The sequence below is a fragment of the Onychostoma macrolepis genome, chromosome 16 (assembly GCF_012432095.1).
Source record: "Onychostoma macrolepis isolate SWU-2019 chromosome 16, ASM1243209v1, whole genome shotgun sequence".
In the NCBI taxonomy this organism is placed as follows: domain Eukaryota; kingdom Metazoa; phylum Chordata; class Actinopteri; order Cypriniformes; family Cyprinidae; genus Onychostoma; species Onychostoma macrolepis.
In genome coordinates, this window is record NC_081170.1 from 12,517,994 (window position 1) to 12,662,172 (window position 144,179).

Consider the following 144,179-nt stretch of genomic DNA (forward strand, 5'->3'; position numbering starts at 1 on the left):
AAAAAAAAAAAAAACTCTTGAGTTTTTGTCATTTTGATCTCCCAGTAACATACATTCATTGGTACTAATGAATAAATAAATAAATATGTTGATGCTTTATTCTTGGGCGAGTGTAACCCAATAATAATGAATAATACATACTATGATATTTTCTCAAATTCTGTAACTATATTGAATGCACTGCTATTTTTAAGCAACAGGTGGCGCTTGTGAAGTACTTCAAATTGGCTCAAGTCTGAGAATGTGTAGAAAGCTTGCATCTATCTATCTATCTATCTATCTATCTATCTATCTATTATATAGTATATTTATTCATCTATAAATACACTGACATATAGCATAATATAGCTCTTTAACATAGATATGCATAATATATACTTCACAAGATTTGTCTTCTGGGTGTAACAAAATCTTAAAAAGCATGTTTTGCTTTTTGTGTACATGTAGATGCAGAACATTGTCAAATTTGGTCATTTGACCTCTTCTCAAATTGTGTGTGACCGACAAGAGCCTCCCACCTAACCTAGTTTCCAAACATAGGATACAAACTTAGGCCAAGCCCCCCTGGAAAGCTCTAAACCAACGCTGCATCCAGAGGGTGTGCACTTCCGTCCCCAAATACGGATTTTGATTAAACAGGCAAACAAGCACTACATTATGCAACAGGTTTGCTTAAAGGATAAGCAGGAGTAGGCCTATTTAATCTACAGATGAGGGAATTTTAAATGAGAACGCAATCATAAATAGTAATTAAAAACATTGAAAAGTTTCAAACGTTTGAAACAGTAAATGTTTTAGAAGTTAGAAAAGTTTTAGCTCATTATTTGAATGAAAATTCTCTAAACAATGTAATTGTCACAACTGTTTTATGGGACATCACAATTCAAGTCTTAATAATAACTCACCCAAAACATTTAATTCACAATAAAACACAAATAAAATGTTATCTTAAAATTTGTCAAACAACAAATGTCTAACATAAGTTAAATAAGCCTACATATTTTTCTGGTATGAGTCTAGTTTAAATCGTTTCAGTTTAATTAATTTGGAACTGTTCAGATAAAACAAGGTTGGAAACAGGTTAACAGGTAGAGAAGGTTTAAATCTGGCCTAATAAATAGAATGTTTATCTGTCTTTTAACAGCTGTTCAACTTAAAACATTCTCAGGGTTAGAGTGCCATAAACGATCTAAGCAGACATTTTGCTTCAAGAACACCAAATGGCCCATAAACCTTCTCCAAGCCCATTCATTGATTTATGAAGATACTACACCCCCAAAATAACACCTTTATCTGTAGCTTTTCAAACACTTTTCCTCCCATTGTCATTGGCAGTAGATACCACTTCACAGGTTTTTATCTACATGTTGTCACATGCCAGCAGGTGGTGTGTGATACTTCTTAAAGGATGTCACGTTTCTTCTTGGTTTTCAAGACAAGCTAGACCTATTTCCTGTATCCCACTCACACCTTTCCTCTGACTGTGATAATGTTTTATTGGGTTATTAATATACGATGAATTTAACAGCATCTCGACATACTCATAATTCTGTTCTTTGTGTCTCTTTGATCTTCGATCTGTTCTTTAATCATTTCCACAAAGTGTCTGAAAGTTTACTCAAGTAGATCAGATGTGTCCTTGTTACTTGTGTTTCTTAAAAGTAATATCCCTAAAAGTCTTACTTTTATAAGCCATTTGGACTAGCCTGTTCCATTGCTAACAGAATTTTACACAAGGCACATACACAGTGTTATGCCCTTCGATTTTATGCCATGTACATTTATTAGAAGGTTAATGTTTATGTTTTAAGCTTAAACCAACCGGAAGAAACCATGTGATCATTTTTTATACCTTCGAGCTATTACAGTAACGCGGAAAAACCAAAATTCCCCACAAACACGTAACGCTCAGTGACGCAGGAAGGATGGCAACAGGCGTGTTCAGCGCTCCTATTGGTCAAACGTCTGCAGTGCTGCTCCCTGATTGGTCAGCACACCACAAGCCCGAACTACTTAGGCTTTGTTGAGGATCCATTTTGTTGTTAGACGGAGACAAACTGGAGAAGGAGAATAATACCATTCCGTTGTAGCCTCGGATTTGAACAACGATTCGCATATCGGGAAATATTTTCTCCATAAACAGCTACAGCTGGCACACTAGACCAAGGAAGACGAAGGGCTTATTCCATCGAAGCCTGAGGAAGTCGGTAAGTTGTTTTCTACTGAGTTAAAGACATAGGGAGTCGTCGATGGTATTGACGCCATGTTGAGTAAGAGTCTTTGTTTTGGTACGGGGCCAGAAAACATGACCTAATACCCCTGCTTTTATCATTTAAAACCCAAGTTGTTTTAGTAAAACATTATAGAAATGACCTGCAATTACGAACTAACTGAAAACGTACTTTTTAATGGATAACAACCGTGAAGACATTGAGCACAGTGGAGGAAGATGGACGTTAGATGTTGTTTATGTAATACCATATTCACAAAATATTTTGTACTATTCGAGGTTTTAATATATAATTGCTTAAATTACAAAATATATGCAACTTTGTTTTATTGTTTGACCCTAACTTATTTTTCGCTTTTGCTATTTTCACTCAGTTTCACACTAACAACTAGTTTAGTTAATGACGCAATATTCGTGAAGAAAATAAGTGTTACTAAGTATTATTTAAAACAAATGCATTTAGGAAAGAAACTGAATTGTATTATTGTTTCTTTTGTTAGATTCACGGCTTCTGGAGCACCGTGCGCCGAGGTGAATTCATGTTCAGCTCGGTTCCACGACAAAACAACGCTCATTGGCACATGAAAACTTCAGATCTTGCTGGACATAGATGTGCAGCGAGAAGTAGATCAACTACTTCGAGGACCTGGAGCCCGATTGGTGAAGAGAAATTAAAAAGTGAAGAGAACCACGCACTCAACTTTTCTACAGCAGAGAGGTAAGTAGAGGAAGCGAGTGGGGGATGGGCGGGACGCGCTGGCTGTCTCGCGCTGCACGTAGCTCTTTGTTATTGTAAGCCTGTAACATGGGCCGCTTAATAATTATTTTAAGCCTGTTTTTAAACCAGTTTGCAGGCTTTAGCTGTTGTAATTCAAATATGTACTTATTTCTCTTTCATTAAACAAGTTCTTTGTGTTCTGATAGGTGACATCCAATCAAAGCAGTATGGGAGGTGGTGAGAGATACAACATTCCAGATCGCCCAGCGCCCAAGAAGAGCCACCAGATTGGCAGGGGCAAGCAGAGAAGTCGAGACCAGAATGGAGTGGTGCATTCCGCCTCCTCAGGAGCCTTAGGGGTGCCCCATCACCACAGCTATCGCAGGGGTGAGAAGGGCACCAGCTATTCTTGGTCTCCTGAGGCGCGGCAGGCCGCGTCTGTAGACAAGAAAAATGCCTCAGTTCGTTTTGCCACACCTTATGATCAGAATTGGGAGGGTACCGTATCCCATCTGAACAAACTTTTGTCAGCTCAGTGTGGTCAGAACTATGCTGGAGCCAAGTTTAGTGAGCCCCCATCCCCAAGCGTGCTACCCAAGCCACCGAGCCACTGGGTGTCTCTTCCCATGGGCACTTGCGATCATCGTGAGATGATGACCTTTCAGTTAAAGAGCCTCCTGAAGGTTCAGGCCTAAGAAGGTCACTCACTGCTGCTCTCTTAAGCCAATATATGAACGAAGGCTTCGCTTGGGCATCTCGCCCTCCTCTTGAATGCTCCAGCTGCGTAATATATTTTACAGCTATATTTAGATTTGCGTATTAATAAGGTGATGACCATTTGGCAAGCGGATGCTTCTCCTGATGTTCATCACCTAACTTTTTAAAAAAGCAAACCGCTCCAATGATTATTACGTCGCTGTAGCCTTAAGGGGCGGTCGAGAACTTTTAGCGGAGCCGTATGCCATGACAAATGATGAACTGGATGTCCTCCTTAATAACTCATTGCTCTGTTATGCTCCTGTTTTGTTTTGTTCTTTTTTTTGATGGCTGTTTGTGACAGTCAGTGTGTTTTTTCTTCTCAACCAGGCTTAGGAGTAGACAAAATTTGCACCATTTCCTTGCATTTCCTTTTTGCTTGCTGAGGTTTGATGCATACTCTCGGCTTGAGTTTTAATCATGCAGGGAGTGTCAGAAACCTCTAGGTGCTAAGCACAGCAGCATTTGTAGCGTTATAGTGCATACTGCATTTCCAGTTATCTATTTTTTATTTTGCTTTTTGGGAAGTAAAAGCCACTCGACTTCGTTCTGCAGGGATACCTAAGCGAAAAGAATATGAAGGGGAACAAGCTTAAGTGAACATGGGTCATTTGACTAACCTCAAGTCTGATGAGGTGGCACAACGGACCTTGTGCTTTCAACACCTGTACTTTTTTTTTAACGGCGCTGTGCGCATTGCACTATAGGTGTTGAAATTCTCTAAGGTTCACAAGCTCTATTGCCGCGTTAAACTTTCTTTTTGCATCCCTTGTGTTATAACTTAGAAAACTAAGTGTAATTTTGTTTTTTTTTAATGTTTACCAAAGCTAAGAAATCAGCAATTTTCTGTTGGAACCCCCCCTTGCTTGACCAGATCTGGTTACAAGTGCCGTAAATCATCGGGTAAGGCATTAGCGTATATCAAGGTTTTGGTTGACAAATCATTTTTGGAATTCATCTTTTTTTTTTTTCCTTTTAACTCTGCTGTACTTTTGGAACGATCACAGAGCAAATATGCGGAGGAGGGTTATGATGCGAGAACATAGGACGAATGTTTTCTGTGGTCTCGTCTCATGGCCTTGTTTGCTTTGTGATTGTTTTGATACAAGCATTATGTTATGAAATGTGTGTAATGTGGCACGGGGGAAGTGAGAAATGGGGCGCAAGTCCAGTGAGGACATGTTTACATTTATTTGTTTTATAAGAAGGCAGGCGGCCGACATTATACACACACACACTGCCCTTTCTCACTTGTTGTTATTCTTGCACTGCTGTTCATTTATGTTCAAAAGTTTCAGACAATGTTGCTCTTTCAACTGTGGATATGTGATGAAGCACCCCTTCCCACTTAGTAATGAGTGTGGTGGAAACTACCTCTCTCGCAGAACGTGATGTTAATAGCTATCTTAAAGATAACAAAACAAAGCTGATGAGTTTTGATATGTGTAATAGAGCCATGTAAATAATGAAATGTATAAAATGTTGTAGCATATTGTACATTTGTGCAGGAATGTTTGAAACCTGCAGATAAAGTATTTTTAGTAATAACACTGAATGTAAAAGTCACGCAAAGGACGTGGCTTGTTTTAAAAATGCTGAAGACTTATTTTGTTAAAAAAAAGAGAAAATTTTGCATATAGTGCGTCAAAACCCCTGCACTGTGTGACTTGTTGCCAGTGATCTTGCACATAATATTTTTATTTTATATAATGCACCATGTAGGGGCAGAGCGAGCTTTAAGTGCAAGTAAAAAAAATTAAAATAAAGATTAGGAAAAATAAATTTTGAAATTGAAAGGGACTTTTATACATTTTGGTTTTGAGTTGCCTATGCAAATAGAATTTTTATTTTTTGCATTGATATAACCTTCATTATTTTGCCCTTTATCCAGAGTCCATAAAGCAATGTTGCATTTGTCCCAAGTCATTGGTCTTTCCTCCGCAGGCCAATGTTTGAAGCCAGCGATGCTGCATTTTACCTCCAGAATGCCAGATAATATTTTAACCTTTTAAAGTAAATTATTTTAATGGAATGTGTAAAAGTCCTTTTCCTAAATTAGGTTATTTTGAACAATTGGCTGTGAATTTATCCCAACCTTGAAAATGTCACTTGAAATGGAAACTGAAAGCCCTTTTGTAAGAATTGGTATGTACTAAAAGATTGTTCAATTTGGTTGTCTAAAAAAAAAAAAGAATAAAATCCCTTCCCTCCCCCCCAGTGCTGTCTTTGTGTGTGCTGTTTTTAATCTGTTGGAGAGTTTAACATTTAAAAAACGGATGGATGTTAGTCTTTATTGCTGTTTGAAGGGTTACAAACACATAAGTTACTTTAATGATGTACACAAATTTGTTTTTGCCAATAATCTTAAACACTAGTCAAGTCAAGTTGAGCTTTATTGTCATTCTGCTACATGTGTGGACATATAGTGGAACGAAATGTCGTGTCTCGCAGGACCACGGTGCTACATACTAGTTAGACATGAGATCCACATACAGCAATGCAAATATAGGAAAAAAAAAAAAAAAACACAATAGGGCTATACAACTGTTTAACCATCTGACTATACATATACTATAACTACTATACCTAGTTGACTACACGTGCACAAACTGAGACCGTACAAGAACTTTACATAAATACTGTACATGAAATAGTGCTAAAGAGATATTTGTACATGAAATTGTGCAGGAAATATATATTTTTTACATTAAATTGTTCAGAAGAGAGATTTTGTGGGAAGCAGCGCATAGTGCAAAAGAGTTAGTAGTGCAATGCTCCAGTAAACATTATTTTGTAGTGCAACATTATTTTGTAGTGCTGCCAGTTCGAGCAGCAGGGCACGTAGAACAACTTGACACTGTGTATTGGACTTCGGCCCAGAGTTTTGAAACCATTTACTGGGTCGACCATGAAACTGATTATCTATTTGGACAAGAACTCTGTCTGCTCACGTAGATATGTTTTATAACGGTGGTTTATCGTTATGACACCTCATTAACATTTTTGAAGAACTGTAGAAAGTGTTTAAGTACTTGGAAAGATTTGAATATGCTTAGGTACTTTTTAAACATTTATATTGCATTATTATTACAATATAACAAAACAAGCAGATGACTTATGAGATATGTCAATACAGACTAAAGTCAGACCAAAAAAGAAGAGATGGAAAAAATTACAACATGTAAATGAAATGCAGGAAGTGAATGGTTGGTGTTTGGCCGGAGACTTTTAAGAAGTGATGTTAGCTTCAGAGAGCATGATTAAAAAACCTTACTCGTTTGAAGCCAAGCTTATTACAAACAAAATTCAGGCCGCAGGGAAACTGGTTTGTGTCATGAACGTTTTGTACTAGTTCGCAATGGCAACCAATGTAACTAAACTATTGTAAATTACAAATGCCAGTGATTATAATTTCTCTGTTGTTTACATTCTGTGTTTAGCCTGCCGTATTTGATTTACCCTGATAGCAACAGGACAAAAGGTTAAATAATAAAGTTATAACTACTGTAAAGAATACACAATTATATATAAATAATCCGGGGGCAATATTAAGTAATCCCTACAGCAAATTCAATTAATCCCTGACTCTTAGGCTGTGGTTATTCAAGCAAATGTTTTGTAAATAACGTATTTTAATAAAATTCGCTTAACATCGCTTTGGAAATTAAAGTGCGCAACGTCGAATGCAGTGGTTTCTGTTTAGTTTTCCACAGCACCATCATCTGGCAGCATAGCTACATTAGCTGGTTTCCATGACGCAGACGTAACAACCTTTCAATAATTTCAATTGAATTCAAACCACTTAATACAGCCTGAATAGTGAGATTCTTTTGAGCTAAAAGTAACGTTAGTAGTAGATATTACAAACTCTTCAGTTTGTAGTCCACATTTAAAAACACCGTGTATTCAAAATGCACGTTTGCTGTATGAATGCATTGTAATATGTAGAAGAAAACGTGAAACTCTTTCAGTAATGTTAACTACAGATCTTATTTTACTCATGAATCGAAAATCGACAGTAAAAACAATAGATTTCCGGGGTTTGCGTACAAAGTGACTCCAGAGCAACACGGGAACTTTTATTATGAAAGAGTGACGTATTTTTTTGTTTAACCAGGAACTGCTGGCGCATGCGTAGAACGAAGCGTTTCACCTGTCAAAGACTTTCATCAAAAATGGTTTCATCCGCAGAGTGTCAGTGCTACCTGGACTGATGTCAACATTAACGCTGCTGTATAACAAATGGCTTTACTAAAAGCAGATATGTGATCTCGCCAGCGGCATCCGGGAAAGCGTTTCTTGCTGTCAGTATACCCACCACCGACGTCGCATCTGACCGTACATCGTTCACAACCTATCCATTCAACCATTCACCCATCCATCCATACATTCATCTGCCCACAATATAAACAAAAACATCCAGCCCCTCACAGCTCAGACCTTCTCTAAAAAATCGCCGTCCGACTGACAACGGTAAGCAGCAGCAGCTCACTGGAGAGGATCCGCTAACGTTACTCTATAGCGAGCCTACAGTAGCTTAGCAGTTAGCGTGTGTTTATGACAATTGATCGTGTTTGGTTGGTTATTCTGTCCGTGTGTGGGAGATGTCGTGCCGAGTGGAAAGATTTGGAGATTTGTTTACCATGAACCACTCATTCGTCATTGTCACACTGGCAAATCGTTTTGTAGGACCTCATAGGGGCCTTCTCATCACATAATGGTCCCTTGTTCCCTATCAGCTGATAATGGGAAATGACAACCATCCTGCCAAATGCGTCCATACCATGTACAATTTGTTGGATTTTTGAATTTAGTTCAATTCAGTTGAAAAAATGTGGAAGATGGGGGAAAAAAAAGGCTTCAGATTAACGTGTTTACAATCTTGATTGGTTTTGGCTATAGTAAAACCTGTGGGCTGTTATGGTGCATCTTAAAGGGACAGTTCGTCCTCAAATAGAAATTCTGTTATCATTCACACACCCTCATGATTTCTAAACCGGTATGAATTTTTCTTCAGTAGAGCACAAAAGGAGATTTTAAGCAGAACGATAGCCTTGATTTCTATAGTGTAGAAAATGACTGAATAATGACTGAGATTGCTATTCCTATTGTTTGGAACAATACGAGGGTGAGGACGTGATGGTTTTGGGATGAACTGTCAATTTAATGCATTGTTTTCATTGTAGTTTTTTGAAAGAATAACATGGGAAATAACAACGGCAGACTACAGTGCAGTAAAATACGGAAGTATTTCTTTTTTCCCTAGTCAGTGCTTTATTGTTGTTGTTATTCTTTGCCCTTTGTAGCTTTAAAGTAGCTCACCTGCAACTGAGTCACACCTGTTAATAATTCAACAGCGTCTCACAGCGTCTCCACCAGTGACAGTGAGTTCTTCTGAACACTAAAGGGCCGCTTGAAGCTTAAAAGGATAGTTCACCCAAAAATGAAAATTCTGACATCAGTTACTCACCCTCAAGTTGTTCCAAACCTGTATGAAACAACTTCTGTTGAGCAGAAAGGAAGATAAAGAAAGATGGTAACCACTTACTTCCAAAATACTATTGAAGTCAATGATGATCGTCAATTGGTTTCCATCATTATTCAAAATAACTGCTTTTGAAACTCACATAGGTTTGAAACATCATGAGTAAATGATGACAATGTTAATTTTTGGGTGAACTATTCTTTTAATCTTGAGTATGCTGGTATCTGGGTGTGAGCTCTTGTTTTACATTATCGAGCATGTGATCTACACTGCAGTATTACTCATTGAGTACACTCCTTTTGATTGAGTTTAACCTTTGTGCATTTTTTTTTCTCTGTTCCTTTACACTGAAGGTGTGATGTTCGTACGTGACCTTGGAATTGGCTTTTAGTCCCATTGTGTAGGACGATGAATGCAGAGGAGTTGGAACTCCTTGGTGACTCGAAATACAGAAACTATGTGGCAGCAGTAGATAAGGCCCTTAAAAACTTTGAGTACTCAAGCGAATGGGCCGATCTGATCTCAGCACTTGGGAAGCTCAACAAGGTCTTTTTCTACACCCCCTTGACCACATTTAGAAGCTCCTCCAAATGTGTCACTTGCTTTATTAATCTTATTTTTCTGTATTGTGTGGACAGGTCTTGCAAAACAATGGCAAGTATCAGGTTGTGCCTAAGAAATTGACAATTGGAAAGCGTTTGGCTCAATGCCTTCACCCGGCGCTGCCCAGCGGGGTTCACCGCAAGGCCCTGGAGACCTATGAAATCATCTTCAAGATCATTGGACCAAAGCGCCTGGCGAAGGATCTTTTCCTTTATAGGTAGAGATTGTCCAAGATTGATTTTTCTGCTACAGTGACTTATAGTGCCTAATATGTTCCTTTTCACCCTCCCTCCTCAGTTCTGGCCTCTTCCCTTTACTATCCAATGCTGCTATGTCTGTAAAGCCAGTATTACTTGGGTTATATGAGACCTACTACCTGCCCTTGGGAAAGACTCTTAAACCAGGCCTGCAGGGACTCCTGACCGGTGTATTGCCTGGTCTGGAGGAGGGCTCAGAGTATTATGACAGGTAAAATAAAAGATTTTTAAACTACAATGTACTAGTTTAAAATGTATTATTTATTATGCTTCTTTTAAATCTTCTGTTCTCTTCAAGGCTGCATTTATTTGAACAAAAATACAGTAAAAACAGTAATATAGTAAAATATTTACAGTTATAATACAGTTTAAAATAGCTGTTTTCTGTTTTAATTAGTGCTGTCAAACGATTAATCGTAATTAATCACATCCAAAATAAAAGTTTTTGTTTACATAATATATGTATGTGTACTGTGTATATTTATTATATATAATACATAACATATTTTTCATGAATATATACATAATAAATATACACAGTATATACACACACACACACACACATTATGTGAACAAAAACTTTTATTTTGGATGCGATTAATCGTTTGACAGCACTAGTCTTAATATATTTTATAATGTAATTTATTCTTGTTACAGCAAAGCTGAATTTTTAGCAGCCGTTATTACTCCAGACTTCAGTGTCATGTGATTCTTCAGAAATCATTTTAATATGCTGATTTGGTGCCCAAGAAACATTTATTCTTATTATCAATGTTAAAGAGAGTTGTGCTGTGTAATATTTTTGTATTTGTAAGAATTTTTTTTTCTTTATTTCTTTGATGAATAGAAGTTCAAAAGAAGTTTTTTTTCCACAGTGTTTATTGTCACATTGGATAAATGTAATGCATCATTGCTGAATAAAACAATTTAATTCAAAAAACAAATTCTTACTGACCCCAAACCTTTGAACAGTAGTGTATATTCTAATCATTTCAAATATTCTTTAAAAAAACAAAAAACAAATAAATGTTAAATGATTGAAATCTATATTAATTGGGCAAATGAGCATGTGCAATGAAATATCTAATACTGGCCAAAATATATCCTGAATCGACCAATACAGATAAACAAAAACAATTTCCAATATCAACTGACAACTGATATGTTTCTTGATGTATTGTGCATCTCTAATCTTCAATCTTATTTCATCTGTTGTCTAAAGGACCAATACCCTGCTAGAAAAGGTAGCAGCAGCTGTGGAGCAGCCGGCCTTCTACAGTGCCCTGTGGGGCAGCATCCTAACCAGCCCTGCTGTGCGCTTGCCTGGAGTGTCCTTCGTCTTACTGCACCTTAACAGAAAACTATCCATGGAGGACCAGCTGTACATCATTGGCAGTGACATCGAACTGATGGTATACTGATCAATAGACATAATGCAAGCAAAACGGCCTTTAATAATGAATGATTCAAAATATAGAAATTGTTCAATTGGCCGCCACTGAGTTTTTTTCATGTTCATATCATTGTTTTTATCAGGTGGAAGCAGTCAGCACATCCGTACAGGATTCTAGTGTGCTAGTGCAGAGGAGCACCCTGGATCTTATCCTGTTCTGCTTTCCCTTCCACATGAGTCAGGTAACAATACTGATTTATTTAAGACTTCTTTCACCTTTATTTGTCCCAATGCTAGGAACATTTCCTAAAGTTCTAGCCGAGATCCATCTTTGTTGCTTCTCAGGTGGCAGAGTTGCCTGTCCACCTTTAAAACAGATATTTGTAGATTTGGTTTTAATTATGAGTTATTCACTGCTAGTCACAAAATAGAAACGTTAGTTTAAAGTGTTTGACATAGAAATGAAACACTAACATTACACTGTAACTGTGTGGTTCATTTTAGGCTTCTTGTCCAGACATGATCAGAATTCTGTCTGCAGCACTTCATGTTGTTCTAAGAAGAGACATGTCTCTGAACCGTAGACTGTATGCTTGGCTGCTGGGTGAGATATTGATGCTTCACACACAAACTGCATGCATCCATCCTTTTTATTTTTGTCCCAGCTTTCAATGATATGGCATTCCTTAGCCATGTTTTGCTTGTGTTTGCATATATCCAAGCAGATACACTACCATTCAAAAGTTGTGGTCCATAAGATATTTTTTTCTGCTTTTGAAAGAAGTCTCTTATGCTCACTAAGTATGCTTTTATTTGATCAAAATTTCAATGAAAGAATAATATTTGAAGTATTATAACAAATAACTCTTTTATATAATATTTTAATATATTTAAAAATTTAAATTATTCCTGTGATCGCGAATAATTTTTAAGCAGTCATTACTTCAGTCTTCAGTGCCACACGAGGCTTAAGAAATCATTCTAATATGCTGATTTTGTGCTCAAGTCACATTTCTTATTATTATCAATGTTAAAAACTGTTGGGCGGCTTGATATTTTTTTTCAGGACTTTTTGATGAATCGAATGTTCAAAAGAAATGCATTTATTTGAAATAGAAATCTTTTGTTATGTTGTAAATGTTTTTAACGTTTTATCAATTTAATGCATCTTTGCTGAATAAAAATATTAATTTCTTTAAAAATGATCTTACTGACCCCAAACTTTTGAATGGGAATGTCCATTAGCACTAAAAATAAACAAATTTCTTTGGAAAACTCGCACAGTAGCAATTATGAAAATATTTGCTTATTAAAGACACAGTTAATGAACAATTACAACTAACTAGTTGCAGTGCATGCCATACTTAATTTGTCAACTTGATAGAAACAACTAAAATTTGCTGAAGTTTTTTTTTTTGGTTGACCTTATTTTGTCTCTTACTTGCTATCAATATGCTGTGGATGAATATTGCGGTAAGTTTATATGTTTACAAGTAGCCTGTTATCAAATTTTCATAAACACGTCCTCATTTATTTCCTTGTATCTCTGTAAGTCAACAAAAATGGTTACAAAAATTGAACTCATGTCAATGTACAAATTGTGTGCTTGGTGGTGTTTTCAGGCTTTGATAACAATGGTGTGAAAGCAGGCCCTCGCAGCACCCGACTCAGTAATCCAGAAGAGCACGTCACACACTACTTTAACACTTACTCCAAGGACATGCTTGTTCAGGTAAGGTAAAACCTAGGAATTCAAAGCAGAGTATAAAGTACAAACAGTGAGAGTTTCACCCATTTTTTGAACGTAGCATTAGGGGTGCAATCCAAATTTTATGTCTCAAACTGAGAAGGATTGATGTGGCTCCCTGGTGTTCAAAGTACTCTAAACAAATATTTCCAGACACAGAGAAATCAAAAGCAGTGAAGAAACTTCAAAAGTAATTTTTTTTGTTTGAGTTTCCTTTTGTTGTAAGATCAAACCGTTTTTGTTATGTCTGCAGCGGCACACAGGTGCATGCACACATTTTGTCAATAAGCCACTCTGTGAGTCTTCACTTCTCTCCATGTGGTCTACATGCATGGTTTAGCTTGCAGTGAGACACTGGTCCCAGTGCAGGCACAGACAGAGCTGTTCAGTGCCATGCGTTTAAACCGTCCTGCTACCCCTGGGGTTGAGTTTGGGGCTTCAGCAGGGGGAGTTTTGTTTTTGGCATTTTCCTCTCTTGTTTTATTGGAGGGGGAATTGTTTGATTGCCTGCCATCTGGTTTGGGCCACTTGTTGGATCTCGCTTGTTTGGGAAGTAGGTTATTGCAGGGACCGTCTGTTCCTCTGTCTGTGCAGCCATGCGTTAGACCAAGTGTGGAATCCCTAAAGAGCTGAAATGCACACACTTGCACAGGCATTCACAGTATAATGGAGAGAACTTTTTTCTCAGGGGTACTGCAGAGGAATCTATCTTGGGTACTTCTGTTACATTTAGATTACATTTGTTGTCATCTAACGCTCACTTGAAGTTAATTTTTAAAGTTGGCATGAAATGAAAAGTCACCCTATTTTTTTAAATGCATGTTATAGATCTTGTTATACAATGGTAGCAAAAATGATTATAACACTAGTATTTTCGCCAACTAAAAACGGTTTAAAGTCAGTTATTTCTATCTTTTTCTGTAGTGTGTCAGTAGGAAATATCAGTTTACATTTCCAAACATTCATTTTGCCATTAATTGTAATAATCCAGTGAGATTTTTGTTTGCGTAAGGAGTCTGACAACAGCCAGTGCTCCACACAGAGATCTGATCTGATCATCATCCAGTCTGTCTGGAATGACACAGAACAAACTGAGACAGACTAAATCCAGAAGAACTGTGGCAACGTCTCCAAGATGCTTCACGAAACCTACCTGCAAAGCTACAGTACTGTTAAAAGTTTTAGGGTGTATTCACACCAGGAAAGTCCGCTAGTTCACTTGCTTTGGTCCGGACCAAATACAATGTTGATTTTACCAAATACAATGCTTTCACACTGCTCTTTTTAAAAGTGAACCAGAAATTGTAAACAAAACAACACGTGTGCTAAGGTCATCAATTCATTGGTTCATCCATTCAGCCGTACCAGAGTTTGTTTGTAATCGGACCGAGACCACCTCTTCAGCTTGCTCTCAATTAACTTCTGTTAACTAAATTAAATCAATGTTTGGTGTGAACATTCTTTGCATTTAAAGCAGCTTAGGTGCACTTGCGCATAGTTTTTCAGGTAGCTTTGCAGGTAGGTTTCTTTTAGCATCTTGTAGATGTTGCCACAGTTCTTCTGGATTTAGTCTGTCTCAGTTTGTTCTGTTTCTTCATGTCATTCCATTCGTGTCATTAGCTGGTGAAAATACTAGTGTTCTAATAATTTTGGCCACCACTGTAGATTGTGAATGATTCACCCATGTATATATTTAATTTATATATACTGTAGCTACTTCTGTTTCATTTCAACTTTAAGAACTATAATAATTTACTTACTAACACTGTTAAAATTAATCTTTAGCAAAGATTTGTTTTTCACACTGTACATAATTATTATTGTTGCTGGCCAGGATTTCATTTGTCAGTGCATGCCTAAATTTGTCTATCTGTGTGTTTGTAGGCCATGGTGGGGATCTTGCAGGGGAAGGCTAGAGGAGGGGAGGAGGAGAGCATCCTGATGCACGACTTAAAGCCGTTTCGCATTCTCATCAGCCTTCTAGACAAGCCTGAGCTGGGTACAGCCATTACTACATGATGTCTATGGTAGACAAATGCTTCGACTCACAGAAAGAGGGCTTGCAATTGCCTTGATGCCTTTTTGTCTATTTTATTTAGGCCCAGCAATCTTAGAGGATGTTCTGATCGAAGTGTTTCGCACCCTGCACACTCAGTGCCGTGCTGAATTGGACCTTCAGAACCAAAACCCTTTCAGCAAAGACCAAACTCAGCTTAGCAGGTCTGCACTGCTTTTATCTCACTAGTAGTTTTTACAATTATACAGTTGTATTGCAATATTTTCAGTGTAAATTTATCTTTTGTGGTGTTGTTTTTCAGCAAACTCAGAGAGAACAAGAAAACAGCAGAGCTCATTAAAACCGCCAACCTTTTGTTTAACTCCTTTGAGCCCTACTACATGTGGGACTATATTGCATGCTGGTTTGAGGAGTGCTGCAGGTGTGTGTGGGATAATGGGAGACAAATATAATGTATTTTTGTTCTATTCTTACTTAACCTCTTTCTCTTTTTGTAGGTGGACTCAGAGTAGTCATAACCCTGGAAAGACTATGAGCTCTGAGACGTCAGCACGCTCATTGGTTGAGTTCTGTGAGCTGGTGGACTTCTTGTTGGACATTGTATCTTTGGTTGGTTAACTTTGCACTTAGAATTTAGCAATTGAAATGTTAAGATTACTGCTTTATTATTCCTGTTATCCATTTTCTACTTTTAAAAAAGTGACTTTTTGATAGCTAGAAACAGTAATTCATGTAAACATGCTGAGATTTAGATGGTCTAATCTCCATTCATGTTTCTTTATGTTAGATATAGGCAACTAAACTACGTTTTAGTGACACTTGGATTGTCTTAGCCTCATAGCTTAGACATTTTCTACATGTGTACAAATGTTTATGTGTCCTTGTGAAAGTTTCAGAGATCATCTTGGTCTTAGTTTCTCTAACACTGGTTGTGAATGAACCAATCAGGGTTTCTGAAGTGTGTTTTCTGGCCTCTGCTCTGCTCGCTTCTGTCTGTCTGAAAATCTCTGCTCTCTTTTTCTTCCCTCGAAGCCTACTAGAAGCATGAGGGTTATCTGCCAGGTACGGTACTGCTCTTACTTGCCTCCTTACCTCACCTTGAATTCACTCTAATTGTTTGGCTACCTTCCCAGAAACATCCATAATAAAGTGTCTGTAATCACTTCAGGTTTTCCATTTTTTTCTCCCTGCATCTCACTCTTGACAAAAATAAATGCCACTTCAGCTTCACACTATCACATACTCTGATCTGAAATGCCATGAAAACAGATGAGCGGAGTGATGCAAAAATTAAGATGTTTCTGTGCTGTTATATTAAATTATATCTAAAATGTTATGACATATGATTACCTCAAAAACATTGCTCATGATTATCTATGGATGTTGTGGAAGGTAGAACCATAAACTTGCATGTGCTCACCAATTAAAAAGCTTGTTACTCCTTTTTTACTCCACACATTAAGCCTGAATTGTTCTGTTTTGCAGTTTTGTTAACCATTACTCGTAATGTATAGTACTGACTGTAATGCAGGAATGGGCCTCCAGCTGCCTTGATATTAACGAAGAACTGAACCTCACCCCTGTCTTTTCGTCTGCCTAGGAGACGTACATTGAGATCCAGACAGAGCACCTACCTCAGTTGCTGCTTCGGATGGTTTCTGCTCTTACCACACACCTGCAAGCCCTGGGCCTCAGAGAGCTCACCCACTGTCTGCGCCTCTGCTCGAAGATCCTCAGCAAAGTCCAGCCCCCTCTGGTGTCACCCCTTGCGCTGCCCTCTGGTCCATCATCTGCCGCATCCGCTAGAGACAAAGATGAGAAAAGGGTGAGGGCAGACAATCAAATTATTAAAACATGTTCAGTGAATACATACCCCAAGCCACATATGTACATTATAAAAGCATACTATATGCAGGGTTTACACAGTCATGGAAAAGCTTGGGACAAACCTGGAAAAGACATAAAAGTTTCAATGGAATGTAATTTTTTTCTAGTTTCTAGCAGCTCTAACATATTTCATAATCATCTAGAATTTTTTGAGTGTTATCTTAAAAATAATTTTCATAAATCTGTATCCAGTATTTATCAGGGTTCCTACGGTCATGGAAAACCTAGAAATATATATGGGAAAATTTTGCTTCACAGGCCTGAAAAATACAAACTAAACTAAACAAAAATAAAATAATAAAATAAAACTATCTTTAAAAGTAATGATAAACAAAGTTGCTTTGTAAATGCAGTTGCTGTGATGTATATTTTAAAAAAATATCTCTGTCCAGTAATCAAACCTGCAGGTAACAGGACGATGGACCTCCTTTATTTCTGTCATTTCTATAAACTTTTATTGTGAGAATTGTGAGATTTCAGTGAACGTTTAATTAGTAATGAATATTCAGAGTTATTTATTAGTATTTTTAACATGTAAATGTCAGCTATTTACGCTTCCCTTCATAACTAAAGAAATAAATCAAAAGAAAGTAATAGAATCCTATTTGAATTTTAGTCGCTTTGAGAAGCTTTTATTCAAACCCAACTAGGGAAATACATTGGCAGCAGTGCACAGACAGAGTGTGATGCTAGACTGAAACATAAAACTTTCACTCTCATCTCTGCCCTGTGCTTCATGTACAATTTGTTTAGGCTTTGCTCACAGGGAATATGTAGTGTAGATTAAACAGTAGCTTGACTTAAATGTTCAGAGTTCAGTGCTGAAATGTATTCTTTTCTTCTCTGACTTTATACATCACTCAGTACTTTATCTAACTGCCAATATCAACAGTACTCTGTCAACTTAGAATGTCTCTAATTGTTTTAAAGTCTTTGAAAATGGTCTCTACAGCATTAGTCTGTTAAAGACAAGCCAATATGGCCTGTTTGCTATACAAGCACTGGCCTGGAAACAACCATCCTTTTGCCTGATGGTGTGTGTCTTCCACTGACTCCCTGCTATGGGGCCAATAGCCAGGATGGTCCTCCCTCATGACATAAGTTTGTTAGGGTGTGTGTGCGCCATGACCTGTTTGCTACCTTACTAGGACTATGTGTCTCCATCTTAAGTGAAGCTTTATCGAAATTATGCCAGACTCCCTCGATGGTGCCAGCATGCAGGGAGAGAAAGCAAGGGAATAGGGATGAGACGTTCATGCACAGCTGAGTTCCCCTCTCTAGTGGGAGCCAAGTCTAGCCTCTGAGGCCCAAGAGTCTGTCATTTCCACTCAGGTGAAAATGGCCTTCAACCTCTCAAGCTCCTGCCTTTTCCTCCTCTGGGGCTCATGCACCACACTGTTTGCCACCTGAGTCTGGCTCTGTGCTGCTACACGGTTCTGTGATTGGAACCACTTAGTTGTGGATGTCTGAATGTTTTATAGCGAGCCCACATTGTGATGGGAAGGGCCATCATGTAAAAGTGTAGAACTGCAAGAGATGTGTTCTGGGGGGAAAAATAGCCTCTGATTTGACAAGCATAGAAATCGTTGTAGCCGTATATGCTGTCTCTATGAGTATATAATAATATAATATTTTCGACATGATGAAAATAGGAATTTGCAAAACTGCTTTGATTTTTACTTGACCAAATGTCTACTCAAGACGGATACTTGTGTTTAAAAAACAAAAAAACACTGCACGGAGCTCACCATAATAAAAAAAAATGGATAAGCTATGGAAAAACACTGTCTGAGATCTAACACAATACTTTAAAGGGTTAAATTTAAAAATGTTAGTTTTCTTCTGCATTGATAGCCTAGTGGTTAGCGCACTGACATATAGTGCCTCTGGTGACCCGAGTTCGAGTTCCGACTCGTGGTCCTTTGCCAATCCTGTTTCCAACTCTCCACCCCATGCTCTCCAGTCATTCTCTACTGTATTGTCCGTTAAAAGCATGAAAAAGGCCAAAAATGTTTTTAGTTTTGCAAAGTTTTTGCTTTTACTGTGCAAACAGTGAAGGATAAAGTTGTCTGCAAGCTAACTAAAAGTACCACACCTAAAAATACATAAATTAATCCAATATATTTCATTTGACTTAATGAAACTACCTTGACTGTGAAACTGTTTCAGTTTTGCACTGTGGCGTCTTGCTGGAGAGTAATGAATATAAACTTTTTCATTCCCTATATTTCTCAGACTCTACCAGTCACCCTTGAAGTCTCTGGGAGCACTGATGTATTTGATGATGGCGAGAATGCTTCTAGCAGCCGGTTGTCAGAAAGTGGATTTACTGACTTCATCCAGTACCAGGCAGAACGTGGGGAGCAACCTGATAACATGCAACATCCTGAAGATGATGCATCCAGCCCTGAAGAAGTACCTGTCCAACCCAAACCTAAACCCAAATCTGGGCTCAGTAGTTCAGCCCACATCAAACCCCAGGACAAGCCAGTGATGCAGTGCTGCCTTGAGCATTTCCAGCAGTTTCTTTCTTGCTTAGTGAGGCTTTACATTACCCCAGATGGTCAGACAGAGGCAGGAAAGAGCTGCAGTGCAGAAATGGACACTCTACCTGTGGTGGCTGATAAAAGATGCACAAGTGGGGTTGAGGAGCAGATGTCTTCTGAGCAGATGGAGTGTCTGGCTGCATTCACTGCCGCCTGCCAGCTCTTCCTGGAGTGCTCTAGTTTTCCAGTCTATATTGCTGAGGGAAACCTAAAGTCATCACCCACTAGAGAGGAGCAGGCAGGTAAAAATGACCTTCTATTGCCATTTCGTAACTTTAACTCTTTACCAGGGTGTGACCAGGACATTGTTTTGCTTGACTGCCTTCCTGAAACATAACTCAGGAATAAAGTGTTGGTTACCACTTCAGTATACATTCCTTACATACATAATTTTAAAATCTATGTTTTTTTTCACATGGATTATACCTTTATTAAATGCAAAGGGATTCTGGGGCAGTTAATGAATATAATTTATATAAATACAGGGTTTGTTTCACACTCAAAATCCTTTTATGTAGCATATTTGTTTTGTTCCAATGCTTGCCTGACAGGTGAAAGTGTTCAGCCTGCATTGTGGCTTCAGACCCTGATGGATGCGTGCTGTTCAGCAGCTGATTTCAGTATTCAAGCAGTGGCTATCTCACTTGTAATGGACCTTGTCGGACTCACACAGTCTGTAGCTATGGTGACAGCTGAGCGTGTGGCAAGTCCAGACTCGGACCAGCCAATGAGTCCGAGCCAGGGGCGTGTTGCAGTGGTGATTCGACCACCACTCACACCGGGTATCTTGAAGTACATTGCAGAGAAAACTAATTTCTTCAAGGTGTGCATTATTTCCTTCCTCAATTGCATTCTTTTGTAGTCTCTTCTTCTATCTTGATCACGTTTTCACTTCTGTCTTGTAGAGTGTAGCTCTTATTTTATGGGATCAGTTGGGAGAGGAGACCCCCCAGCATCACAAGCGCAGTGTGGAACTCTTTTACCAGCTTCACAATTTGGCTCCCTCACCCAGCATTTGTGAAGATGTCATTAGCCAGCAGCTCATGCATCGGGACAGGGTCAGTCATACATGCACCTCATAGACATCCCACTAAAATTGGCATAGAGTTGCACAACTGTACATGCCCAGATTTGTTTTCACATCTATTACCAAATTTTATTTTAGAGAATACGTCTGGAGGCTCATGTAAAATTCTCAGTTCTTTGGCACCTAACCAGAGACTTGAATATCACCAAGTCCTCCCCTTTCAATCGGACCTTTGACAGGTAACAGCACCTTTATGGTAGATGAAGTCTAAATATACAAAAACAATTTTTCAGTCACCTCACCGTTCTGTTCCTCTTGTAGGTCTCTGTTTATCATGTTAGACAGCCTCAGTTATTGGGATGGCTCTGCAAGTGCTGTAGGCAGGGCCTGGCTGAACCAGGTTTTGCAGAGACATGACATAGCTCGTGTTCTAGAACCTCTACTGCTTCTGCTGCTGCACCCTAAAACCCACCGTGTATCCATACAACGGGTTCAAGCACAGCGTCACTGGACCCAGGTCTTTCCCAACCCCCTGGAACAAGAGTCCTCTGAACCTATTTACATGAGGGATATGGGCTGTACTGAAAGTAAGAGGGTTTTTCTAGCAATTTAAATAGATTTTTTTTTTTACATTTTTTTTTACCATGCATTTGTCTCCTCCGCAGATTATAACCAGATATCAGGGGATGGCCACAGGGGTGTCCAAGCGTGTAGCAGATGTCTCCCATTGGATGATATGGAACCCTTTAGTCTCACGGTTAACCCTTTGAGTGACAGTCTTTCTCTCTTGAGCCTCAGCAGTGAGAACCTTCAGCTCTGTGGTGAATATCAACCTCCTGATCAGCAGGGGGAGCCCCAGAGCTCAGATTCGAGTGGCTCTCAGTCATCCACTGTAGACAATGGCAGCTTTGATGAACTGGAGGGAGGTGGTAGCACTATTAATATATCTGATCCTGTACTTTGTCAGTCTGTTTCATTAGAGGAAGAGTCCTTGCACAAAGCAGTGTCTGCTGTGCTTTTTGATATAGTGGACAGGGTGGTGCAAATGGTGGAGAAAGAGTCCTTTGAGACACCATCTCCTGATGGCTGGCCTCAGACAGACTCTGACAGTTCCAACTCATCCAACGATATGTCTAATGGCCCATGCATCACCCTTGCCCCCTTCTCCAACACCCAACCTAGAACGCTCCCAGAACTGGTTGCAGGGGGAACCTTGGAGTTCCTGGCTATGGCTTCAATCGATGCTTCAGTGGAAGAGGAACATCGGGAAGGCATTGCTCGCCATAGCTCCTCCCCTTCGATCATTACACTGCCCGATGGTGTTGGCAGTGCTGCCACTGAGCAGAGTCTCCAGGTTGATGACCCCCACCGCAAGCGCAGCCACAGCAGCACTCAGCTCAGCCTAAAGGGCAAGATTATGGAGCGTCTGGTTGACAAATCCCCAGGAGCCAAGCCCAAAATCAAAAAGGTCAAGAGGAAAGATGATGAGAGACGCAAGACCAACCAGGCCGAGAAGAGCCGGCCACCCAACATCTTCTTCGGTGACAGTCTTGACCTGGAAAACTGGTACAGCTGTGGGGAAGGGGAGGTGTCAGAGATTGAGAGTGACATAGGCTCACCCACTGGTGGGGCTGCTGGTGGGGCGGGAGGATCTCGCACCTCTGGGTCACCTCCTCGTTTTAACATCCATCCCCTATACCAGCATGTGCTGCTGTACCTTCAGCTTTATGACTCCTCTCGAACTCTGCATGCGCTCTCTGCCATTGCAGCTATGCTACGTGCTTCACCAGCAGGATTTGTGAGCGCCATTTCCACCACCAGCATAAACAACACATACACGCCGCAGCTCTCTCTTCTGCAGAACCTGCTAGCACGCCATCGCGTCTCTGTCATGGGCAAAGACTTCTACTGCCCCATCCCACAGGACTCGCACTCCCACTCCTTCCGAAGTGCCATGTTCCTGGAGATCATCATCTCCCTTTGCCTCTATTTTCTGCGCAGCTATTACTCGGCCCATGTGGCCGCCACATCAACAGACCTGGCAGGCAACCACGCCATGCAACTGACCAGCGTGGAGGTGTTAACTTTGCTCTTCAGTGAGCTCGTCAAAGTCACTGGGGGCTCAGCCAAGGGCTTTGCAAGCTTTATTTGCGACGTACTGTCCAAATGCAAGGTGCAGAAGGTAGTGCTACACTGTTTGCTTTCCACCATCTTTAGTGTCCAGAAGTGGCATGAACACCATGTCCGTGGCACCAATGTGGCTACAGTTGAGGAGGGCCTTTCAGAAGACAGTGTCATCAATTTGTCAGAGGACCAGTTGGACAACTGCAGCGCCATACAGTCACAACTCCTGCGTCTGCTGCAGAGTCTGGTGGTGTTGGAGCACCGTGTGATGATCCCAGTGGAAGAGGGTGGTGAGGGAGGTCCGGGGTCGACTGTGTCTAGTGGAGGACCTAATGGCCCCGGGGCTGGGTTTGAGCTGATTGGAGGCGAGGTAGAGCATGTCAACCCGCAACAACCGATGACTTCCCTGCAGTACCTGCATGGGCAACCCATCACAGCTCAGGGCATGTTTCTATGCGCTGTGATCCGAGCCCTGCATCAGCATCATGCTTGCAAGATGCATCCACAGTGGATTGGCCTTATTACAGCTTCTCTGCCATACATGGGAAAAGTCCTTCGGCGAGTGGTTGCATCTGTTACGCTTCAGCTGTGCAAAAACCTTGACAACCTTATCCAGCAATACCGTTACGAGACGGGCCTCACGGACACCAGGTACTCGTCCACTTCAGTTATGTAGCAGAGAAACAGAGTCATATTGCAAAGCATGTTATTATTTAAGTCTTTAAACTGTCAATAAAGAGTATAATCACAAACTAATTGGCTATTTTGACTTGAAGTCATGTGGTAGTATATTTACATCCACAAGAGGGCACTGTTCACCATCAGTTTCTTAGTTACTGCCCTAACAATGTCATGGCAGGCTTTAAAAGGCACTTTAGGGATTATAAATTAAATACTATGCACTTTTGAAGTAATACTTTGTTTATGATGAGAAATCCAGTGTGTGTTTGTGTGTACGCTGTGTGTATTTTTAGGCCCCAGTGGATGGCACTGTGTATCCCTCCTGACCTGATTTTGACTGTACTAGAAGGAATGACAGCCATAATTCATTATTGTTTGCTGGACCCAACATCACAATATCACCAGGTGAGGGAGCTAGCTAGCCATGTTTGTGTTTCATGGCTCCTAATTGCTGAATGTAGTGGACAAAAATAAGTGAATGATACTTTTATATACTGTATGTGTGTGTGTATATGTGTGTGTATATATATATATATATATATATATATATATATATAATGAGTGCATGATTTTTTTCAGTATTAATTTGTGCTTACTGCTTAGGTGCGGGTTTTGAATTAGTGTTTTTCTTAATCTTTATGTGCATGTATTCCTCAGCTGCAGGCAAATGTAGATCAGAAGCACCTTGCGGAGGCCCGTGCGGGGATTCTCTCCATCTTGCACACAATTATGTCCTCTGTAACCCTGCTGTGGGGTGTTCTCTTTCTGGCTGACAGTTCTGACAGGCCAGCTGCAGCTTCTGCCTGCTCCACCTCCAATATCAACCTAGGATCCACAAAGGTACCATGAGGAGACTGGACTTGTGTCTTGAGACATGTGATGACTGTGCTTTAATGCTTCTTGTAGTCTATGTGCTGTGCTAACTAGAATTGTTTTCATGGGTTGTTCACAGAATCTCAGGCAGCAAATTCTAGAGCTGCTGGGTCCAATCTCAATGAATCACGGGGCTCACTTCATGGCCGCTATTGCCTATGTGTGGAATGAAAGGAAGCAGGCTAAAACTTCATCCAGGAACAAGGTATGAGCTACACCAGAAGTCAGTGTTTAGTTTTGTACTTTGACACTACAAAACAAACATATTTCATCTGTGTGCCTGTGTTTTAGGTAATTCCCATAGCTAGTGAGGAACAGCTTCTCCTTGTGGAACTTGTTCGCTCAGTAAGTGCCATGCGAACTGAGACGGTGATACAGACAGTGAAAGAAGTTCTAAAGCAGCCCCCAGCCATCGCCAAAGAGAAGGTATAGTAAAATATACACCCGACTACTCTTGTAATTCCTCTCCAGTCACTGTCTGTTACTGCTGTAGGTTTTAAAGGTGGCTTTAAGACTCACCTTCACCTTTCTTCATTTTACAGAAGCATCTTTCCCTGGAGGTCTGCATGCTTCAGTTTTTCTATGCCTATGTGCAGAGGCAAGTGAACTCTACTAATATCAGTGTATGCCAAATGTATTGTTTAAATTACTCTGTCAGTCTCACTGCTCTTGCCTCATCTCCTTTAGGATTCCAGTGTCTAGTCTGGTTGATAGCTGGCCATCACTCTTGGCATTGCTAAAGGACTCTGTCCAGCTCAGTCTGCCTGCTCCAGGACAATTCCTTATACTAGGGTAAGTAGCACAGCCATACTTTAATTTTGAAAGTTTTACTTATAAATGGTGGCAAATGAAAGAGATTGAATGTGTCTAATAACAAATTATATGAAGTAAACCCTGTTATAAATGTAATGTTTACCCAGTGGTTTCATTTTGAAAATAGACACGTATACAAGATGTTGATTTGGTCACTTTAGGTTTACACACATATTTATTGAAAGATCACAGATTACCAGTATGTCTTTTTTTTTTTTTTAATAAGATTTCATTAACTGTAAACCACATTTTATTGGAATGCCCTTTTTAAATAATATTAAGCAACATTTTATTCAGAAACCTCATTAATGGACATCTTTATCTGTTACATTGTTGTTAGAAAATATTGTTAAATTATTGTATATTATTTTATTTATTTACTGAAGCTTTATTGTGGTTATTGTTTTATTATTTATAAATTTTTACACTAAGTTTGCCATAAAAATAGCATTTGCTGCTGATGTTAAAAAAGTAACAGTAAATAGACACATATACGATTACAGTAAGTATTAGAAATTAATTTTAATGTTTTCTTTAGTGTATTGAATGAGTTTATTCTAAAGAACCCCACCCTGGAGAGCAAGAAGGACCAGCGAGAGCTACAGGTGACATTTCCCACACTCTCCACCCTTACTTCCATTAAAAGTACAATGTTTTTTTTTTTTATATGGTTTACATGGTTTGACATGGTGTCAGCTGTTTCTCTTACACGTTTTTTTTTTTTTTTTTAATTTTCACATTAAATTATAAAACCATGATTCCACAGGATGTGACCCATAAGATCGTAGAGGCTATTGGCACGATTGCAGGCTCATCCTTAGAACAGACCACATGGTTGAGGCGAAACCTGGAGGTGAAACCCTCCCCTCAGATCATGGTGGACGGGGCCAGTCTGGAGGCCGATGTAGAAGGTCAGTGACTGTGTATCAGTGTTTATGTAAGGCATATCCCATGTACGTCGACTCATGTTAGCATGCACATCTGCATGAGTGTATGGCGAGTCTCTCACTAACACTATGTGCATTTCAGATCTAATGCTCACAGTGATGGAGGCCTCCAGCTTCACTCCATCTGTATACAGCGTTCACGCCCTCACATTGCTGGCTGAGGTAAACACAGAATGTTAAATCCACGCTCATTTCCTCTTTTAAGCACACGGCAAATCCAAATCTACCACAGTCGGTGCAGCAGATGACATTTGTAGGGAAACTGGAATGTTGCATTGGTTTCAAGCACACCAGGAACATTCACAGGTCACCAGAGGACGTGCTCTGCCCTGCCCTGCCCTACTTGTCTTGTATTCTTGCTTTGTTGTGTTAATTTGGCTTTCTGTGGATTGCATTAATATGCTCATGTATGCATGGGTGTCTTTGCAGGTCTTGGCTCATCTATTAGATATGGTCTTCTACAGTGATGAGAAGGAGAGAGTGATTCCTCTGCTGGTCAACCTTATGCATTATGTTGTGCCCTATCTGCGCAACCATAGGTATTTAGTCTTCAAAATCCAAAACTTGTAGACACAGGATGAGGAATTGACAGTTAATTGGTCACAGAGTTGCTGAAGCTGCTTCATTGTCTTGGATTTTGTAATTCTAATATATTATAGGGATCAAGATCTTGTTGCTCTGTCCTCTTTTCCACCAGTGCTCACAATGCCCCCAGTTATCGTGCATGTATCCAGCTGTTGAGCAGCCTCAGTGGTTATCAATACACCCGGAGAGCTTGGAAGAAAGAAGCCTTCGACCTGTTTATGGATCATACCTTTTTCCAGATGGACTCCTCTTGCGTCAGCCAGTGAGTACTGTACTGCACAACATGTCCGTTCTTCTTGTCGCTGTGGTTTTACTGCGACTCACAGGGCAATGTGACCTCTAGTTGACCACATCTCCCTCTTTCAGCTGGAGAGCAATCATAGACCACCTGATGACTCATGACAAAACCACTTTCAGAGACCTGATGAGTGAGTCTTCCCTTTCTACTAAATGGGCTATCCAGCTGCGCCCATCTTATTGCTTTATTTCCATCATCGAGTTGATGTTTTTTGAGCGTTGTAGAGAGGAACTTGCTAACATTTTGTACATGTGCAGCCCGAGTTGCCGTGGCTCAGAGCAGCTCTCTGAGTCTTTTCACCAATCGAGATGCAGAGCTTGAGCAGAGAGCCATGCTACTCAAACGACTTGCCTTCACCATCTACAGCAGCGAGGTGGACCAGTACCAGAAATACTTGCCAGACATACAAGGTACACACATCCATTGATTTCAATGTGCTTTCGGGAAAACTATTATGCTATTTTTTCACTTGACTTCAAACTAACATGGCTATTTCCACAAAATCAAAGGCCGATATCATACGGACTTAACTGTAAAATTCTAGGGCTGTATCCCTAGACACTTTGAGCACTTTGTTCACTAAAAGTGCTGCGGCATGAGATGTGGGAATTAATTTAGCATGACGCTCATAGTGTATAGGTATTCTCAAGCGGAGGTTGAGTGCACATTGGTTGTACACTTATTATTGCAGTGCATTATGGGATTGAATAAGTGCATTTGTTAATGTCCACTATGGTTTTGGACACTACTACAATTGGCTGCCCCCATAATCACTGCACTATAAGTGTATAGACAGCAGTTTTGGACACAGGCAATTTCTACCTGTCCAAGGTTTGATGTGTGAAGACCCTACAGTTGCACTAGTACCCTGTAAAAGCATAAAAATAAGCTGTAAATAATATGTCGATGTGATTTTCAGAGCGTCTTGTGGAGAGCTTACGACTCCCTCAAGTGCCCATCCTCCATGCTCAGGTCTTCCTCTTCTTCAGAGTGCTGCTACTGCGCATGTCCCCCCAGCACCTGACCTCACTCTGGCCCACTATGATCACTGAGCTGGTGAGGATATGGCACACCTTGCACATTTACATATTACATATAATCACAAGCAAGCTGTAAGCTCTGATTCTGAAATAACAGAAGTTCCTGGGGACAATCTAAAGAGAAATAGTTATTTGGTGGACTTTTTTGTCTCATTCTTTTAGCACAATTAAGCAGGCTTGTTTGTTTCTTCCTTCAGGTTCAGGTTTTCTTACTCATGGAACAGGAACTCACTGCAGATGAAGACATCACCAGGTACTCATTATTTAAATCTGTAGCAATCCTCCACATTTTAGCGTTTTATCTTTGCGTTTTTGTTTGAGAAGTAGAATCTTGTTCATTTTAAGACATTATGGGTGGTTCTGTGTGTTGAATTCTGATGTGGTTTCTGGCATCTCTCCAGGACCTCAGGTCCCTCGGTTGCAGGGCTTGAGACAACATACTCAGGGGGCAATGGCTTCTCTACCTCCTACAACAGCCAGCGCTGGCTTAACCTCTACCTGTCTGCCTGCAAGCTGCTGGACCTGGCCCTCGCTCTGCCCTCTGAGAGTCTGCCTCAGTTCCAGATGTGGGTGTCCTTGCATGTTTTTACACACTGAATGTTTGAAATGTATTTTAGTACAAGGCAGCAATGTTTCTTGTTGTAAGGTAATGGAATAGCTGAATAGCTTTAAAAACCTCAGTTTAGACTGTTCCAGCACTCTGTTTTTCTTCATGGATAAAATTTATTACGAATATTGAGCATATTTCATGTGAAAGACATAATAATACTCTATACCACAGGTATCGCTGGGCTTTCGTCCCTGAAGCCTCGGATGACTCTGGTCTGGAGGTCCGCAGGCAGGGGACCCATCAGAGAGAGTTCAAGCCCTATGTTGTCAGACTGGCCAAGCTGCTGAGAAAAAGGGCCAAGGTAATACTACCATATAACATTTGACCTGCATTTAACGATGGAAATCTATTCAATTCTGTCCTATTGGAGCCTTAATATTTTAATAAAGATTCATTCCACATCATTAGCATAGGTCCTATAGATTATTCAGTAGGTTTGCTAATGCTTTTAAGCCTAGGATGTTCATTACTCTCATGGGAATACCTCCATTAACTCTAGAAAAATCCAGAGGAAGACTGCTCCACACGCACTCTGTCCTGGGAGCCCGGACAGCTCCTGCTCACCCTTTACGTGATCCGCAGCATGGAGCAGCTCCTCCCTTTCTTCAACCTTCTCAGTCAGGTCTTCAGCAGTAAAGGTAACAGCCGCTCAGGACCATATCACAGCCCTACTCCCAGAGATGGCCCGTTCCCTGGCAAGGATGGCAAACTGGAGAGCCAGAAAGTCTTCTGGAGCCGGGCCAGACAGAACATTGAGGAAATGGTTGAGAAGGACTTTCTTGAGGGACTCATCAAAACGTGACCTGACATGAACAAAAAAGTGAAAACTATTGAGCTATGGCAAAAACACTAACACCTCACCTTTTAAAAATGGAAGAGAACAAACCAACAAAAAAAGAAGTTTGTACATTTCTTTTTTTTGCTTTTTTTTGCTTTTCTAATTAATGTATTTTTCCCCAAAAGCTATACTATTTAATTTAAAGTCTTTTACTTGTAAATATGGCCCGTTGTGATTATTTCTTCATTTGTTTGAGCCTATAAGATAGTATGATGATACTGTGCCATTCCATATTGTGGTGACTTGCCTAATAAAGAGACATATCATGTGAATTTAAAACATTTTTGAACTCCCTCATCCACAGAAAGGCTTGTAGCAGACCTCATGTCCATAACTAATCAAACTTGCACTAATGTTTATTTCCTTTTGGATTAGTTTTCAATGGTGTCAGCAAAAACCTTTTGTGTAAGAAAAAAAATATACATATATGTGGACAATTAAAAGTCATGTTGCTTTGAAATGATCAAAGCCATAATGAAAATATTGTTGCTTATCAGAGTAGGTGGGAGAGAAGAAATAAAACAGAAATGTTTCACGTGCGCCACAGCTGTTTTTTCTTCTTTAAACTGTGATCTAATTGAACAAATGTAATGAAATAAACCTTACAGAATACTTACGTTAAGCAAGCCACGCTGTAATGTGCCGGGTCAGTTTGTGAACTACTCGCCTAGAACGATTATTGAATTAAAGGATTCGAATTCTTTCGGTGTTTCAGTGATTAGACTCGAACGAATTCGGCTAATCGAGTCGGTGTTCAAGTCTGAATGGGACATTTCGTTTGTAAAGGATTGGAATGAACTGAAATGTTTGTGTGTGAACTGAACAAACGAAAAGGATAATTTGCTCAAATTCGCAAGGGGTGGTGGATTATGAATGTGTAAATTGAGACACAAAATAAATTGAATATTTATATATTAAATTTATTTTATTTATTCATGACATTTTGTAGTTGTTTAATATAGCCTAATAGAAATCACACCCAGAAGATGACAAACTTGATAAGGAAATGCATAATCTCTGATAGTAGCCACTGGACTAATCCGTGAATGGATCTTTTGGGTGAACTGACTGAAAAGATTCGAGATGAATCAAAATTCCCACCATAGCACATTTACATTGGGCGCAGATAGTAAAACGCAATCTGGGTTTTTAATGACGTGTGACCTGACTCATGCGTGTGGGCGGAGTGATAGCACAAATAAATAAATATTGAGTCCAGCAGGGACCGCGGCTTCCCGTTATCGCTGCGTTGCATCCTCCTTGTTCAGCAATTGTCCGAAACTGGACATAGCCACGGGGTGAAGGAAAAGGAAGGAGAGCGTGTTTTAGAGATGAGGAGAACAACGCAAGCCGTTTGAAGGTTTGGGAGACTGCACATCCAGCGGGGTTTGTCAGGAAGATTAATCCTTGATCTGGAGGAGGAGAGAAGGACGACTGGCCGAGCTGAGCATCATCGTGACATCCTCTTCCAATACGACGCGCAAATAACGAGGAATATCTTTTAAGACTTGATAAAATTGTCTTTTATAACCTTAATGATCACCGTTTACTCTTTATAAATTACTATTTGCGGTTGAAATACTCGTTACGCATCTCTTATATGCTCCCGCATCCCCACGAGGCGAATACACGGCGCAGGCGTTGACCTGAAATTTATTATATTGTAGTAAACACAGAGTGTCTCTCTGTATGCTCTAGTATTGCCTTAAATATGCCCGTTGCTCATTATCCATGATAAAGACTTCATCTCAGATTGGTCTTGATAACAGTTGCATCATATTAATATCGCAAATTGTGCTCGAGAATCCATTTTAAAGGGCCTCATCCTTGTGGACGCTTTGGAACAACTCGACGCGTCTCTTTACACGGGAATAAGGGCGTTTGAATCCGCGAGCGAAGGAAGATGTCGGGTCAGACTTTGACGGACCGCATCGCCGCGGCGCAGTACAGCCTCACAGGATCCGAAGTGGCTCGTGCGGTGTGTAAAGCGACCACACATGAGGTGATGGGACCTAAAAAGAAACATCTCGAATGTAAGTACTAAACCTTTATTTGCCTTGTTGATGCCTATCAAATATACCTACACTAGGGGTCTGGTCACCTATACACATATTATTGGTTTATCTGCCCATCATGTTCATGCAATGGCTCCTCAAAGGTCATCAGATACCACTGAATCGGTTTGAAAGGCATATGGTGCTGTTTTGGTGTCAGTATTGTGGAATAGGGATAAGCAATTGCTCTGTGACTAATGGGCCCTCATTTCACAGTGTGTCTGTCACTAAGCAGAGAGACACCAGAATGAACAGAGAACATGGCTTCCGTCCACTGTATGGCCTGGAAAGAAAACAGACTATTTATCTCACTCTTCCAAGTAATTTGTTTGGCAAGTCATTTATTTGCTATGAGTGTGTTTTCATATGCATATTGCAAATTATGCCTATCTATCTATCTATCTATCTATCTATCTATCTGACTATCTATCTGACTATCTATAGCTATCTTTCTTTCTGACATTCTGTAAGTGATATATACATATTACATCTATCTATCTATCTATCTATCTATCTATCTATCTATCTATCATCATGTACAATATTGGAGGAATGCGTACTTTGAATGCCAAGGGATCTAACAATATACTCTAGAACCTTTTGTCTCCTAACTGTAAGATTACTGTAAGTGTACTCATTGTTGATAGCATGATAGGAAGTGCAGTCAAAGGCTGAAGTAATCAACCTCCAGCAGCAGGTGGCCTTGAATGGTTTCGGCAGCCCCTGTGCACTTTCATTGCCTCTCAGATTCACCCCTGATGAATTATACATTCCCCATTCAGGTCAAAGGTGAAGATGTCACCAAGAACATTAAGTGGAGCATTTGATACTGACGTTCGACCCCTTTGAAATTCTATGTGTAAGTGTAAAACTCAGTCTTATTGTGTGTCATGTAAAAGAATCTAAAATATTGACAAATATGAACGTTAATTTACCCAGACCTTTGGTAGTAAAAGGAGCTGGTAGAAATTAGATACAAAACAGACAAAATAATTGTGTGTTAAAGTGTGTGATATTTAAAGTAAACAGTACAAAGCTTTTACAATGGGCTCATGTTGAAATTTGAGCACTTTCTCTTTGAAATATGGCGCATTGTGTTAAATCAATGGCTTTCAAACAGTCCTGATCAGCATAACAAAAGGTCTCGGTTTGTGGCAGGTGTCCCAAACTCCTAAGCACTGTGACACACCCACATCTGTCTCAGAGGAGCATGGGTAATCAGAACACCTCAATTAAACCAGAGATAAGCAATTAAACTGCGTGGAGTGGATCAGGACAAAATCACATGGTTGAAAGCTTTTTTTCTTTGGTTTCCATCCATGTGATCTTCCTGTGCTGAATATTTATTCCGTTTATTTATAGTTTTAAACCGTTCCGTATTATTTTGTATGCACCATTCAGCATTCAGGCAGTGCGCCAGCAATCTCTTTAATGTGCTGACTCATTAGTTAACCTCCCATTTTGTAATGTACACTCATTTCAGTCTTGATTTTTTAGTACTGTATGCAGTTCTTTAGTACTTTGATGTATACAAATATTTATATAAAAAATGAAGAAATTAACTTGCATTTTGCTCCATTGCATTTTGCCTGAATGGAATCAGGCATGGAGGGCCAGACCTACTGGGTAGATTGTGCTGCTGAATTGGTGCACATAGAGACTTTTGTTTCACCTCATTTCTGAGGTTTCCAAACTCTCCCTGGGCTGTTTAAGCAGTTTCTTGTCTCAGTTTTATGTCGAGTGAAAGGGGAAACTGCACAGATATTTATTTCAACATGCCTGAACGCTTCATTATATCAAGTATGTGTTTGGAACTGTCTGCCTTATTAAGGGACACCAGAAGCAGCAGTAGAAATGAAACTGTATGTGACTGACACTAAAATGTCTTAGTATTATTGCGTTAGATAATGAAATGTCAAACCAACTAGCATCTGCAAACAAATGATGCTAGAGCTATTCTCAGAACTAACTTCACTTTTGTCAACTATTTTTGCAATTATGTCTTACCAACTGGTGCTAAGTGATTTTAGTTGATATATGAAGTAAACACGTGAAGTTCACACAGGTGGTCCTAGCAGTAACCAAAGGTGTAGATCATTACATTAACTGACATCTTCTACTCAATACCGCTGTTCGGTGAATTTTCACAAACGAAATGCAGTAATTTCAATAGGAATCCATCCGACTGTGACTTTCATGTGGGGATGAAAAATTTCCCATACAGATTTTGCATTGAGTTTAATTGGTCATTCAGATTTGGCATTTTCACTAACAGAAAGCTGGTAGAAAGTGACTTGTGCGAGCTGTGCTTATATCGCTACACTTTTGACAACAAACAACTGATTTTTTGCTCACAAAATTTATCTAATGTGATAGAACCTAAAAACAATTTTAGCCAAACAGAAAATGTCATAATATTTGTGAATGTGAACAAACTGTTTGGGAAAATTGCTGGATAAATAAGCACCATTTTGTATAAAGTTAAAACAAGGAGTTAATATTGAATAACTTGGTGCCAGTAACTTATTGCCAGTACTGGCAGTTTGTTTATGTTTTTGCTCCACCAACGGAAATGATTTCAAAGGAAGCCCAGCAGAACGATTGCGCATCGTCTAGTAACACAGTAGCTGTGTTTTGTTCTTGAATCAATGTTAGTGAATGACAACTGAGTGAGACTCAAAAACCCCCCCCCAAAAAACAGCCACTTGTTTCTTTCCTATATGATTTAGCATTTTGAACAAATCAGTTGAATTAATGATTCCAATGATTCACTTATAAAGACTGTCACTTGTCAGGACCTACTGGTTTATCGATGTAACATGCAGAAAGATTCACAAAAAAACACAGGAATGCGCAAACGGTGGAGTACTACAAACCGTGAAACGTCCCAGTGCTGTTGGATTATTATATAAGCATTTTATAGCCAAATTTTCTGCAAATATTTGCAATTTTAGGATGCTTAATTATCTGAATTATATGAAAACATGATGTTTGCATTGGATGCTGACTAGATATTTTGCTTGTCCTGCTTTGTTTAGCATAATCTCATTCTAATAGGATGCATGTTTGCGGTACTATGTATATTTATAGATGAGTCAGCCAATCAAGGAATGAAAAATATTCATAGGCATCTGGTTCATTCATGTTGATACTATTTGTGGAGACTGAAGGTAGAATGGCCATATGGGTCCAGACAAACTGGGCAGGGTGTCAAGCTCAAACTTACACTTGAGTTTCAAACATCAACAGTATAATGATAAAGATTCATTTCGTCTAATAACCATAAGGAGATATATGACTGACTCTCTGCTTGACGAGCGGGACTAAAGGAGAAGGAAATCATTAATCTGAGGTTCACAAGAAAAATTAAGAGGCTATTGAGGCCACCAGGGTGTCATTTCATCCAAAGTGCTGATTTAAAGAGCTTCTCTTAAAGCTTAATCAGTGTAAAATTTACGTTAGCTTACGAAGTACATTAAACTCACCACATTACTCAAGAGAGAATAATGCATCCTGGCTAAGATGAATTTTTCAGTGTGTCTCTGTGAATCAGTCTCGCTTTGTACTGCTCTTTGTCATTCTCTTTATCTCTTCCTGTCTGTGTCGCTGTAGCTTGCTCTTTCTGTCCATGTCTTTCAGCAACTACAAATCCAATGGTGCAACGTTGGCGATACTCTCTCTGCAGTGTGTGAAAGTAAAAGAGCGAAAGCTGGTGCTTCACTGATGTCACTCAGCAAGAGAAATCAGCAGTGCTGTGATGTCACAGTATTAAAATGCGGCTTTCAGCCAATCACAATGAAGCATAGTAGAGTGCTTTCAGCACCTTGGACAGGGACACCCCCACCGCAACCAAACTAACACAACCTTCTATTCTTATATTCTGCCAAGTCCCATTTTTCCAGCACCCTTCCCCCCACACAACTGACTTAGAGGTCATTGCGTCCTTGGTGCCTTATTCATTGTGCATTAGTCATTGTGCATGCTAATTTAAAACTCCAAAATGAGTCATTTATGATTTCGTACAAGCACGTGCACATAGTTGCACTTGAGTGTAGAGAGAGAGATGCTCTTCTGTCCATTCATCGCGCAGATGTTTGCAGTGCTGCTTGCTTAGTGGTTAAAGTGCTAAATTTGTCGCCCGGTTAATCAGGCTAAAATCACACTGGAAGTCGTGTACATGGCATCAATGGGTGCTGTTAGTACACCGCTGTTCCATGAATAATGCAAAACGAGATGTGTTTCCTGTGTAATCTGACTGCCGGGCCCCCAGGAGCCTTTAAGAGACAGAGCAGGGTGCGAGGATCTTGACCGGGAGATTAGGCCATTAGAGATTAGGCCACATAGAATGGTACTGATTCTCACATTGGAGGAGAAATAAAACTGACTGAGATTTTATGTCATGCTGGAGAGTGAGATTAGGTTTTCCAATAGGGAAGGGGGTTAGAATGGGTCAAGGGACTACAGATTAGTCTGGAGAGGTAAAATAGAGCACTGTGATGATTATAATAGTGCATTTATGTTTATCTGATGTCAGATGCTCAGTCAACATGAAATGTGTTTGCAACCCATTTTGCTTGCATAAAGTGACTCATTGCAGAGTAACACTGCAATGTTTATATTTCTATATTTACATTTAGATTACCTCTGTTATCATCTAACACACACTTTAAAAAGTATCTTTAAAACCAATATTCAGTAACACTGTTAAGCATAATTTTAAGCACATCTCAAATTGACAATGCATTGTTATTCTGCACATTATAATGCTGTGACTTGTAGTATTTAAATGATTAATTTTTATTTATTTATGTAGACAAAATAATATAGTTTTATATATTGTCCATATATCAGTTGATAGCCATAACATGAAATTAACTATCGCCTAATCTGTATTGGCCAGCTTCTAATAATATTGGTGCAGCCCTAAATATAGGTGCACAAAACGTATATAAACAAAATTAAAACCTGATTTTGAAACACATTTGCTCCATAGAAATGTCCTTTAATATTTTCACCAAAAAGAGTCACAGATCAGTCTGATAACATCTTTTTGGAGAGAAGATTTCATAGCAAAAAAAATATGCATGGCTAAGAACTTCAGTTGGACAACTTTAAAGGTGATTTTCTCAATATTTTGATTTTTTTGCATCCTCAGATTCCAGATTTTCAAATAGTTGAATCTCGGCCAAATATTGTCCTATCATAACAAACCATACATCAATGGAAAGCTTATTTATTCAGCTTTCAGATGAATATATAAATCTCAATTACAAAATTTAAAAAACTGACACTTAAGACTGGTTTTGTCATCCAGGGTCACATATGATTGAACTATGATATATACTCACATCTGCACTATAGAAAGGAGGATATTCTCCTGTACAGACTGGTTTACACTGGTTTCTTCTTGGATGCTACATTGCCACGCTGCTTGCCAGTGAGGGCACACATGGGCAATCTCTTAGTTGTTTTGCTCCAGGGAGAGGCCTATAAATAAATAGAGCTTTTCAGGCTTCATTCATGTGCAGCGGAATGTGGCTGTTTTTGTTCTCGAAACACACATTTTCAGCTCTCATTTTACTTAAACGCTCTACTTTAAAACCAGTATTCATTCCAGCATGCTCATCAGTTTGCATAGCTCTGCAGAATGGACATGGAGAAACTGTCATTTCAATAAAAACAAGCATTTAGCATTATGAGGAATTTCGGTAAAGATATACAAAGATATCAAAACTTGTGTACAGCAATATGATAAGTACACCATAGCCCGGTTATTTATGGTCTGATATAACCAGGCTGATTGGAAAGCATAACGCAACTTAGCATGCTGATTAGTATGAAACTTATATTTGGGTGCAGGTTTAAGATTTCATTGATAGCATATACTACAAAAGCATTCTGTGAAATGAAACAACTCAGAACAGGCTTTTACAATATTTCATAACAATAGAAAATGACACTTCTGGGAGTAGACATCTCAACAATGGTAACTCACATCCACGGCATGCAATATTACACACAATTCAGTCACACTTTCACTAACAAAGAATGCACCTACACAGCCATTTCACATAAATGTACAATCTTTGTGAGTAATTGGACTCAAAGCTATTCAGAAACACACCCAGACGCAGAGCAAGTGTGTTAGTTTGAAATATCACTGTTGCAGCATTATCTGAATTATTAGGATATGAATCTTTCTCTTTTTAGAGTATTGATATACAGTTTGTGTCTTTATTGTGTTCTCATGTCATGTCTTTTATTTAGAAATTCCATGGCCTGTGATTGGTTCCTGTTCAGTTGTCTTGTTATCAGGTTTGCTCTTGTGTATTTTTAGTCCACACATTTCCCTGGTCCTGTTTCTAGCATTAGTCACATTACTGTAACCAGGTATTGATCGATGAGTTGTTGTTTTATAATTAACTCTAAAGAGTAAAGAAACACATGGGAACAATCGAGGTTGGTTAATCCATGAACATGATGACAATAAACACAGGAAACAGGTAGATAATGAGGCCTAGCATGTACTATAGGACGTCTGGCCAAGTATGGTGACCCATACTTGGAATGTGTGCTCTGTATTTAACCTATCCAAGTGCACACACACAGCAGTGAGTAGTGAACAAACACACACACACTGTGAAAACACACCTGGGGCAGAAAGTGGAAAGAGACACTATATTGTTTGTAAAGGTTGGACAAACTTTTTTTGTTCTACCAAGAACTCTGTAAAAAGTAAAACAGCAGTTGTTACCTTTAAACGTTAGTTCAGTCTTGTGGTCAGGTTGCTTTAGCTATAGTGAGTCAAATGGTTTATGGGTAATAGAATGTTTCATTAAATAAAAAATATTTCATTTGAAATGTAATGTCAGTGTACTACATGGAAATATATATATATATATATATATATATATATATATATATATACACAGTGGGGAAAATAATTATTTGATCCCCTGCTGATTTTGTAAGTTTGCCCACTTAAAGGGTTTATCATTTTTATGGTAGGTTTATTTTAACTAATAGAGACAGAATATCAAACAAAACATCCAGAAAAAAGCAGCATACAAATGTTAAAAAAAGATTTACATTTTAGTAAGTCAAATAAGTATTTGATCCCCAAGCAAAACACGACTTAGTACTTGGTGCAGAAACCCTTGTTGGTAATCACAGAGGTCAGACGTTTCTTGTAGCTGGTCACCAGGTTTGCACACATCTCAGGAGGGATTTTGGTCCACTCCTCTTTACAGATCAGTTTCTTAGCTGTCTCTTGGAAACTCGAAGTTTCAGCTCCCTCCACAGATTTTCTATGGGATTAAGGTTTGGAGACTGGCTAGACCACTCCATGACCTTAATGTGCTTTTTCTTAAGCCACTCCTTTGTTGCCTTGGCGGTATGTTTCGGGTCACTGTCATGCTGGAATACCCATCCATGACCCATCTTCAGTGTTCTGGCTGCGGTTCTCGTCCAAGATTTTACAGTACATGGCCCCGTCCATTTGCCCCTCAATGTGGTAAAGTCGTCCTGTACCCTTAGCAGAAAAACAGCCCCAAAGCACGATGTTTCCACCTCCGTGCTTGACTGTAGGGATGGTGTTCTTGGGGTGATAGTCAGCATTTCTCTTCCTCCAAACACGACGAGTCGAGTTGATGCCAAAGAGCTCAATTTTGGTCTCATCTGACCACATCACATTCTCCCAAGCCTTCTCTGAATCATTTAGATGTTCATTGGCAAACTTCAGACGGGCCTGTACATGTGACTTCTTGAGCAGAAGGACTTTGCTGCAGGATTTCAATCCATTGCGGCGTAGTGTGTTACCAATGGTTTGCTTGGTGATTGTGGTCCCAACTGCCTTGAGATCATTAACAAGCTCCTCCCGTGTAGTTCGAGGCTGATCCCTCACCTTTCTCATGATCATCCTTACCCCATGAGGCAAGATCTTGCACGGAGCTCCAGACCAAGGCCGATTGATGGTTGTTTTGTATTTCTTCCATTTCTTAATAATCGCACCAACAGTTGTCTCCTTCTCACCAAGCTTCTTGCTGATGGTCTTGTAGCCCATTCCAGCCTTGTGCAAGTCTACAATCTTGTCCCTGATGTCCTTTGACAGCTCTTTGGTCTTGCCCATGGTAGTGAAGAGGTTGGAATGGAAGATACAGATTCTATGGACAGGAGTCTTTTATACACACAGCGAGCTGAAATTAGGAGTATCTTCTTAAAGTGACAGGACTAATCTGTGTTCCGCATGTGCACATAACCAATCTGTAGGAGCCAAAATTCCTGCTGGTTGGTAGGGGATCAAATACTTATTTGACTTCCTAAAATGGAAATCTTTTTTTTAACATTTGTATGCTGCTTTTTCCTGGATTTTTTGTTTGATATTCTGTCTCTATCAGTTAAAATAAACCTACCATACAAAATTATAAACCCTTCTATTTTTTTAAGTGAGCAAACTTACAAAATCAGCAGGGGATCAAATAATTATTTTCCGCACTGTGTATATATATATATATATGTGTGTGTGTGTGTGTGTGTGTGTGTGTGTGTGTGTGTGTGTGTGTGTGTGTGTGTGTGTATACAGTGCCTTGCGAAAGTATTCATACTCCTTCATTTTTTTTTTTTTTTCACATTGTGGTGACCAAGAACCTGATGGTCACTCTAGTTGAGCTCCATGATCATATGTGGAGATAGGAGAAATCCACAGAAGGACAAACATCGCTGCAACACTCCACCGATCTGGGCTTTGTGTTGGTGTGGCCAAACTCAATCCTCTCTTCAGTGAAGACACATGAAAGCACACTTGGAATTGGCCAAAAAGCATCTCGGTCTCTGAGAAACAATATTCTCTGGTCTGAAGAACCTCAATTCCAAGCATCATGTTTGAAGGAAACATCTCTGCTCATCACCTGCAGAGTACCATCCCAAAAGTAAAGTGTGCTGGTAGCAGCCTCATGCTGTGGGGATGTTTTTCAGCGGCAGGGACTGAGGGTAGAGTAGAAGAAAAGCTCAATGCACCAAAATATTGAGATAGCCTTAATGAAAACCTAGTCCAGAGCATTCAGAACCTCAGACTGGGCAGAAGGCACCTTCCAGCAGGACGATGAACCTAAACACAGCAAGAGTGGCTTATAGACAACTCTGTGAATGTCCTTGAGTGGCCCAGCCACAGCCTAGGATTGGACCCAATCATATATTTCTGGAGAAACCTGAAAATGTGCATCTGTCCCCATCCAACCTGACAGAGCTTGAGAGGTGAAGAGGCAAGAAGAAGAATGGCAGATAATTGCCAAATGATAATGATCAAAGCTTGTCGCATCAAAGAAAAAAAACACTTGAGACTGTAAAGGTGCTTCAGCTAAATATTTTTTTTATTTATTAATAAATTTATGAAGTTGTGACAATTCTGTGTAGATTGATGTGGAAAAAAGTAATTTAAAGCAGTTTAACAAAAGGCAGAAACAACAAAATGTGGGTAGGAAAAATGAAGGGTATGAGTACTTTCATGAGGCACTGTGTATATATGTATATATATATATATATATATATATATATATATATATATATATGTGTGTGTGTGTGTGTGTGTGTGTGTGTGTGTGTATGCACACTTTTTATATAGTGTTTACTTATTTAAATAGCTAAGTTATGTAAGTTATTATCAATGTATTGATCATGTAGTTTAGGTTTAGTCTTGTATTTCTGCTTGCTAAAAATAGGTAAAAATAGCCCTAAATTGATCATGTTACAGATAACAGATTTGTTATGTAGTGTTGGTAATTCACTAAAACAAATGAGCAATGCTTAGAATGCTATCCCATTATCACAATATCACATTAAGATTTGTAATTCACTGAAATGGCTGAGCAGTTCTTAAAATACTAGTGCAAAATAATGTATATGATATTAATATCTTCTTTATGATCTTTTAATGATTAAATGTCAACCACCCATTGATTGGTTTGCCCTTCACACTGAAGTTCAAGAGCATTTGTGCATAATGTTGTATGTTGAGTCACAACCCCGATCAGAGTGGTCTGTACACATGCTGCTAGATCAAGTGGAAGTGGCAGTGGGTTTTCTTTTACAGTCTTTAGCTATTCTATTAGGGGAACACTCACTGTTAACTGGCCTTTAACTGGCCTCTTGTCTCGCTCCATGGCTGTGTACATTGCTTAATTAAATGTTGCCGTGTCTTAATATTCAACAAAGGAGACCTGGCTTCCCGACACCAGACTAAGTGCTGCAGTTGCCAGGGAAACAGGCGGTTTAGGCATGTCTGTCTCCCCTCCTACTCATGTCTTTAGAAGAGTGAAAATTACTGGCTTGGCGACGGACCGCTCTGTGCATTTTAACACATGGCATGATACCTACGTAATGTTGGTGCCTAGTTTGTAAAAGCTATCTCAGTGTGCATAAATGCAACTCCACATTGACCTTTGCAATCTGGGTGAAAATGCTTGTGTAATGACACCTCTGAAGGTTAATTGAATGTCTGAAGTGCATGTTCTAGCTTTCTCTGCAACTAATGGTCACTTCATCTGGTACTCAAGGTGTCCAGTGCATTTATTCACCGTATTTTGCAACACAGAAGTAAGCTATTGTCTTTGAATGTTTGAGACTTTCAATTCATTAGCCACTATAGGTAAATAACTAGAAGAATAACAAAGTGCTGTGAAACGTCTATTTGCACTACGAACCAGTGAATTTATGAATTTGTTAATAAATGAAAAAATATGATAACAAATACCATTTCGCAATATAAAGGAGAATAATGGACTGTTTATACTGTTACCATGTCCACTCTTATATTAAAAATAAGATGTGAACTATGAATGCATAGACCAGGCTGTTATGAATTTGTGATTTTATTTGCTCAAAGTTCTGAGTTGGAAGGTTGAAATGTAAACCACCAGGGCGTCATCTATCATTTACAAAACAGTGACAAAAAGTCTGTGATTTTATAAATAAAAAGTGGTGTGTTGGTGTATATCTTTCCTGATTAGTTTGATAATGAAGATAATGACTATGTTTCCAGCAGGTTTTCTCTAATATATGCATCTTTTTGTTCTTGTCTCATACGAGTGGATATATAAATATTAAATATGTATGTGGGGGTCAGGTTTGGCCTAAATTGGGAATCAAATGGGAATCAAATTTTCAAGATGGTACAAATAAAATGTCTTAAAACTATTTGAAATAAATTACAATCAGTTATAATTAAACAATTAAAATGGACTGTCAGCTAAAACTATATGCATTGCATTTATTATACATTGAAGAAAACTTCAGAAACATACATGTTTTTATTTGTGAGTGCATTTTTTTATTGATTTTAATTCTCCTGATAATTGAGATGTAGTAATTGCAAAGAATCATTTATGGTATTAAGAAAATATTTTTTATGGCAAAAAAAATATTTCACATTCTTTAAATATAAAATATATGCACACACACACATTTTAGCAGAGGTAGGGCAGGCTTCGAATACTGACTTTGACATCAGTTTAGAAAGGTCAAAATGTTTAGAAAATATCTTAAGCTCAATATAAAGCAATAGAAGTCACTATAGTAGAAAGTCCCGCCATGATAGAAAAAAAAAAGTGTGTGTGTGGCCAATGGATCTGCCAACGATACTGTAATTTGCCCCTCTTATTGAACAGGGAAAGTGGCCTGTGGACCAAGCTGATGGTCGATAATAGTTGGGGAGCTCAGAGGCCATGAGGCTGCAGGGTAGTTTTTCAGTCTGCTATATGAGCTGGCTGTGCAGCTGCTTCTCACTGCATTTACAGTGTGACTTTTGTGCAGTACTTCAGCTTAGCATGGTGTTTATCTGTATGCCTGTTTTTTTTTTTTTTTTTAGGATTTTGCGCATGTGTATGCATTCCTGCCACGTGTAAAGTGAGAACTGTGAGATGTTTCATATCTGATTGTACTACTGATTATCCACACCCAACTTTTTATCTGTCTTCGTGAATAATTTACGAAGCAAACTAAGTCAGAGATACTGTGTTCTTTGAAATACTACTGCACAAAACTCAAACTTTTATTACAGTATGACTCATATGAGATTGTAATTTGTTTTATGCACAGGCTTTATAATTCCCTAGTGCAGGCTTCAAATACAAAAAATGCTCCTGTTGGCCTACAGTATGTTAGATGTTCTGTTTCTTTGCATCGAGCGAATTCAAAGGCTGAACAAACCTTTCCAAACTCTTTAAGAAGTCATTGGGTTCATTGTAGCAGTAGGCACTGGGTACTGAAAATGATATGAAGGAACACATATACACTGTTCAAAATTTAGGGACCGGTGAGATATTATTTAATGTTTTTGAAAGAAAGCTCTTTTGCTCACTAAGGCTGCATTTAACTGATCAAAAATACTATAAAACAGTAATATTGTTAATGCTGATACAGTAAATATTGTCATTTAAATCATTTAAAACATTTAAAATGTTTTCTATTTTAATATATTTTAAAATGCAATTTATTCCTGTGTGGCAAAGCTGAATTTTCAGCAGCCATTACTCCGGTCTTCAGTGTCACATGATCCTTCAAAAATTATACTAACTTGCTTAATTTGGTGTTCAAGAATTTTTCTTCTTATTATTATTAATGTTGAAAAGAGTATTATTTGATAAAGTTATCCCCAAAAAACAATCCCCAAACTTTTGAATGGCAGTGTAAAAAATCAAAATATGAATACAATGGCCTGAGGTATCTATGTAATATTATGAGAAAAAGAACTAGGGTACCACTAGGTTTTTTTTTTTTTCGTCAGGTGACATATGAAGGTGGTTCTGACATCCCATTTTGTCCCTTCAGGCTGTGTTGATGTGTTTTAAGGTGCCAAACCAGGGTGATGTTACATTTTAAGCCTTTTAGAGAATGGGCTATTATTGTGGTCTCTGTGATTATGTAATGTCATCTTGTACATGAATGTGTGCGTACCCTTCCTCTTTAAGTCAAGGTGACTGCGTCCCACAGCCCCCTGGTGTTTTTCTACCCTATTTCGCCATTAAATAATAGCTATATTACTTCCTACGTGATGCGGAGAGCCTGCAAGTTGTTCCGTTGTGAAATAAACATAATAGTCTCTTAATTGGATCATAATAATATTAAATGATATCATAATTATTGAGACTCTGTTATACAGTGCTTGTCAGTATGTGGAAAATAATGTTTGAATCCAGACACTGCTGTGGTTTCAGGATATGTGTTGTGATGTGTAGTTCATGATGAAGGATGGATGGCGGATGTGTGGTCTGTAGGAGGAGAGCAGGCTGCTTTGTCATTATCTCCTTAGAGACAGATACTGATAGAAATCTGTGTGTGTGTGTGTGTAAGTGTGTGCACGTCCTCCTGTAGTGAAGATGTGATAGATAGAAAAAGAGAAGGACTGAGAAATGAAAAATCTGCTTATCTGTGTCTAACTATCTGTTTAACAGTGTATCTAGCTATAGGTCTGTCTATCCATCTGTCCAAATTTTCTACATTCTCCTTCTGTCTGTCTTGTCATTCTCCTCGTTGGTCTTTCTGACCTTCTACTATATCTGTGTTGATATAACTTATCTAACTATCAGATTATTTGTCTATCAATCCATCTCTCCAGCTGTCTGCCTAGTGTCTATGTATCTAGCTGTCTGTCTTTATCCATTTATTCTACTTCACTTTCTACCTATCCTCCTTGTCTCTTTATTGCTCCCCTTTAACATATTTTGCTGCATTGTCAGATGCCCCATTGAATGTCAAAATGAACCATTTTGTTATGCACCGGTACACCACAGAGTTCCCATCACACTGCATTATTAGAATGTTATGACAGCACAGTAATATTAATAACCTGTTCTGTTCATTTCATATCTGCATTATCGAGGCTAGGGTGCTCTTTGTGGATGCTATATGCCATAACTACATTAAGAATTTAAATGATAATGACTTAAAGTTGTGAACACTCTCATAATTTGGCCTTCTGACCCTAGATGTCTTTTAATAGTATGTTTGGTATAATAGCATGCTAAGCACAGTTCAGAAACAGAGTAAGACTGAAACGGAATGCAGGACAACACTGACTAGCACTTGTTCCTGCATGTTACTCTTACCCTGATGTTCTGGTACGTGTTGTGCCTGCTGTTTTTACCCAGAATGCCATAACACAGGAGGAACTGTTAAATGTGTTAAAGCTTTAAAGATCTACATGAGCTCTGATCTTTCTATTTCATATTCCCTCACAGACTTGATCCAGGCAACCCAGGAGTCCAATGTCAATATTCCCCAGATGGCTGATACCCTGTTTGAGAGAGCAGGAAATGCCAGCTGGATTGTGGTCTTCAAGGCTTTGGTCACCACTCACCACCTGATGGTTCATGGCAATGAGGTGAGAAGCAAGCAATTGATTTCTGTAATATTATTAATATGATACTTGTGAGGTAAACAAGACTTAAGGCAATGTCCTGATATTTTGAATGAAAGCAATAATTATTATAAAGCCAAAACGTTAAGGTATGGTTATGAATAGATGTTTGTGGTGTATATGCTGAGATGAAGTCTGTCTGTGGACTCGGAAGTCCAAAATATGTAACCTCTCTAGCAGTAAATTTATCATTCAAACTAATGGTAATTTTTTACCAATTCCACAAAAAATATTAAGCAGCACAACTATTTTAATTGATAATAATATAAAAAATTACTTGCACAGCAAATCAGCATATTACTGAATACTAAATACAGCCTCGGTAAGCATAAGAAATTTCGGTAACACTTTACAATAAGGTTCCATTTATTAACTATATTTAATTCTTAACTAACATTAACTAACAATGAGCAATATGTTTGCCACAGTATTTATTAATCTTTGTTAATGTAAGTTAATAAACATACAGCTGTTCATTGTTAGTCCATGTCAGCTCAGGTCCATTAAATAACATTAATAAATACAACTTTTGATTTTAATAATGTATTGGTAAATTAACAATATGAATCAACATTAACTAAGATTGATGAAATGCTTTAGAAGTATTTTCATTATTAGTTTATGTTAACTATTTATTACCCAAATGTCTTTCAAACCTTTTAAATGGTAGTGAATGTTCATTGGACAGGGGGCAAACACTTAAAAGATGAAAGCAGTCACTTTTGTTGTTTGTGAAAATTACTGTACCGACCTGGCACATAATTCCCATTTCAGCTCACTTTTTAAATGCAATTTAAAAAGTGTTTTTTCTAATTGATTCTGGCTTGGGTCGCAGATGTCTGCATTACTGAAAGACGTTAATGCAGGGTCTGCATAAAATTTAACCTACATCAACAGTGTTGTTTAAACCTAACAGTGCAACAAACATTTATGAAGTCTTGCCTTGAATTTTAACCATTTTCTGAGGAACTGATCCCTACAGCTGACCACCAATTGCACTCAAAGCCCTCTCGCTTCCTCTTATCACACCCATCAGACTCACAATAGGAGCAGAGACAGACAGGCAGGCAGATGTTCCAGCCCTCTCTCCCTCTCTCTCTCTCTTTTTGAATGTGCAGTTTACTCTTTCAATCAACGCTGGCGCTGTGCAGTGACAGAGACATCGGAGAGTGAAAAGGCAGATGGCAGTGGAAGGCAGAATGAGATAAAGAGCGAGAAGAATGGATGATAAAATGAGGGAGGGTGAAGGAACTGACAGCTTGAGGGGAATTGATAGAATTCAGAGATGGAGAGGTGCAACTTCAAAGGATAATTGAATAAATATGAAGCTACGTGAATAGGCGTCACATGTTAAAAATAGTGTCAGGGACAGTTATAGAGATGTGCACAAGGACTTGCTAGTTGTGACATCATGGAATGGCAAATGGTGTTGCTCATGAATAAGAATTCTTGCCCAATTAATTGAACAACCTCATATTTTATATATACTACATACAAAAGGTTATGGGGCAGTAAGATTTTTTTGATCTCTTATGCTCATTAAGGCTGCATTTATTTGATCAAAAATTCAGTAAAAACTGTAATATTGTGATATATTAAATTTTTTAAAAAGTTGTCTTTATATATATATATATATACACTGTGTGCAGAATTATTAGGCAAGTTGATATTCTGGTCGTATTTTTTTGCCAAGAAAATGTTACCAATTCCAAACCACATCAATCTTAATAACTACTATTGATTTTGTATTTAATCATTTCTAAGTTATATATAATTGTCCATGAAGGCTGAAAGTCAAAAACTCCTTATTTCAGGTGTGCGGAATTATTAGGCAGGTTTTCTTTTATAGATAAAATTAGCCAAAAAAAGAGTTTTTTAGAGACATATTTGCGGAGTAAAAATATAAATTTCTTTCAAAATGATTAAATTGTTCTGGGATTTTAGATCACCAATGCTGATCTAGTGATTAATTTACTTACAAATTAATCGGTAACACTTTACAATAAGGTTCATTAGTTAACAACATTAGTAAACATGAACTAAGAATGAACAATACTTCTACAGCATTTATTAATCTTAATGTTAATTTCAGCATTTACTAATGCATTATTAAAATCACAAGTTGTGTTTGTTAACATTAGTTAATGCACTGTGAACTAACATGAATAAACAATGAACAACTGTATTTTCATTAAAAAAGTGTAATAAATGCATTGTTTATTGTTTGTTCATGTTAGTTAATACATTAACTAATGTTAACAAATGACACCTTATTGTAAAGTGTTACCAATTAATCAATAGGTTAGCATTTAAACAGAAAGAGACTGATTTGTTCATCTTGTGATGTTTAGTTTTGAGTATGAGTGGTCCATAAAATCATCCATGGCTAAAAGTGATGGTCCCCCATATGCATGTGTTATTATGTAAAATACAGAGTGTCGATTACTCCTAAAAGCATTGCCTTCCTTTCTGCTGAATGTGCAATGAGGGAAAATGTCATAACAATAATATATAGTAGATGAGCTCACTTTCCAATATTCTAATTAAAGAGAGCTATTCAATTATGAATGTGACCTGCCAGACTGCTTTGTCTGAGGGGACAGAAGTGCTGCTTGATAATCCTCCCCCTAATGTTTAATTCGTTATCTTGGATATGAAGTGAGGAGAGACATAGGTGTAGCTTGATAGTCAGACAGGAAGTGATTAGACCGTCATACTCTCACTCTGAAGGAAAAAGTCTGAAGGATATGTGTTCTATAACATCAGGATATGTGTTTCTACAGGTCACATACAGAAGGGAAGTATTTACCCTGACATATGGATATTTGAAATGCTTAGTAGTCTGACCTAAATGATTAAAAGTGTTGGGTACATTATGCATAGCTTCATCTCCCCACAAGCCTCTGTATTGATCAGCTGACACATTGGTTAAACTCTGAAAGGCAGAACTGAAAAGGCACAGCAGAGATGATGTAAGGCTGAGATAGGTTTGCAAAAAACACTTTGAAAAGATCATTCACGAGTAAATAAAATAATATACCTTAATATTTTTTTCTAGAATTCATGAACCAAAAATGTAATAAATCAGTTTCTTTCATCAGTATTTTTTGTCTCATTTTCAAGTAAAACATCTAATCATGAAACAAATTTGTGAGAAATTGAAAAATTGCTTTACATTTTTTTAAGGCTTCCTATAGATATATAAGCTTTACCTCTTTGGTGATATTATATTGAGGATATATTTTTTCTTACTTGAGCATAAATCTAACAGCATTTATATATATTTAGGGGTGGAATGGTACACAGATGTCATAGTTCGGTACGTACCTCGTTTCGGGGGTCACGGTTCGATACGATTTCGGTACAACAGGAAAAAAACAACATCAAATCTACTATGCTCAGTTTCTTCTCATTTATTTTGAACAGAAAGTAGAACAAATTACAATTTTTTCCACCTAGATGTGAAAATACTAAATATTATTACATTATGTTATATACATATATAAAATCTGCAGTACATGTATACACATACAAGGAATAAATTCTTGAAATATATTTGATTTAGTTTACAGATAAACAAGGGAAAAAACAGTGTGACACGTAACGTTCATTTTTGTGACACGCTTAATTTGTTCACAGAAAGGAAACTCAAATGGCAGAAAGCGACATCCTATTTGTTTTCTTTATTTTACTAAACCACAATGTTGAGTGTACACAAATAAAAGCAGACCTTTATACCGTGATGCATTATTAATAAGACAACATGTGGTTAAAGTTGATTCTGCTGGTATAAGGAAACAGTTGAAGTGATCGTGCCGGGGCGTGCACACACACACACACACACACACCGAACCGAGGTATGTACCGAACCGTGACATCTGTGTACCGCTCCACCACTTAAATATATAAAAATAAAACAAGAATAAAATTGACAATGGGCTAAGAAATAAAATCAACATATATTCTCTGAAAAATATTTCATCTTATACAGTTTTGCTTCTCAAGTAAATTTATCATGTTTTATTGGAAAACAAGACAAGATAAATTTATACTTCAATTTATGACTTTATATTGTACATAGAATCATACAGAATGTTCTGTCCAGTAATTTTTATTATTAATATTTTTTTATTATTATTATTAATAGTTAATATTTTCAGTACATTTCCTTTTTGTTACTCATTTCTGTTTTTCCTTGTCTTATGTGCCTTCAGTTTTTTATTTAATGTGTTAAGCTGCATAAATTTGTTTGCAAATTCAGGCTGTATTCACTGCTTATATGCAGCGAGTGTTCTGTTTTTTCTTGATAAAACCTCTGCTATTATTTCCATATTTGCATTTACTCCCACTCAGAGCTTTAATGTTAGTTCTGAGTGATTAGTCATTAGATGGTGATATCGGGTTTGTAGAAATTTTTTTTTTTTCTTCACTGAAGTGCGTTTTTCATGTACAGTTCTGCATTTCTTATGCCTTTCTTCTTATTATCACTCTATCTCTGTCAGTTGCTGTTGGACATTTTTTTTACATTTATTTATTTATTAAGGACAGTACTGAAATTGTAGTCTTTCGTGTTGTGAAAAACAACATTGAATTATTCCGTATTCCAAATTATAATAATTAATGCACATGAAAAAGATTATCTTCTTTTTTTTTTTTCTTCTTCTTCAGAGGTTCATCCAGTACCTGGCCTCCAGGAACACCCTATTCAATCTTAGTAATTTTTTGGACAAAACTGGCTCTCATGGTAAGTGGTGAATTTAGTTGCTGATCAAAATCTTCTTGTTTGACATAAAATCACTATGAAAAGTTATGCGAGCTATAATTAAATGCACAGTTCTTAAATTAGCTGCTGAGAATTCTTATTTTGTCAACTTTGTTGTCATTTGAATTTGTCTATGAAGTAAAATATTATCAGTCTGTTGTATTTATAAATGCTTGTACTTTCAGGTTACGACATGTCAACGTTTATCAGACGCTACAGCAGGTATCTGAACGAGAAGGCGTTTGCCTATAGACAGATGGCTTTCGACTTTGGCCGAGTGAAGAAAGGGTAAATGAGTCCTCTGCTACGCGGCTGTACCCTGAGTTAACAAGTGTGCCTAGTGCATTGGAACGCTACTGAGCAATAACAGATTTGAGTGGGATGCTGGGAAATCAAGGACAATCTCTAGTCCCTGAAAAGAGCCTTGCTGTAGAAAAGAAGTTATATTCACCAAGTTTCCTGCTCTCTTGGTAATACTGTGTGCAAGACCTTTGTTAAGTAAAATGGGGCATTACTCACAGGCCACCTACTGTATGTTTGCGACCAAGGTCTCATTGCAAGCACAATGAAGGAGCTACAACACATAAATCGGCTGATTTAGCTTGCTTAGACACCCTGACAGTTCACAGCTAACAACTCAAACAGAATAGTAGAGTGACAGAGTTCACACCGCAAGTGTAATGATAACGGCACAGTGGAAAGATGTCGAAATTACTTTCAGAATCTGATAAGGATAAAAATATTATTTTTATAAAAATATATCGGAATCCAGAGCTTAAGCATTTAAAGCGGCATATGACAGAACTGCAACACGTGCTTATTATAAACAGAACGTGATCATGCATTGGTATGGATGCTAAAATAGTTGTCGTTATAGTTCTCATTAATTCTCGATATCTTTGGTGTTAATGGGCCTTAAAGGGATAGTTCACCCAAAAAGAATATTCTGTCATTAATTACTCACCCTCATGTCGTTCCAAACCTGTAAGACTTTCGTTCATCTTCGGAACACAAATTAAGATATTTTTGATGAATTCTGAGAGCTCTCTGACCCTCCCATAGACAGATCAAGGTCCAGAAACATAGCAAGGACATCGTTAAAATAATCCATGTGACATCAGTGGTTCATCAGCGTTTGGCAGAGTCATTTATTTCTGCTATATTATTAGACCGTATATAGGTAGTTAATATTAAACATGTTGAAGAATTTTATTAATTAAGATTTCAAATTGAAATGCAAACAGATGGGAAATTCTAGATGCTGTCATCACTGTTTGTTAAACTTTTTATTTTTTATTTATTTATTTTTTTAAATTTTCACTAGCTTATTTTAAATGGTCCTACAGTGCAACAAATTAAGGTTTCCCAGAATTCCCAGAAGCATTTTATTTCAGCTTTCTTTATGCGTTAATATGCTGAACACACGATTGTAACATTTATGTTAGATAAAAACCCAAGAATTGTTATTCTTCTTTGGATTATGTTCTCTTACATATATTATTTGAAATGAATGTCATGTGAATGTGTGCCTTACTCAGTGCCGATGGTGTGATGAGAACAATGTCTACAGACAAGCTCTTGAAAGGCATGCCCACTCTGCAGAGTCAGATCGATGCTCTCCTGGAGTTTGATGTGAGTCTGCTTCTTGTCACTATCATAGGCTGTATTAACACCTGATGCGTTTACAGGCATCAAAATTGACAAGCATCAGGACTAGTTAGGATACACTCTTGCAAGATACGAATCTGTCACATACTGACATTTAAATGATGTTTTCAGAATTTAAAATACAACAGAATCTGCACTTTAAGTTCAGTAAAGCTTTTGTGCTGTAAGGTAGCTAGTTCATTTTGACAGCTGGTGAATAAATATATTTACAGCTCATAGAAACATTAGTTTCTTTGACTTGCCTCTCGTTCTCTTGCTTTGTTGTTTCAGGTTCATCCAAAAGATCTTGTCAACGGGGTGATCAACGCTGCCTTCCTGTTGCTTTTCAAGGATCTGATCAAGTTGTACGCCTGCTACAATGATGGCATCATTAATCTCTTAGGCAAGTCTCGAGAAGTTTTGAGATTTCAAAGACGGTGGATTGACATCTGCGAGATTTGGCACAACTATATGATTTACTGTGATTTCCTTGTTCATTTTTAGAGAAATTTTTCCACATGAAGAAAGGACAATGCAAAGACGCATTGGAAATCTATAAAAGGTTCTTGACACGAATGACCAGAGTCTCGGAGTTCCTCAAAATTGCTGAAGTAAACAATGTGTTTTATATGTTTGCTTTAATTATAAAATGTTCACTGAAAATTGCATTTGTGGTTTAATTCTTACATTGTCTTTCAACAGCAAGTGGGAATTGACAAAAACGATATTCCTGAACTTACGCAGGTAAGGCTCTTTTTAAACAGCATATTCCGCCTTTTTTTCATTCATCATGATGCCGACACTCTCCACTCTCCACGTCAGTACTAACAGTGCATGCCTGTGTTGTGGTGTTCTTTTAATATGTGTTGCATGTGTCGTAGCCCTCTAATCCCAGCTGTTTTAGCAAAATTGAGAGGTTGTTACCTTTCCCTGGCCATTGGGGCAGTCACAGACATCCATGTGCTACATATACGAGGTCATTTATCTCTCATGATGGGGCATTTTTCAGATGGGACGTGTTCCATGGATCCATTCTGTCCCATCCCCTCAGGCTGATTGACAGATTCTGTACCTGTCTTCTTATTTCAGCGGTGCAGATTGATCACACAGGCTGAGCGTGTGAGTAGCCAGTGGAGCTTTCCACTTTGGAGATTCCTGCAGCTCAGGAGAGAGCAAAAGTCAATCCTCATTAGCGCTCATCAAATAAACTGCACACAAAATCTCATTTTAGAGTGAACTTGGATGCGACTGAAGAATCATGATCGGAGTAGCAGCGATGCTTGCTGTCTGAGACGAGAACTCATGCTGTAGTCACATTTGCATCTCAGTAATGCTGAAGAACCGCCAAGAATAGAGTTTCCACAATCATTAAGACCCCTGTAACATGTCGAGTAAAGCAATTTGCATAGAAACTATTTAAAGACGTCTGACAATTTTGGGAATTTAAGTCAATTTCTCTCTAATGGAGTATTTAACTGACATTTAAGAGTGGTGGCTCCGCCAAAATATGAAAAAAACGCACTTTCCACTTTCTGACTTTTTTTTAAAGCATTACAGGCACAAATTGCATGTTTTTCCTTTATAAGAGCTATTATGATTTTGGTAATTTTGGATTTTTGTGCACAAATGTTTTTTTTTTGTTATTTTCACCATATTACAAATACTGTCATTTTGTAAATTTGACGCCCATGAAGTAATATAAACCTTTCATACAGCATTTCTTTTTATTTTTATAGTCATTTTTTCTATTTTCTTTTTTTCAAATATTGTTCAAAATTGACTCCCAAGAAGCAATATTTTGAACCCTTTCTTACAGCAGAATTAAAAAAAAAAAAACTTTTTATTTTTACGGATTTTTTTTTATTTTACAAATGCTGCCTCTGTCAAGCTTTCAACACTGTAACCTAAAAAATCAAGCAAATATTATTTTTTAATTAATAGGAAGTACACATTTAAATTAGAAAATTATTATAAATTAAACATATCCATAAAGTTTTTAACCTAAAATATAACCACCTCACCATTTATTGAAACATTTTTTGAATAGTTTCCTGTTTTGCACCCTATTCATGGAAAATAGCAACACTGTGAAACTAATCAGGCTCTATAAAACAGAACATTCTAATGGTTTTATGATTGTGGAAGCTCTATTATGAGATTAGGAGGGTTTTCATGCTGGCAGAAATGGGGAGGCTTGCTCTGAAAGCATGCTGTGCGTGATGTTAGGGCAGGATTGTTGCCTTCAGATATTCTGGATCAACGGCGGAGTTCAGGACATGCTGGAGGGAGACGTGCATGACTGCCTGGGTTCTGGATTTGGCAGTGGTTGTAATTGGGTTTTGGCCTGGGATGCACAGCTGTGTAGCTCAAGAAAGTTGATGAATTTTTACAGGGTGTATTAATGTTCACACACAATTTAGATATTCCCTTAGCCCCTGTTTAAAGGGAATTCTTTGATAGCTGCGTTTTGCAAAGTTTGATGGATCATAGCTTCTTACATGATCAGTTGTGCATGCAATCACAATCTACATAACCAAACAGAATTTCAGTTTGCAGACTGTTAATTTGTTTTTAACGCTATGAGTGTGAAGATATATGAGTTTGAGAAAAGTCTCCCACTCCCACTGCAATTAGTAATCAAAAGAAATGTTTTTAACACTCATGCATTATTCAGTTAAGCATTTGTGTCACAGCAAAAAACTCTTACAAGAGCTAAAGAGACACAGCATTAGTCTTAAGGTTCTTAGGTCATTAGGTTCTTAAACGCACGCATTTGTGTTTAACCCACTAATTAAAGATCACTATTATCAGAGCACTGGGTAATTAATGGATTAATTGAATGCAAATTAATTTTCATTATACCTTTGTAAATGTGTATGACAGTGTGTAACTGTGTGTGTATGAGAGACTGAGAATAAGAAAGGGGGTGAGTGAGATTGAGGGTATGCCTGAGGTTAGAGGACTGGTGTATATGACCAACACTTCAGCTCAATCCTCAGTCCTCAGAGGCGCTTCTCAAATCGCTAATCTGTCTGCTGGAGCGCCAGTATAATTGTCTGAGAGTGCTGCCCTGAAGGATTGGTTTAGCTGCCACTGCTGGTAGTACTGCATGAAATATCATCATATTGATGAACAGCAATAGGTCATATATTAATCATACTTTGGAATACTCTATTCTGATTGGTCAAAAGCACCACTTGCTCTATTTTACACAGAATTGCTTTAAAATTCTGCAGACTTATTCTGTTGTTGTCAAAATTACTTTATACTCTAGAATGCGTTTTGTTTTTATCTAAACTGCTATAGACATATACCAGGGTCATCAAATCCGACAAGGCACTCCACTTTATCTGTACATGATAGGTAGTCGATTTTATGATATTAATAATGATTTGATTACAGACCTGATCAAATGTATTTCATTTTCAAGAAGAATTTCAGAATTGTAAAGGATTTGTGGCATCAGATGTCATATCATGTATGTTAGATGTGTGTATTTTGACTAGACCTAAACAATCAATAAATGCTCTGTGGATTACGTATTACGGCTCATCTCATCATATTGCCCTAGGCCAAAGGCTTTTATTTAGCTGTTATTCATGAATTAACCACAAAAATGGTCCAGTTTTTTAATATTATTTTAAGTTATGTGATTTGTTTGGCCTATTTAGCTGTAACTGCATGACATTTTTACCCATGAGATACACCCACCTGCGGTTATGTGGCATGTCTAACAAATAATGTGCTCTGAATCTTTCTGTTGTGCCTGAATGCATGAGTGAGCATGCTGCAGTGCATTGTGGGCCCCACTGGGGCTGTGAACTAAAGCATTGTGCTCTGCATCCGAACCAGTGTAAACCTTGCTTTAAAAAAAGTCTATATGTCTATTGCTTGTATACAATTATTGTCTTACTTAAAAAGTGTTAATAGTAATTTTCTAGTACATTTTGTCCTCTACTTGTCTTCATTTAGTGTTAGCAGCTTGACTTTGTCTTTTTTTTGTTTTGGAGTCTCAAACATTGTGTCCTTAGTGGTAGGTCACTATTAACAATGCATTGTTTTGTGGCTTTGTAGGCCCCTGAGAGTCTTCTGGAATCTCTGGAGACACATCTCAACACGCTTGAGGGGAAGAAAGTGTAAGTGCTTTAATTCCTTTGAATAACATGAAGTACTAAAATAAATGAGTCTCTGCTTTATCTCAACAAACAAAGCCTTTTTACTGCTAATAAAATAACTAATTTTATTACAAAAAGTAAAACTGTTCCTCCTTTCCTTGTGTTAACAGTGATGAGTAAGTATTTCTACAGAATTAACTTGTATGTAGACATGATTATATTTTCGTACTGTAATGGTGATGTTGTCGTCATTGTGGTGTTCAAAGTTCTATAGACTGATGGTTGAACTTTAATTTTAAGTTTCAGCATTTTAAAATGCTGAAGGTCCCTCTCTCTATAGAATGAATTAGTTTTGGTCTAGCTTTATAATTAAGTTCACTCTGTACAAACTGAACCAGACTGAACTTAACATACTAACAGTGCCAGCCCAGAATTGATTGATTTCTCAGTATGAATTTCAGTGTCATGTGCATTATTTGTATTGCAAATACTCCATATTCCCCAATGCATGCCTGGGGTAGGGGGATATTTTGGAATTGTTTATATTTTCTACAAAATAGAATAAAATAAAAAGTAGAGAAATAAAATATTTTATTTTCATTAATAATGCCTTGTTGACCTGCCTGCTGTTTGAAAATGTTTCTTCATGTCATGAATTATTATAATTCTATAATTTAACCTTTTGAGTATGATGTTTTGTAAAAGTTATTTACTTATATTTTTTCTACATTTTCTATCACTAGGTCACCGACTAAGGTGAGCAATGAATAAAACTAAATTTTTAAAATGTAATTATGCAATATAACATGCATTTTTCAGGTCTTTAGAGTCTTGTATGCTCACCAAGAAACTACAGTAAAAATAGTAATATTGTGAAATATTATTACAAATAATATAAATGCTTTCTATTTTAACACATTTTAAAATGTGAGTTATTCCTGTGTTTCAAAGTTAAATTTTCAGCAGCCATTACTCCAGTCTTCAGTGTCACATCAGAAATATGCTGATTTATTGTTCAAGAAACATTTCCTATTATAAACAAAACATTCACATTTCACATTTATTTGAAACAGAAATATCTTATAATATAAATATCTTTATTTTATTATCTTTATCACTTTTGATCACTTCAATGCATCCCTGCTGAATAAAAATATGAATTTATTTCACATAAAAATCTTACTGACCTCCAACTTTTGAACAATAGCTTATATTATTCTGCATAACATTATACAGCAATATAAGACATTATTCATGTTATTGTGTATTAAATGTAATATATGGTGCTGTAAACCCAACATGACACATATAGACGGGATCTCCAACAAATAATGGAACACCTGCTGGAACCCCTGCAAAAAGCACAGAGCCCACCGCTGCAGCAACTGTTACTGAGACTGCCGCAGCAGAGCCTGCAAAAGCAGCGCCAGCTACAATCACCATCAAGTAAGATCAAAAAATGTATAAAAGTGTCTCATCATATATAAAACACAAGCATCCTTGAAATGTCCTTGATGTAGATGCATCACTCTCTCTTGTCTTTTTCTCTCTACAGCAGCGGCTTTAATGATCTAGTGGATTTTGATCTGTTGGCTCCAACTGCAGGGGCTTCAGCAGCTCCCACAGCATCATGGGGAGGTGAGCTGGTGTCATTTAGTATGTTTTGTAGAGTGTTGTTGGGTTGTTTTTATTACATGCTTTAATATTGTTTTATCTGGTCTGGTCAAGTGATCACATTTCAGGTTAAAAGCGTGTAAAAAATCCCAGCATTTATTGTTATAGAGAGTAAAAAGCTGGAGGTTTAGGTTGTTATTCATGTGTTTATGATTCATACCACCATTATATACTAGTTAATCCATTGAGCTAAAATGCAAATAACATTTTTTACCCAAATTAGGCCAATTAGGCCAGGGGAATATACTGTATATCGAGTGGGCACTCTAATGAGTTATAATGACAGACTAATGGGAAATGTTCCTCCTCTCTGCTTTTCTGCCCAAGCTTGTCAAGTCCCAGTTATAAGCTGCAGCTTCTTTAGAAAGAAAAATTCAGCAAGTACTGTAGTATCAGCTGATCCAGGAACAGATCAAACATCTGTTTTCATCTAACATGCTCTTCTTCCTTTCTTTCTTAATCCTCTTTTTTGGCTTTGGTTCAGATCTGCTTGGTGAGGGTGAGTAAAAATGATTATCATGTTGCAAATACATCCAGGTTCTGCCCAAAACATTTTTAACCTGCAAAAATGAACATAATTGAATTTAATTTGGGGTAAAAAAAATTTTTTGAAAATCATTTCAAAATTTAAATGGGCATGACACAAGGAACTTTCTGAACAAAGTGTCCAAATCTTCACACTTCTGATCCAGCTGTAGCTTTATGAAGTCATTTTGCTAAAATCTCTCCACAAAAAACTATGAGCTTTCTTTCATCCTGTCTACACCTCTTCCTTGTCTCTCTCTCTCCTCCTCCTCCTCTGTCTTTGTGAATGCTGTGGTTTGGTTGTGGCTTGGCTGTGGTGGGGTTCCAGACTCTCTGGCTGCTCCTGCCGCTGCTGCCGCTAGCTCTGAAGCACCCCTCTCTGAGGCTGACTCTGCCGTCGCAGCCTCTGCTACCGAACCTGCAGCTGGCGCCATCGCTGCCCCGGCCGCTGCCTCGCTGCCAGTGCCTGCCCCCGCTGCCACCATCTCAGACATGGATCTGTTTGGAGGTCAGTTAGGTCATCTCCAGGCTTAACTATCATGGAAGAATGGGAGTTCATGGGTTGTTTAGCAGTCAGTTTGGTCGGTTTGTGTACACGGATTGGTAATGGTATTATTTGAAGTCGCTTAGCTGACACATTATGGTACTTCATCAGGTACAGTAACTTGTTAATTTGATATATAAGTAAACACCCTTTTGCCATATTTACAAGCTTAAATTACCGTTTCTTTCATAGCTTCTCCAATATGTGGCCTGATGTTACTATCATGTAGGTAAAAGCTAATTAGTTCAGTAGACCATTATATATTTATTAATTTACCAGAAGCTTTTGACAACAGTATAAGCAGAAAGGTTTAAGCCAAAAGAGAAAAGAACAGACATATTATTAATCCTTCCATACAGCTGAGTTGATACATTTTTTTATGAAGCAAACTACTAATAAAGCTAAGGATTAGCTCACTTGAGATTAGCTTGCTAGCATGGATGTTTTTCAGTAATTACGCCGCCTACAGCAGACATTACAACTTTGATTATACAAGGTCAATGGCAGGCAAGTGTCTCAAATTTGATGCCTTGTAAATGTGTAAACCCAGGCCAGTTCAAGTTTCAGTCTATTTACATTTTCCATTCCAAGTTTTTTATTTTTTTTTTATTTATGTGTCTATATAGTTTTTACTAATTTTAATGGCAATTTTAGTTTTAGGTTTTTTTAGTTAATGACGTTAAACTACATGAAAATGAGAGATGCTGAAAATAAAATAAGTTAAACATTTTTAATATATTTTATTTTAAGAAACATATATATGTGTTACTTAAAATAAAATATACATGAAAATGAGAAAATATACATGAAATTGAGAAATACTGAAAATAAAATAAGTTAAACATTTTTTATATATTTTATTTTACATATATAGATATTTTTTTATTTTTAGTTTTAGTTAACTATAATAACTACAACCCGAATTCCGGAAATGTTGGGAAGTGTTTAAATTTTAATAAAATGAAAACTGAAAGAATTTCAAATCACATGAGCCAATATTTTATTCACAATAGAACATAGATAACATAGCAGATGTTTAAACTGAGAAATTTTACAATTTGATGCACAAAATGAGCTCATTTCAAATTTGATGCCTGCTACAGGTCTCAAAATAGTTGGGACGGGGGCATGTTTTCCATGGTGTAGCATCTCCTCTTCTTTTCAAAACAGTTTGAAAACGTCTGGGCATCGAGGTTACGAGTTTCTGGAGTTTTGGTGTTGGAATTTGGTCCCATTCTTGCCTGATATAGGTTTCCAGCTGCTGAAGATTTTGTGGTCGTATGTATTTTTCGTTTAATGATGCACCAAATGTTCTCTATAGGTGAAAGATCTGGACTACTGGCAGGCCAATTCAGCACCCAGACTCTTCTACTAAGAAGCCATGCTGTTTTAATAGCTGCAGTATGTGGTTTTGCATTGTCCTGCTGAAATACACGTCGTCTGGAGGGGAGCTCTAAAACCTTTATATACCTTTCAGCATTCATAGTGCCTTCCAAAACATGCAAGCTGCCCATACCGTAGGTACCCCCATACCATCACCACCAACTGAACGCTGATGACACGCTTGAAGGTCTCCGTCCTCTTTAGCCCGGAGGACACGGCGTCCGTGATTTCCAACAAGAATGTCAAATTTGGACTCATCTGACCATTGAACACTTTTCCACTTTAAAACAGCCCATTTTAAATGAGCCTTGGCCCACAGGACACGACAGCGCTTCTGGACCATGTTCACATATGGCTTCCTTTTTGCATGATAGAGTTTTAGTTGGCATCTGCAGATGGCATGGCAGATTGTGTTTACTGACATTGGTTTCTGGAAGTATTCCTGGGCCCATTTAGTAATGTCAATGACAGAATCATGCCGATGAGCGATGCAGTGTCATCTGAGGACCCAAAGACCACGGGCATCCAACAAAGGTCTTCGACCCTGTCCCTTATGCACAGAGATTTCTCCAGTTTCTCACTGTAGATGATGAGATTTGCAAAGCCATTGCAATCTGACATTGAGAAACGTTGTTTTTAAAGTATTCCACAATCTTTTTACGCACTCTTTCACAGATTGGAGAGCCTCTGCCCATCTTTATTTAACAGAGACTCTGCCTCTCTAAGACATCCCTTTATAGCTAATCATGTTACAGACCTGATGTCAGTTAACTTAATTAGTTGCTAGATTTTCTCCCAGCTTAATCTTTTCAAAATTTCTTGCTTTTTCAGCCTTTGTTGCCCCCGTGCCAACTTTTTTGAGACATGTAGCAGGCATCAAATTTGAAATGAATTTAGTGGATAAAAGTGTAAAATTTCTCCATTTAAACATTTGTTATGTTCTCTGTGTTCTATTGTGAATAAAATATTGGCTCATGTGATTTGAAAGTCTTTTAGTTTAATTTTTATTCAAATTTAAAAAACGTCCCAACATTTCCGGAATTTGGGTTGTATAATTTCTCTGCTGGTAATGTCTATACAATAATCATTTCACACAACATTACAGACACAGATCACTGAATAAATCATCCACAATTGTTTTCCATTCAAATCTATCATTTTTAACCTTGACGCTTGAATGTGAAAATGCTTGGGAATAAGACACTTAAGTACATGCAGAAGTATTATGCAGAATTAATGCATTTCTTTCAAATGCAGAATAATTCTGTGTTATATAGGATGTTGGCTCATTTCGTACAATGCTGTGCAGTCAGTTGATTTAATATTCCTCTAATTAAATCAACCAGCAGGTAAACAACCCCAAGCTGTTTTTTTTTCTCTCTCAGCTAATAAATGAATTAATTCATACCTGGTTGTGCAGGTCTCCATGGGGTTTGAAATATTATAAGCCACTATGTTCATCACTGCCTACGCTTTAGCTAACAGAAACTATGCTGTCAAAGCCAAACACTTTCTTTTACTCACTTGTTGGTCCTGACGGCATTGACAGGATGTTTTACGCAGCCTGACTCATTTCCTTGTGTGTGTGTGTGGACACACTGAATTCAACTGTATACAGCCCACACTGGTATATTTTACCACCATTTGGGTCGTATAGAGTGTTTCTGTTCACTTGTAATCACTGACATTGAAATCTTTCTCTCTCTATCGCCTCTTCATCCCCGTTTCTTTTTCTCTGTTGGGTTTTGTTGGTCTGGTTCTGGCCAGATGCATTTGCGCCCTCCCCAGGCGATGGTCCGAGCGAGGGTGTGGCCCCTGCAGCTGCTGCCGATGCATGTGCCGGATCTGGTGGGTGCTCATCCATACACAAGATCCACCCTGCTTTTTATTTGTGTGTGCCTGTGTATTTATGGATGGATATGAAAGGTTTGTGTGTATGGGTGTGTGCTTGAATGGAAACATGAAATCCAACAAGCGCTATGGTCAGCAATCTGTGTGTGTGTGTGAGCGAGAGTGCACGCAATTTTGTTTGCATTGCTTGAGTTATTAAACCCTGCTTTTGCCCACACGTTACAGCAAAATCGTTTTGTCCATGAGCTGCCTGAGCACATACACTGTTCTCTGCAGGCACAATTAATAATTTCTCTCCTTACAATGCAAAAATCCTTTTTATTCACTGTTTTTGTCTTGTTTTTCATGTATACAAAAGATATATACATCCTTAAAACATTAAAAGCAACGCTGTTGATTATAGGAATTTCAGATAATCTATCTTGTTTATTTTTCTTACCTTGTAGGTTTTAAGCATAAAACTCAAATTTGATTAGATTAAAAAAAAAGAAAAAAAAAAAAGATATATTTTCTGAAGATGTATGCCGAGTTGCTTCTCAATTTATTTTGTTTTAAGGATGTTTAGATGCTTTACTTGAAAACAGGACAAAATATTTTCAAGAAAATGATTTTTGCCTTTACTTTCTGCTATGTTAACCCTACTAATAACTCAGCTGCACACATTAATCTTCTAATTTCCCTTCCAGTGTTTATTTTTAGTATCAGTGATTCATTCTAACAACCTTAACTTTTATTTCTTAAAGTCTGAAGAGCAGAAGCTTAGTGGTTGTATTTACATAATGCAGCTACTACATCACAGTACATGGTAAAAAAGTTACTTTTACCTTTATATATGCTTTTATTGTAACAGTAACTTAGCTTTGCTTCCACATTACTGCTAGGACTTAAAAATTGGCAACCTATGGCATCCAGGCCGTATGTCTTTCTTTTATGATTAAACAGATGAAAACTACATTGGGTTTCTAGGATGTTTATTTATAGTGTTTTTAATGGTGGTTGCAGTACTAGGTTAATGGTGTCTTAAAGTGTGCTTCTGAAGGTAAAATCCATCTCCTCTCTCTCCGTGACTTCAGTGTTCCTGAAGTTATGAGCTTTCAGTGTGTTTCTTTTTTGTTTGCAGTTTTTGTTATTTAACAAACCTTCCCCATTCCATTTTCACCCCCCAACCCTTCCCAATAAAGACCCCTGGGCTCCATCCGAGGGGAGTGCAAGCATTGCCCCAGAGCTGGACCTCTTTGCCATGAAGCCGGTAGAGAGTGTCGCTACCACAGCGTCTCCTACCAGTGCCGAGCCGAGCATCTCGCCAACAGCGGCCCCAGCTACCCCTTCTCCTCCCACCGCTACTGCCACCACCACCGCAACCACTACCACAACCACATCCGCTACAACTGAGTCCGTGGCTCCGCCAACACTAGACCTCTTTAGTGGTAATGTCTCTGCTGGAATTCTGCCTCTGTCTTGCTTTACTCTGCATTATGACAATATTAACTTGCTAAGCTAGTTCCCCAACATTATTAAGATTCTCTTTTGTTTGATTCCTCTCATTTAGATTTATATTTTATGTTTTGGTCATTCTGGATTGTGAATCATGGCCTTAACCACCTTTTTAGTGCTGAAGAATATTCTTGACGTTATCGTTATATTTATATGTAAAATTACTGTAACTGTAAATATGAATAGAATTGTACACTGCCGTTTAAAAAATGTTTTAAAGAAATTAATATTCAGCAAGAAAGCATCAAATTGATCAAAAGTGACAGTAAAGTTGCAAAATGTTGCAAAAAAAAAATGTGTATTTCAAATAAATTGTTCTTTCTACTAATCAAAAGATCCTGAAAAAAATTGTATCAGTTTCCTCAAAAATATCAACATTGATAATAAGAAATGTTTCTTGAGCCCTAAAATCATTATTTTACAATGATTTCTAAAGGATCGTGTGACACTGAAGAATTAAGTAATTGCTGCTAAAAATTCAGATTCGACATAGCAGGGATAAATTACATTTTAAAATATATTAGAAAACCGTAATTTTAAATTGCAACAATATTTCACAAATGTACTGTTTTTACTGTGTTTTGATCAAATAAATGCAGCCTTGGTGAGCACAAAAGACTATAACCCAACATTTTGAACGGTATTGTACATATTTAAAATATTTGTTAAATAATAGTTATAATTGTCAATATTGCTATTGTATAACAATGTAAAAAATACTATAGTTATAAATAAGGAGGGGTGGTCAATTTCACTGATTCACATTTGGCCTCTAAAATTGCACTGCAATCTGTCAAAATCCAGGATTTGCAGTGACAACATTGTCCTGCAATCATTTTTTGGTGTTTTTGACCAAATCTGAATGCTGTGGTTTGCATTGACACTTGTAGACTGAGTAGTCTCTTGTGCTACTTGTTCAGAGCTCTCTGCATATATATATATATATATATATATATATATATTATTTTTTTTTACAGTCTATGGTTCAGAGTGATTATGGAAAAAAGCAAGCAAAACAAAATGTTTTAACATCTAAGTGGTGTTTCCTCTCTCTCTCTCACTTAAAGCTGTCTTGATCTGCACTGACTTTGTGTCCTTGTTTATAGATATGTTTGATTCTATGCCTGAGCAAAGCTCCTCCACAGAGCCCAAAGCAACCACTCCTAGTGTAGACCTTTTTGGTGCAGGTACAGGAGTTGATTCCCGTAGTTCTGTTGAACGTCTTGTCTTTTCTAGTCTCATCTTCCTTCTTTCTCATCTGTTTTTTGGCCCACTCCGTCTTGGTTTGTCCTCATAGTGGAATGTGGACTTGTGCATGTTTGCGCCCTCAAAAGCACGACTCTGTGTCCTTTCTATGCTTGTGCTCCTTATTGATTTCTCTTCTCTTACGTTTCCTCCTCCACTTCCTCTTCCTGCTTTGCTTTGGTGTGAAAGATCTTCCCGCTGTCTCACGCGGGCCCTCACCTTTGCCTGAGGCCATTGTGACTGGTGACCTCTTGTCTGGTGAGTTTGCTTGCCTCTCTAAACGGAGCATGTTTTGTCTTTTACCATGAATTATTATTATTATCATTAATAATGAATAAATAAATCATGTTAATTAATAATTAATCAAATTATTATTGTTAAATATATCATATTATCCAACAATAATATCCAATAATAATAATAATAATGATGATTTTTCTCTTAATATTTATTTTTCATTTTTCTGATCAACTTTTAACCCAGATTGTTATGCTAATAATTTAATTTGTAATGAATATTTGTATTAAATGACAAAATTTGAAATTTAAGTATTGAGTAATACCATTAAATCTATTTATATATGGCTCAGTATGTACTATGAATTATTACTGTTATTATGATACTTTAAGGAATAGTTGTCAAAAATATGAATATTTTGGCATTTATACCCCCATGCTGTTTAAAACTGTATAACACAAAAAGGAGAATTTGTTTTTAATGATTTTTACAGCATTTTTTAAGCATTGATTTTCTGAAACTTTGTTCACTTAGTAAATGAGTCATTTCTTTTGAGTCTTTTCAGTGAGTCATTTGATCAAATCCAGCTTGCTGAGTCAATGATTTTATCACAGCGGGTAAAAGGAAGATTAAAAACTTACATTTCAATCGGTTTTTTCACACAAAGCTCTTAAATGACTTCAAAAGACTTGAAATATAGTTAATCAGTTACAGTATATGAGTCACTTTTATGATAGTTTTATGGTGTTTTCTCTTCCATTTGCCATTAATTCAGATAGTCACGCATGTTTGAGTGAGCGATTGCTTTAATTATTTAGTACTATATATTTGTTTACGTTCCTCCAATGCACTCTTACTTCCACTATACATTACAGTTACATCAACTACTAGTATTAGCTACATTTTATTTAGAGATGTCAAAATCACCCCATATTCTCTCTTTTCTATTTAGACTCATTTGTTGCTCCAGCTGTTGCTCCAGTGGCTCCTACACCTGCTGCTCCAGCTGCTCCTGTCTGTCCTCCTAAAGCCGAACCTGGACCAGTGCTGGACCTCCTTGGTGTGTCTAAACTCGCTCATACAAAACACCAATCCTGAAGACCAATATAGAGATATTATGTCATATTACAGGGTTTCCACTGTGGTGTAACCTAGGTTTTTGCATCTGACTGCACAATATTTGAGCTTGATGAGCTTGTTCACTTTCTTAGCACAGACATTTAAATTTATGAAGTGGTAAGTATACACCAACTGTTTCAAAGCCCAGTTTTTCATTATTGTGGCTAGTTTCTGCAGTTTGTTTTGTCTGTTAAGTGAGCAGATGATGATGAATTTGGGAAGAGAGAGATTTGTTGGGTGTGTGTTTGAATTTAGTGTATATGCATGTTGTGCTGTCATGTGTACATTGTAAGTGTGGGAAGACACACATATCTCATATCCATGTGGCCATGAGTGTGCTGCCTGTTGTATGATCTCAGCTCACTCTCTCCATCTGCCCCTCTCTCAATGTGTATGCAGCTTTAAGGCTGACTAATACTTCTCCTCCTTCATGCTGCGCTGTGGGACATCTGTCTCTGGAACAGACACATTTGGTGACACTACTGGGGAGACCCAGTCCGCTGCTCCCGGAGCACCATCAGGTGACCTGCTTGGAGGTATGGGTCACACATCCCGATTAGGAAAATACTCTTTTTTTTGTTGATGATGAAATGAAAAGTTAGATATGGCACTGCCGAAGAGCTGTTATGCAATACATTTAATGCCTAATAAACAAATAAATAATAATAATGAATGATATATCACGATATATCAATAATAAAAAAGTACTAATTATTAATTACTTATAATTATTGCTGTTGTTTAGTTGAGAAATATTAGTACAGAATAGTAATTATTATAACAATTCTTCTTATTGTTATTATTGTTGTTGTTGTTTGAATAATTTTACACAAATAATATTAATATTATTAATATTAATAACAATAATAATATTTAGATAAATATATCATTCTAGAAGCTAAAACTAGGAGATATACCAATACATACCAATAATAAGACATGTATTTAAATTGATACTCATTTTTTCAGTTGAACTCAAATTGATGTGCTGCTTTGTAATGGAAATTTCTATTAAATTAGAAAAAAATGTGTTATTGTTAACTAAATATAATTAATAATCATTCATTATTAAAAATAATTAAAAACATTAAAAATAATTTCAGTAATATAAAATATAAAATAAATATTAGAAAACAAAAGTATTAAATGAAAAACTTTTAAAAATGTTTGAAGTGGAAGCACTACTAAAAATGAAATTGAAATCAATTAAAGCTATATAGAAATACTTTTAAAAATGAGAAACCTAAAAAAAGCACATAACAAAATTACTAACTAAAGCATGAACTAAAATTAAAAATAAATGCTAATTTATAATATTAATAAAAACTATAACAGTATATAAATAACACTAAAAAAAACATTGGACCCCAATGTTTATTAAATAAGTTACATTTAATATATAGATAGCCTTAGCTTGAATATGTAAAAAAACTAAACAAAAAAAAAAACTGTTTATGTACAGTAATTTAGTTCAGAAACACCATGTTTTGAAATGGCTCTTATGCTGGACCATAATAAACTGTTTAGATACTTAAGAACTGTTAAGAATCTGAAAGTGTGCAATGTATTTGTGGTGGATTTGGCGTCTTATCTGTTGATGTCTGCAGGGTTGATTTCACCGGTGGCCCCCACAGTTACACCAACCCCAGCACCAGTGCCATCCTCAGCCCCAGCTGACCTGCTGGAGTCAGCTTTTGATGCCTTTGGCTCTGTGCCAGTATCCGCCACACCAGCGGTGGCAGACAGAGCCCCTGCCACCGCAGCGCCCTCTGGTGGCTTTGATACATCAGGTGAGAACTCAAACTAGGTGTTTTAAACAGATAATTATACTCTTAATAAACATGAATACTTATCTATTTGATAAAACTGTTTTTAGTTTCTCTTGAACACAGTGAGGAATCTTTCAGGATTGCTTGCTTCTCAGCACACTTTTGCCTTGCATGAGCACTTCTGTATCTGCTGACCTTCTTAAATAATACAGAGAGGATGTGGCAGCGCTTATAAAATGCATTCTCCCTGTGCTTTTTCTCCTTTTTCATTTCATTTTGTGTTCTGTCCATTCTTGCTCTCTTACTGTAATACTGCTTTTCTCGACTTTATCATGTCGCATTCTTCTGTCATCTCTCTCTGCGCTTTGTTTCTGATAAATCTCTCCCTGCGCACTGATCTGGCTCATTGCTTGCTCCTGCTGTGCCATTGGTGAGTTGGCAAGAGAACTCAGGGCTTTGCAGCATGTATCATTTTACCCAGTCGCGTCAAAGGGTTTAGGAGGTGTGAATGTTGTAGCGCTGTTTGTTATTTCAGTGCACATCTTTAGCTTTTAACCTCTGTGTGCGGATTTTTCCTGCTTGCCCATGTTACAGATCTTGTGCATTACTGCATTAGAATGAATTACCTGCTTTAACGTTGTTGGTACCAGAATAGTTTTTCATAAAAGGTGCACTAGGTACTTTGACAGTGGTTTTGGACTTAATACCAACACCTGTTGGCCTGGAAGGTTTTTGGATACTAGTGCCATAATGTAGGTCTATTTGACAATCAGTGTGATTTTTTTTTTTTTTTACACACTTTTTGTCCTAGTTATTAGTTGTTAATTTTAGTCCATTTGTTTAATTCATGAAATTTATTTTAATGTGAATAACACTCCTACTCAAAATGAGTAAACTTTTCTAGTAAACTACGTTAAACTTTTCCAATATTTAGATACTTTATGTGAAGTTTTCATGTTTTTCTAGGGTGTGCATTTTTAAACATTTGTAAAAACGTATTTTTCTTAATTTCTTGAAATGTAAAATTTGCATTTAAGTCATTGTAAGCTGAAAAAAACTTGGTGCACTTTTAACATTTTTGAGGACCCTAACCCTTTGCTTTTAGGGTTAAAGTTTTGGGTCATTGACTGGGAGATGTTGGATCTCCTCATCCAGTACAAATGGTTCTTCAGTGAGGATATTTTTTTGGTGCCTGACAGAATGTGTCTAACTATGTTGTAATGCAATGAAAATCCTGTGTATAAAGATGTGTTGATGTGTGTTGACAGTTTGCGACTTTCCAATGCATGTAGTAAACACTCCTGGATGCAGTTTTGAATACCTCATGAATGTTTTTATAAATGTATGGGTCTGAATTTTTTTTTTAGATTATTACAGTACCTTTCAAAAGTTTAGGGTCAGTAAGTTTTTTTTTTGTTTTTTTAAGGAATACATTTATTTAGAAACTATGCATTAAATTAATGAAAAGCAAAAGTAAAGACTTTATTGCGAGATAAATTTCGTATGAAAACTGTTCTTGTGAACTTTCTGTTCATCAAATAATCCTGAAAAAATTGCATCTCGTTTTCCATGAAAATATTATACAGCACAACTGTTTTCGACATTGATAATAATAAATGTTTCTTGAGCATCAAACAACATATTAGAATGATTTGTGAAGGGTCATGTGACACTGAAAACTGGAGTAATGATGCTTAAAATTCTGCCTAAAACCAAATACAAAACAGTTATTTTAAATTGTGAAAATATCTCACAATATTACTGGTTTTACTCTATTTTTGATAAATAAATGCAACCTTGGTGAGCGTAAAAGACTTCTTTCAAAAACATTAAAAAATCTTACCGTCCCCAGACATTTGAAAGGTAGTGTATATGTGTTTTATTTTATTGTTTCTGTCTTATGTTTTATTCTTGTTATATCTGACTTAGTGTATTATGAGATTGTTGACAGTTTGTACAGTAAATCCAAATCAAGTCTAGGCTAAAATGGTCTCAATCCATCCTGGCTATATTAACCCACTCTTCTTTGTGCCAACCCCAGTGTTTGACGGATTAGGAGACCTTCTGATGCCAGCCATAACGCCTCAGAGCACAGGCGGGACCCCCATGGCTGCAGCGAGCACGCCGTTGACACCTGGAATTGTGCCCACTGCTGGACTGACAATGGCTCCGGCCATGGCACCAGCAATGACCCCAACAATGGCACCCACAGCAGTTGCCCAACCAATCAAACCTATCGGAGGAGACTTGGACTCTTCACTCGCCAATTTAGTCGGAAGTACGTATGGAGTAATGAAGGACTGAGTCATTTTACACACCATCATTGCCGACTCTGACTTATCTTGTTACTTCCTCCCTTGTAGACTTGGGGATGGGAAGCCAAAAGAAGTAAGTTCAGTGTCTGTTGCAGTGCATCTCCATATCCCTGTTGTTTCCAGACACCTATTAATCTTGTCACTTACTCATAACATCTATTCACGGACATGAATTACTCAACCTGACCCGTATTGACAATTCATTTGGACTGTTATGGCAGCTTGATTGATTCGCTCTCCCTTGGAGCACAATTTAATCATGTTCACTTTGTGTGGCCCTAGAGCTGTATTTATGAACCGAGAGGAATGATTTACACATATTATGTTGGCTGACAGCTATTTGTTTTGTACAGGGACAACCAGTGGAATGAGAAGAAGCTGACAGGAGGAGCTAACTGGACCCCTCAGGTCGCCCCTACTAGCTGGGGCACACCTGGCGCTCAGATGGTAGCACTTGCTTATTCCTTACACAATTAAAAAATGTTTCAGTCTTTCAACTTAAAACATTTTTTAAGATTTATTTTTGGCTTTTTCGCCTTTTTATTATGATAGGATAGTTAAGTATTGATAGGAAGTGAACTGGGAGAGAGGGGGACGGGATCGGGAAAGGTCCGCGAGCCAGGACCCGAACTCGGGACACCCGAAGTGCAATGGCGTTATATGCTGGCCCGAGCCCACGAGGCTATTGGCGCCAACCTACTTCAATATGTAAATTTCTACGGAAGAGGATTAGAGCCAAGCAATAATAAAAAAAAAATAAAATCATCTCGAGATTAAACTCGTTAAATTACGAGAAAAAAGTAGTTCAATTTCAAGAAAAAACCCTGTTAAATTTTGTGAAAAGGTCTAAATAAAATGTTGAGAATAAACTCGATAAATTACAAGGAAAAAAGTAGTTAAATTTCGATGAAAAAAGTTGTTACATTTCGAGAAAAAAAATTGTTAAATTTAGAGAAAAAAGTTTAAATAAAATGTTGAGAATAAACTCGATAAATTACAAGGAAAAAAGTAGTTAAATTTTGAGAAAAAAAGTTGAATTAAAATGCGGAGAATAAACGCACTCATGTCAGGTTCATTTAATCTCGGAGAGTGTCAAACAGCGTCTGCAGTGGCATAGGTCGTATAGTAATGCACATGGATGTAGCATATGATGCAGTTGACAAGGGTTTGAGTCCATCTTTTGCCAAACTCGCTTTTCTTCCTTTTCTCGTCGGAAAAGTGGAAATCAACTGCCTAACGAGTGTTTAATAATAATGTATTAATTGGGTAGGTTTAGTGTTACTGCAGTAAATCCATTGTAAATATAAATTTTTGGATTGAAAAGTATTCTGATCGTTGACAATGTTTCTCCTGTTTTCCGCGTCACTGTTGTTGAGAATGGCAGCGCTGTTTCATCTGCCTTTCAGCTAATTTAAAGCACTGCGGAATCCTCTTCCATAACGTTTTGAGTGAAAATTGCTTCAATTTTTGAAGTGTAATTGCCGTTTTCTTAGTATTTGTGAAATTTACTTGCCACCAAATATTTTTAGTATATATTTAATTGTGGTTCTGTTCTAATTGTGTTTAGTCTGGCTCCGCCCCTGGAGCTGCCGCCCCACCTGGAGCAATGGCACCACCCATGGGAGCACAGCCTGGCTTTGGCATGGTGAGAAATCATTTTTAAAATGTTAAAAGAGTCTCTGTATTTTGCATTTACACTATTCACTTATTTTATTTCTTATTGTTTACTCAGGCTCCAGCAGCAGGAGCTCCCATGATGCCCCAGCCCGTGATGATGGGTCAGCCCATGGGTCAGCCCATGATGAGACCACCATTTACAGGGCCAGCAGCAACAGGAACACCTGGAGCACCAGTAATTAACAAAAAAAAAAAGAAATATATATATATATATATATATATATATACATTATATAAAATATATATACATACATACATATATATATATATACATACATATATATATATATATTCACATTACAATACAATGTAGAAATACAAAGTATTTCTTTTTTTTAAATTATACTGACCCAACAATAGAGTATATATTATTTTAATCAGTTTGCATCATCATTTCCTCATGCACCCTTTACTTTCTCAGTTGTCTCCAGGACCAGCTGCTCAGAGCCCCAAAAAACCGCCCACCAAGGACCCCCTTGCAGATCTGAACATCAAGGACTTCTTATAATTTTCCAGGTATCATTATATTTCTAGTGGCTACTCAGATGAAGCACTAAATAACAAAGCACCGTGACACTTTCTCTGTACTCTGTTTGCAGTATTTGTTTTCTCAAAGACTGAGCTCCAGTGAGAGAAGTCTGCTGTCTGTTTACACCCCCAGACGCCTGAGGAGCCTGCAGCTAGATGTCCACTGACCCCGCCCCCAACCCAAATCCCCCCCACCCCACCCACTCTGCCCCGCCCAGCCTTCCTGTGTCATGTTGTAGCACAAACTGTGAAGTGAATCATAGAGAAAACAAGGCGAAAAATGAAGATGTGCTTATTTCGATGTTATCCTATGTTTTGAACGAAACAGAATAAAATTATTAAGAAAAACACACAAATGAAAATGAACGATTAAAAAAAGATGTGTATGTCTTTTCCAGTGTTTAAGTCTGAAATGAATGATGTGTGTATGTGGATCCCCTCAACTTCTCATTCCTCTAGGACTTCCCTTTTGGGGTCAGAGGTCCTAAACAGGTTGTTGAAGTGCTTTCTGTTGTATGTTAGTTTTGGAGCAGTGTGCAATGTATCATGATTCGCAGAAGGTACTCTGTGTATATTATCCTCATTGACCAAAAAAGGTCTCTCCTCTGCTCAAATTTTTATCTGTGTACAACTTATTGATGTGAACCTGGTACTCGGATTATAAGACATGCTGTTGTCATCTCCCATCATTGATTGACATTTGTTTGTTTACAAATAATAAATATATGAATTCTAAATATATATATGAATTATGTATAAATTAATAACATATCCAGGCTCCTCTATCCTAGATAACCCTCTTGGTGATTACATGTCATTTTTGTATTTTAACTGGTATTTATTTTTCTGATATATACATATATTTTTTGATTCTTCAGTTTAAACTTTGTTTTAATTTAATTTAATTGTCAGTTCACAGTTTACATACTTTCCCCAAGAAAATAACAAATTTGTACTTTAATTCACCAAATCTCAGTGCTACAAATCTCAGATGATCTCTAAGAAAGGCCTTTTGCAGTATCTTGACATAACAAATGTACAGCGACTTGTTAAACTGGTTATGTTTCCCAAAGCCCCCCACAGTTGTAGTCAGTGGAATGCTGTGTTTGAGTCTCATAGTTACTTGTGCTTGTATAAAATCCAAATTGAAGCTGGTACATGTAGTGTTATTTTGTATAATTGTAGAAGAACCCATCCACATGTTTGGTTTTCAGTCTTTCCCGCTCATACTACATTATAAACCCCCTGACCCTTGTTTGTTACACGTAACGGTTGATTCATGCTCCCTCTGTTGGTAAGTGGTGGTACTGTAGTTTGCACAGCAAAATAGAGTGTGGAGGAGATATATTGGATGAAAATACCTGAGTTCATAGAAAACAGAGCGTAGGTTCATTAGCAGAGATAGACTCTTAGATCTGTACAATTTTTTTTTCAGGAGGTCACTGTTAAACAGTGTTACAGAAAGGTCTGACTGACAGCCCTATGTTGCCAAGCCTCTGTAACTCACTCTCCCTGTTAGAGCTCGTGGAAATGACAAAGGCAGATCTTTGGATCTCTCTTTTGCAATTTTCTTGAAAGAAAAAAAAATTGATTTATTGTTTCATATTTGACACCCCTACATAGTGCATGTAAGCCCTCTAAGATGCAATAAACACTGATGGGAAGAATTGCCCACCTGCGTCCCCCTGTGTCTGTTTTCAGAAGGATAGCTCTGTATCAACACTTGATAAAAAAAGAGACCGTAACATTATTCAGTCATTTTTAAGCTGCAAAGTTTAAGGTACATGTTTCTGGTAAAAAAAACAACAACAACAACATGTATTCTTATAGCCTATATTTTCAATATAATAATAATTATCTATATAATAGAGAGATAAAGAATCAAGAGTGGAAATTCAAAATTAAAAGCACACTTAAAAACGTTTAAACAAAGTTTGATGAAAAAGTGAACACACTATTTTGTCCTCAAAGACCAATACATATAAATCTCAGTTTATTTGGTCCTTAATAACAAACATTTAGAAAAAGTTGTACAAATTGAAAACGTATGTGATCTGTTTTTTCAAAACATCAATTTTATATTAAAATGTTCAGTTTTTATTTCCTATCAAGCTATATTGCTTTTCTATTTATCATAATTACAGTGATATGTATCATTAACCGTATCTAAATTTAAATAACCCTGTGTATTTTTTAAAGAACGACATGATCATATGAAACTCGTAATACGAGTCTTACATTAAATACATACTTACAGTTCTACAGTAGACTGTTACTCCGACAGGTCCTCTGATTTTTTGTATTTTAAAATTAAAAATAGCACCAAAAGTCAACAAGGGCATCTGAATCTGAAGGGTAAACCTCCAACTAATTGCTTGCACTGTGATACAAAAAGCAGAACTTTTGTAAATGGAAGCCCATGAAGACAGGTTACAGTTTATATTATCAAAGGCACACAATCATAACATTTAATGATGATAACAAGAACAAAGGGTTTCAAAGAACACCAGCACATTGATACTCAAATGTGTTCTTCAAGAAGAAAAAGGGAAATAAAATCCACAAATAAACTTCAAAGCATTTTCTCTCAGAAAAAAAAAACTTTTTTTTTTCTTGTGTCAACTAGTCATCTAGCTTTCTACTTCAAGGTATCCAGACAGATTACCAGACAAAACAAATGCCTCCCATATCAAACAACACTGACTGAAGTACATTTTCTAATTCAAAACGACAGTTTAGGACAGAATTAGTTCTCGTTAGGACAACTGAATCTAGAAATACATTCGCTCTAACTGATTCATAACAAAAGTTGTCTAATAAAATAAATTAAGGTAGCAAAATAGCTTGGAAAAGTTCAATGGCAGGTGTGTTTTAGTCTTAAGTGTTGATGAATGCAGCAGTTTGTGTGGTGCACAAATGGGAGGCACAAGGGTCGCTGAGAGCCGGGACAGAGGCAGTCAGATGGGCCGCTGATGGAGTCTCTCAGGTGCCCCGACACTGGCTGGAGTCCCCATGGACCCAGAGGCAGATTTGTGCATACTTGGGGGGTGTGATTCGCACGGCCACGTTGTAATCCTGCTGCATCCCATTAACATCCACCCACTGGTGACCCGAAAACACTCCAATGATCTTCCGCCTCCACTTCTTCTTGCCGGGATCTTTGAGCCGAATGTAGACACCCGAGCCACTGGAGCCAGGCTTGGCGTCACAATACTGGTACAGCAGGTCGTTGGACTCCTCGGACACGGAGCAGAAGCGGTACACCAGGTTGCCTGGCCGGTCGTCGTCGAATCCAGAGAAATGGATACGTCCTGTGGGAAGCTTCTTGACGGAGGGGATAACACCTAGATCCATATACTTGGTCTTCTGTGCCCGTTTAAGCTCCAGGATGGCGTAGTCATAATCGGCCACAACGTTCTCCGAGATCCCTTTAAACCAACCCTTTGGCACCTGCATCTGTTTCACCCGGGTCCATCGGAACGAAGGCTGTTCGGAGGTGGTGCTGCGGCGACTGCGGTTTCTCCTGCCTTTGCCTTTTCCCTTACGCTCCTGCTTTTCTCCAATATCTATATTTTCATTGATTTCCTCATCCTCCTCCTCTTCCTTACGGTTCCTCTGGCCTTTCCCTTTCCGTCCTTTCCCTTTCCGTCCCTTCCCTTTCCGGCGGGAACGTTCTTTCAGCACACCAACGCTAAGTTTCTGTACCCCATCCAGGTAGTCTGTACCATTGTGGATGCAATGAGCCGCAGTCAGGACGTGTTTGGGGGACACCAGCACTCCAGAACACCCCGTGGAGATCTTCACAGACGTGGAGAATGGATACTTCAAAGAGTACTGCTTGTCGGCGATGGTAAACCTCGTGTCCGTGCCGTAGACTTCTCGTCTGCGCCGAGTATGTAACCCAGAACCTCCCATCCAGTCGTTGCTCACATTTAGCTCCTGTATTGTGACGGTGGTGAGCGTGCGGGTTCCATTTTCGTACATGGTCTCGTAGGACAGTAGCTGCTCCAGATCACCCAGGCTGGGCTCCGGGAGACCCCGCTGGCACTCAATGCCACATATTCCATGGAGCTCAGTCTGCGGCTTGGCCAAAAACTCAGAACTTCCCAGGTGCACCGTTTGCTTTTCTTGTACCAGTGGTACTTTCCTCTGCGGCCAGGTGTAGTCATCATCACCTGTGGGATCGTCCACCACTGCAGACACCAGCACAGCCAGTGCTGAGACGCAAAGCAGGAGTGTTAAGGGTACCGGGCCCATTGCAGAGAGACCCCTAGACCAGACAGAAAGAAAAACAGAGAATCATTATCACTTTATATATATAGGTATGTGACACTTCATATTGAAGCATTTCAAGAAAATATCTAAAATAAATAAGTAAAGTTTGATAAAACATATTCAGCTTTGCTTACAAAAGCCCGGAACAGTCAGAGCCAAAAATATGAGAACACATTGTGCTGATATTACAAATTATTGGTATTTCCCCTAATTTTTTACATTTAGATGAACTTTTCAGATTAGGACGATTCTAAGGGCCCGACGATGGAGGGGGGCCCTGAGGGGGAAATTTTTACAAAGGGGAACGCAATCGCGATTTCTACCGAGGGGAACCCCCCCCGGGACGCATTTTACCAAGAGGAACGCGGAATGCGATTTGTTCGGAGGGGCACGAGTGAATATGCTGTCAAGAGGGCCCAGAAACCGTAATGGTGCCCCTGCAGTATGTGATTTTTCTAACCTTGTGTACAGAATTATTTTTATTTTTTATTTTTTTGCACTAATTAGTTGTATCAGTAAAATCACTGCATGCAGTATACAATGCATGCAGTCAGTAATGCATGCAGTATATTTCTTACAGGCATTCATACAAATTAGTGGATCTCATTCCAGGTCCCAGTGCTGCGCATTTTGGATGTCTTGATCATTTAGCAAACCTGATTTATATCATCAGCCCTTTAGTATGCAGGGGGACTCAGGAGTAGCAGGCTCGAAGTATTAAAATCAAGAACAGAGGATTACATTAATACATTCATGACCACTAGGGGGAGACAAATAATAAGACTTTGTAGCTCTATTTCAAGACCCCTGAGAATCTGTGAGTGTATATACTGTACAGTTCACCTTATTCCCCATTATCACATTCCAAAGATATTTAAATCAAATCCTAATGTACCTGTTAAGTCAACAACAGTATTCCCACAGATTCCAAAACAACACTTTGAATCTGCTTTTAAGACACACACAATAAAATTGTATTACTAAAGAAATAGTTCAAATAATTACTGAAAGCCAGATTTGCTGCATTAGCTTTAGAGACTAAACAAATGAGTTAAATAGCATACAAAAATGCTCACATTTAAAATGTAGTCCCTAAACGACACCGGCTGAGAGAAAATATCTGCCATTAGAGGAAAATGACGCTGCCTGTGGAGACAGGAGGTTTGTGGCGGGGACTGTATGAATATTGACCCTGTCGGCACTGACTTGAGTATTTTGAGTCAGTGGTTTGGAAACGTTTCCTACTGTCTTGCTAAATGTTAGTATTAAGTATATAGTGAGGTTCTGCAGATGGTAATGCAATTGGTATGGTTACCAGTAAATCAGAGTAGAAAATGATATGATAATCTAAACACACATGCACCCACACACACATACAGTAAATGCACAAAGCGGTCAGCAGCCTACTTCTGCATTCATTTATGTGTCAGGTACAGCTCTAACTGGAAAAAGTTTTAGATATGGGTGCATTTTATTTTTCCACCAGACCATCAGTTTGCAGTGTGATGAAAAGATGCTTGACTTTTCCACGCAGGTCACACATGGAATCACGCACCACATAAATAATGCACATAAATGACGGGAACAAAGTAGTGATTTTTAAATGAATACCAAGGTTCCCAATGCATTTCTACAACTTATGCAGGCATTCGTGATTGCAGAACAAGGATTTTCAAATGCACACAGTAGAGACTTGAGCATAAATATGAATAATACACAATTTTATCCAAGTATCCTTATTATTTTCAGGTTTTCCATGTCAGTGAGAAACCCTGTTTGCAGATTTAAGAGATCTTTCAGGGCCCTGATTAGAGTGACAGGTTTATTTTGCAATAATGACCAGTTGACTTTACATTATCCAGCTTTAATACACGGCTACTAACCAGTAAAGGTAAAATATTGAATTCCATTACATCATACAAAACATCGCCTTGCAACAAGGTGAAAACCGTAACAATATTATATTAAAAGATAATAAAGTCCCCTGGAGTTACACCATAATCATTAACTAAGAGACAACATGGTGCCATTTGCGTTTATTTGAAGGGATCACGACACAAGACCTGTGTGATATGATACATGAAAATAGTGCTAGTTTCAGTAACCTGGATGTGTGGACTGATATAGAATTGCCATGGACAACAGTGACTATTCGGCAATATGAGAACACTGAAGGCCCTGATTTAGCAGTCAGGATAATGTATTCCAGAGAGTCTTGTAATAAGTGCAAAGATAATTACATTTATTTGTAAGTAGATACTTATTCAAAGCAAGTGAAGACAAAAATGCAAACATGCAACCAATTAAATCTTAAAGGAAGAGCAATATATTAGCACTGTTACAATTACTATTTTTCAGAATCAGACCAGCATTACTAAACCCAAAACTGAAGCCTGTTTGCACCATGTGGTAAAAAGAAAGTAATTGCTACTTTTTTCCTCACAATTCTGACTTTTCCCCCTGATTTATATCCCACTGATCCAGCTTTCTGTTCAGAATTGCAGATTAAACAATATCAGAATTGCAAGAAAAAAGTATGAAATGTAAGACACAAAGTCACAATTGTTTTTTTTAATCCCATGTCAAAAAAAGCATCCATAAACTAAAACATAGTTATAAGCCGCCAAGTCCAAAAGTATTTCTATAGGCTAGTATTTGTATAAGTGCAACACGATACAAATTATTATCCATATCCAGTCACACAAAGAAGAAGAAGAAGAAAAAAAAAAAGGCAAACCACAACGCCAAGTGTTTCACAGCCACCACTCAGATTGCTGAGCACCCAAGAAAAACATTGACTGCATCAACATTTTCTAATCAGTAGTCGGTTTAGGAGTGGAGAGGGTGGGTTGGAATATAGATTGCTGCTGCATTTTTGCTTTAGTACTTTCCCTGAGGAGCTGAAATCCCTCTCCTCTCACCTCACACTTCACTATGGCATGCCGTCAATGTGGATTATCTACATCAGCCGCTCTGTCTGTGAGAATCAATCTTTAAAGACAGCGCTGTGTGGCCTCAGTGGAAGTGTGAGGGGAAAATATGTGCATGAATCTGTGCGGGGAAGTTATGGATCCAGGCAATGACAAATCTTATGCATCCCTACTGGAGAGGGCCATGAGAAGCGAAGCACTTATAAAAGTCCAAACAAATTCCAGTAAAACAATGATATAAAATGTGCAGACAGCTTGAGCCTTTAAAAGTCTGCAAAACAGACAGACTCAGGCAAACTCGGTCTGACATGAGGTCTGATCTCTCTATCAACAGTTCTCTTGATAAAATGAGCATCTGCAATCTGATATTCCTCTATCACTGCTGAAATATCGCTATGACATTTCCAATGACATTTCCGATGGCTTTTCTGTAATAGACACATCTGCCTTGCTCAAAAAAATCTTGAGATGCTTAGATTACTGGCAAAAAAACGGCTGTAGTAGCCTACTAGATGTAGAAAATTCCCCTCCATGTCAGCATCACCCCATTTTTCCATTACAAGGCACAGAAATTTCAGTCTTGCAAACTTTTCAACCAGCTTCATCAACCAAACGGTGGCGCTAATGGTCCCATTTACAATTAAGTTTAAAACTAATTCATTCAAAGTTGCCAGATCTTTCAGTGCATGTCTTTCCCTCACCGTCAATAATTTATGGATAGGCTACATGAATATTTACATTGGCAATTATAAGTAATCTGCATGGTAATTGTCTCCTTTGCACAAAAATTACTATGACAACCAGACTTTCCATCAAAAAAATACCTCGGCTGTGTTTTTTATTTTTATTTTTTTGCAAGGCCTGATGTTAAAATACATTTTGTTAGATGAGAGGTCTTTATCATTACTGATGTACAGATATATATATTTAAAGTATTCAGTGCATTTTTAGCTTGACGAACTCAATAAAAATTTTCATGAAAAAAAAGGTTAATTATAGCCCATCTTTTTATAGAAGTTTTACAGTCAATAACTATACTTATTATAGATCATTACACTTTATTTTCCCAAAGGCTAGAATGGTGCAAAAAGTGTTTAATCTTCATTTTTTACAATAAAGTAAATAAATAGCAGCTGTGATAATTCTCTCTGAAGGTGAAATGCGCCATACCTGCTATCATTCGATTGATGGAGGTGTTCAATCCGCAAACAGATGATTGTTATTTAAGCAAGAACCGTCTAAAAGTTACTTCATCTCAGAGGGTTTTCTGCTGGATGGGCTGGTAGTCCGTTTCTTCTCATATCTGCTCCACCTTCAAGACAGGGAGAGCTCAGAGACGAAACCCTTGGTATGAATTACACTTGACGTTTAAGGGAAAGGGAGGAAAAAAGTCCCAACAAGATTTTCACAAAGAGTTTCGTATAGGGGAGGGACCATCATGCTCTGCAACGATGGAGCGGAGAAAGTGAAGTTGAGAGAGCGTTCACCGCTTAATCTGAATGAATCGTGGGGTTTGAATAAATCTTTATTTGACATTTCAAAGAGTCACTTATATCCAGAATTCAAAGGGGCTTTCCACAGATTCGTTCCACTGGGAGCACAATAGCGCAGCAGCGGCTTTATTGTGGTTCGGTTCCGTTCCCACATCACTGACACTTGTGTCCGTGTACATGATGGTGCAAACACGCGAGCAGGGGGTCTGCCACTTAAAAGAACGCCTTCAAAGTTGTACATGTATGCAGATTCTTGTTTGGGTCGATGACGTCACGCTCCTTTTTTGTCTGTAGGTTCGATCATTCACAAATTTCATAAAATAGTCATACATATCATTCAAAAACCGACTTTCTGTGGCGAATGTGTTTTCGATTTTTGATTTTCAATTTTTGAAATTATTTATATATATATAATGAATATTTTATCTACAATAATGAATGTGTATGAAGCTATTTTAGTGTCATGTGACAAGAGAACAGGAAATTGTGCACTCTCTTGACTGCACCTACCCCAATGATAAACCTACCCCTTTCAATAATGCAAAAATAGTCATTATTGTAGAGTGTGACAAAAAGTGGTGTGTGCATGCACCTTAGGGGCAGTCGTGGCCTAATGGTTAGAGTCTCAGGTCCGGCAGGAATTGTAGGTGGGGGGAGTGAATGTACAGCGCTCTCTTCCACCTTCAATACCATGACTGAGGTGCCCTTCAGCAAGGCACTGAACCCCCAACTGCTCCCCGGGCGCCGCAGCATAAAACGGCTGCCCACTGCTCCGGGTGTGTGTTCACAGTTTGTGTGTGTGTTCACTGCTGTGTGTGTGCACTTTGGATGGGTTAAATGCAGAGCACAAATTCCAAGTATGGGTCACCATACTTGGCCACATGTCATGTCACTTTCACTTTCAGTAGCCACAGCTGTGTCAAGGTTAGTAAAGTTTTCAATAAAAAATCTTTTTATTGAAAAGCATTTTTTGTTCAGGTCAAATGTAACCCAATGAAAATGTTCTGATATTCATGATTTATCTTTAAATTTCCGTTCTTCATTCACGTCATATGTGCACAGTCTCTTTTTAGAATAGTTAGTTTGTTCATTGCCGTTTATTCATTGCTTCATTCAGTGAGATTAACACAATCAAAGGTGTTCATTTTTCCACTTAATGAGCTGTGGGAGCTCTGAGAATCTGAATGACTGGGTTTTATTTTTTCCAAGAAATTAAAGAGGCCACCAAACAATACTGTTGTGTGTAGACACTTCAGACCTGAAATGCACAAATTCCTTTCCTATTGAAGTGACTGCTGGAATAAGAAAGATGCATTGAGATGCAAGAACTGACTTCACATGTGATATGTCATACATATACTTGTTTCTGTTTTCTAATTCTCGTTCAATACCACGTCTTAAAATCACCTTTCAGCCTTGCTTATTTTTCCCAGAGACTCAGGGATACGGTCAGTCTTTCAGGTTCCACAATGTAGGCTCACATCAGCACCCTGTGAAGTTCTCTGTCAAGTCTGAACAGAGAAATGTGATCTCATTGCTTTAGACTGCGGCCTCCACCCTCCAACTTAGAGAATGTGCCCCTACAATGATCATCATGAGCTCTCTCTCAATAGAAGGTGTATTATTTTTTTTATTTTTTGCACATTGGCATTATTTTATTTTATTTTATCAGAACACATGACACGAAATGATGGAGGCAGAGTAAGGGGAATCAAACTCTTGTGTCCTAAATAAGAGCCACTTCTTTTTGTCTGTAGAATCTTATATTGATATGGCTAAAATGTATAATAAATTTCATATCTAGAAGAACCCATAAATTGTTACATGAGTGTTTGGCAGTGTCACTTTGAAAGGAATGGCCTTGCGTGATATTTCTGCTCATGGCTGTGCGAAACACTGGTTCCATAGAAGGTTCTTTGTCAGGAGGATCAGCTCTTCATGATGAACTGATGTGAACCACTAGGTATTTTGCAAGCACATGCTGTTTGAAAATTGTGTCACTGAATATTGCAACTATAGTGTTCACTTTGAGAATTCGTTTCTCAAAAAAATAGTTTGAGATTCAAACCAGCATTGCGCCTTTGCATCTTGATAGTCTTCAATAGGCAAAACAACAGATTATTCTCCTCTCAAGTAGGTTGCATTGGCCATTACTGGATTCCAGTTTGCTTAACAGCTTGTGGTCAGATTTCACTCACGCTGCTAACGGTCCGTCCGTGATTCCATTTATATGCTAAAGAAGACAATTTGCTTGAGTTTAAGGGAACGTGGGTGTTGTGTTGAATGGTTGCTCAGGCACATCCTTAGAGAGTCGATGAAGGCTATGCACTGTAGATTAAAGAGTCAGGTGTTTATTTATGCAGGTCATGGTCATAAAACATCTCAGGAGGCCTTCACTTTTCCATGGCTTATTACTGCTTCCTGCCAGACAGAGAGAGCCATTTACAGGGAGCATTTCCTAACCAGCCCCCATCTGCCCTGTAAACTAGCTGGAAGATAACTTTAGGTTAGCCCTGCAGATTTTGTTGACAGCAAATATTTAGACATGTTCAAAAGTGTGAAAGGTCAGGCTGCAGTGTCATTATACCATCAGTGCAGCAAACATATGTACTGTATGCAGTATACTGTTCAACATATTACAGTAACATATTGTGAAATATTATTGTAATTTAAAATAACTGTTTTCTATTTTAATATACTTTGAACTGTAATTTATTCGTAATTTATACAAATTTATTTATTTGAACTTTACAAGATTTGTATAAAAGATCTGGTTAAAATTTATTTATTTATTTTATTTTTGCCCATGCTCAAGTTACACATCCAGCACTATGGTTCAAACCACATTTTCCCCTCTGGAGGAATGTTTTTTTTTTTTAAGATGTTCATGCATACAGGAAGTTATAAGGATGCCCAATGTCTTGATAAAAGTAGCCCACCAAGACTCCTGCTAAAGTGAGACACATGGACAGACTTCTCTAAGAGACATGACCTCCTGTGCTCGAGGCGAAGCTGCCAACATACACAAGAGAGGAGCAGAGCACTTCAAGCATGCAAACAGCTAATACAAACTAAACAGAAATGGTTCCTAAGCAAACACACCGATTTGGCACAGGGAGTCATTCTGCTCCGATATTGGCCCAGACTTGGTCTACAATTCAACATGTAAATGTTCTCAAGTCAGTAGCTTGAAACAAGTTCAACATTTTACAATGAAAGGATAAATAGATGTTGACTTCCATTTTTGGTTGAGAGTTTTGGTTTGGGACTGTTGCCTTCAGCATTTCAGTGTCAAGAGTTTGTTATCTAGTGTTTCACAGTCAGGGTTCTGTTGAGTGAGCTCACAGGTTATTTAGTTCTGCTAAATCTTAAGTATAATATATACAAGATTTTTGTACAAAGCACTCACAGTCAGACCTAGAGACTTGCATTGAGGTGTCTTCAGAGAACTTCTGGGTTAGAGGTACCAAAAATAGTCAAATACCTAAAACACACACACATCCTTTGCTTGAGATCAAAAAACTTATTCAAACACCAATGCTAATACAGAATTCAGTATACTCAGACCAGAAATCAGAAGTTAAAGTGCTTGAATTACATAATGACATCTGCATAACTGCCAATGAGCTTCTTGTCTGGCAGAAAGTCAAGTATTTACATATAGCGGTAAATTGCTAAATCACATTGGCCTCAGTATTTGTGCTAGATCACTTCAAAGAACCAAGTTCAAAAGCAGCTCTTATTCCCCTTGTGTGACCTTTGACCTGCCTTGCATTTTTCAGGCGAGTCTCATTACACTGTATGGCTGGTTTCATTGTGCTTCTCCTTATCTCTCAGCCTGTCTCATTTTGTATTTTGTATTTTTTTTAAATCACCTATTCGTGTGATAGCATGCTTGATTACCCAGTCAGCCCCTGCCAAACACGTGCAAACACTTTGCTTGATCAGGTAAGATGATTAATTATAGCAGCATCATAGTCAGTGATGGAAAATATTCATGCTGACATTCTGAGCACTATAAAGAACAAGTCAGTGGTTTTGATTCAGTAGTTCAGATTAGTGGCATTGAAATATATAAAATAGTTTTTTCTAGGTACTCGTTTGCAATATTTACAAACAATATTTACAATTTTAGATTTAATAACAGACATTTTTTGTCAATTTTGTGTTTTTACAGAATTTGAAAGTTTTTATTTTTGTTATTTTATTTTAATCATTTATTTATATGTAATAAATTTAATTTAAGCATGCTTAAAGACAAAGGTTTCAACATTTAATATTACATTTATTTTATTTTATTTTATTTTATTTTTTTAATAAACTGTAAACAAATACCTTGTTTTTAAACATAACTGCGATTTACTCTGGAAGTGAATACATTTTGACCCGCTTTTTGATTACGTCAAATTTCAATGCCAGAAATGACACACTTCTCCTTCAAATCACATATAAATAAATAAATGTCGATGGCAACATTTTATTTCAATTTATTTTATCCCTAAACTGCATGTGAAAGCAAATCAAGCTTGGTCCTTTACATCTCTTTCTGTCTTTCTGCAACTTATTCTATAACTTGGACAGTTTTTGGTCAAGCATCATGACACTTGAGCTTTTCAATTCATATTCAGACCTTTCTTTTGCACTCCTCAGACACACATATATAGCTCCAACTTCACTCACCTGCTCTTCAAGTGCCCTTTTATCAGTTAAGAGTCTGCATTTCAGAAAAACTGAATATAAAATTGATGATAATTGATGAAACTGATGTCTGACAATGACATCAGGTGAACTCAGAAGTCTGTGTGTGTTCCTTCAGTTCTCTGGAAACTCACCAGGATCTGAGGTGTGTGTGTTCCCTTTGGCTCACCCCTGCTGAGGTTTTTATTGGGATATAATGATTGTGCTTGTTAAAATCAGCAGTTGAGTTTGAATGTTTCCCTCTTGAGATGCAGCTCAGTGGGATTTTCTATTAGAATCACCACAGGGCAGGACCCTACGATGTGTTTCATTAAGACAATGTGTTTATGCATTTGTCTAAAGTGAAACTAAACATTTGTGCATTGTTTTGTTCCTAAGTGAACAGCATGGAGAAAATGCAAGACACATTTATTGACATTTTAAAGCCTTGTTCTTTCCATTTCCCACCTCTTCTGATTCAATTACTCTCTTGCTGCTTCCTAAACCACCAACTGCTAAATCTTTTCACTTTGTTCCCAAATACAGTATTACTTTCTAGCACATATGCCGTGTCAAATTCACAGTTCTATCCTATTCAAATTATCCATGCAATTTCTGTTAAAAGTGCAGAGGGATCCCCTTACTCCCACAGCAGGTTCTCATTGAGAAAACTCTCCACGGATGGAGTTTGTATTGGCAGGTATATATCACGGCACAGGCATAATTTCTTAATTCCTGGAAGTCTAGGTGTTTTGGTGCACACTATGTGAGTGTGTGTGTGTTAATGCCATACATCACAGCTTCAGCAACACCAGGTGCTGGATTTCAGAGGTTAGGGAGGAAGTTCAGCAATCCTCTGTAATCAAAAACATCCTTCACTGTCTTTTCTGGTCCTCTTTAGATATTTCCCCCACCCTGTTGTTATCTGACCAGTGTTGTGGCTGCCTTGATTCAGTGAGAGTCCAGTCTTGTATAAAAGACCCAATAGGCTCAAACAGCCTAGGTCTGGGAATAGAGTGTAATAGAAGGCCACTTGAATTCCTGTATGGAATCACAAAACCTTATCGCTAAAGTGAACACCTCTGCAAATATAATTATACAGCGGAAAGCAAGCCCTGTTATTATGAACCAGATAACGCAGAGTGTGCACAGAAAATTGCATGTTTACACTCGATGTTAGATCCTATCTCAATTTTTTTCAAAGCGCAAATAATAGCAGTACTAGCTTGACTGTTGGACTTTTGGGAACTACCATTCCTCATGTGAGAAGAAGAAGCATAGATAAAGAAAAGAAGAAACTGAGGCTTTTTCTTTTCGCTGTTGAACTGCTTGTGTGAGGCTATTATAGTTTGTCTTGTGTCGCAAGGTTGTAGCCTTGTAGTTTGTATAAGGCTGTCCAGTAAGACTATTTCCATAGCCTGTTGCTAGGTAGAATTCATGGTTTTAAATGAAACAATTCAGCAAACAGTAAAGCTTCTGTGCTCTCTAATAAAAGTATACCTTACTGCTTTAATACTGTATATATCTTACACACTGTCTTTGTTTCATTAGCATTTAACAATATATAGCATTCCTTTTATTACTTTGTTTTTATACAATAGCTCATACACATTGGCATTATGCACTCCATTTGGTAAAAATATTTTTTAGATGTATTTTTAAAATTTAAAATATACAGAATTGGCAAAATGTTAAAATATATTTACCTAAATATATTTCACTTATATTTCTCTGCATATGTTGGCCATTTTTAATAGATTTTTAATATAATAAATGTTCTCTACAATATCTTTAAAAAGTTTGTAAATGTACTTGAAGTGCATTTTTAATATATGTTGGCATTTGAAAGTTAAAATGAAAAAAAAAAAATATATTTTTACTTTTAGCTCTGTTTACAAAGCACATTTTGTATATATTTGTAATATATTTTGGCCAGAATTTATGAGAATTATTTTATGGGAAATATGTTTTGCTCTCATAATAAAGTGCATATGCTGGTTCTCATTTGTAAATCACTTTTGATAAAAAGTGTCTTGCTAAATTACTAAATATAACATTTCTTTAGTTACTGAATTACATGTTTGTTTCCCCCCTAAAACTGTGGTGTTAGTATCTGTTAGCTTTATCATCTTGCCCTGTTGGTGTGTAGAGTGTAATAAAAAATAAAGAAAATGGACCGAATGTGCTCCTATCTGAGCCTCACTGTGCTTTTATCTGAGCCTCTATCAAACTCTTGCCCAATTTATCGCTCCATTTATCTGTATGTAACTCTGTGTGACAGTGTTTGGACAGCTAGTGTTTGTCTTTTTGTCATATAATTTGCTTAGCCTACATCTCTCTGAAAAAACATCGTTTTACCATATTTTTAGTAGAATAAATATTTGATAGATTTAGCAAGCTAGGATCATCTCAAACTTGGCACTGTCAGAGTCTTGTTCTTGTAAATCATTTCCAGTCTATTTCTGACATGTTTAGTCACCTCATACATGGAAGAAGCAAATGATACCTATTTATCCTATTTAAACAGAGAAAGTTCTAGATAATATTCTGTAATATTGTCTATATCTATTTTTTTTTTAGTTTTATTTGTATTATGTAATAAAAAGCATTTCATATGAGTAAATAAAAAAATAAATAAAATAATATTTTTTATTATTTTTGTATAAATGTGTAGCGGTTAAAGGGGTTAGCTTTTTAGGGTTAAAATAGGTACTGTAATTCTGTAATGCAGTGTGTCTCTTTCGTCAGTTTTTTTTTTTTTTTTTCCTGAATGCACTCAACTTCATTATCGTCCACATTAGCCTGTACAAGGCCAAGATTAAGTAACATGGGTCTGGGGCTAGAAGGAATGCACTTCATACATTCAGGGAAGTGTCTGAAGGTCACCGAATATCCATTAGCTTCACCAATGAGCCAGTTCCTTAATGCTGCATGATCTTTCTTCATTTATGCTTATAGGTCTATAAGTATCTATCCAGAAAATTCCATTGTAAATTAACATTCTAGACAGGTTTCCTATATACATATTTGTTCATATGGGAACAGTAATTGGTATGCGCAAGCAATTTCAACATTTTTGCCCCTGGCATGCAGTGTTGGATCAGGGCCAAATGCTCTGGCCTTTCAAAGCAGTCACAGTGACTAAGCGTCTCTGTAAGAGGACCCTAACCACTTCTAAATCTGTAAGAATGTACATACCATACTGTACGAACCAGATATCTTGCACACACATACTGTAGGCCAGGTTCAGCTGGAGAACTTCTCTCAGACATGCTCATTTGTGAAACATGATCCTTCTTATCATTACGAGACAGTTCAGCTAATTCAATGGCCTTGTGCACTGTAAGGTGAGTGTAAGGTAATGCTCACAGTGACACAAAGACACACACACTATCTAAAAGTCTATACTGGGAACAATACGTTTTGTCTATTCAAAAATCTGATGAAGAGGCAAAATGAGCCACACATGCAATAAAGATTTGTGTGCAGTATGTCTGAGGTTAAGACTACCTTTTACCTAGACATATTGCAGTACATGTCTTACTCAGCAATTTTGGATTATTCAAAGCCATATTACCTCATCCGGAGCTATTTGTGGATTTCTGTTGCAAACTTGTGACCTTGCTTTGCTAGTCATCACCTGATACCACACCACCACACACCAGTTTGGTTCTATTTTTTTTTATATAAAATTGTTCAAACAGTGTACATTGTAAAAAAAAGAAAAGTACTAGTAATTTTCTGCCAGGACATTATCCACTCATTTTCTGGATATTTCCATTAACTCTAAAACACAATGCAATTCAGCGCAAAATTAAAAATACAGGTAAAACACCCGTTAAAAAATACTGAAAATTCCTTCATATTAATACAGTGTGCCCTATTTTTATGGATTTTGTTTGTAAATTATTACCTATTGCAAATTGTTATGATTAAATTATGAAATATCACAAATAAATGTAGGGTAGATTTTTCGGGATTGGTTTTATAAATTAATTTCTAGGTTAGGTTAAAATGCCCCAACTTCTCATTGAAGTTGGGGCATGTTGTCACTACTGAACCTGCTGATAAACAGATTTGTGTAGGTCAAATAATACTTCTAATAATAATTATGTATGTATTTACATATTACATTACATTAATACTTTTATTGCTTACTAAGTTGGCTCAGGTAAAATAATAGAAAAAGATATTATTAAATTATTGAACCAAGTATTTAAAACCAACATATAAAACCACTGCTATAGAAAACACTTTTGTGTATGGACTAAATCTAACTCAAAATATTTCGACAGCTTTTGTGACAACTAGCCCCGGTCTCTTTTTCCCCGTTCCTGCCATGGGAAAGTTTCTTTGAAACCACACGTGAAAATCTTACATAAAACCTTTATGTTCTGCTTCAGATAAGATTGGCCAGTCTATTATCGACTTTTACAGCTAATAGTTTAATAGATAACAGCACACACGCAACCGCTGTTGACACACTCCCTGTGTAACCTCTTCCTGTCTGATGCAGCGCGTGCACTTGTTGAGTTCAGCGCTATTTAAAGGGGAAGCAACATGGCACACGCTTTAGCCAAACAGGAATCTGTCGAGTGGGAGATGCAGAAGTCAGCAGACCAAAGCAAGACCTTTGTTTACACGAAGAAGAGGGGGTATGATGTTACACGCAACCCCCACTTGAATAAGGTAAAAAAGACAATGTTTTAGTAACTTTACAACGTTTTTAAAAAAATAACATTTTGTGTTGACTGTTTGCTAATAGGAAAGCAAGGCAGTGGATATCAGTTTCGAGAGGAACTATATTTAGACTTAAAGGGCCACACACTTTCTTTGTCCGTAGTTGCTGCCTGTGTCAAAAGCTTGTAGTTTACAGGTGCTCGTGAACTGACGTTAGTCATGACCTGACACCTTCAGGATCAGCGCACGGAGTTTTATTTTAATATAGGCTATATTTACCAGTTTTGATCTCCACAAATTTTGTTATTGGGCTCAAATCACGCTATACTTAAAAATGAAGAATAATGCAAAACCTATAATCTTCATGTTTATAATCGTTTGGTAAGATCAACAGCAGCCTCTGTCCAAGGTGCTGACCAGTCGTTGCTATGGCATCACCTTAAGAACTTGCTCTGGGTGTGACAGTGATGCTGCAGAGTCCAAATATTTGCTTTGTTTGCTTGTATGTCTCATATATGCACGGAATTAAAAACTAAAAATGTTTGTTTTTATTAGGGTTAGAATTCCATTTACTAAAGCAAGTTCTTATATTTTATAACTCTCAAGTGTTCCAAAAATTATATCTAATTTGTTAGTAAAATAAAATTGCAAGACCTGCTAATTCAGTGCCAACTTATAATGTTACAGTACAGACCATTGTCTCTTAAAATTAATAGTTTCTGGTAACTAAAAGAAATGCTTAAGAGAAAATCTTTCGACGCTTACTCTAGAGAGTGAAATAACAGATTCTTGCTCTTTTTTTTTTTCATTCTGGCCTTGAATGAAAACATTACTGACCTTAGCCAATTGACTGGTGTATTAATTGTTTATTTAACACTGATAGTGTTTAGCTTTTGCTCTTTATTCAGTGTGATGTCCAAACCTCCCAAACATGACTATGATTCACTATGTTTTTTTTTTTTTTTTACATTTTTTAATCTGCTACCAAACTACCAGTGGTTTGAGAAAACAGTTAAAGGGGTAGAGCATTGTTTGCCCTTTTTTTATTTATTTTTGCAACATGCTTTTTTTTTTTAAATAATGGCATGTTAGCATATTTATTAGCTGTCTACTGTTTGCTATGCTAGATTTACATTTCTGTTTTAATTAATTTGAGTGTTTCCTTCAATTCCATGGACAGACATGATTTTCTATAAAAAAAAAACTTAAAAAAAAAACTTTATATTCACTACACACTATCTGACAGCAACAGATCACTGCTATAACTTGCAGTTGCAAGCACACATTTGAATATTATGAAGTATGCAAGTAGGCTATTTTTCACTTTCAGTGCCAATCCCTGGTTAGCTTTTGAGCCAGCACTGTATATATTTAAAATACTACCAATGTCTTTACTCTTTATCTTATTAGCAGTTATATTTAGAGTTTGTCATGTCACCGTTTGACCCTCATTTGTAACTTGCTGTTGCTGATCTTTGGTCAATTTCTCTTTGTACTCTTCTAGTCATTTGCTGCGTGGGCCTGCACTCTGCACTTTAGTTTCATTAAGGTGGACTTTACGTCCACTTGAACCATTTGCGTCAGTTTCCCATGCTGAAATGAAGGACCATAGTCTGATCAAACTTCACGTCTCTTGGCATTCAGCCACAGGTCAGATACTGATGACAACACAGTACACCGCCTGTCGTTAAGGTTAATGACTTCTAATCTGCACAAGAGATGCCACAGAATGAGGTCATATTTTCAATCCAGGTGCACACTACCAGAAAGCTCTGAAAGGTGTCTTTATGTATACATGAATGCATAGGGTTGGTTGAGGTATGAAGATCATGGGTCTGTGTGTTGTCTTTTTTTAGTGCACACTCCAGTCATTTCAGCTATGTTGACCCCGGTTAAAAAATAACATTTTCGTAGGCCTATAAATGATGCAAAGCCACTCTTTAATCAAGACTGACTATTGAAGTAAAACATTTTCAGTGACCCACTCATTATAGAGGTCATGATGCTGTTTTTTAAGAATATAGGCTGTGTTTTTAGATCACTTTAATCTGAAAAGGTCTTTCTGCAACGGCAAGATGTTAAATATTTATAATCGACCTTGAGTTCAAACGCTTCTTACTGCAAAATAAACTAAGGGTTGACGTGGCTCAAGGGCATGTTGTGGGCACAGTGTCGATTTCAATGTATTTTCAGTTGATGTGCTATTTTGTTTAGCCTGCTATATAAAATTTGAACAAAATAACTTATATACCATGTTTTTGCATTTAGAGGTGACACTTTATTACCCTCCATGGTCCCCTTTCCTGTAATCAAACAAAATCTTAAAATAATGGCTCTCATTAATGCAGCTCCCGTGTCTGTGGTGCTGGAAGTTGCCAGACTGGTGCCAAACTTAAAGCTAATGTGGTGCTTCGGGGTGTGAGAGCAGCTCTAACGCTTTCATGTTTTTATGACGTGGCTTTCCAGTTCCACCCACGTCCTTGCCTCTAATGAGCTAAATTCAGTGTTATTGTCTTGTTTTATAGACAGAGACGTGATTTAATGAGATTAATTAAAAGAGAGGCTCGGGTTTTGCTCCGTTTCTTTGTATGCTTGAGAATCAGCCTTTGCTGAAGGTGTCAGGAAAATTGAGTGAAATGCGAAATCTCTGAGATTATAAAGGAAAGAGGATTACATAAACAAAAGAATGAACCTTCAGCACAAAAGACTGTGTGCAATTGATATTACAATTAGCAGAGCGATTATCAAACAGCTAAAGAGCCTGTGTAATTACGTCAGACTCGAGGTTGAAGGCCATTCAGGGATGACTTAAGAATGGATGCAGTATGAAGAATTACATTATGTTGAATTAGAATGTAAGGAAATAACATGAACATTTTTTGAAACTCACACATTTTTAAACATTTAGAGAAGTTAGGAAAATCTTTGAATCTTGCCTTGATTAGATTGATAGACAGACAGACAGAGATAGATTATGGGGGTAGAACTGTTGCGTAAATTCAAATAAATAGATTATTATCCACAAATAAATGTAAAGAGATAAACAAAAATTAAACATATTGGAAAATAAATAGAATGAGATCCACAAATAAATGCGAGCAGCGATCTACAAATGCACAGGACATGATTCACAAATGAATGCCAGGCAAACTTGTGTTTGTGACATAAAAAGATGTGTGTATATATATATATATATATATATATATATATATATATGTGTGTGTGTGTGTGTGAATGTAATTAATGTTTGTGAAACTCTAAGATTTATTTGTGGATCTCTTGCTATTTATTTGGAATTACGCAACAATTCTACCCCCATGATAGACAGATAGATAGATAGATAGATAGATAGATTGATAAGGTCAATGTTTATATAAAGATAACCTGAATAAAAACACACTGAGGTTTGTAACCGCCAGACCAATGCAACTGTTTACCACACAGTACTTTGGTCAAACGCTTACGTCTTTGTTTACGCACTTTTATTTTCTGGACTGTGATGTGTCAGTTGGACATTACTAAGCTTGAGGTTTGTGTAATCAATGACATATCAGTCATTCATCTGATGGGTCTTATTTCACACTTAGATAGTGCTACTCGCTTATAAATACAGTACCATATCGAGTGAAACATTTGCTCTTTCATACAGCTCTCTGAAAAGCCAACCTCCAGAACTCATGACCCAAAACAAGGAAATTAATAGAGAAGGTAGGAAATGACCCCTGAGAGGAGCTGTGCGAGGCCCTACACTCGGTACACTGTGGTTCTCCAGTGGCGCATTGTTGCCTTCCCATGGGCCTGGCAATCACAGTGCTTGAGTGTTCTCCTGTTTTCTCGCTCTCAGCTGCAGAGATGCAGAGGACAACATGCGAATTGATGCTGTGGGACTGCAAACGTAGAGGCCTCACGTCCGCAGGCTGGAGTTTACTCTCAGCGCCCCTCCCCGGTATCCCCTCTGACCTCCTCCCTTCTCAACAGCCCTTCCCTGTCTCTGCCTGAAGTGCAGGCAGGATATTATCCTTGTGTTTGAGGGAAGCTTTGCGCAGTAAGAGACGAGAGCGGAGAGAAAGAGGTCTCTGTGGAGCAAAGGAGAGAAAAAGGGAACTGCCCTGCTCTCCACAAACCTCCTCTGTGTCTCTGCTTTATCTCTCATTAATGACCGCCTGTGTGAATCGAGGCCAACAGTGCTGGCCTCTGGCTCCGTGCCACGCCAGAGACCAAAAACGCAAACAACGCAGCACAAAACTCTCCTAGCATCCAAGCCGAGATCCTGTTTCACATGGGGAAATGTGCTTTTAGGAGCACAGGTGACTAACAGATGCCCATTCAACTTGCGGTGGAAAACAAGAGCTCAGTTGGAAATGTGGCACCTTTTGGGCTGAGCACTGGAGACTTTAAGGCCCCCTTGTGGTTGTTATGTGTGCCAGTTGCCATCAAGTGTCACTGAGCTATTGTTAGAGACAAAGAGGTTTGGAATATCGAGGGAAATTAGTCAGCATTCCCATTCATTTTAGTGGAGGTAGCTACGTGATTTACAATCTTTAGGAAAGCTGATGGCAAATGTTAAGCAAACTTAAACTGATTCATGCAGACAAACCTCCACATCAACTGACAAACGTGTTCTACTTTATCTGGTTCATTAAAAAAAGAAAACTCAAATCTGTCTATCTATTTATAACCTGTACTGTATATAATATAGTATAGTATTGTTTTATTTAGTCATAATTCACTGATAAATTGAATGGAGAAAATGCTTCCTTTTGCTGCTATGTTGTGTATTTCCAGCACCTACCAGCAGGGGCTAAGTGGATTAGGCTAACTAGAGCATTGACACAACTAGTTAGCATGCTTACTGCTGTTTTCCCAGCGCACATGCTTGTCCTGTTCTGTTTCAAATGTGGTGTGTTTATTCTTGAAGGGGGTTGAGGTTAGTTTTGCATTTAAATGAAGGTAAATATGGGTGAGGTACGTAAAATAAGCAAAACGTCAAAGGCTGTCGAGTGTAACCAAGCGCATAGCTTTTCATTTCTCCACTATAAAGTAAAGCAGGTCAGTAATACCTGCTGGTTGCACAATTTGTCACAGTTTCGTTGTCTGCACGAATCAATTTAAATTCATAAAATGTAACTTTACTTAGTCATTGGCATTAGGAGAATAATTTTAATTATTAAAATTATTTAATAATGATAATAATAATAATAATAATAATAATAATAGAATGTATAGAAATGCACATTCAGATAAACATGTTGGAGATTCATGCATTATATTTTCATCCATTCATGTTTAATTTAGTACTATGCTAAATGAAAAATGACTTCTTGTTCTATAACAGAAAAACCTACTAGCCAGTTTACAAAAAAATAATATAAAATATTGTGTTAAGTGGAATGATTTCATCAATGAAAGGCAGTGCACATGGTCTGATATGTTGCGCTGTGATGTGTTTTTGAATTCTGCTCAGTCCTTTATATTTTCATTGTGTTCAATGTAATTCCATAGAGAGAACATTCCTGAATTGAATTATGTTCCTTGAATCTTTATATATATATATATATATATATATATATATATATATATATATATATAAATAAATTTGAGTGTTGGCAGATATTATTACATTTTCATCTCTTTCCTTGCCAGATGCTTTTTAAAAAAGAAATGCAGGTGTTTTGCTCAGAAAACTGAATGAATGTAAGTGCTTTTATTTCAAGGCTAATGTTTTCATCTTTAATTGCAGAAGTGTGCACAAAAAATCTTAATGGAAAAAAAGCCAACCTTACGCTAAACCACAATGGGACCTGATTTTAAAATTTCCCATGCCAGAAACTAATGAGATTGTTCCTAACATTAAACTAACAGATGTTCTGTTGGCATCTCAGACATTTTAATTAGTTTCACTTCTAGCCTATAAACTGTAGAAATGTTCATAATAATGTCATGTTGTTATATTAAAGATCCTTTTTCTTATGATGGATTGTGCTGATGAGACCCGTTCACAACAAAGATAATAACTATAATGACAGATATAGTTTTAAAAAATCATTTTAAATTTAAAACAATCAAAGAGTCTACTATAATATAATCTAATCATATAATATAATAATAAACAGAACATTATTGTGTCGTGCATTGGTGTGTACACTGCGACATAGTTGTCTTTATAGTTATCTTTCTTGGTGCGATCAAGCCTTATATCACAGAATACTTCATGTGTGGGTATTATTAGGACAGTGCCTATATATATTCAACTGAGATGCTTATAAATGTGTGTCTGTATGCTAATGACAAGTTGATGAAACAGGACTCGTTTTGTCTGGACTTTAGAGTATGTAAGCTCTCAGGGAGGGTCAGGTGCTGATGTCGGTCACCTGTTTCTAGGTGGGCTCCAACAGTGTGTATGTATGTATGGCAATCCAGGTGTGCCCAGATGCATATGGGAGATACTGACCACCCACAGGGCAGCGGTAAAGCATTCCAGCACTAGACGTCACGTGAGTGAAGTGGTTAAATGAGGAAAGTGCTCTACTGTTCACAGAGAAATTAAGTGCCAGTCACCCATATCCAACTCTACACAGACACACACATGCATGCATGCACAGATCGCTCAGACCGCCTTCTGATCACAATCTCCAGGCTTATTTGGCCTTCACATTTTTCTCTTTGACAAATTGTTAGACTCCAGACAGTGTTTCAGCAGAACAGTATTTGTAACTGAGACATGATGCAATTCATTAGTGTCATTTAGCTTGGAAATGGTTAGTCTCAGATATTAAGAGTGCATTTTTAACATCATAATATGCACAGGAGGCATTTTTAATCATATGTTCATGATATGTGTTTGAACAATAAAAAATAAAAATCTGAATACACTGTTTGCTTTGGCGACCCAATAGCAAAAAGTTCAGCATGGCTGGACTTTTTCATGTGTAAATATTGAGGTAAAATGTATACCAAGTTTCTTAATAGGGAGAAACCTGATGAAACATTTAATTTGATTTGATGTAGTTAAAATAGTTCCTAGAAAATGTCTTTTATTTATAAGGTGCACAAGGCCACATAATCAGCCCATCATATGCTTTGCAGTTAAGCACAGTTCTCCTAGAATGTAATGACCTCTGTTAATAATTATTTTATTTTTTTCAGTAGCCTATACATGCAGTTTATGTAAATGTATTCATTCTATGTGAATCCTTTGAGGACATTTGAACTAATTTACCGTCAGATTCTTTAGATGCACCATTACCTGTATGTGAATCAAACACTGAATTCATTCCAATTGATTCATTTAAAAATGCTGACTCATTCAGAAATGAATAAACGAAGTGGCTTTATGATTCAGTGAATTATTGACCTAACCAATTTTTTTCAAACACACTGATTCATCCGGCACTGAGACACCTCCGTGTGTTGCTTGAAGTCCCAAAACGATTCATTTGGCTGTGGTTTTTGGAATTATTTTCATTATTTAAAATGTTCAACATTTACATCTTGTTATCACACTTTCAGTCATTCTGCTGTAGACCCACTCTGTTTTTTCTATTTCCCACTCCCTGAATCATGCTGAAAAATGATTAATTTAATTTGACAAACCTTAATCAAAGTGGATGTGCAACAAACATTACAAAATAATATTGTTATAAAACCAACGTTACATATGCTTTTGTATTCAGTACAAGAATTTGCAGCATTTATTGATTTTTAACAAGATTTTTCCTTTGGTTGTCAGATTTGATTTAAAATCCAAATTGTTTGGCTTTGCTTCTATCTCTCATGAATTAAATAAAACAACTTAATACATGATGCCAGACCTAAGGCAGTATAGTGATGTACAGCTCTAATCTGATACACATGCTCTGGAAGGTCTTGACAACTGAAGGTTAACCAACATATCTGGGAGTTACAACACAGTCATATCAGTATCTATTATTATTAATGCACTGAAGCAGTTAAAATATGATGAGAAATATGATGGGAATGAGCAAAGATGTAAAAAAAAAAAAAAAAATCAGTTATGTTAACAGCAACTTGAGTACAGCGCTTATCAGATTTGAGAACTCTACATGGATTACATATACAGAGTGTTTTGTGGGGAATGAGTGAGAGTAATCTCATTTTGAGGGGCTCATGGGATTTTTAATCTGCTCTGATTTTGTGCTTGCTTGCCTTTTTTACTCAGACTTCCCATGGGGAATGGGGAGAGTGGTCACAGTCTTTGCTCACAGAAAAAGAGAAGAATTTTTAAGCCCACTGCCTTTTGTCTTTTGTTTTCTTAAAGATGTGCAGTTTTTCACATGGATGGCCACCCTGTGGGTGGGCATGTGAATGACTTAACTAGATGTAAAGAGGATGTGAATGAATGGTGTCAAATTAAATTCCAGGCACAATATAGCCCCAAAGGGAGAGCGATGCTGTTACTGTGTAGCAATGAGGTTCAACAGTCACTTTGTCAACAATCCAGTGCAAAATAAATTTAGGTTCATACAAGAAGACAAGAACATATATCCTGATGGTTATGGCTCCTGCTGCGTCTGTGTATTTGGAATGTATGTCACATTTTAAATTATCTTTGATTCTTAGATCAAGACTACAGATGCACAGAACAAAATGGCTCTGGCAAGATTAACTCAAATATATTCTTTTTATTAAATAAAAATTATATTCATTAAATCAAATATTATATTTATTAGAAAGAAGACTGACAAATGAACATGGGAGAACAAAAGAAAGGCATGAAAAATGTAACAAAACACACTTTAGAATAGAAGAGAATAGATTACAATATATAAGCATCAAAAAACCCAACAAAAGGAGAGGAACACAAACAAATGAGAGCAATTTTTACATCCGTCAGTTTCCTTGGAATCATTGCATCAGCCTTTAGCTTTTTCAGGGCTATTTAACTAACAATCCATTTAGTCATCCATCAGGAGGCATTTATTTTTGTGAAGAAATGAAATGTGTCAAATTCTTCGGTTTCTTATTGAGTTAGAATGAGAGAATGGATAGAAACTTTTAGTGATAGCATTCCAGTATTTTACTCTGATCTGAAATGTGATTGGTTGGACAGCATCACAAGACCATTTTATGAAGCATCATGTTTACTTTTCCTGTTGGGAAAGAGCTGTCGCAGAATGTAGCCAATGCCTGCTTTCACTGCGCTGCTCTGTCAATTTGCATGGATCAGCTAGTGCAGAATGTCTGGTTGTTTTTATTTAACACTGTCATTGGTGTCTGTGACTTTGAGATTTTATGATTGGATGTGAGGTGAAGTGTCCTTGTCAATGGCACAGCTTGTGTAGCAAGTGGAAAACAACAACAGACACTCTTTTGACTCATAATTATCTGATGTTTGTTAGGATAGCAACACCATTTGAGATCAAATCAGATGTCAGTCTTCCATCCACACAACATCAAGAGACAAATACATTGGTCGCCCATAATTCAGACTAATGGACCTATTTGAATGGACAGTTTATGGAAGAACTCATCTGACAGGCAGATGGTAATTTACCCTTTGTATTGAGGACATGAGGCATTCTAAAGATGTCAGTAACTAGGTTATGAAAGCCATATTGACCCAAACAACATTTTACGTGACAATATTTCACCAATAAAGTCATGTGTCTGCATTTTCTGTCGGCTGTTTAGAATCAGAACTAGCGATACCAGATTAACAAATAAATCGCACTTTTGAATCAGTTCTTTGAGTCGGTCAAACTAGCTATCATAACAGTTTGAATCAGTTTGCGAAGTCTAAAATAAAATAATTCGGACGAATGCTGTTTGGAGCTGTTTCTCATACGGCAAAACATGGCAGTTACCAAAACAGAAAACAAAAAGAAAGCCAGATTAAATTGATGTTTACCTTTAATCCATTTAAACCAAACCAGAAATTACATTGTATCGTTTGCACTTTGGCACACTGACACAGTCTGAAAAGTGACAAGTAGCAAGATGAAAAGTAGCATGTCTAAAGAGCCTAACACTCTGTTTTCTGCAGTTGTTCTCCTTTAAACTGTGTAAATTTAAGTTTAGGCTTTTCAAGAATTGTGTTTCGATCAATCATTGCTGTCACTTGAGTTCTCATATCCATCCATATTCTGAGTTTCTGAATAGTAACCACAAAGTCTCATATTACAAAGTCCAGCTATTTTCTAGATTACACAGAATGCTTTGTTTCAGGTTGCCTTGTTACCTAGGTCATTCTCTCTGTTACTTGCAAACTCTCCTCTTTGGTTTCCTATTTAATCTTTTCTGTAGTTGTTCTGATCCTGTTCCCCAGTGCTCTGATGAAAAGATACAGCTGGAGATGCTTGTTTTTTGTTCAAAGAGAGATGATGACAGACCATTTTGAGAATGATAAAGGAAAGTGAAGCACATTTAAAAGAAATGAAGAATAAAAAAAACAGTGTCAGGGTTACTTGAGAACAGGTCATGAGACTGATTACGAAGTGTCTGGTGGACTACATATTTACCCGGCCTTGACTCGCTCTTGGCCATGAGGGCTTGGAATTTTATTTAACATCCATTATGCAATTGGATCTTCGGAGTCTATTAATTTAATAAAAGAAAGGATGTCTCCTAATTTAAATAAAATAACCCCAGTCAGGGGGTTATTACTCATGGGAACTGAAGTTCGATTCTGGCCTGTGGCATGTCCTGACCTTTATATCCACTCTTTTACTTCTATTTCAAAACCCATTGAAATGAAAGCTGTGTGGTGTTTAATCTTATATGTCTTTGCTTTAAACGAATAGTACACTTAAAAATGAAAATTTGCTGAAAATGAACTCAACTTCAGGCCATCCAAGATGAGTTTGTTTCATCACTTAATGTCTTGTGAAGTGAAAAGCTGTGTGTTTGTAAGACACAAATCATTCATTAATGAATTTAACTGTTGTTTTTGGCCAAAACGCCATTCAATAATCCATAATAATGCTTCCTCCAGTGAAAACGTCCATCCCCTGTTGTCACACCAGAATCCATATTCGTTTAGTAATGTTTTCATCTGTAAACTGTGCTTAATGTGTCCATTTACATTTATGCATTTAGCAGACGCTTTTATCCAAAGCGACTTACATTGCATTCAAGTTACAGTTTTTACATTTTATCAGCTCTTGCTTTCCCTGGGAATCGAACCCATGATCTTGGCGTTGCTAGCGCCATGCTCTACTATTTGAGCTACAGGAAAGCAGCTCATATTTGTCCATATTTATCTCCTGATTTAGGCAAGATGTGTTTTTCCAAGGAAGAAAGCAATATTATGGATAGAGGATTCATATTTTAGCCAGAAGCAATGATTTGAAGCATTTTTCATGCAGCCTTTCACTTCAGAGTCATGTGGATTATTGTGATAATTTTATCTGCTGTTTGAACTCCAGTTCTGATGGACTTTTAGCAGATACATTTAAGAGTCTTTCTTTTTTTGGAAAACTCAAATATTAATGACTCATTTTTGTCTACTCAAACTCTTTATTGAATAGGACTGTCTCTAATAGCAACTACTGTGATTAGCAAGTAGCAAATAGTTAGTCACTGTGACTTAACTGATCTTTGAAAAAAGGGTATGACCCCTTTCATATGATAACAGGCACAATGAGAAGCAATAAAAGCAGCAAGGGATAAAAGCTATCTTCATTATAAATAATCTCCCTGTAAATGTCACCTTAACACAAATAGAGACTTTATTTTTATTTAACAAGTTTTTAACTTGAAGGTGTTAGATTAGACAGCTTTTGTAACATTGTTAGAGGTCATGATTGAATATTCAACACAACTTTTTTCACCGCAAGCTCTAACACCCGCAATCCAGGCCTGTAAAGATTTCACTTGCTGTTTAAAAGTCCACCAGCCATCTTGGACTGAAAGAACATTTTACAACTTTAACAGAAAGCATAGAAATCTACCCCCCTTTCACAACCCTTTGGTATCTTTGTGGACAACATGGTGACTGTTTTGAAAGTAGAATTGAATGCAGAGGAAGGGGAATTTCACTGTTCGTGATCTGTTTGTGTCCCACAGCTATGGCAACCCTCCTTAACAGTCATCTTACTTAACATAGCAGGGTCAAAAGTCAGAGTGTGACTTTTAACAATTAAAAAGCAGCACTAAAGAAAGTGCATTTTGAGCTTTGTGTCTATTAGTTAAATCCTCACTAGCCTCGCTGGAAACAGATGGCTTTGGATTGTTGTCTTTAGTAAATTTGCTGCTCTGTTGCTCGGCTGGATTGTGGCTTCTCAGATATGAATAGTTATTTAGATTAGAAGCATATTGACAGAGCTTTTAACAATGCTGCATTGTGCAGATGTGTACTTTAAGATTAGCATACCCACGTTCAGCCAGCCACAAAAATGATTCAGAAAGATAAATAATGTACAGGTGTGTGTCTGGCTTTTTGTTTTTGTGTTTTAGTCTTGAAAAACCTTTATGTTTTTTTCCATGAAAAGTTAATTATCAAGTATTTTGACATTTAGAATAAAAACAAGTAGATAAAAATTAGGGCAAAAAAGAAAACAATGCTGTTGGCAGCATCTTTTCAGTCTCACCACAATGGCTTGACTTTGCTGAAAAGACCAGCAAACACCACAGCGGTGTCTATGATGGTCACAAATAATTAGCACAGTAAAAAATACCTATGTCAGGTAGTGCCAACTTGTCAGTGTCTTGGTTTTTCTCCTGAAAAAAATAAAAAAATGTATTGGAGTGGCTTTTTTGGCTGCTATTTAGGAAAAAGTCTGCAGACTCACCTCTTCAACTGATTGTAGATAGATACTGTGATTTTCTCCGGCTAAACAGATAACAAAACTTGCTATCCTTAACTTTAAGGAGAGATTGCAGCAATCATAAGAAAGATATTTGTGCAGGAAGAAATTTGTCTTCTGATGTTCAGGGTCAAAGTATTTGTTCATGTCATAGTTTGTTTTGGAGAAAGACCCTGAGTTCAGAACCCCTTTGATTTAGAGCAGATCACATAATAGGGAACAGAAGCTGTTCAGTTTTCATTTCATCTCTCTATATTTTTTCTGTTTTCTCCTTCACATATGAACAAACACTTCACAAACAATTCCTGATAGTGATGTAAAAATGTTAAAGATTAGTTAATCATTAGTTAATCACCTTGTGGAGCTCTCAGCATACTTTATAAGATCTAATGTTGGCTTTCAATATTTGACTGTTTTCTCATACAGCTGTAGCAGAAGACTTTTAGAATATACATATTTCACTGCTGAACTAAATATTTAGAGATATTTTACATAAAATTCTTTTCATAGGATTCCTTGTGGAGCCGTCTGAATACTTGCTTTTTTACTTAATGCGGGTTTCTGCCTTTGAGTTAGAGCTTTAAAATGCAATAGGAAGGATTATTTTATGTTTCAGTTCGATTTCTAATTAATGGATAGGAAAAAAAGACACTGTGTCAAATTAAAAAGTAAATATTTTCCAAATAATATTTTACACATTTATAACGTTCATGTTTTTTTCACAATACAAATAGATCTGTGAACCTGAAAAAATATAGTTGCTTTATATTTTTGAGGGGATTTCTTAGAAGGGGATTGCCATATTTGGAGATTTGTGCCATTAAAAAGTTTGAAAACCCACGGGGAAGCAATAAGGTGATAAAGAGATCTAAAATGATACCTTTCCATGGGAATATTCATTTTGTATATGTGTGGCTCTGGTTGAATTAGAGGTACTTGTTATAAAAAAGCAGTCCAAGAGAATTACCTGAACTTGAAGTATTACTCTTAAAATATCAGCTTTTCATCATTGTTTCTTTCTCCAATTTATCTGCCGATCCTTTTTCCTTTCCTCTTTGTTGGTGTTGAGAGATAAGTGGTGAAGTGATTGAGTGTGTGTTCACTTATTGATGGTTTTGTCATTGAACTTTCAGTAGAGTGTTGTGTGTAAACAGAGCGATCTCTGTGGAAAGTATCAAGCAGGGAAGTCAAGAATCTGAGTCATGCTTCTGGTACCATAGTTTGCTTACCACTAAAAAGTGATACCACAATTCATAAAACACAGGGTTGGTTCAAAGCCAGACAGTCTAATATTGATGGAGGGGGATTTCTGTACTTTTGCTGATGTTTTGGAGAAGTTGTCTCACATTGATTTTTGTTGATGCAGCCTTCTCTTTTTGTTTGTGCATGTGAGTCATGCCCTCCTCCAGCTGCTAAAGGACTCTAATTTCATTACTTTATTATTGCTCACTGTTCAAGTACATATTTTTGGCGTTTAGAGTCATCTTACGAATTAATGGTGCACATGTGGATCTTGCTTATTGCATTTTCCTCAAGTTTCACACGTGTTTGTCTTTCTGCATTTGAGATTATTTGCATCTTGTTTTGTCTTCTTGCCTAGTTGGTTGCTTGCCATTTGAGGGATTCGAGTTTTATAGTGGCAATGCAAATTTGTTTCATGCAAGAGTTTCATGCAAAGTCATCATACTGTAGATCAGAAGAATTAAAGGAATTCTCTACCCAAATATGAAAATGCTATCATTATTTACTCACCCTTACATCATCCCAAACTCGCGTGTGACTTTTTTTAGTCCATACAACTGTATGGGTGAAAACAGTTGAAAGGTTTTTCGTAATGTCTTATTTTGTGTTTTGCAAAAGAAAGTCAAACAGGCTTGGAATGACATGAGGGAGAGTAAATGATGACAGAATTTTCATTTTTGTGTGAACTATCCCTTTAACTTAGCACAAGCACTGTTGATGTCTCATGGCTTGCTTCTGGAGGGAATTGAACAACAAACATCCAGTAATCAGGTTTAACCGCTATGCCACTCAATATGACATTCACCACACTCTCTCCACCCTTGACTTTCTGCTTGTGTCCTAAAAGTCATAAGTTCCTTTCTTTGGTTATTTTTTTTTGTCTTGCTCTTTTAGCAGCTCTGAAATGGCTGCTTGTGGCCTGAATTAAGAGCGTGGGAAGATGCATATGGCATTAATACAGCAATTTATGTGACGAGGGTGTTTATGAGAATAGCATGTGTTCATACATTCCCTATTTGGTCAGCTGGAAAGGTCTAGTCTGAGTTGTACCCCGTGACAGCTTCTATTGGAACTATGTGAAAAACTCTTTTTTGGTTTCACCATCAGGCAGCCGAACCAGACTGGGCAGTCTTGTGTTTTTGCTTTTTTCCCCCCAGCATTCATAGTTTGTGTCTGCTTGTACCTGTTAAGACATTTTTAACCCTTTAACCCAAACCCATGATTTACTGATCTTCTCAGATCAGTAAACATCTCCTGCACAAACCCACTCTCATTTTATTTGGATTCGGCAGTCTCCACTGAGTCTCAGACAGCTGGGAAAAACATCCTCTGTCATCATCAATGCCAGAGCAATCTCCCATACAGCTCCCGCTGGACCTGGAGGTGGATCATATGATTGGTACAATTAGCCTGGGACTTTTTGCCTCTGTGTCTGATCACTCGCATGGCTGTTGCATTAGGTCAAAGCATTCTCTTAACAAAAAACTTTTCAGTGTTTTCGCTCGGATGAAGGTCTTCACTTGGTCATAGGAGAAATGTGAGAATGTGAGAAGCACATCAGAACAAAAACTCAGCCTCTGATCTCTGAGAAAGAGAGCCAGTTTTTGTATTTGACTGACATGAAAGATTTCCTTTCTCACGTCCTGAAATGGACCAAATTTCAAACCATGGTTTGTGTTTGGATCAAGACGAGGGTTATGTGTGATGTGTAATTGTTGGTGTTTTTTTTTAACTATAGGCACTACTGGCCCTGTGAAATTTTAGAAAATATATACTGTATATCGTTTAAAACATGCTTTTCCCACTCTCACAATCCATTGTTTTCTAAAAGTAAGGATAATTCCAACTAATTCCCAGAAATGAAAATTCCCACAGTGACTTTTCCAATTTCATTGCATCCCTGAATGTATGATTTTGCAATAATTGCATTTTTATAACTTTTTACACATTTTTGAGATAATTTGACAGTTATAGCTTGGTTGTAAATGACACTCAATATGAATATTCTATTAGTGATATTTACCTTGCTTTTTTCTTTGTTGTCTTTACTTGTACCATGTCTTCTATTTCTTTAACATATTATAAAACACATTAATGTTTGGGGAAAAAAAATATTAGGAGCAAAATTCTCATCAGGGTGGAAATTATTTAAAATATTTGAAATTGTTTCTTGCTCTTGTTGTTTAGACTATCATATGTAATTCTTTTTTATGATGATGGTTTTTCATTGTTTAAGATTTAAAGTCTGGGTAAAACTGTTCTAAAAAATAATTTTTAATGACTTCATATAACAAAACAAAAATGTTTTCATAAAATAAAAACCAACCACTGGAACATAAAATTTCCCAAAGTTGAAGAAACTCCCTTGAACACTGCTTTGGTCTCACTCCAAGAACATTAAGTTAGTCCAGACTATGTGATAAGAAAAGTCAAATTTCTAATTATAAGGAATGATTTTGGATCGCAGAGGTTATGCAGATGGCTCAGCTCAACTTTTCTCACCATTGAGAACATGAAAATGCAATGTCTCTTCTAAAGCAGCTCATTATAATGCTGTTGACACTGATGAGTTTCACGGACTCTCATGTATTCTCCATTACAGGATCAGAAAACACCACTCCCATTGTAAAGTTCCACTGAAGAACAGCCTTGCTTTGCTTTTCTTCTACCTTGGTGCTTTTTTGGCATCTCTATGGACCAGCTGCAACATTTTCCGTGTAGAAGTACCGGGAATTTCAGGATTCGGATTGAGTTGTTTGAACTGGAATTCCTATGTTCTTCAACGTGACCTCTTGCTTGAAGTCTAGAAGAGATTTCGAAGGCTGTAGACTAGCTTTTGTCAGGTCAAATACAAGGCTTTTATGTTTGCCACAGAGTAGTTAGTGCTGTGTGTTTGGGGTGGTGCTGGTCATGGCCAAAGTAGAAGGGTGGTGGCATTGATCTTGTGATTACAGGTTGGCATGCACATCAGCTCTCCTTGCTTGAGCTTGTGTGGGCATAACACACTCTGGCACAAGACACACACTCTTTATTGTGGTTGTTACGCATGTGGAAGCGTTCACACATTCCTGCTCTGCCTGTCCCTTTACTGCTGCAAAAAGCAAAGCTGTAATAATCTGAGCAAACAAAACATGGCAGACCCTATGATATAAGCATTTCTTTGCATTTTGACTCTTAAAGAGAGAGTTCATTATTTACTTATCATTATGTTGTTGCAAACCTGTGATTTTCTTTATTCTGTGGAGCACAGAAGATGATGTTTTGATGTTTCAGTGTTATTTGAATACCATTGAATTCAGAATATTTATTTTGTGTTCCACAGAAAGAAGAAAGACAGTTATTCAGGTTTGTAGGGCTGAACAATACAATACTGCACAATAAAACTGAAATTGTGATATAATTAGTGTTATCATGAAATTGCAAAGGCTGAGATTTATTTAAATACATGCACTACAACTTATCTCTCCGTTTGCTCTAAGCTTTGGTCACTTATAATGTGCATGCAACCGTCTTTCCAAACTTGTAATGAGAAGTACTGATAAACAGATGTACCCACTTTTTTTCTTTTTCGATAATCTGTTTCACTCGTATATGCCACAATAAAGAGAAAAGTTCTCTCTCTACTTGTGTTTCATTGTGGCTTTGAAGGCTTCCTGCGGTTTTTCACCAATGTGTAAACTATCCCTTTAAGTGCTTTTAAATGATTCATCCATAGACTTTTTACTCTGTTTGCCATTCTTTTCCATGTACTATTGTTTACAGTCTTTTTTTATCTAGATAGCCACGTTACTGTTGTGTTTTCTATATATAGAGCAAGATTCGCAAGTCTTGCACTCATATTGGCATCTTGGCAACGCAGCGTCTCTCTTAACCAGTGCCAAGTTCCTCACCATTTCCCACGCCAGCCCCACCAGGAGCTCTGGGACTCATTGCTCTAATCTTGCCATCCATGCGTGCCATCAAACAGACCACTTTCCCCAGTCCAGCCATCCGTGGCCACAATCAGAATGCCAGTCCTGGGGCCTGTGGACGTGCCCTCCAGAGTTCCGCCCGCAGCTCCATTGTCAGAGACATTAATTTGCCGCTTGGGCCCGGTTCCACTGATGTCTCCATTACACATATGACACAAGGAACCATTCAGTGTTCGTAGAGCTGTCTGAGTAATTATATTTGATTAGGTAGAGCTATTCTCATTGAGAATGTCTGTTGCTGTTGCTTTCGACTCATCATCAATCTTCTCAAATCACTAGTTACAGGAATATGTTGGCTTGTAGACACCCTACCAAAGCACATTTAGCCATTTGCATGTGTCAGTAAAGGTCAATGAAATGCTTATTTAAGTCAAAGTTGTCTTGGATATGTTTTCAACAGCTCTCCAGTCTCTAATATACGGTATAGTTAGTGTTTAACAACCCTACAAACCAACAGAAAGGAAATCTGATGTAATCATAAGTGTCTAGGGATAGTCTTGCATAAACCACCAGCTTTTCGAGCAAAATAGAATGTCCGTTTTTAATCACAAAGGTTGCAATTCAGACATGGCAGAGCTCTTAAATACAGACCATCAGTAGCGCACTGCACAGTTAGCTTCAGAAGATGACAGACACGATAGAAACTACAAATAACATCCAATGGCTACTGAGTAATAAGTCTGTATTTTTGCCACAGTATCTTTCTCGAAGCCAAAAAGTACTGTTACATGATGTTTGTTGAGGGCTGTTTTTTGTATTTGTATTGTAGCTATCACAAAGAGACATTTTCTGAAGCCAGTTAAGTGTTTGAAGTTTCAATAAGTAGTATATCAATATATATTGTAAATAGTATGTGGATGTATTTTTTATAATTATTTAGATTATGCATAAATATTAATATATTTTTGCCTATTTTGCCTGCTTTTCTGGTTTTTATCTAATTTGCTAAATTTGCATTGTTTTGATGTAAGTTAAATTGGCTTGCAGATATTACAGAAATATAGCATTTCATTTTTATCTCATGATGCAGCAGCAGAATCCTCAGAATGTTTATACGGCAAGTTCCTTTTGGTCTCACTTGTGTCAATAACACCACATCTTATTGCACGTGTGCAGACTAGTCTTCATGTGTTTACAAGGCCAAAATAATTTTTACAAACAGACCACTTAACATAACCAGATGAAAAAGGGCTGAAAAGCCAAACTTGCATATACTTGTTTAAAATGCAAATCTAGCACAGCCTTTCAGGGTTTTGGGCCTTCCTTAGTGGTTTCTCTGAAGGAGCAGCCAGAGGCGCGGCAATGATGATGCAAGTCTGTCATTAAGGAAAAGACAGGCCGGGTTCAAATGCCACAGCTTTTGGTCCTCACAGATATTCCTAAATAGGCATCCATCTCTGTGGACCACAGTCTTGCTCAGCAGTGCACATGTGGAGTCTGGTAATATGAACTCAGGGCCCCCTGGCTGTAGCGTTTGTTTTGTAGAGTTCAGGGTCAGGGTAAATGTCAAAGGTCACAGCAGCAAAGTAGCAGTCTTCCCTTTTGGCTGTGCACCACACTGTGGTGCGATCCAACTGTGACCTCTGTGACCATTCCTTGACTTTGCTTGCATTACAGACTTCCTCATATAACAAACAGTGAATTGGGAATAGAGCTGTATGAGCAGCTACATAAGGCCTTTTATTCATCTGTGACATATGGAAAGGAAATATGGGGATTTATTTAAGCTTTTCCAAACAATCTTTTAATAAAACAGCTGCTGAGGCTTAGTTGAGTAAAGATTAATTATTGAAATGAATGCAAAGTATATATGTTTATTATTACTTTAATAGCCCTTAAAAAGATTGTACATATTTCCACAGAATGCAAGTGTAATTAATGTAAACGTGAACAGGAAAAAGCAACAGGAAATCAACATTGGCCCTATTTAGTTTCTATGAAATAATATTTTATATATACATATTTATATAAAATAATGTTTATGAAATAAGTCCTTTATGCTCAACATGTATAACTGTTTCTATTTTAATATACAGTATATTCATTATCATAATGTTTTAATATAATATTAAAACCTGATTATTATTTTAATATAATAAATGTATTCATTCTTATGAGGTTAGCAGCCAATACTCCAGTCTTCAGTGTCACATGATTGTTCAGAAATCATCCTAATATGCTGATATGGTGCCCCAAAAGTGTGTATCGCCAACTTTTCTTACCATACAATCAATTCCCAATGAATTAATCACGTTTTGTCATAAATTTTACCTTGTTAAATATGCTGTTTCATTTTGGAAGGTCACATTATGGAAATAAAATGGATTCCAACATTCACTTCACTCCAATTTTAAACTAAAAAAGTTGACTCTTCTGTGTCCTCTCTGCAGGGGATGGCCTTCTCTCTGGAGGAGCGCTTGCAGCTTGGCATTCATGGCTTGTTGCCTCCTTGCTTCCTCAGCCAGGATGTGCAGGTATTGCGTGTCCTCAGAAACTACGAGCTGAAAAAGGATGACTTGGACAGGTGAGGAAATGGCACACTGGCATCCATCCTGTTGCTGTCAGACAGTCCTGCTCCACTATAATTTCTTCATCTCATATCGATTCACACCTATCAGATCACCGAAATAGTGTTAGATATAAGACTTACTGTTGTTGCATTTGGACGATAAAAGTTGATCCTTTGTTACAGCAAGGAGGTTTTTTTTGCTTTCTCTGTTTTTCTGAACTGCAAAGCAAAGGGACATCAAGAGCTGAATACCACTGCTGGTTGACAGGACATAAAAGGCATCATCAAAGTATCATCTAAATAACATCAATAGGACTTCAACTAACTTGTTAGCATTTCCCAGAATTCATTAGCCCCTGCTGTTATGCCACTCCCAAAGCAGTAGGGGATCTGTTCCCATGTTTTGTAGGCCTGGAAATGATGTTTCCGTCATATCTCAAGGCTACTAGTCACGTAACAGTCTTTGCCAGACAGTGGACGCAATTTATTTCTGGATGGGTCTCTTTCAGTCGATTGACCCTGACCTCGGCATGCATATTACTGACTGCTGGAGCAATGAGGGATTCTTTCCCAGACTATCAGACCTATTTTGATGTTTTACTGCCTGAATTTTGTGAAGGGATGAGAAACATGCCAACATTTTTAATAAAAATATTTGAAGGGTATTTTTGTGAAAGATGAAAAAAGAGAGTAAAAGCATTTATTGGCTTAGATTAGGGAGACAAATAGTTTTGACAGTTTTTTTGACCAAGTACAGTATTGGCCTCTGAAACCAGTCTCTGCCATAAGCAGAGGTCAGTGGACTGAGGAGCAATAGTGAGTAGACATTTCACAACAGAGCTAATTCATCATATAATACACAGATTCTCATTCTGATCCTTTGTTTTATTAATGTCAAGCAGCAGGGACTGCAGAAAGCATTGATTATGCATAATCTCTCTCTCTCTAGGCATTTGAATAAACTAAAAAAAAAGCTCTTTGTGTAGTATTGATGTGTGATTTGAGATCTGCTTTCATTATCATACATTGGGCTTTCAGTCACTGTATTTTTGTCCTGCCTAGAAGCTGGCTTTTTTATATGATGATTGGATGAGCTCATAAATAGGGTGGTGATTTGCAACAAATGGGCAATAAATTAAAAAAGTGGTGACTGATGGCACTTGGTATTTAAATGCACAGATATAGGCACAGAGTTAATGGAATGTCGTGACTTGTAAGGAATAGTGTGACATTCATAATTTATTTTTTTGTGAGTTTGTGCGTAGTGCAGTATGTAAATATTGTGAATGCATGGTTTTGAGCTTTGAATGTAAGTAATTCCACTCTTTAGTGATTTTGGAGAAAGCATTTTGCGGAAATATTGCAGAAATGCATACAGAATACTATCTTGATGTGTGTTTTGCCGTAATACGCGATTGTTGTTAACCTTTTGACTTTTAAGAACAGGAAAAGGGCTGACACATCAGCGGAAATGCAAAATATTGAAATTTTTGAAATATCTCAAATGTACAATTCATGATATGCATATGGCAATGGAATGCTTCAATTGAATGATTATAATATTTGAAAAGGTTTCAAAAAGTCAAAGTTTTTGGTTGAGACAGATCGCTGAGATTAGACTGGCCACAAAACTTGAGGTGTGTGTTTGTGTGTGTGTGTTTTCATGTGTGAGTGATCTGATAACATATGCAGAACGATTAACAAGCCGTCATGATGCTCTGATAGCATACTATTCTGAGAGGATGAGTCAGCCCAAGTCACCCGCCACTGATGACTTAATGCCAAAAGAACATGCCTTGGTTATATCATTTAACTTTGTAATATATTTGAATATAATTTAAATAGATTGTACACTCACTGAAAGCATTATCATATTGTGATATTTAAGTTATTGCAGTATTGTGCAGCCTTTCACATCAGGAAGAACAATTAAGTTTGAAAGTTTGGTTGGAAAAGTTTGACAGAAAGAGAAATGCATTAAGAAAGAAGCTGTCTATCTGATTTAAGCATATGCAAGGATAATGTTCCTTAAGGTCCAGAATTATCACGCTTGTTAACATAGTCTAAGCACCTTATTTTAAAGTACTGCCTTCCCCTTCACAATGCCACCACATATAGCAGGAACAGTATAAACTCTGTGAAAGCCATTACTTCCAACAGTTTATTGGGAATACATACAGCTTTACAACAGCAGCTGGCTTTGCCAAAATAGAAGACAGCCAATCCAGCCAGTGTAGCTGAGTCTCAAGAATGACGTTTGGTTGACTCTCCTGAGACACAGTTATGTAACAAGGTGGCAAAATATCACTCACACATTTCACCATCACAAACGCTGTGAGAACGCTAGGGTCTAAGTTATCATGACTGTCACGACAGAGCTGGCAACATTGGCGCAGAGTTCGATTTCTTCTCAACCCACCTTTAACAGTTCTGGTAAACATCTGTTTCCTTCTGCCTCAGGAAGGTGGGCACGCTTTTCCTGAGCCAAACAAGAGAGATTTTATGCTTTTGCCTTGATGGAAAGCTCGCTCGGACTGATGGGGAATGTGACGCGGTCTTGTTAATTTGGGTCAGATGTAGAACTTGAACATATTTCTCTTGAACGTATTTCTATAACAAGGAACTTGTGTCTAAGCTCTCTGGGGGCATTTTTGTGCACGGTGTGTATTTTTCCTAGCTTTTTGACATAAGCAGGGAAAATCCCCAATTATTCTTGAGCTTTGTTTAGAAGCAGCAGTCAAGACTTTTTAATGTGACAGTCTGGTCATATCTGTACTACATTTGTTGGCATTTTCATGTAATTTCTTTCCTAATATGTGTCCCTCTGCCTACACTGTAAACCCAAACAGTTGTTGTTATCTTTGTAATGAATGAATATATACTGTATATAATACTATAGGGCCTACGATATAATACTATATAATGCTAAATGTGTGAAGGAAATGTTGAGATGACTTCAATAAGTACATCAAACAAAATCAAAGACAAGCAAGCTTGGGTGTTTCATTAAAGACAGAGGAAGCTGTTTAGTCTGTTTTTCTCTGACATTGCCACAGTAACTACCCTAATAATAATAACGATAATGCTAAATGAAATCCTTTATAGTAAAAAAAAAAAAAAATAAACAACGATGACTATTTTGGTGTCATCGTCACCAAGAGGGGGTATGTCAGAATGATTTCTTTAACATTTAGTGTATTATTAGTCTCTTTCATTCTGTCTCACACATTTTCTCCTCGGTCCTCATATTTTCTGTTTCCTTATATACACCCTGTCACACTCTTGTGGATGTGGGCATGTCTGTTCCTCCTTTAAACTGGTGTCACACCAGCTGAATTGTGACGGCTTTATTACGGGTAGGAGATGTCATGCTTTCTGATTGTGGTTGGTGGTGGAAATTTGCCCTTTTCTTCCATAATCACAGATTAAGAATTAAATAGGTCTGACTGATTAAACCAATGCATCTGGTGTTCCCTCCGATTCCCTGTCACATCCTGTATTCAAAAGCGCCATTTTGGCAGCAAACTTTAATGTTAAATTTACCAGCCTACTCATCAGTCTTTGCAAACTTAAGTCTGTGATGCCAACTTTAAATGGTTGGGTAGGTTTACTTAAACCTCCCTTAAAGGGATAGTTTACCCAAAAATCTATCCTAGTTCACCTCAAGCCAACCTAAGTGTAAATTACTTTCTTCTTTCAGACGAATATAATCGGAGTTATGTTTAAAAATATCTTGGCTCATCCAAGATTTATAATTGCTGTAAATAGTGGTCGCGATTTTGAACTTTAATAACCACAATCTCTGGCTTCCGCTAACTGTTACACACGCATTGTGAGTGGACCAAAGGAAAAGCAGTCTCCTTTTGGCTTATATCAAAATCTAGGATATTTTTTTATATAACTCAAATTGTTTCGTCTGAAAGAAAAAAGTCATATACACCTAGGATGGCTTGAGGGTGATTAAATCATGGGGTAATTAAAATTTTTGCATGATCTATCCCTTTAAATGTAGAGAAATATAATCTCAGGAGATCTTGAAAACCCAAAAGCTACTCTCCAAACCTTGTGTCTTTCCTGCTTTCTAGCTGTGGTTGCTTTTTCCCTTTAGCATTTGCTGAACATTGTTATAAAATGTCCTTTAATGCATGTTGACGTATTTATGTTCTTTCTTACAGATACGTCTTTCTGATGGGCCTTCAGGACCGTAATGAGAAGCTGTTTTACAGAATCTTGACCTCAGACATAGAGAGATTCATGCCCATTGTGTACACACCTACGGTCGGCCTAGCTTGCCAGCAGTACGGCCTCACTTTCAGGAGACCTAGGTAAGAGACTGCTGAGCGTAATTTGATTTGTTTTTATAGTTAAGTTCTTTCTCCTTCAACACGTTCCTTAAGCAAACACATCCATCCGACTGACAGATTTTTTTTTCAGCTCCTGGCATTGTTTCTCTGCTTTTTGAATTGTTCTACAATATCTCGCCTCCAGGCAAATGAAACTGAACGCTTCTGGAAAGTTTAAACATCTGCCTGGAGAGTTGAATATACATCCTGTCATTACAGAAATCTATTGTATGGTGGAATTTGGAGACTGTGCTGTCAGATTTTTTTTGAATCCTTGAAGTATATGCCAGTATAAATAAGCGTAACCTTTAGTTCATTGACGAGCTTGGCATATGTTGTGAGATTGTTATCATTCTCGGCTTCCTTTGCTGGTTCAACTTGTGATTAGCAGCCATTATCACCCATTTTTATCTATCAAATTATGCCTCTTTTTTGCCTTTTTTCCCCTTAGTGCTCTGCTTTGTGGATTGAGTTAGGTCTGGACATGATCAAAAATAAGAATGCGTTTCAAGTCTTTTCATTGTTTTCAGTGATTCATTTTGAGGGCTTTCCTAGGATCCTCAAATGAGGGGAAATTTTAGAGCATTCCTCAACGTTACACAATCTCACTGAATGCAAAGTATTTGGAAAGAATGAACAGGCTCATTACTTCTGATTTTGTGATATAGGACAGTGGTTCTTAACTGGTGGATTGCAACCCAAAAATGTGCCCCTGGTCTGTTCTGATAGGGTGGAAGGACAGCTGGGGAAAAACTATGCTAAATGCAACTAACCATTTAATTGTGCATTGTTAGGATAGCGAGATGAATAGAAGTAAAACGAAGGAGAAAATATTTCCATATCTTTTGTTGATGACTGTGTCCAATCAAACTACTGTGTTTTTGGTGCAAATTCATCATTCACTTGATAATATTACAAAAGGCTTTGGGAACGAGTATGCCCACGTCCCCAGACTGACCAATCCCTGACCAGTGTGGATCAGCACAGCTAGGTCGAGAGAACTGAGGAGCCAGGAGTGGCCTGAAGGTCAAGGTTATAGAACCTGACATTGCATTGAAACACCGGAAAAGGCCTTGGAGGCCGCCATACCTCTAGTGGAATGAGCCCTGACCCCCAGAGGACTCGTAAGAAGTGGGAGATCAGAGGACTCGTAAGAAGTAGTGATAGCATCCACTATCCACCTGCTGAGGGTCTGCTTGTCTGCAGGAAGACCTTTCTTATAAGGACCGTAACAAAAAAATAACTGGTCTGACTTCCTCCACAGTCAAGTCAAGTCACCTTTATTTATATAGCGCTTTTAACAATACAGATTGTGTCAAAGCACTTAACAGTATCAAATTGGAGGACAGAGTGTCAGTAATGTATAATGATAAGATTAAACACTCAATTTTCAGTTAAAGGCATTTCATTATTGAATTCAGAGATGTCATCTAGCTCAGTTTAGTTTAAATAGTATCTGTGCAATCAAATCGGAGATAATCACTAGAAATTAAGTGTCCCCAACTGAGCAAGCCAGAGGCGACAGCAGCAAGGAACCAAAACTCCTTCTGTGACAGAATGGAGAAAAAAACCTTGGGAGAAACCAGGCTCAGTCGGGGGTCAGTCCTCTGACCAGACGAAACCCACAGTTCAAAAGTTTATATTTCTATTTTTTATCACAGGGCAGCTCTGTGGACATACTGCACTGGACACACACAATTAAGCTTTTCCTGCTCTGAGTCCCGAAAGGGAGGAGGATAGAACGTCTGAAGAATAATTGACCATAGAACAATAGAGGGTACCTTGGGGACATAACCCGGTCTGGGATACAGAAAGGCTCTGGCCATGCCAGGAGCAAACTCAAGACAAGATGGGGCCACTGACAGGGCCTGAAGATCATCGACTGTCTTTAAGGAAGAGATGGCCAGCAGAAATGCAGTCTTGATAATGAGAAATCTCAATGAAACCTCTCCCAGGGGTTCAAAGGGAGCTTTAGAAAGGGCCTAAAAAAACCACAGCCAAATCCCAAGCAGGCACTCTATGGCGTACCAGAGGCCTCAGCCTCTGGGTACCCTTGAGGAAACGTGTTACTTGGTGATAAAGTGTCAAAGTGGAGGGAGATAACCCTGTGGCAAAACGATCTTGTAGAAATTACAGTACTGGACCAACAGGGCAGTTAACTGGGTTTAACTGACGTTCATCACACCCAGAAGTTTAAAAGATGCCACTTAGCAGTATACGATTTCCTCGTGGAGGGAGCTCTGGACTGGAGTATGGTCTCCATTACCTCAGTAGAGAGACCAGAAGCTATGAGTTATGCCCCCTCAGGGGCCACACTTTCAGCTTCCACAACTCTGGACGGGGGTGAACAATGGTGGCCCCCGCCTGTGAGAGAAGATCCCGTCGGACGGGAATAGGAGACAAACACCTTCGCTACTAATAGGAGACAAACACCTTCAGAACTCCCGGGAGCAGAGCAATCAGTTGAAACGCATACAGATGCAGCCTCGGCCATGTCTGTACCATAGCGTTCAGTCCAAGTGGAGCTGGGTGAGTGACAGAGCATGTGAGCGGAGCTGAGCGGTGAGAATTTCCGATTCCCACTCACGTGGGTGTTGCCCCCCCCCCCCCCACTCTCGCATTTACACTGCAAGTCTTTATGACCAATTCCGATTTTGTGACTATATCCGATTTTTGGGACGACGTGCTTACATTTCTTTTCAAAGTGGCCCGTATCCGATGTGTGCATTTTACACTGCACTTGATGAAACAAGCCAAAAATAGCATATGACATCACAAATCAATTTGAATAGTACATTGAGTTTAATTTATTGACATGGAATTCATATAGAAACGTTTTTAATGCAATAGTTACATCTATACATCAAAATAATTATATAGCCTAGAACAAATATTTCAGGACAGTGATGTACGCAGCTCCGCTGAAAGCTTGCGAGTGGAATAATACTCAGGTGGTAGATAATGTTAAACATGTCACATCGACTGTGTTTTTTAGTAATTAAAACCAAATGCGTTCATCAGTGATTGTATGTCAAAGGCAGTGACATGTTTGTGTGCATTTATTTTGTGGTTTCAATGGAACGAACGGGACTGAAGCGCTCGTCTGAGCACGAGCCGCCGTCACTGACAACAGCAGCAACGAGCACTCAGCGTGATTTCAAAAGCAATACATTCAGCGTCAGATCGCCTTTTATTTAACACAAACGAACGAAATGAATACTCTGCTACTCCACTAGAGATGTTTCATTTGTTACAGGTATGTCTGTACCCTGAAATGTTTAAAAAAACTCACTTTTTAATGACGTAGGAGTCGCATTTACAGGGGAATATCCGATCTGACCGCTTACACGGCAGGCGCAAATGCACGTATCTGATTTATTTCCACATATGAATGAGGCCTGAAACCGATCGGAGCATATCGGAATCCATGCGATTTTTTTCCTGCTTACACGGTCGTGGGCCATATCCGATCTGTGCCACATGGGAGGAAAAAATCGGAATTGGGTCACTTGAACCATGCAGTGTAAATGCGGCCTTTAAGTCGCACCAGACCGCTCCGCTCAATTCCGCTCCCCGCTCACCTACATTTTCATCCCGCTCCGGTGAAATCGCTCCACGCTCGCTCAAATTCAAAATTAATAGTAAGGAATAGTAAGGAGATATTTGAATTATTTACTAATAAACTAGTGTTTTCTGTGTCAGTGTCGCAAAGATGAAGATGATGATCCTGATTCGCCGTCTCCTCATTAGACGCGCCTTTAGAGAGAAGTGCATCTTCACAGATTATAATGAAAGAGTTTTTGTTTTCGATTTGATTTGTTTCGTTAAGTAATTTAAAGTAAATTTTTCTATATATATATATTTATTTATCATGCCTGTGAGGCATGTATTCGCTGACTTTCGGTTCATTTTTGTGAAGTGTTCCTGTTCAAGACGAGTCGGCGCATCATTGTTTTCTTTATTTTATAAAATTATTTTATATATTTTATAAAAAGTTTTGCTGATATTGTGAGTGCACACAAACAAAAGTAGACCCTTTACAGTCACGAATGATGAATTACTCTTACTTTTATGAGCAAAAATTACGGCGTCAGTTGTTTCCATTGAAAAAAATGCAATTGATTGCGCTGGTGCCTCCATGTCCTGCGCTTTTGCTTCCACTCTCCGCACAAACTACTGGATACAGCGCACATTTATCTAGGTTTAACGTTTAAACATTGTTATATGCTTGAACTGTTTTAGTATATCTATAGAAGTCGTGATGATTTGAGAAGGCTAAATTGATCAAACATGGCTATGATCAGCCTGCCGGTCTGCCGCTGGCCGCTTGGTCGTTACTTTAAGAAAGAAAAAACCTTATTTAACGAACAAAAAAATGCTCCAAACGTTTTTCTAAATTAATTTAATAAAAAAACGAAACGAAATATAATCACTTTGCCATTACATACAAAACTGAACTATTTTAATAGCTGAAACAGTATAATCTGATTTGGGACGGACTCGGGCTGGTAATTCTGTTAAGCTCTCGGACACGGGCCAGGCTAAATTTTAGGCTCTAGCCAACCGAAGTGTAGGCTGACAGTTTTGTTAATTGTTGAAGGCACAGGCAGGGGCGTAAATTTCATCTAACAGTAGTGGGGGACAATAAACATAAAATTTCTCAAGATACATTTTTGAAGGGGACACAAATAATACAGCCAAAATTGTACTTGTAAGGATAGCTATGCATACACAGCATGGACTGTGTTTAAATATGAGTTCGGTTCATATGGTTCACCACGCGGTCATATTATAATTATTATTTTGCGTCATCAATAGTATTTTAGGTTTTGTCTGAAACCGAGTAGCTACGTCTCTTTAGATATTCAACCGCATTAAGCCCACTGTTCTGCCACTTAACATCATATTGAGCAAAACCCAACATATAGGTAGGTCTACAATATTAGCCTAATATCAGTTCACACACAGGCTTATCGCCGTGTTAGTTGTAGTGGGTGACAAGCTACGGTATTAAGCTTGTTAGCCTTAACGCTCATATAAAATACATCGTATATCATAATTATTTTGTCATGACTAATTTATTAATGATCCAGCATCATCTGTATTAAAGAGAAAGAATAATTTCACCCGATGTTTAAAGAGAATAAAATAGCCTTGACAGCCTAAGTTACTTACACATAACTAACTGTTACTGAGTAACTTGCTCTCTCCCATCGGAGTGACCGGACTCGTGTGTGTGTGTATCGGTAAAAGAGGAAAGCAGTGGACCAAACCACTGTGAGGAAAGGGAGGGGGGAATCAAAACACTTTTGAACTTAAAACGCTTTTTTGCGTTTATTTTGTTTTACTACTCACACAATTAATTTAAGTATATGTCCATTGTATTGTTTTTAATACACAGAGTCGCTTGTAATGATATTTTTAGGGGGGACAACCCTCAGCTAGGGGGGGTCCTGTCCCCCCCGTCCCCCAGGATTTACGCCTATGGGCACAGGTGAATTCTGGGAGGATTTGCGCATGCCCTAGACTCGTGGTGTGAGCGGTATCAGAGTGGAACCGGAGCGAGACAGAGCGATCGCTCCTGCCTTTGGATAAAAACCCGCTCCGAGCTCCGACTATATTTTGCACGCTCCACTCCCCGCTCCACTCCGCTCACATGCTCTGGTGAGTGAGGGAAAACCAGAGGGGACAGTGCGAAGTCTCTTGAGTTGCAAATAGATCCACTTGTCCTCTGTAAAACTTCCTACATATCTGCTCCACCACTTCTGGGTGGAGTCTCCATTCCCCGGGCCTCAGCCCCTTCCTCGAAAGGATGTCTGCTTCCTGATTGATGTGCCCCGGGATGTAAACTGCCCTCAGTGAGAGCAGCTTCCCCTGGGACCACAGAAGGATCTGGTGTGCCAGCCTGTAAAGGGGGCGTGAACGCAGACCCCCCTGTCAGTTTATATAGGAGACCACCGATGTGTTGTCTGTGCAAACTAGCACATGATGGCCTCTCAGGTCTGGGAGAAAATGTTTCAACGCTAGAAACACGGCCAGCATTTCCAGGCAATTAATGTGTCACATGAGATGGGGACCCTTCCACAGACCTTGGGCATAGCGGCCACTCAAGACCGCCCCCCAGCCCGTGAGGGAGGCGTCCGTTGTTAGTGTTATACACCGACAAGGAGCCCCCAACACGGGGCTTTGTGACAGGAACCATGGTTTCTTCCACATGTCTAAAGCCCATAAGCCTAGCCATGTGACCTTGATCATGCGAAATGGGTTTCCCCTCAGGGAAAACCCTTTGGTCCTGAGCCACCACTGCAAGGGCCATGTACAACAGGCCAAAAGGTATCACGCTGGACGCAGCTGCCATCAGCCCCAGCAGTCTCTGAAACTGTATGACAGTGAGTGACTGGCCTTCTCTTACTCTCTTGACTGCCGTGAGGATCGACTCGATCTGAGCTGGAGACAGACATGCCTGCATCATGGTTGTATCCGCCTACGCCTAGATAAGTGGTCCTCTGTACTGGAGAAAGCACACTTTTCTTTGCGTTTAAACTTAACCCCAACCATTTAGTGTGGGCGAGAACAACATCTCGATGTCGAACCGCTATCTGCTCTGATTGAGCTAGTATCGTCAATGTAATTGAGTATGCAGATGCCCTGGAGTCTCAGTGGAGCCAGAGCAGCATCCATACACTTGGTAAACGTGCGGGGTGAGTGATTTGATTCTTCTTTTTGGAGCAAATCTCTTTTTTTATGTACACTGACACAAATGTCCATGGGTGTTAAACATGTCAAACTACGGAGCCCTTTAAGGGATATGGTGGTGGGAAAAATTTGGGGTGAGTGGGAGAAATTTGGGGTGGGCTATTCTGCACATTTTAGAGTGGCCTTTTATTGTAGTCAGCCTAAGGCACACCTGTGCAATAATCATGCTGTCTAATCAGCATCTTGATATGCCACACCTCACGGTGGATGGAGTATCTCGGCAAAGGAGAAGTGCTCACTAACACAGATTTAGACAGATTTGTGAACAATATTTGATAGAAATAGGCCTTTTGTGTACATAGAAAAAGTCTTAGATCTTTGAGTTCAGCTCATGAAAAATGGGGGCAAAAACAAAAGTGTTGCGTTTATAATTTTGTTCAGTATATTAATAACCTTATTAATAATATTACTAAGCAGAATAGGCCAGAATATGAACGCAACGCCCTGCGCGTAAGCATTTTCTCCCCCACAAAACCTTTAAGGTAGGCTAATGACTGAAAACTGTGATTTAAAAATACCAAATCCGTTGCATTCATATTCTGGGCTGTTCTGCTTTATTAGTAGTAATATTATTAATAAGGTTATTAATATAAGCCTAATAATTTTATTAGTATTTATTATTATCGAATTTGGTCCTCCAATGTCACTGTTTTAATACATTAAATTATGTTTTATTAACAAGGTTCGGGAGGAGCATGATCAGATAATCAGTCTGGCCCAGGTGAAGCTCGTCAGCTAATCACCTTAACAAGCACAACAGGTGTATATATACAGCCAACTCACCTCTGTTTCATGACAGTTCTCCAGCATCCCATCTCCACCCCAACTCCTCACGCTTAATCTAATTTCATCCTATTTTTGGGATGGTGGGGGAGTTCTCTGGGTTCGGGCTCTATCCCGAGCTCGGAGCCCTCCCTCCGGACAGCATGTCAAATATGCTTACTAATTGCTCAATCATATTATATGTTAGTGCAAACTCGTGAAACCACATTAAAGTGTTTTAGAATGTCCCAAAACCGTGCCTTGAACTAACCACCGACTGTGTTTCTTTATACTTGAGTCCAAGTTCAAAATAAAAACTTTATGAACTGCTCCATTGTGAACATACGAGCTGTATGAACCTTTCATTAGCCTACCTTAAGAGTTTTCTATGGGGAAGAAAAGGCTTAAAGTGTTGCGTTCATATTCTGCTTTATTAATAGTAATATTATTAATAAGGTTATTAATGTTAGCCTAATAATTTTTATCAGGATTTATTATTATTGAATTTAGTCCTCCAATATCACTGTTTTAAAACATTAAGCCACATTGAGTGTTTTAGAATGTCCCAAAACCGTGCCTTGAAATAAGCACTGACTATATTACTTTATTGAGTCCAAGTTCAAAATAAAACTATGAACCGCTCTATTGTGAACATACGAGCTGTAACCATTGCAAGTTGTGAAGTAAACAGGAAGAGTTTGTCCGCATGGTTTTGCGAGAGAATGCAAATGTCTTTGTGAGAGAACGCAAAACATTTGAAAAATATTTTTTCCTCCCACCCTGAATTTTTTCCACTCACCCCGAATTTTTCCCACCACCATGTCCCTTAAAGGGCTCCATATCAAACAGACCACCAGGTTGGAGCAACAATCTTAAATTAGAGCGCTAATCACAAAAATGTGAAATGCACAGTCTGAGGTGGTCTGGGTATTATTGCCTTGAATCTCACACTCAGACAAAACACTGCAGCAGTGTGTTCCAGTTACATTTTACATTAAGTGCTCAGACAGGGATTTTACAGATATTAACTGAATGTTAATAAGAATATATTGAGAAAGTCTTTCAGAGAATTAATGGCCTTGGGGGAAAAGTACAGGTAAATTAATTTGCATTGTTTTTAACAGAAACAGTATTAAATATTTAAATATATTGTCCAGTTTCTTATCACTCATGATAACCAGACTTTACAAAAGATTGTTGAAATTTACCATGCCAGCTTTCCTGTGTGTGTCTAGAATGGTTCATAACAAATTTTTGAACCCAACATAGTGGTTCAGTGTGAGTTGACCTTCTGCAGTGATGGTTTAGAGAGATATTCTTGCTGACCCTCTTGTCCCACCATTGATCTTCTCATGAACACTAGTGAACAGACCTCTAATTTCTGAGGGTGAACTTTCTGGTGAAATGTCAGAGGTGTTGTCTGGGAATGTTGACAAATAGGTATGAATGGCCTTTCCATGACCCAGAACTCTCGACTAAGTTGTTAACTAAATGCAAATTAGTGAACGTTTTTAGTGTATTACTAAGTTTAAAAAATAATTCAACTTCAACTTTATTTATAAAGCACTTTCAAGACCACAGTGTGGAGACCAAAGTGCTGTACAGGAAGACTAAATAAAAATATAAGAATAAAAACGAGCATAAAACATCATAAACATATACCATAACAACAAAGAACAAATTACAAAACATTTTCAAATGCTAATGCAAACAAATGAGTTTTAAGAGCACTCTGATATACAGGAAGTGTAGGAGAAGATTTTACAGACAGAGGAAGATCATTCCAAAGCCTTGGACCAGCAACAGAAAAGGCCCGATCACCTTTGCATTTTAAACGAGATCAAGGGACCATCAGATGTAATTGATCATTAGAACGCAAAGACCTATAGGTGTCACGGTGCACACAGCAGGGAGGAACGAGGAACACGCAGACGAGGCGTAACTTCAAAATCATAGTCTTTAATGAGGACATCAGGGCAAGGCAGGGCAAGGCAGGGCAAGGCAGGGCAAGGCAGGGCAAGGCAGGGCAAGGCAGGGCAGGGCAAGGCAGGGCAAGGCAGGGCAAGGCAAGGCAAGGCAAGGCAAGGCAAGGCAAGGCAAGGCAAGGCAAGGTTGACACAGACAGGAACACCGGGGAATAACGAGTAGACCAGACGAAATCTAACTAAACAGGCAGGAACTAAATACACATGACAATTACTGATAATTAGACAAAACACAGCTGGACAAGACTTAACTAATAATGACACTTAACAAGGACAGGAACAAGACCAAATATGGACACAAGAGGCGGGAACACATGACACACACGACAGAGGACGTGACAATAGGATTGATGCAAACTGATTAAATCAGAAATATACTCTGGTGCTAAACCATGCAAAGCTTTAAAAACATATAATAGCACTTTATAATGAATTCTGTATCGTACAGGAAGCCAGTGTAATTTGATAAGCACAGGAGTAATATGCTCTCTCTTCTTGGTTCCCATTAAAAGCCTAGCTGCAGAATTCTGAACAAGCTGCAGGCGAGAGAGAGAGGCCTGACTCACACCCAGATACAATACATTACATTAATCCAAACAAGATGACACAAAAGCATGCACAATTTTCTCCAAATCCTCAAAAGAAAGGATAGACTTCAACTTAGATATAGATCTAAGATGGAAAAAACTATTTTTAACTACAACATTAATTTGACGATCAAATTTGAGCTCAGAGTCAAAAATGACACCAAGGTTTTTCACTCTAGAAAGATTTTTCCCAGAAAGTAACCCCAGGCAGTCAGCGACATCATCCACACATCCCTTTTTACCAAATAAAATAAACTCAGACTTGTTCTCATTCAGCTGGAGAAAATTGTTAGCTAACCAACACTTAACCTCAGCCAAACAATCATACAGAGATTATTCTTGCGTTTCAATGGCAAATAAATTTGTGAGTCATCAGCATACAAATGATAATGAATGCCATTTTTTTCAAAAATTGTTCCTAGAGGGAGCATATAAAGGGAGAACAAAACCGGTCCCAGGATTGAACCCTGAGGAACCCCACACATGAGAGGGGCAACAGATGAAGAGTAATTCCCTAGACTGACTGAAAAAGTCCTATCTTTTAAATATGAGAAAAACCATTCTAAGGCTAAACCCTGAATGCCAACATGGTCTCTAAGGCGATCAATGATTATCTTATGGTTAACTGTGTCAAATGCTGCGGTAAGATCTAAAAGTAACAGAACAACACAACTTCCAGAATCAGCACCACGTAGAATATCATTAGTAACCCTCAAAAGAGCTGACTCTGTACTATGGCCAGCTCTAAACCCTGACTGAAATCTATCCGAAACGTTGTTCTTCACCAAAAAATCATTAAGCTGTGCATACACAATCTTCTCCAGTATCTTTGATATAAAAGGCAATTTTGAAATGGGACGAAAATGATTCATATCAGAGGAGTCTAAACCAGCTTTTTTTAAGAAGGGGCTGGATAACTGGATAATCTTTTGAAAGAGATATAGCTGCATCATTATGTATTTGGAATTTAAAAGAAAAACTTTTTTCATTTTGGCTAGATTCTGAGTAAAAGGAGTTTGCAGTTTCAGCTCCAAAGGTCAAAACTGCAGTTGTCTAATTGCTTAGGTGTAAAACACAGTCTAATTACAGCAGTTTATTGACTTGTTTAGAAAGGCAACATGGATTAAGTGTGTGGTCAGAGATCTTTCCTGTTATTATTCCTCAGGTAATGACAGACAGACTTGTCATTTATGCAGAATATAGAGTGGACATGTCTCCTTAAACTTTGTGGCCCCCATAAAGAGGTTTAAAACTTGCACTCTTTCATTTGGCCCACACATACACACACTAAGATCAGATCAATGAGCATCTAGGACTTTAGAAACTCCCTTTTCCTTCATTTACCCCGTTTTGAGAGAGCAGTTGTATTTTTTCACAGGAATCGTGTTGAGCGGTTGATTACTGGGCTTTGGAAAGTCATCAGTTTAAGATATATTCTTGCATTAAAAAAATAAAGTTTGGAATTACAAGGATTTGACAAATAATATAGCATAACCTTTGGGATTAATTCTCTTTGTGATTTTGAGGACATTGTGAAACAATTTGGGGCTCATGTAGTATATAGGCTTGGTGGGGTATAAAAATCACATCCAGAGTAAACACACAGCTGTAGGTTGTGTAAAGTTTAATTTCTCTCTCAGTTTCATGTGGTATGTACAGTGCCTTGCTTTTTTAAAATATATTTTATTTTACGCTTTTCACATTTCAGAGAACAATCCCCCAACCCCCATGCCAGCAAATCAAAGGAAGAATAAAAAAAGAGAGAGAAGAATAAAAAATTGAATGAAAATTTTTAAAACTGTAATGACATCAAAAAAATGAGAGGAAGGTAGTTTTTGTCTAAACTGAGCAAAAGAAGCAAATACATTGTATATATATATAAATCTCCTATAGACAGAACTCCTTTTTCTTTCCATGATAAAAAAGTTATATCCGACTGTGAGGAAGGGAATGCATGATTGCAACCTATAGGGGTAAGTGAGCGGTTCTGAGGGAGTTTAAAGATTTTCCTGAGCTGATACCAAATCTTAAGAGAATTTACAACAATAGGGTTACATTTCTTAAATGTTCTGATAGGTTTGTTTTCTGCAAGAAGTAAAGCAGGGAGGGAGGATTCCTGCATATCAATTATCTGCCATTCTTCACCTCACCTCTTCACCTCTCAAGCTCTGTCAGGTTGGATGGGGGCAGATGAACATTTTCAGGTTTCTCCAGAAATATTTAATTGGCTTCAAGCTCAGGCTCTGGCTGGGCCACTCAAGCACATTCACAGAGTTGTCTATAATTGACTCTTGCTGTGTGCATAGGGTCATTGTCCTGCTGGAAGGTGAACCTTCTGCCCTGACTGAGGTTCTGAATGCTCTGGACTAGGTTTTCATTAAGGCTATCTCAATATTTTGGTGCATTAAGCTTTTCTTCTACTCTGATGAGTCCCTCAGTCCCTGCTGCTGAAAAACAGCCCCACAGCATGAGGCTGCTACCAGCACACTTTACTTTTGGGATGGTACTCTGCAGGTGATGAGCAGAGCTGGATTCCTTCAAACATGATGTTTGGAATTGAGGTTCATCAGACCAGAGAATATTGTTTCTAAGAGACAGAGGGTCCTTTAGGTGCTTTTTGGCACATTGCAAGTGTGTTTTCATGTGTCTTACCTGAAGAGAGGATTGAGTCTTGCCACACCGCCATAAAGCCCAGATTGGTGGAGTGTTGCAGTGATGTTTGTCCTTCTGTAGATTTCTCCCATATGCATATCATGGAGCTCAACTAGAGTGACCATCAGGTTCTTGGTCACCACACTAACCAAAGCCCTTCTCCATCAGTTGCTCAGTTTGAACAGATGTCCAGCTCTAGGAAGAGTCCTGGTTGTTTTAAACTTCTTCCATTAAGGGTAACAGAGACTACATTCTTCTGTGACCCTTCAGTGAAGCAGAGTTTTTTTTTTTTAACTCTTCCCCAGATGTGTGGCTTGACACAAACCTATTTCTGCCCTCTACAGGCAGTTCTTTTGACCTCCGGGCTTGGTTTTTGCTCTGATATGCACTATCAGCTGTTAGACCTTTTATTAAGACATATGTGCCTTTCCAAATCATACCCATTCAATTGAATTTACCACAGGTTAACTTCACTCAAAGTGTAGTGACATCTGCAAGCAATATGTATGCTCTTGAGCTAAATTTCAACTGTCCCAGAGAAGGGTATGAATACTTATGCAATGGAATCTTTTAAGTTTTTTATTTTTAATAAATTTGCAAAGATGTTTAAAACCTGTTTTTTGCTTTACCATTATGGTGTATGGAGTGTAGATTGATGTGGATAAAAGTAATTTAAAGCAGTTTAACATAAGGCAGGAACATAACAAAACGTGAAAAAATGAAGGGGTATGAATACTTTCGCAAGGCACTGTATATACTTCTTAATGTAAAATTGTAATGTCACACTTTGTGCTTAGCTTGTTACTGCTACCCTTTTTTAACGTTGCCTACAGTCACTACACACCTTGGAGACATAAATTGTAGGCCTTTTTGATCCAATTGCACTGTGGTGGACATCACAAATTATGGAAGATATATATATATATATATATATATATATATATATACAGTACTTTTGTCTTTCTCTGTGTTGTATTGTGATCTTTGGGTGATTTGAAGCCACAGTGTTATATTGTAGATTTTGTTAAAAGTCTTTGCAATATTCAGTGTTACCAAATTCCGGGCCAATGTTTCTCAGTAACAAATCATTGAAATTGGCCGTTGAAATTGGTTGTTGAGATTCCTTTCCTCCTTGTAAAATTGTGGAGCCTAGCCCTAAAGCGAGTGAGGGTGGTGAAAGAAATAAGGTGTAGCGTTGGCAGTTTTGGTTGATATAATTGTTCATGATGAAGAGTTTTTATGGTGTTATTTCCCCATGGAAGTATCCAGCAATGGAACACTGTGGTAATAATATTAAATAAGACTGAAAATTAGGGAACATTTTTAAGTTATTAAGTGCTAGTACAGATGCCAGAGCAATTTAAAAAACCATTTGTGTTGTAGAGGCCCCCAGCATCTTCCTGTCCTGTGGATTTGCATGCATTGTAGATTCTTTGCTGTTGAGTATGTGAAGCACTGAATATCTCATTTAAGAAGAACCCATTTCCTAGTGGTAAGAGGTTGAATGGTTTACCATTCTGTGATGGATGTGAATGCCCTCCAGTTATTCAGAAACCTCATTTTCCAACCACTGCGACATGCCAGCACGTTCTGCTTTTTTGCTTTATCCCAAGTAGGAGTTAAAGTCATCTCTGTGGGATTGTTTCTTTATATGATGAGATATTGATCAGAGAGCAGAAAAGCATCTATGAGGCTTCTATGTTATAAGAATAGTATATATTTTTTTCTTGTAGAGAGCCGTTTTGAGCAGCTGAAATGGTACAAGTTTGCTGTGACTTTATAGTTGTTGTTTTTTTGATACAGAGAATTATTAAAATGTGCTGCATGTTTGCAGTCTCATGTGTCACAGAGTTTGCAATCCTGTGGTTCTTGTACCAGAAATTGAAACTGAGGCTGCAGGACATAAAGACATAACTAAATTTAGATTATGATTAATTCATTTAGTATGAAATGAATAAAAGTTTTGTACAATGGCCCCAAACATTAAAAAATATATAAATATATTAAAAATGCAGTATAATAATTTAAAACAACAGTTTTTCTAGTTTAAGATATTATAAAATATAATTGTATAATATTAAATCATATTTTTTTTATAATCCTGTGGTGGCAAAGCTAAATTTTCAGCAGCCATTACAGATTTACATGATCCTTCAGAAATCATTCTAATATACTGATTTGGTGTTCAGGAATAGTTTATTATAATATAATTCTTTACATTTTCTTAATATTATCAATCTTGAAAACAGTACTGTTTAATAAGTTTTTTAATATTTATTTATTTATTTTTAGACATAGACATATAGACATATAAATATTTTGTAACATTATACTTGCTTTTATTGTCGTTTTTGATCAGTCTAATGCATTCCTGCTGAATAAAAATATTAATTTCTTTTAAAAATATCATAGTGACCAAAGACATTTGAATGGCAGTGTATGTGTTCAGACATAATGGAAATTATTTTTTTATGAGGCAAAATTTTTAAATGTGAAGTACATTAGAGTGTACTGTAGCTTTCAGTGTAACACCAGACCTCTTGAAGATGCATTTGAGCTATACATCCCTTTATAGTCCTAAAAGGATTTGAGGAATCTCCCACTCAAGGGAGCGTCAAGGCACCTGACACAGTGACTCTCACATTTTGTGCAAATACACTGTTCTGACCTCAAGGTTAACAATGCACATTTACCAGGTTTTAGTGTCAGCTCTTATAAAGGGGGCAGTAAACTATATCACACAAGGAAAAACAGGTGTTTGTACATGCAAACAATGTTGTAATAATTATTTGCATTTTTATATACTCTTAAACCTGTGGTCGTCGGTCTCGGAGGCCAAACAATTCACAGTCCAGATGTTTTATTTTAGGTTAGCTGTTGATCCAGATGTGTTAGTCTGGGTCCATGCCTTTTTTTTTTTTTGCTTTTGGAGGTTGTTTTAATTTCCAGTCACCTTGGCAAGAAGCTTGTGCTCATTGGTTGGGTGGATTCTAAAAAGACATTGAAAACATTTTAAAGCAGTGTATCAAATTTAAGCAGTGTGTAGCAAAACATAAATCTGTAATAACGAGCAATCTGTAATAACATTTGTTAGGGGTTGTAAGGTCTTAGCCATGTGCACCATTATTTGTCAGTGATAAGAATATTTTGATAATGTTACGAATGCATTTTCACCTGTTTTGCAGAGATAAGACATTATACCATGATCTATGCTTAACAAATCACATAATGCTCGTTGTCTGTTGTTTTAATATTAAATAGGAATGCATGAGGCTTGGATTTAGTGTCATTGTGCGATTGTGATATGAAAGCTAAGTTAACTTAAATGTTCAGAATTTATGGCTGGAAGATATTAAAGGAATATTTTACCCCAAAATGAACATCCTGCGATTAACTCAACCTACAAGTCATATGAATTGGACTGAATGAATTGTTTACAAACTAGACTAGTCCAGTTCCCAGAAAGCAGAATTATCAGTGAATGACAACTTAAATACAGTTGTTTCAGTCCCAGGTGCACTTGTTGAATAGATTACTTTTAGGGTCCTTTCATTGTAACTGCATGGAAAAACCCCAGTATATTATTACAAATTTCTCTTTTTGTGTACAATGGAAGAAGAACGTCATACAATAATGAATTCATTTTTGGACAAACTTTAATCTCTTTAAACCTAGTGTGCAGGAAAAAAAATGAAGTTTAGTACTAAGTCAAGCTCCAGACTCCGGTCTGCCTGTACTGTTTCTCTGAAATGAAGTGAAGTAGGGAAGTCACAGCACAAAGTCTTTGGCCTGACCGTAAAGAGATCTTTTAATAGTTTGGGAATGAATTGAAGATGCCAGAGTGTGTTTAATAAGAGCTTGTGAAACACTATGCAGCGTGCTATGATTTTCTCAAGGGGAGGAAAGAGCTCTCTTTTGCAGGCTCTCTTGCAGTGCAGAACACTATTGCAGCGTTTTATAACTCTGTGTGGTGTCATATTTAAAAAAGGCCCTCTCCAATAGGTCACTGTGCTGACGCTTCTACATTTAATTTTAGTGCCTTATTATTTTATCAGCTGCAATAAGTCCAACAACTCCTGTGGGAAAGCAAAATATCAGCCTGAACAGACTTTAAATGTGATTTAGTTAAACAAAAAAGCCTGTGGGCAATTTTGTCCTCCTCGAAACTGTGGGAAAGTAACCTTTAGGGACGAAAACTCAGACATTCTTCAGTTCATTAATCTCAACTTGTCATGTTGCACATTTTCTTTTTAGCAAATCTGTTGACGTTTGGTTCCGGATGCAAACTCATAAATAATTATGTGTAACGGGACATTTTAAATTCAGTTTTATCTTTCAGTCTAATGTGGATAGAACCCAAAACTGTTTGTAGATGTGAATACCATACATACAGGTAGGACTTGTGGCCTTAAAAACCTGTTAAATTTTATGAGACATTATTAAAGCATTTATGTTTCCTTTAAGTGCACTTAGTCTTGGAGTTTTATAACTTGGAAGGCATCGAGAGGTTGCACATCACTCCAGTACTTCAGAAAGGGTGACGTGCAAAATTTCTGAATAAATTGTATCTCAGAGATGGTAATCACGTTTAATGAGGACACAAAAAGCATGACAGGCATTTCAGCAAAAATGAAATTGCGTGACCAGAGGTAAAAAAAAAAAAAGAAGTAACTCTTCTGTGTCAATTTACCTCTCCATTTGTGCATATAATTCTGGGAATTTGTTATCATTAAAACTTTGGTGTCAGACTTATTTTAGCTCACATCTCCATGGCGTCCAAATTTTGGAGAAACGTGAATGTCACAGACCACAATGCCATGCAGTGGATGGATAATTCGACTGCATATGGCAAACTCTTTAGCTGTTATTTGAGGTTTCCAGTGGTTTTTAAGATTTTTGTGCTGCTCTAATGTGATTATGAAATCTTTTTTATATGCAGTGCACCTTGCCCATGGTATGCTGCTTGAATAGACCTTTTCTTTGAATATTCATTCTCATTAGACACATAAACACAGCTGTTCAAGATGATTCGGATGCTTTGCTTAGGGGAAATTGGCTGTAATCATCGCACTATAGCAGAGATTCAATGGGCACCGTGGGTGCAGCACACCCACAGTCAACAGAGGAGGCTTTGGAATCTATTGTTGATGTATTTGTTTGGAAAAAAGCTTTACCTAAATAAACATGTCATGAACAATTCAGGCTCTTTTTCAAATTTTCTGTTTGATTATAGGATTTGTCCATTTTGCACCTAACCCAAGCCTTCTCACTTGTACCCACATGCCAAAAGGGAAGATGCACGATTGAATCAGATGTTAAATGGGGAGGGGAACGTCTAGTTGAATTTTTAAACCCCTTAAGGAGCAAACCATGAATGATCACCATTGTGTCCTTGAGAATGACACTGAACCTTGTTTAAGGAGACTGTCCATGCACTTACTGTATCTTTCTTCGGATAAAAATGTCAGGTAAATGACAGCTTCGTAAATGTTTCTTATAAGTTTATGGAAGCTTTGACTAGCTCTGCGTGATTCCATTGCGATGCAATTGGTGATGACAGTGAAGAATGTTTTGTCAACTGAGCTGAAAATCTGGGGAAATTCTTATTGCCAATTTTTTCATGGCTGCTCGAAATGATGCAATATTATTGTGTGACATTCTGAATTAATTTGACAAAAATACATATATGTGTGTATATCTGTATTATTACTAAAACATTTACAACAATAATAAAAAACACAAATCCAAAAATCACATAGAGCTTTGTGCTTTGTGAAGTCTTAAATCCTGTACTTTTTATCACAACATTCTAACAATAAATGCAGCTGTGACACTCTTAAATGCGGCGTGACAGATTGCTGTAGCGCCTCAGTTCAAGTAGCGGTGTGGAATGTGTCAAATGAGGGAAATGTGTCATGTCTCATGCAATCACTCAATCAGCATGAAAGAAAGACATCAAATAAAACAGCTTGTGATCAATGTCTCTTAAAGGGTTAGTTCACCCAAAATTGAAAATTGACACATTCAAGGACCAGAAGGGACATTGTTAAAATAGTCCATGTGACATCAGCAATTCAACCGTAATTTTTTATTCAACAATTTCTTCTCTTGCGTGTCAGTCTGCGTTGCGTACACATTCACACCATGATGTATGCGTGTGGTGCTGCTGATGCAGGAGCTGGCGTTCTGACTGCGCCTTGTTTACAAGCAGAGGAAAATGCATGCTGTATATAAAACAGAATATACAGATGATTAACTAAGACGGACGTGTGTTGCGGTACTCTCATGAACATGCATCAAACACTGACATGGAAGAGAAGAAATTGTTGAATAAAGTCGTTATTTTTGTATTCTTTGCGCACTAAAATTATTCTCGTAACTTCATAAAATTATGGTTGATCACTGATGTCAAATGGACGATCCTTACTACCTTTCTGGACCTTGAATGTGTCAGTTGTGTCAGTTTTACTTTCTCAAAAAAACTCATTCTGTATGATTTATAAGCCTTTTGAAATATGGGGACATGGAGAAATGTCCTCATAAATCACCTTCTCCTTGTAATACCTGTCATACCCATGTCATTATAGAAATTTGTGTCCTTGTGTGTCACAAAAACACGCACACAAACACACACACACATTTATTTATTATTATTATTATTACTTTTGTTTTTTATCTCTGTAGGAGTCAGAGTTTAGAGAATCTTAAGCTATTTTGAGCATGATGTATTTTTTAGTTTTCCACTAAATCTAATCTTGCTTATTGTACTATTTTACATTAATCTTCTGTTGAAATGGAGTCCGATGAGACATGTGAATCGCATTAACAGTGATTTGAGTACAGTTGTCCCACAAGACACTGTTATATTTTACATGCTTGTAGAAAATGCAGCCCACATTCATCTATAAAATATAGCAAATCTGTACAATACATAAATCATAGTCACACAAGCAATATTTAATAATGCTGTAACTTTGCCTTTTATATCATTTCCAAGGCTCTCTGAATTAACTTTCCTTAAAAGAGTCTCTGTGTGGTCAGACACAGCTAATTCTATTTTCATATGGGATGTTACTGCAGTTTTGGCCTTTGTTGCAGAGTAGAAGTCATCTTGTGGCACAATGAGCCATTTACGTTATTTTGATGTAGCCTTTTAAGCATGTCAGCTGTTTCATAGCCAACGTTTTGCCAAAACGCAACAATTCCTGCATGGTAATTGATGGAAAAATGGAGCATGGCTGTAATTTATCTGTCCTTTTTACTTTGACTGCAGAGGGCTTATTCCATTAGCATTGTGTGTGTGTGTTTCACTGTTATGTAAGCTTGGGTAATTTGACTCTTCTGGCTGTCTGGATGCCGGGTCGAGGAACTGTCTGTGACTCCCACAAATATAGACGGGCAGCCCCCTCTGACCCACAGACATTCAAATGCAGTTGATTTGCACCACGTTTTATTGAAGGAGTACCATCTACACACACTTTAATAATTGTATTTATTCCTTTCTAGCAGTCATTTTTCATCTAAAAGCCCTCAGCTGTAATGAGAGCGATGCAAACCTCAGACTAGCACTCAAGGTCTGAAGATGATGGTCTGGGATTATAATTCTCTTATTTCAGGAGCTGAAATGGCTTTGAACTTTGCACAGTCTTTAAGGAAAAGGGTGGTGGGTTCAGAAAGATGAATGTCTCATGCAATACGCTTCTCTTACTGGAAAAGAGGAAAGTTTGGCTGCCTTCAGCGGCTGGGTGGAGAGGAGTCTATTGTTGCTGCTAGTGGCCCGCATAGAGCGGAGGAGAGGGAGTTGGAAAGAACGGATGGTGTGTTTGTCCAGCTGATTCTTCGTTTTTCATCCGCGTCCCCCCATCTCGTTCCAGCCAAGCACTTTTCCATCCCTCGGAGCACACGCATGCCCTTGCACACTCCCACACAGCGCTCTCACAGATTTTAGGCTCTCTGTTTTATTGTTAGTGGATTGTGTCCCCACAATGACGTTTGCAGAATGTTTACAGAACTTTATTTTTTAACTGCTTGCTCTGGGCAAATTTCCATTTGCAAACTTGGTAAATATAATAGGCAGTTCATAAAGTTGGAACTTAAATCTGCCCTTCCTTTCAAAGACCAGGTGCCCAGTTGTGTGCACAATAATCAGCTGAAACCATTTGTGTGGGATTTTTCATACTTTCACAATACCTGCATGTTTTTTCTCCTCTCCTCTCCTCTCCTCTCCTCTCCTCTCCTCTCCTCTCCTCTCTCCTCTCCTCTCCTCTCCTCTCCTCTCCTCTCCTCTCCTCTCCTCTCCTCTCCTCTCCTCTCCTCTCCTCTCAGATGAACTTTCTGTCCTGTAATTATCTCATAGATCAGGATTAGGAAGGAGTCTGTGTCAAGAAACCAGTAACCACATGCTGAAAGTATTGTATTGCCAGTGTTATTTGAAGCCAGAAATTGGTCAAATCCAGCCACATAATTTAAACTCATGTCCCATTCCTATCACTGTCCTTTATCATCACATGTTTCTTTTTCTGTATTTATTTAAACCAGATCTCCATGGGATTGTTCTGTCTTTGGAATAGTAGACTTAGAATTTTTCAGCAGTTTATTTCCAGATATTAATACTGATTAATAATATTAACATTATTTAGATTTTTCTATTTTAGATTTATGTATACTGTATGTATTTTTATATTTCTATGCATTAATTTTAATAGTTTTTAAAGGATTTTTTAATGTAATCTTTTCATTTAAATATGATTTGTGTGTGTGTGTGTATATATATATATATATATATATATATATATATATATATATATATATATATATATATATATATATATATATAGTGGTGTTGTCAAACGATAAATCGCGATTAATCGCTTCCAAAATAAAAGATTTTGTTTACATGGTGAAGTAAACATCAGAGATGCTTTGCCACAAGCTGCAACTGTAGGAACTACTCTAACTATGGTGATGCAGATCTTCTTCCAAGATGATATTCCTTGGAGCATCCACGTTGTTGGAACCCTTCCGCATCGTCAGCAGGGATCTCAGGGTCTCAGGTGTTTCGCCCCTTAACCTGAACACCTCGCCTAAGTGGGGCAGCAAAGACTGACTAGCCTTCACCTGCAGAAGGGTTCCAACTGTGGGCTCTCTTCAGCCACAGCCATCTTGAGCTGGACTCGGCTGCTGCAGCTATGTCCCTGGTGGCTTTCTTCAGCTGTTTAGGCTCCAGGCCCAGCCTCTGGAGGAAGTAGCGCACCGATTTTGCTGGAAACCCGCGGCAGCCGACTTCAATAGGGTAGCTGGTTGCATGCCACCCCTTTACAACAGCTTCGTCGACAAGGTCCTGGTACTTGGCTTTTTTCAGTTGGTGGGACATGGCTAGCCTCTCTTCCCAGGGCACTGTGAGCTCAGAAACTTTGATGGTTTTCGTGCTCCTGGATAGCAAGACCATATCTGGTCGGAGGGAGGTCACTGCCACGTCCTGTGGGAAGACAAGCTTCCTCTACAGGTCCACTCTCAACTCCCAGTCAGAGGCTCGTTGCAAGGAAGAGGGTGGGTTCTTAGCCACCATGCCGGTCTTATGAGCCTTGTCTCCTTCCCTCACAAAGGTTATGGCTTCGGGCGGATGGGCCTGCTTGTTATTGGCTTTGACTCTCTGCTGTTCCACCCATTTGACGATTTCCATGAGGACCTTGTCGTGCCTCCATCTGTACCGCCCTTCTGCCAATGCCTTTGGACAACCAGTCAGGATGTGGTTCAGTGTACAGGAGACTGCTCCACATTGGTTGCATGATGGGTCTTCCTCTCCGCCCCAGATCTTTATATTTCTTGGCATTGGCAACAGGTCAGTCACCGAGCGCAGGAGAAAGCTCAACCTCCCTTGGTCGATCCACCACAGTTCCTTCCATGACAGCGGTCGCTCCTGTGCCTGGTCCCACTGCGTCCATCGACCCTGAGAGGCAAGTCCAATCGCTTTCACCTGGCGCTCCTCCTCTGCTGCCTCACGGACTCTTTGCACCACGAGGCCTCTTCTGGCTCTGGCATCAGCCCTGCTCCACCTCTTCTCACTATAGTGTCCAAGGCCCAGGCGTCCCTGGCATACTACGCCCATGATTTCCTGGTGTTTCCAGTGGGATTCTGCTTCCATCACGGCTTGCTGGGGCTTCCACTTTCTGCCACATTTGATGCTCGTGTCTCACTTTCCCATCTTCAGATGAGAGGAGTGAACTAACTGCCCTTGCCTTGGCGTCTTTAAACTCCTCGACCACCGATGAGACTGGCAAGGACAGCTTGGAGGTCTTGCTGTACAGGTTGATTGTGCTGAATGATAGGGGTGTTGTGTTTGAAAAGGAACACACGGACACAGCAAGTAGCATGAACTTATCGTATCTCTTTTACTTTATCTCCTTTTCCCAGACCCCCGTAAACGAACACCTACATTGGTCAGGCATGATAGAATGCTTTCAGCACAATCAAACTCGATGCATCACTGAACACTAACTCAATGCATTATCAAACAACTCATTTGAGAGAACATAACAGGGGGGACTCCCAGCCATTTCCGCAAGAACTTACTGCACAGTCTTTCCATTCCTTCCACCTGAGACACGGGAAAGTCGTAAAGTAGGAAGGGCCATTGCAGCCGGGATATGATGCCATACTGAAAGCACCAGACTTTAAACATCCCGAGCAGTTGGCTGTGCTCAGTTGCCTTGAGCCAGGTGTTCAGCTGGGCCTTGGTATTAATGAGATTGCCGCTGTCCTTTAGGGAGCTGTCGTACTGATTTCCAAGGCATTGGATCCTTTGATCTTGAATTGTTGGGATCTTAGAGCCTTGGATGTTGAAGATGTTTCCTGTTAGCTTCCCTTTCAAGATACTGAGGCTCCGTGACTTTTCCGGTTTAAACTGCAGGCGTGACCATGTTGCCACCTTTTCCAAAAATAAAAGATTTTGTTTACATAATATATTAGTGTGTACAGTGTATATTTATTATGTATATATAAATACAATATATATATATATATATATATATATATATATATTATATATATAAGACTTATAAGACTTAAGATGCAAAAACCATCTGATGCAAAAAGTCCATCTGATTTTTTTTTTTAAATGCGCTTTTTTTTATCAAGCTCCTATAACGTTGGACATTTTTGAAAATAAGGCATTCAATAATTTACTTATAACATTTTCATTGCCATTAAAGTAAAATGACAGAACCTAACCATGGGAGCTTGATATAAATGCTCATTTAAAAAAAACAAATAAAAAAATGTCAGATGGACTTAGAGGTTTTTACATCTGAACCTTTTAAATGATTTTGAAAGTAGAATTTCCCATAGGAAATCTATAAGAGCTGGTCTGTTTTAATTTTGCATTTAAAATTCATGTGTGAATAAATGAATTTGATTAGACTGATCCCAGATCCCATGCTGCAGAAATGTCACAGTATGCCTGGAAGTTTGTTCTGTGAAGTTATATGACATATTGATGCATACACCTATACATGAAAAATTTGTAACTTTAGTAAACTCAGCAGTGGGTTAGTTTCAGAAATTAAGTCAAAGAAGGTTTCTCATTTAATAGTATGTGATTTACACTGTAGGAGAAAATCAAAGATCTTGGGGTGCCTCAGGCAAATGGTAGATTTGCAGGATGTGCATAGAGAAATACTGTATTTAAAAGTTGCATATGAGTACAATGTCACAATACAATCTACAAATTCATGATTTTGTATCTATAAAATAAATTCTGAGCTAATTTCTGAAATTCTGTGTTTTGTACAGTATTTGTGGATACATTTCAGAGAAGAGTAACATATTACCACCCCTTTCCCAACCACGCTTTTTCTTCAGAAAAATATAAAAAACATTTGTCAGCGTTACAGAAGTTGGAAAATGATTGTGATACAGTGAAAATTTTTAGTTTTCAGAGCTGATTGCATTTGGCTTCTTTGTGGCTTCTACAAAGGTCATCTTCACCTTAATGTCTCATGGCCCTTCGTTGTCTCCCTCCACTTATTAATAATTTTTAGATCTTATATCAGAGCATTTGTCTTTCTCACTGCTGTATTTTTTCAAGTGACTTTTAAAAGAACAAGTTAATTGATGCAGAATACAGCTGGCACTTACAGAGAACTGAATAATCTGCATATTAATGTTAAATGAGGGAGTCTCTATTATGAATCTGCTCAGAAAGGACTTCCTCATATAATTAGCTGGTTGTCTAAAATTTGAATTTTTCATATCATGCCAGACTAGTGTTGTCCAAAATTTAATTTAATTTAGTCTGTAACAAAAACAGTCAAATTCTCTGTACCAGCTTCAGTACCATAACTAATCCTTGTTGAAACTATTTAACTGTTAAGTGAGGTTAAGCGAAAAGTTAATCAAGTTAATCAAATAAAAGAATCAAGTTACACATTACATTGTGGCAGGTATATTAGTTTGCATTTTAAGTCCAAGACTTAAAGCACAGATCTGTTGTCACATATATTTTTTGTGGTCTGTCAGTTGCTATGCTTACTGCTTTTTATCACAGCAGTATAAAGTTTCAGGTTCATTGAATAGAGTTGTCAAGTGGACAGTGCATTCATGCACTTAAAAGAAATGCTCAGTTCTTCAAAAACACAAGTTTGAGCCATCTGTCAGTGGGTACCAAGTTGATGTCAGACGTAATGCAGGGGACGTTTTCCAGGCTGTCTGTGTATGGTCCAAAACTGTTAAAAGATCTGTTGTGGTTTTCCCCTCATCATGCATAAGATGATTCACTGTGGAAGAGAACATCATAGAGCAGTCAAACCTGGGAGATTTTAGTTTTAAGTGTTTTTGAGAGGAAACAGGTTTCCAAGGCATCATAACATCATTTGCAATGATGTTAAACAAATTTGCAAGAACTTAAGACATAACTAAGCAAAATTTAGTTGAAAACTCTTATTTCCTAGTAGAATTGGAATCATACGTTGGAAAAAAAGGGGGAAGATATGAATTAAATTACTTGCAACCACTCCTTTAGAAGCCATTTTAATGCTTATGACCAACAGCTAAACCACATTGGATATCATAGGCAGCAAAGAGCATATATTTTAAATTCTTGTAACTGTCCTTTAACTTTTGGATCTGAGGAAGGTAATGGTGACCAGTTGTGAGGCCTTCAATGGATACATTCAAGTGAGGTTTTCACAATACTGCAGCACATATTAATGATAAAATCTGTTATCCATTTCATCTAATATACTTTTACGTTTGTTTACTGAAGCTTTAGCAGATATTTCATGATGTTGCTTGAAGATGAATGGCTTCTAAAGAATTCTGTGTCAGATGAGCATGCGGTGTGAATTATGTTTGTGTTTCGAGCATGATCCCTGCTCCCAGGCGTGTGCTTTTCATTTGACCGTGGGTCAGCTACTGAGGAAGAGCTCTTATGTGCTTTTCCGCTGCACTGGAATTTAGCAGCATCTTGTTGATGCCTAAAAGGATGTCTAAACTTTATTCCTGGAGTCATATGATTTATACCAATCTTCAGATTTCCTGTCATTGCCTGAGTTTCTTCCTGTCAAAAGATGGCCTCCATTTGTGTCTTCTTTAAGCAGGATTCTTGGACTCTTATCTAGTCCACATGGTGAAGTCTAATTTCAAGATCCTTCCAGATGTAAGAATGATTAGTTTTTTATGGATTCTGTGAACTCAGGCTGACTGAGAGATTGGAAGTTTTCCATGAAGCCGTGGGTGGAAGGAAGAAAGATCTACAGTAGGTGTATGTCCTCAAGATACCTTTGAGTTCAAGATGAAGGATGTCCCAGGAGTCCTGCTCATCCAGCTATGCTCAGTGGATCTCATGAGTCCAGAAAATAAAAACTGTAGAGAAAAAGAGCGGTCAAGAGTGAGAGTTTGAACGACCAAGTCCAAGAACATGTGAAATGCCACTGTGAAGTGCATTTGTTTTAAGCTACTGCATCTTCTGACACTAAAGTCTATGTAAAATAAAACTAAGCAATAGGCTATTGTTATTTGCATAATTATTCATCCAGTAATTTACAACGGTTCCCACCTCTTTTCCCTACAAGCATTATCAACTAAGAGACGCCACACACCAAGATCAAACACCATTCATAGACCACACATAAAACTTCAAACACATGCCACATCTGAGCAAATCTTGCATTAAGTATGTATGGATCAGAAAATTTCAGTGTCAGCGGTTGTTCAAATGCATGAATCGGTGAAGTATAACCTCTACTTAAACACGATCCTTGCCACCTTCAACAAACATGATTTTCCAGACTTAATAAACACTACTGGTGTGATTTGTAGACCAGTGTAGCCATGTGTAGCCAATAAAGACTTTTGGTTGAAAGTGGTTTGTTCTTTCTTTCTTTTCACATTTTTAGTGCTAAGTGTAGTGACAAAATCATTGATCCTACACTCCTAACTCAATCACAAGCGGTCACGGGATCTGTATTTGAGAAGCTTTTTTTGAGAAACTGTTCTCCAGTAGCCCAGGGAATTAAGCTGTTGATTTGTTTATGGTCAGACGGTTATGGGTGGGCGTAAAAAAACGCCTTATTATTAGTACATGTGGGGATGATAGAACGTTCCACTGGGAGGTTGATTAGAATCGATTCATTCTTGTTCACTGCAAGACCGATGATACTGATTATAAAGTTTTGTATGCTCAAAATAATACTTTTCTGTGTTCTGTGTTTTTCTTGATTATTGCATTCTATATTATTTTTTTACCTGCTTTTATTTTATTTTTATTCAAGGCTGTTTTCTTTGAGGAGGCCATGCTGTCTCAAAAATCTGAATGTGAAACTAATTGAGAGTAGAGAAATAAAGCAAAGCAATCATGTGAAATTGAATGAGATAATATATAATCAACTTTTTCTATAGCAGCATAATAACAGCAAAATATAAAGATTTAGAGGGATTTTCATTGAGTTTCAATGCGTTTTCACTGAGCTCCTGAAACAGACCAGTGTTATTTTAGTGTTAATTATATTATATACTATTTTAGTGTTTATTAATATTTTTAATTGCCATTTTATTTTTACATTGGCGTAATTAGTAATTTTGTTGTAGTTTTTATTAGTGTTTGTTTTTTATATATTACTATTTTGGTTTAATTAATTTTTATTTCAGTTTGAGTAATTTTAGAACTTCAACTTGTTTTTTTTATTTCAGTTTGTTTATGTAACGTGGGGTTTGGGTTTTGTCTCTGGTTTAGGTTTTCATATCTTTTATTTTGTTAGTGCCTTGCCCTCATGTATTTCTGCCTTGTGTATGTGTCATGTTCTGATTGGTTGTCCAAGTCTTGTTCCTCATTGGTTATTGTCCTGTCATGTGGTTCTCAGTTCTGTTTCCCATTGGTTGATTTGTGTCATGTGACCCTTATTGTTTGCTATAAGTAGCCCTCTTGTTGCCATTGTCTCTTGTCTTGTATTGAATGATGTTGTAACATGTTGTCAGTGAGTCTAGTCTGTTCATGCTAAATCATGACTGTTCATGTCAAGTCTCTGTTTGGATTATGTTTGGATTTTGGATTACTTTTGTAAATAAAGCTGCACTTGTGTTCTCACTGTGCTCGCCTCCAGTGGACTGATCGTTACAGTTGCCAAAGAAACATTTATTAATAGTTTCTTTAAATTTTCACCTCATATTTATATTTTATTTTATCTCAGTTTTATTTCGTTACTGAAAGGGGGTAACACAAAGTTGTGAGTCACA

At 37.8% G+C, this 144,179-nt stretch overlaps 5 protein-coding genes across 9 annotated transcripts in view; 4 read left to right on the plus strand and 1 right to left on the minus strand.

Moving 5' to 3' along the window:
- The first annotated feature begins 2,027 nt into the window (after window positions 1-2,027).
- pnrc2 (proline-rich nuclear receptor coactivator 2) lies at window positions 2,028-5,921 on the plus strand. Its single transcript, XM_058746145.1, has 3 exons — window positions 2,028-2,207; window positions 2,731-2,948; window positions 3,155-5,921. Exon 3 carries the CDS (start codon window positions 3,176-3,178, stop codon window positions 3,641-3,643), a length of 468 nt encoding a protein of 155 aa, XP_058602128.1. The 5' UTR covers window positions 2,028-2,207; window positions 2,731-2,948; window positions 3,155-3,175; the 3' UTR covers window positions 3,644-5,921.
- A 1,884-nt stretch (window positions 5,922-7,805) lies between these two features.
- dop1a (DOP1 leucine zipper like protein A) lies at window positions 7,806-30,010 on the plus strand. 4 transcript variants are annotated; one of them, XM_058746141.1, is made up of 38 exons: window positions 7,806-8,177; window positions 9,543-9,735; window positions 9,828-10,009; window positions 10,090-10,260; window positions 11,272-11,461; window positions 11,586-11,684; window positions 11,947-12,046; window positions 13,065-13,174; window positions 15,074-15,188; window positions 15,289-15,409; window positions 15,508-15,627; window positions 15,704-15,815; window positions 16,239-16,268; window positions 16,807-17,031; window positions 19,329-19,881; window positions 20,191-20,462; window positions 20,545-20,697; window positions 20,805-20,905; window positions 20,988-21,253; window positions 21,332-23,441; window positions 23,765-23,876; window positions 24,129-24,311; window positions 24,424-24,549; window positions 24,636-24,770; window positions 24,887-24,942; window positions 25,032-25,136; window positions 25,696-25,762; window positions 25,924-26,068; window positions 26,187-26,266; window positions 26,534-26,643; window positions 26,802-26,951; window positions 27,056-27,117; window positions 27,245-27,397; window positions 27,907-28,043; window positions 28,225-28,280; window positions 28,429-28,593; window positions 28,809-28,938; window positions 29,137-30,010. In XM_058746141.1, exons 2-38 carry the CDS (start codon window positions 9,598-9,600, stop codon window positions 29,437-29,439), a joined length of 7,443 nt encoding a protein of 2,480 aa, XP_058602124.1. In that variant the 5' UTR covers window positions 7,806-8,177; window positions 9,543-9,597; the 3' UTR covers window positions 29,440-30,010. The 4 variants fall into 4 exon arrangements, with proteins under 4 accessions (XP_058602124.1, XP_058602126.1, XP_058602125.1 ...); XM_058746143.1 differs by having other exon boundaries at window positions 13,092-13,174; XM_058746142.1 differs by having other exon boundaries at window positions 7,806-8,008.
- Window positions 30,011-30,651: 641 nt separating this feature from the next.
- snap91a (synaptosome associated protein 91a) lies at window positions 30,652-73,565 on the plus strand. 2 transcript variants are annotated; one of them, XM_058746754.1, is made up of 28 exons: window positions 30,661-31,508; window positions 45,761-45,903; window positions 50,608-50,683; window positions 50,887-50,989; window positions 52,240-52,333; window positions 52,640-52,751; window positions 52,853-52,959; window positions 53,051-53,092; window positions 56,423-56,484; window positions 57,207-57,219; window positions 57,776-57,909; window positions 58,019-58,101; window positions 58,622-58,636; window positions 58,991-59,170; window positions 62,357-62,437; window positions 63,622-63,867; window positions 65,041-65,121; window positions 65,369-65,437; window positions 66,369-66,476; window positions 67,000-67,071; window positions 68,143-68,325; window positions 70,346-70,582; window positions 70,668-70,692; window positions 70,973-71,066; window positions 72,187-72,264; window positions 72,352-72,471; window positions 72,718-72,812; window positions 72,896-73,565. In XM_058746754.1, the coding sequence occupies exons 1-27, from the start codon at window positions 31,379-31,381 to the stop codon at window positions 72,802-72,804; spliced, it is 2,775 nt and encodes a 924-aa protein (XP_058602737.1). In that variant the 5' UTR covers window positions 30,661-31,378; the 3' UTR covers window positions 72,805-72,812; window positions 72,896-73,565. The 2 variants fall into 2 exon arrangements, 1 of the variants encoding a protein (XP_058602737.1); XR_009266351.1 differs by lacking the exons at window positions 57,207-57,219; window positions 62,357-62,437; window positions 63,622-63,867; ... (10 more) ...; window positions 72,718-72,812; window positions 72,896-73,565 and adding an exon at window positions 60,528-62,344 and having other exon boundaries at window positions 30,652-31,508.
- A 148-nt stretch (window positions 73,566-73,713) lies between these two features.
- prss35 (serine protease 35) lies at window positions 73,714-81,426 on the minus strand. Its single transcript, XM_058746753.1, has 2 exons — window positions 81,200-81,426; window positions 73,714-77,094 (listed from the first exon to the last, which is right to left on the minus strand). Exon 2 carries the CDS (start codon window positions 77,079-77,081, stop codon window positions 75,807-75,809), a length of 1,275 nt encoding a protein of 424 aa, XP_058602736.1. The 5' UTR covers window positions 77,082-77,094; window positions 81,200-81,426; the 3' UTR covers window positions 73,714-75,806.
- Window positions 81,427-90,727: 9,301 nt separating this feature from the next.
- Window positions 90,728-144,179, plus strand: part of me1 (malic enzyme 1, NADP(+)-dependent, cytosolic) — an 80,801-nt gene continuing 27,349 nt past the window's right edge. Inside the window, exons 1-3 of the mRNA XM_058747582.1 lie at window positions 90,728-90,888; window positions 111,247-111,380; window positions 115,541-115,690. Of these exons, the coding sequence (XP_058603565.1) occupies window positions 90,760-90,888; window positions 111,247-111,380; window positions 115,541-115,690 (413 nt within the window). The 5' untranslated portion in view covers window positions 90,728-90,759. The remainder of the gene's footprint in view (window positions 90,889-111,246; window positions 111,381-115,540; window positions 115,691-144,179) is intronic.

Coding starts and splice junctions, on each gene's coding strand:
- pnrc2 (XM_058746145.1), top strand. CDS start 3,176: ATGGGAGGTGGTGAGAGATACAACATTCCAGATCGCCCAGCGCCCAAG.
- dop1a (XM_058746141.1), top strand. CDS start 9,598: ATGAATGCAGAGGAGTTGGAACTCCTTGGTGACTCGAAATACAGAAAC. Junction 23,877..24,128: donor CAACATCACAATATCACCAG/GTGAGGGAGCTA, acceptor TGTATTCCTCAG/CTGCAGGCAAATGTAGATCA. Junction 24,312..24,423: donor TCAACCTAGGATCCACAAAG/GTACCATGAGGA, acceptor GGTTGTTCACAG/AATCTCAGGCAGCAAATTCT.
- snap91a (XM_058746754.1), top strand. CDS start 31,379: ATGTCGGGTCAGACTTTGACGGACCGCATCGCCGCGGCGCAGTACAGC. Junction 31,509..45,760: donor TAAAAAGAAACATCTCGAAT/GTAAGTACTAAA, acceptor ATTCCCTCACAG/ACTTGATCCAGGCAACCCAG. Junction 50,684..50,886: donor GGACAAAACTGGCTCTCATG/GTAAGTGGTGAA, acceptor TTGTACTTTCAG/GTTACGACATGTCAACGTTT.
- prss35 (XM_058746753.1), bottom strand. CDS start 77,081: ATGGGCCCGGTACCCTTAACACTCCTGCTTTGCGTCTCAGCACTGGCT.